Here is a 144,179-nt window from a genome sequence, read left to right as displayed (position 1 = left end):
GTGTCTGTGGAATGACCCGTGCAGGACAGGAGACGGCTCTCCCGAAAGAGACACACCCTCCCTGCGAAGCCCACCTGCCTTGGTTCAGCCACAGAACGTAGCGAAGAACCTTAACTGGAAAAGCCAGCCGCCGCAAAGCTCTCTGGGACGGGTCACGCGATCGCAGAAGTACGAATCAGCTCTGAGCTCGTTCTGAAGGAACGACGCTTGACGCGAGTCTCGAGCGGAAGGGAAGGAGCGACCGCGCTCAAGGGGAGACCGCCTGCGGGCCAGCGCTCCTTGTTTCCGTCGCCGCGCCGCGGAAGAGCCGCGTTCGCAAAGGGGCGAGCTTCGAGCGATTCGATTACGCTAACTGCTCACTTAGCGCCCTGGTTCCGCTGATTGTGTAATGGGTTTGATTGCGCTAACTGCTCGCGTGGCGGTTCTGATTGTGCCAGCTGGCCGCAAAGCGCTGTGATTGTGCCAACGCCGAACGCAGCGCTCTGATTGGGCTAACTGCTGGCGGCGCGGGTTTGATTGTGGCAACGCCTCACGCGGTGGCTTGATTGGGCTAACTGCCCGTGCAGGGCTTTCATCGTGCCAATGGCTCGCACTGTGGCTTGATGCCGCCGATCGCACAGTGGGGGCAAAGCGGAGGAAGATGAGATGCCGGGGGGGGGGGGGGGGGGGGTATTCCTCAGTCCGGGAGTCGAGCTCGCACACGACTGGCCGAGCCAGGACGCTAACGTGTGTGTGTGTGTGTGCGTGCGTGCGTGAGTGTGTGTGTGTGCGTGCGTGTGTGTGTGTGCGTGTGTGTGCGTGCGTGTGTGCGTGTGCGTGTGTGTGTGCGTGCATGTGTGTGTGTGCGTGTGTGTGCGTGCGTGTGTGCGCGTGCGTGCGTGCGTGTGTGTGCGTGTGTGTGTGCGTGTGTGGAGACAGACACGGCCGACTGCAGCTTCTAACCCTCTTCCTCCTGGGGGACGCTATGGTTGAGCGTGCACACGCTGCCCAACCAATCAGCTTCACCGCTGCATGAATATAAATGATCTACTATAACATCACCCCAGCAACAATTCGGAGTATTGCTTGGCATTTGAGAAGTTCTCGCTGCGTAGAAAAACCTACATCAGATGAGAGCACAAAAATATAGAATACGGGAAAATGAAAATAGTCCAATATTCAATCGCTTTTTCTCTGCTATTACCACCCCTACTGAAGTTCTCAGGGTCTGCATTCAGCCTGTCAGTCGACGCGTCGGTCGTTCCAGCCAGAACGTCCTCTACCATACGCAAGCCGTAACTCACGCCGACTCCACCGCGATAAATCTCAAAAAAGCAAAAACGCAGATAAAAAAATAAAAACATTTGATGAGTTCAAAACAGATTGAACTCATCAAAAATGTACGACCAGCCACCTCTCGCACGTCCAAAAAAAAAGGACGCCGTGCCTTTAAGACGGAGGTGTTCAGCAGCCAGACTGGTTTGTACGTTGCTACGGCGCTGGACTCTCTCTCTCTCTCTCTCTCGGGAGAAAAGGCTGAGGGAGTGTTTTCCTGTTAAGAATCTAAGAATCACTGCGCGTCAAAGATTTTCTTATCCTCCCCCACCCTGCCCCCCCTCCCCTTCGACATCTTCCAATTTTCCACTCCACTGACCAGATAATCAGCCATATCTGTGAGGGCTGAGCTGGAGGCCTTCACAGGTCCAGAGAGTCGTGCCCAGCCCCGCCCGTCTGAGGCAGTGGGGAAAGCACTGAGACAGCAGCGGCACCGCGCGCACTCTCGCCACGGCAACACCCGCCAAATTCCATGGGGGGTGGGGGTGGAAGGGGGTCTCGGATTTGTTTTAATTTGTCCTTAGCAAAGTCGTGGATAAAAGGTTTACCAAATGAAAATAGAGACAAAGCTGAAATGTGGGCATTAAACGAAGCGAAGAACCACCAACTGACTGATTCTGAGCTACTGCTAATGCTCACCAGCCATGAGGCAGAAAACAGGGAAATCCCATTCACCATCTCACCAGACCGAGGATGGACAGAATACCCCAAACCTGCAGAACCACTCTGTTTCTAATAACAAAAAAAAAAAAGGTTTTAATACTGAAAATAAAAGGTTTTAATGACAAAAAATAAAAGGTTTTAACTCATCACTGGTCCAATCCAATACAAGATCCATCGGGGGATCGGGGGAAAGGCAAGCCCCGCCCACGTGCCAGAGCCCCGCCCACACGCCGCTCACCTGCTTCATGTAGGCGTAGCACATGGTCTCGGCCACGCGCTTGCCCTCGTCGTAGCACGCTCTGGGCCCAATGGGGTTCACGTGACCCCAATACTCCTCGCTCTGGGGGTGCACTTCTGGGTCTGCCGGGGAAAGAAAGTCTGAGGTTACTACCCAAGGGTATGGCGAGGTCCCCAACCCTGGTCCTGGAGAGCCGCAGGGTCTGCTGGGGTCCCCAGCCCTGGCCCAGGCCCTGGAGAGCTGCAGGGTCTGCTGGGGTCCGCAATCCTGGTCCTGGAGAGCCACAGGGTCTGCTGGGGTCCCAAACCCTGGCCCTGTACCTGGAGAGCCACAGGGTCTGGAGGTGTCCCCAGCCCTGGTCATGGAGAGCCGCAGGGTCTGGAGGTGTCCCCAGCCCTGGCCCTGGAGAGCCACAGGGTCTGCTGGGGTCCCCAGCCCTGGCCCTGGTCATGGAGAGCCACAGGATTTTCATTTTCATTTCAATCAAACAAATTTAAGATGGATGTCAATTCACCACATAACAGGCTACTTTCATTTAATCATTGAGTACCGAGTAGCAGTCCAAACAACAACGCCATCAAAACCCGTGGCTCACAGGGTCCAGGGCTGTGGAGCGCTGCTACAGCCCAAAAATCTGGGTCATTCCCCCTGTCCCAGAGTCCCTGCTCCTCCCCCTGCCGCCCCCCCCCCCCCCAACAGCACGCACCTGAGCATCGGAGCTCCGCCCCCACAGCACACACCTGAGAGGGCCATGACTGATTGGTGGGGCAAAGGGGCGGCTGCCCCGGGGGATTGTGGGAGGGAGCCGGCCTGGATCCATGTTTTATTAATAGCATGTTGTGTCAGCACACACAGCAGGAGCGGGGAGCGGGGAGTCTAATCAGCTCCCCCAGGGATACCGCGCCGTCCCATTACCCATAACCCTCAGGGGTGCCAGCGCATCCGCCAGAGCCGGCCAGTGACTGAGTGGGCGAGTTACGGAAGAGCGAAAATGACTGAGCAAGGACAGAGAGAGAGAGAGAGGGGGGAAGAGGCAGAAAAAGAGGAAATAGAGAGAAAGAGGAAAGGATTACAGTGAGTTAGTGAGTTAGCAAAGCAGAAAAAGTGGGAAAAAAAGGACTAAGGATGGAGTGAGAGAGAGTAAGAGAGACAGAGAGAGAGCTGTTTCAGCCAATCAGAGCCAAAAAAGGAAAAACGGCATTTTATCTTCGTTGCGTCCTGATTCACCATTCACCACTGGGGAGGAGGGGAGCAGCAGGTCCAGATTCCTGATCAAACTGACCACAGCTGCTCCTCTCTGACCAGCATTACATACAGAAATACACAAACTACACAACTGCAGCTTCTCTCTGACCAGCATCACATACAGAAATACACAAACTACACAACTGCAGCTTCTCTCTGACCAACTGTACATACAGAAATACACAAACTACACAATTGCAGCTTCTCTCTGACCAGCATTACATACAGAAATACACAAACTACACAACTGCAGCTTCTCTCTGACCAGCATCACATACAGAAATACACAAACTACACAACTGCAGCTTCTCTCTGACCAACTGTACATACAGAAATACACAAACTACACAACTGCAGCTTCTCTCTGACCAGCATTACATACAGAATTACACAACTGCAGCTTCTCTCTGACCAACGGTACATACAGAAATACACAAACTACACAACTGCAGCTTCTCTCTGACCAACTGTACATACAGAAATACACAAACTACACAACTGCAGCTTCTCTCTGACCAACTGTACATACAGAAATACACAAACTACACAACTGCAGCTTCTCTCTGACCAGCATTACATACAGAATTACACAAACTACACTGTGATAAATAGTGGGCATTATGGGTGAAATATGAACTAGGGGAAAAAAAAAAACCCCATAACTCACATTCCCTTTAACCCTGGGGCTTTCTAATGTGTGTGTGTGTGTGTGTGTGTACGCACGCGTGCGTGTCTGCTTGTGTTTACGTACGCAATCTCAGGGAATACAGGAAATGGAATTTCTTTAAAAAGTACACTAGAGCGATCTTATCTTCGTACGCACAGGACGGCATTCTGGGATATGACGGGCGCTCGCTCTTACCGCCGTACACCTCCGACGTGGACGCCAGCAGCAGGCGGGCACCGACTCGCTTGGCCAACCCTGGGGAGGGAGAGAGAGAGAGAGCAGACGTCAGGCCGGCGTTCAATCCATCCGTCCTGAACTTCGACTAACAAGCAAACGCAACAAGTTCTTCACAAACTCAATTTGGCACGTTGGATTTAGTAAAAGCCAAACCTGTTAAACTGTGTTTGTGAAGGGAAAAGAAAGCACAAATTTTCATGTAGCTGTCATAGACAAGGACACATTTTCATTAAATCCAGCCTATGAGAAATGCACCCATTCAGACAGGCATGAGCAATCAAACCCCATCACGCACTCCTGATCTGGAGCAATCACTTGATTTATTCATCAGGTCTGGGGAGAAGCAGACAGGACTACAGAATCCAACATGGAGGGGTCCACCATTGCAGGAAGAAAGGCACTCACACCCCCCCCCCCCAACACACTCACTGGGAGCAGCCATGCAGGGTACAAACTCTCCATGTCTACGAGCTTCCGATGCAAAACGGGAACGCAAACCCAGCGTGATTCCGGATATACATTTTTTTTTTCCGAGGCTGAAAACAGCGGGACTGACACACGGCGTTCAGACGGACAGCGCTGGAGGACCGGCTAACGGAACGAGCTGGCCCCCCCCCCCCCCACGTTCAAAACCAGCGCAGCGACAGCACGCTACAGCACCGCCGCTTCCCTCTAATTGCAATAAGCGAGACTCTCCGTGCAGCCGGGAGATGGAGACTCTATGGGTGGCTGCAGCAGGGGCATCAGCCTTCTCCAGAGGCTCTGAGCGATTACCCCCGACTAAGAGAAAAAAGAACATGTCCGCTCTTACACAGCCAGCCAGCCAGTTTTTATTTTTTAAGGAACGTGCCGGAACAGACATGCCCGACGGCAACGGCAGGGTGCAGGTGGGTATTTTTAGCCTGGAAATGGGAGCGATTGACCTATGAGAAACTAGAAATACCGCCTCGCGGTTGTATGCCTCCGCCCACCAGTAGCCAGTGCTCTGTTTTTCGCGGTGATGAATATAAAATGTCATCACTTCATCATTTTATCCTATTAGAGATTTGTGTGAAACTTAGAATCATAATTAGCGTATGAATTCTTGAGTTATGGCCAAAAGCGTGTTTTGTGAGGTCACACTGACCTTGACCTTTGACCACCAAAATCTAATCAGGTCATCCTTGAGTCCAAGCGGACGTTTATGCCAAATGTGGAGAAATTCGCTCAAGGCGTTCCTGAGATATCGCGTTCACGAGAATTGGGACGGACGGACGGACGGACGACGCAAAAACACAACGCCTCCGGCCACGGCTGTGCCCGAGACGTCTGGCAGACCACGCGCTGACGTCATGATGTGACCCGCCACTGACCCTCGACCCGTTCCTTCAGACCCGCTCCTCCCTCAGAGCGGAGAGCGCAGGCACGCCCGCCATGTTCGTGTCTGAGCTTAAAGCCACATCTCCCCCACAGTGAGCCACAGTGCCGCCCGCCAGACTGCCCTTGCGTGCGGATAAGTGCGCTTGAGAGAGTAATTAGTGTCGGGCAAACGAAGCGCTGATAAAAATGCGCAGTCACAGTCTGCTCTCCACGCTGAAGCACGCGGGAGAGCTGTCACCGGGTCCCGCCGCCGCCGCCGCCGCCACCGCCAAACCGCCATCTTCGCCCGACGCGCCAAATTCACCCACGCTGCTCTGCAGCACCGATATCTCTCAGCGGAAAAAAAAAATCATACCACGCCCGCATGATCTAAACATGCACACAAGCACGTTCTCTTCTCTGTTTTATATGAATAATGGTGTTTGATCAAACAGATCGGTTAGGCATGTATACTGACATACATAATACATACGTTGCAGAGGCCTAGAGAGCTCGCCCAGGGGTATCGATCCTTTCCGTACCAAATAGAGGACAGGAAGGGAACTTTACAATCTATGCGATTACCTGTACTCTCAGGGGACAGGGCAGCTAATAGATGTCTAATTGTTATAGCAGGGAGCAGTTATAAAAACTGCTTATCCAACTGTAATCGCAAGGGACATCAATGTAATCATCTAACTGGAATCACAGGAGACAGTGATGTAATTAACTAATAACTGTAATCACAGGAGACAGTGATGTAATTAACTAATAACTGTAATCACAGGAGACAGAGATGTAATTATCTAACTGTAATCACAGGAGACAGTGATGTCATTATCTAACTGTAATCACAGGAGACAGTGATGTCATTATCTAACTGTAATCACAGGAGGCAGTGATGTCATTATCTAACTGTAATCACAGGAGACAGTGATGTCATTATCTAACTGTAATCACAGGAGACAGTGATGTAATTATCTAACTGTAATCACAGGGGACAGTGATGTAATAATCTAACTGTAATCACAGGAGACAGTGATGTAATAATCTAACTGTAATCACAGGGGACAGTGATGTAATATTCTAACTGTAATCACAGGGGACAGTGATGTAATAATCTAACTGTAATCACAGGAGACAGTGATGTAATAATCTAACTGTAATCACAGGAGACAGTGATGTAATAATCTAACTGTAATCACAGGAGACAGTGATGTAATAATCTAACTGTAATCACAGGGGACAGTGATGTAATAATCTAACTGTAATCACAGGGGACAGTGATGTAATAATCTAACTGTAATCACAGGAGACAGTGATGTAATAATCTAACTGTAATCACAGGGGACAGTGATGTAATAATCTAACTGTAATCACAGGGGACAGTGATGTAATTATCTAACTGTAATCACAGGAGACAGTGATGTAATAATCTAACTGTAATCACAGGAGACAGTGATGTAATAATCTAACTGTAATCACAGGGGACAGTGATGTAATATTCTAACTGTAATCACAGGGGACAGTGATGTAATCATCTAACTGTAACCACAGGAGACAGTGATGTCATTATTTAACTGCAATCACAGGAGACAGTGATGTAATTATCTAACTGTAATCACAGGAGACAGTGATGTAATAATCTAACTGTAATCACAGGGGACAGTGATGTAATTATCTAACTGTAATCACAGGAGACAGAGATGTAATTATCTAACTGTAATCACAGGAGACAGAGAGCTCCATAATTTGTGGAATAAAAATATTTTTTCTTGATTTGGCTCTCTACTCCTCAATTTTGAATTTGTAATTAAACAATTCACGTGGTTAAAGTGCACATTCTCGCTGTTTTTTTAAGGGCATCTGTACAAGTTGGTTTCACTGTGTACAAATTTCCATACTTTTTACACGGTCCCCCCTGTCAGAGAACCATAACGTTTGTGACATACTAATGTTACGTATTGAAATCCATATTCAATCTATTCTATATTCGGAGGAGACCGTAATGTTGATATGTAGCCACATTCACAGGACACACTGATATTGGTATCTAATTTAATCTCAGGAAGAGTGACACTGATACGCAGTTACGGTCACAAACTGCAGCGCTGACGGCCTCTGGTCTGGCGTGTTCGGGAGCGCGCCGGGAGCTACACACACAGGCTCGTGTTTCTCAGTCGGCAGCCGACGCAGACGCGCGCAGGTCTGAATGCAGATGAGACCACCGGCGCTCCCGCCTCTCTGCTGTTGCCATAGAGACGCGCGCTGGCCATCCTCCCCCCCCCCCGCGCTGGATAAGCTCCTGGACTTCGCGGCTCTGACTGTACGTTCAGGCTCAAGCCCGCCGCTCGCAGGGCCACAGAACGCGAGCCGCACGCCACGCTTTTCTGAAACCGACGCATTTTTCCCCCCTTCCGCCGCGGCACCAGGCAGGAAAATGAGCTCATACACACTTTACACACGTTCCCCTGAAGTAAGAACAGCAAGACACTCGGAACACAGGAAACTGAACTACGACAACACTGCAGAGGGGAAGAGAGGGGGAATTAGAGGAGAGGAGTGAAGCAACATTCATAAGAATGGGGCGTAAATCCAAAATCCAGACTGGGCGGAGTTAGCGGGGGTCCCGTGTAGGGGGGGTGGGGAGTGGGCCTGGTGATGTCACTGCACAGCTAAAAACCTCTTCTCCTCAGTAAAATTTAAGATGATGATGATGGTGATTGTTATTATTACCTCTCATTGGGCCTCCTTCACGAAACATGCGTACAATCACATTTGATTGTGTGTCAGAACGTTTCCACTAACAATTCAGTATTCACCTTTTTTTTCCCCTTATCTGTATTTATTCATGGACGTTTCCTTATGCATGAATTGCATGAACAGGATTGTGCATAAAAGTTACAATTAGTCAGCATTCATCATCTCATACTCCTGGGATACGCGAAAAAACAAAGGTCTGCGCGTGTCACGAATCCCATATTGGTTTTTCATAGGAACATTTTTTAAGAGCAAAAGTAAGATCAATTTAATAAAAGTTTTGTGAATGAGGCCCAATGTTCTCATTTGATTTACAGTGCTTTGATCTTCTCGACCAGCGTGTTAAGAACAGCATGTGTTCTAGTGCCCCCCCCCGGCACGGGACGGGGGGCTGCTGACTCACCCAGCATGTTCAGCGTCCCGATGGTGTTGGTCTTCAGGGTCTTTATGGGGTTGTACATGTAATTCGGGGGAGAGGCGGGGGAGGCCAAGTGATAAATCTGATCCACTGTTGGGAAAATATAAAAATAAGTTAGTGAAACTGAACACACACATGTACACACAAACACACACACACACACACACACACACACACTCACACACATACACATGCATCCACACACGTGTACGCTCGCACACATGCACGCAAGCGCACACACGCAGAAAATACCCATCATATGCAACTGCCACATTACAAAACCCAGAATTCCTCAAAGACGTACAGAGTTTCTGATTTTACTCGGCAAACATAATACAGCAGTGCTGCTGACACAAGAGCACAGCCACTTCAATATTAATGTGAGCCATAATTGGTTGGTTTGTCACGAACCCTTTCATTTACAATTATCACATCGCAGGCTACAGCACAAACAATACAACCCCACGATACACTCAAAAGCCCATCACTCCCTCCTGATCACACACGATTGGTCACATCTTCAACGGCACCGTCCGCAGTGCTTTTGAAAGGCTCCGAGCCGCACAGTAGTCTGGCCACCATTCGGCAACGCGGCTCACAGCAAAAGGACTTCTGTCAAAAACAGACAATTATCTGCCGTAGAGTCAAAAAATAAAAAAATAAAATAAAAATCAGAAGACAGAAAGAAGGGTTGAAGAGGAATGCAATATGAAGCCCGAGAGAAAGCTGGAGCTGGACTAACGAGGAGAGTGTGTGTGTGTGTGTGTGTGTGTGTGTGTGTGTGTGTGTGTGTGTGTGTGTGTGTGTGTGGCGGTTGGCGGTGCGAAGCCATGGTTACGGACATAGTTACGGAGTTCCGCGGCGCGTAGTCCCGCGCGAAGCCCTCCGGAGAGCCGCGTGGTTAGCAGGCCGGCGCGCGCCTCGCCTCGTCCAATCAGGAGAGCCGACTGACAGGCCGCCGCTCGTTAGCCGGAGCGACCGTCGCGACTCGAGCGTGATGCGCCAAACTTTATTTATTTATTTACTTATTAACCTTCGTTTAAACAGGAAAAGTCTCATTGAGATCAAAAATCTCTTTTACAAGGGCGTCCTGGCCAAGACAAGGCAGCAGCACAATCAACAGGGTTGCAGACATAACGACGTATAACAATTCACAATAAATAAAAAATTACACTCGATTAGCTCGAGGTTCGCATCGGACACGTACGCTTGTCAGAGCAAAGCAGCGGGCGTCTGGTGTTAAAATGCAATGGAACCGACGCTTACAGTAAAGCAGCTCATTTTAGTCGCGTACTGACAGGTCCGACAAGCAAACGCACGAGTCGGGGGGGGGGGGGGGGGGTCGTGAGTCATAAAAAAAAAACAGGATATCCTCGTGTATCCTCATTTATCTTTTTTTACGAGAGGGGCCTGCTGTCCGGTGGCTGGCGTCGGTCCGAAGGCTCGCCGAGACACGCGTGTCCACCTCCAGGGACAACAAAACATTTCACAGAGGGGAAGTTCCCGAATGGAAGAAAACGTACAACAAAGGCGAAGGATAAAAGGTCGCGCTTCAACTAAAATGACAGTTAGGGGAGCGCTGAAAAAACAAAAATCTAAGCCTGCTGCTCTCAAACGACAGAACAGCGAGTGCACAGCCAGAACAGCCAAGAAATGAAGTTACAGAAACTGGACTGTTCCATTGCACCTGTTTATTAGCTCAACGACAAGACTGTTGAGGGTAAATGGTAAATGGACTGCATTTATATAGCGCTTTTATCCAAAGCGCTTTACAGTTGATGCCTCTCATTCGCCAGAGCAGTTAGGGGTTAGGTGTCTTGCTCAAGGACACTTCGACATGCCCAGGGCGGGGTTTGAACCGGCAACCCTCCGACTGCCAGACAATCAGTCTTACCTCCTGAGCTATGTCGCCCTGGGGGTAAGAGGAGCAGAATCTCTTCATCTCCTGTTCATCTCCTCCTCATATCTCCACCAGCAGCACATCCTGCTCCGATGAGCCCAGACCAGTTACCCTCCACCAGGACAAATGAGAGACCCGGACCCTTCCGTTCCACTATACAGACCCGTCTCTTATTCTGTTATTATATTTACCCACAAAAGTTTAAACACGTCTCTAAATTTGTAATGCTGCACAAGAACCAAAACAGCAGCGGCGGGAGCCACAACATTAATAACACAAATAACAAAGCTATTCAGAGTACAGGCGGTGAGCACACGCCAGCACATACAGCAACGATCATTCAGTGTAAAACAGAAGTCAATTGTTTATACAGTTAAAGCATAGGCTTCAAAACGAAATAAACATAGCGTGGCTATTACGGAAATATAGTCTACATCTAAAATAAATTAGAGGGAATTCAGTGACTGCACAATGTAGAGAGCTGCTTCATTGTTCCCTAGGTGATGGGTACTGAGAGAGAGCCCCCCCCCCCCCCCAGTGAGGCCAATCGCTCCAAGAAGGTTAAACAAACTCAGCAGGTTCCAATGAGCCCGGTGACACCTGGATATACGGCAGGCCTGTGGGTTAGACACCGAAGGCTGAGGTCACGACCTCTTTCACACAGCGCTCGGTCAACAGCTCCACACATTGCACACCTCTAACTGAGGAGACGTGACGCGCTTTCATCGGAAAAACCCAAACGGAGGGGTACGTGGTAGAAGCGCTAAGTGTCGTGTTAATTAATCCAGAACCCAGAAGCGGTAAATCTGACCTTTCACCTGAGGAACAAAGAGCATACTGACTCCCACCTGGCTTCTCTAATAAAACATCCACGCCTTCAGCCCTGGACGGTTTCTTCAGCTTTTTGAAGCGAGGTGAAAAGGGCAAAGGTCAGCGCTCACGTTTTAGCCGATTTCTTGCCTGCAGCTATGTGGGGGGAGGGGGAAAAAAAAGAAGCAAAAGTTGCGTTCTGCTTTCTAACAGAGCAAGAAACAGCAAAACGCCAAACAGATCCAGCAGAGTCTAGACTGCAGTTCGCGTTCGCATTTTTTGAGCCACACGCTTTCCTGATCGATGAGAGGACGACAGACTAAACGTAAAAAACAAAAGCAAAATGACAGGATAAAAAAAATAAATAAAAAAAAAACTGCTTTAACAAGGACAAACCAAAGGCCGGCATTGTACAACCGCACAGTGACCACACAGGCTGAACCTCAAGGCCTCAGGTGGAATCCAGACCGTGACCGTGACGACTGTGAGCGGCAGCTCCACAGGGCGACACGCGATTGGCTACCGCGTCGCCCAGGGAACGGCAGGGTTCCGTCCGATAGGGCTCCACATGCAGACTGCAGTCAACGCCGCGTATGACAGGAGTGTTTCGGAGGAGAACCGCGGTCGTTCGCACCGATCCGGCAGACGGCTTTCCGCACGTACGCGGCTGAGGCGGCAGACAATTGGCCAATCCAAATTCGTGAAAGAAAGTAAGAGGGAACTTAAAGAACGGCACAGTGGGACACTGGTTTTTTTTTTGTTTTAAAACTCCAACTCAGTTCAAAGCGCTGAAATAGTTGAGAAATTCTATTAAAATTTAAAAGGAGGAAGGAGTGAATGCAAATCTCCATCTCACGTTCGTCCTCCATCTAGAAAGGCTATCAAGCGATTCGTTTTATTCCAGCCTCAAACTGAAAGGAGATAGATGAAAAAGAATACTGGAGATGTTCAAACTCTTTGAACCGGCAATCACTCACTGTCACTGTTTGTTGCCGGGTGACCCTGCGTCTCACAAATATGTGACTATTGCACGTGTCACAGGCACAACCGTGCGTGAGATAAATTAATCACAGCACGTCGAGACTGATTTTTAAAGTTTGAATTTCAATACAGGTGGAAGAATATAAATTAGGAGCTTTTCCTTGAAGCACTAGGGCCTTGATTATTAAACACAAAAACGGACGCTGCAGCTTTTGCCAGAGTTACTCAGAGAACCCAACCAATTCACCAGTAGGTTAAAGAGCAACCGGAAAACGGTGGTTAAATCCCCTGGCCTTTTAACAGTGTTCCAGTTGAAAGGGGGGACTACTGTTGCAGGAGAATCAGGTGAGGTCCAGCAAGGCGCTTGATAGAGATCAGGTGAGGGCTTTTCAGGTGGAACAGGTGAAGCAAGACAAAGTGCACACTTCTAAGCAGTGAAAAAGTATCATTTCTAACGGGTGAAAAAGTATCATTTCTAAGCAGTGAAAAAGTATCATTTCTAAGCAGTGAAAAAGTATCATTTCTAAGCAGTGAAAAAGTATCATTTCTAAGCAGTGAAAATACACTCTTGAGTAAACACTGGGACAGGGAGGCATCATGGACACCGGGATGAGTGGAACCCTCACGCTCAACTGCTGCCTGCTTTTAACCAATCATGCTGCTCTCCTAGGCAAGCAAACTTGTTTGATTGGTTCACATGAGCTGGTGATATATATACGTACACACACAGCCATTACATTTCCACAACACCATCTCAGGGGGGCCGGTGTTCCAGGTCACACCGCAATTAGTACTTCCTGTCAGTCGTTTGCACTTATTTTCGTAACAATATGGCAATAAGGGCTTTAGAGAGGTACACATCCCCCCTCCCAATTTGGACATCCTGAGTGCATGCGCACACGCTGCCTCCTCTTTGTTAAGGGTTCTTCATTAAGCTTTTCATTTGTCTTCATGTTTCTCACACATTGCTGTCTCTCTTTATTGAACGGCAGGCCGGGCCTCTTTGTCCACTCGCAGGCAGCAGAATTATTACGCTTTATCTGTGAATCAATGGCGGGTGAAGCTGCCCTCTTTCCTCCCCGGCCTCTCTTCGCTGCGGTAATTGCACCCGGCAGCGGCACTCCATTAAGTGGGTGTTTTTTCATGTTCCGGAGGCATTCACAGGCACTGGAACAACTCTCCGCGCTCTCTGATTATGCGCCTCGGGGCCGGGAGCGACGGCGTGTTACAATGAGGCTGAGATGGAAGGCCCGGCGTCCCGGGGTAATTTTAAATCTCCTCCTCGCGGCGCTGGGATTGAAGAGCGCTGCTGCTTTCTGATTGCAGGAAGGCGCGCTCCGCGGGCTGCATTCACAAGCGGTCTCCGGGCTACCGCGCTGCTCTGTGTCTCTGCGATACGAAACTTTTTTTTGTACGGTATTTTACGGCGGCCATCTTAGCAAGGTCTCCCTTCTAAAGGAAGGTTTTGAAGAAACTCCAGATTACACAAGAAAATAAAAAATGTGATGATCTTCTGCCAGCTGAGTAAAATACATGAACTTGAAAGTAGCTAATCCGTGGTGTTTTCACACCCAGTTTGGCTAAAAGGCAGTGGAAACATGGCGTGTTGGGTTCACAGCCAGTTCACAGTCCACACAGAACACCCCCCCACTCTTAAAGAGCTACGTGTTGGGCGCCTACATTAAGTACAGTAAAACCTGCTGTTTATGAAGTAGCCTTCCTGTGTGTGGAGCAGAGCTCTGGACCCTGCTGCTCTGGGCCCTGCCGCTCTGGACCCTGCCGCCATGGGCCCTGCCACTCTGGACCCTGCCGCTCTGGACCCTGCCGCTCTGGACCCTGCTGCTCCAGACCCACCCTGCCACTCTGGACCCTGCCGCTCTGGACCCTGCTGCTCTGGACCCTGCCGCTCTGGACCCTGCTGCTCCAGACCCACCCTGCCACTCTGGACCCTGCCGCTCTGGACCCTGCCGCTCCGGACCCTGCCGCTCTGGACCCTGCCACTCTGGACCCTGCCGCTCCGGACCCTGCTGCTCCAGACCCTGCCGCTCTGGGCCCTGCTGCTCTGGACCCTGCCGCTCTGGGCCCTGCTGCTCTGGACCCTGCCGCTCTGGACCCTGCTGCTCTGGACCCTGCCGCTCTGGACCCTGCTGCTCCAGACCCACCCTGCCACTCTGGACCCTGCCGCTCTGGACCCTGCTGCTCCAGACCCACCCTGCCACTCTGGACCCTGCCGCTCTGGACCCTGCTGCTCCAGACCCACCCTGCCACTCTGGACCCTGCCGCTCTGGGCCCTGCCGCTCTGGACCCCCCCTGCCACCCTGGACCCCCCCTGCCACTCCAGACCCTGCCGCTCCAGAGAGAGCGGCCGGGGCTCACCTTCGATGTACAGCGGCTCCACCACGTCGTGGTTGATCAGCTCGAAGTTCTCGTGGCCGATCCAGTGCTCCACGTTGCGCTTGCGGCCCGTGAAGAAGTTGTCCACCACCGTCACCTCGTGCCCGTCCATCATCAGCTTGTCCGTCAGGTGGGAGCCCACAAACCCCGCCCCCCCGGTGATCTGGGCGGGGATAAGAGAGCGAGCAGGGAGAAACAAGCCAATGAAACGCAGGAGTCAGGCCACCTGAGGCCCGTACAGCACAGACCAATAGCATGAGCGCTACTGAAACTGCAATGCCTGTGGACGCCACCAGGGGTACGCAGGCAGCATGGCAAAACCATTCTGAATTTGGAGAGACAGCGTATTATATGTAATACACTGAAACAGCAGCATTATGCATAGATAATAACGCTAACATAAAGATAAAGTAATGCTCCCCCACTAAAGCTGTCGAAGGAATAGCCAACCACGGAAGAGCCTAATACTTCCCCAAATGAAACTACCAAAGCCAGGTCAGCCATGCTTAAACACGGTCTTACTTGTTTTTCCAGATATCAGGTCAGCTGCGTAGACCACAGACCTGTTAATTATCTTGAAGTCAATAAAACTGTTCTTAAGGTAGAACTGACTGGTGTTCGCGTCTTTAAATTTACCCAGCATGCCCCCTCCTCACAGGCAGCCTCGAGAAACCCATCTGTAAATCTCGAAAAAAATAAATAAAATAAAAATAAAAAATAAAACGTCAACAAGACACCGCCGGACAGCATCATAAAGACAAACCCTCCTGACCGAGGACGTGGGCGAGGAAGCACATCCTGCTTGGTGGTGTGGGACATTACGAGCAGTTTTTCTGTCAACGTTCAAAAAACAAGAAGTCGTAAATAAAAAAACGTTCCGAGTTTCATTTCCAATTACGGCCTCCCTTGAACAATTTTCACATTTTATTGCCACAAGTTTTGAGGGCAAGAAACTTTCACACATAAAATTTTTTTTTTTTTTCTGGTCCACACAACCTTCTCCACACTGCCAAGGAAAACACAACACAAATTAATTAATGAGGGACGAAAACAGAGAAACCCTGGAGGGGAAGTGGGGGGGGGGCAAGGATCCAGGTGCACCCACCCCTTTTGCCTGAAGTGCACAATGTACCCCTTCGATTTTATAAATTAAATAAATAAATAATATTTGTATTATTATTATTGTTGCCGTCATTAATTTTCATTCATTTACTTTCGTAAATTATATTGTGTAGAATAACTGGGTGTCTTGAAACAGTTCTTCGAGGTTGGTGAGGCCTTTTCTCACTTTGAGCACCTGCCCCTCATAAGGTCTTGGGCCGGCCCTAGAGAGGGCCTAATGCACCATGGGAAGCCTAAATTAGCAGAGGCACCAAATTGCCCCTTGCATGTGCAAACGATGGTTCACATGACTTCAGAGAGATAAAAGAAACTCAATGGCTTCTTCTCCTCTGTGAGATCTCTCAGTGAAGCAGTGGAGTTCAAAGCAAGATTGAACTGTGAAAGACTGAGGAGCTTTCAAAACAGAGCAGGGACAAGGCTGCAGGGAAGAGAGACTGGACCACAGCTATGACTGGGCGTCCAAAAATGGGGGAGAGGAGAGAAAAAAAGATATTAAAAGGAGCAACCCTGTGGATCAGCAGCGTATGAACGACCCAAAGGCCCTCCTGTATTTGGGGTGAGGTGGAAGGGGGGCGGAGGGGGGGGGTCTCCCCTCTCTCAGTGTTGAAACAACAAAGGAAAATGATGACTGCCGCACTGGTCGACGGGGGAAATGACAGACGGCTGAGATCTCGCACGCAGAACTGACACCATCAGCGCATTCACCCCGGGAGCGGGGGGGGGGGGGGGGGGGGGGGGCAGGAGCAAAGGGTGGCTCTGCCCCCCCTCCTGTCTCCAGCACAATGGCGAAATCACCTCAGAGTCCTACAAGCGCGGCACAGCGTCGGTGCGGCGTCGGCACAGCGCCGGGCCGCTCTGTCATTTCAATGCTAATTGAGCGTCTCCGCGTCGCGGGTGAAGGGCCGCGTAACGAGCTCCGTGAAACGACGGAAACGAGCGCACTTCTCCCCGCCAAGACCCTGATTTACTCACCTAAAATAAATGGAGATTAATTCAGTCCAGTAAATTAAGAATGAGAAAAAAAAAAGAAAAGAAAAAAAAAAAAACCCCACAGACACATGAAACATGAGGCTGCCATCGAGGGACCCCTAGGGTGTCTATCAAAAGCAAACTTATGAATAATCGTTACAGAAACGAACAGACGCCAGCGTTCCTCCAGCACTCCCATTCAGAAATATTTCACTCCACAAAAGGAAATTTCACAGATGTGGACGAGGTCAGTGTTAATCCTCTAACGGCTCAATCGACATATTAAAAGTTATCGTCCGGGGTGTGTGACAATGGGAGCCGTGTTCAGATTAAGGTGACGGGACCTCAGCCGGATGGGGATGCACGGTGGCCCAGGTGGCCTCCCTTAACACTCACCAAAATCCGTTTCCTGTCCTTCTCCGACAGGAACTTCACTGGAGGGTACTTCTGTGAAAGACTGGGAAAGGAAAACGTCTTCGTTAGTGGGGAAACACCAGGTATAAATACAGTGAGCTCCAGAATGTCTGGGACAAAGACATATTTTTTCCCCGATTTGACTCTGCACCACAATGTTAGATTAGTAATCACAACAATTCACATGTTGGTTAAAGTGCAGATTCCCAGCTTTTATTAAAGGGGACTTTTATACATTTTGGTTTCACAATGCGGTAATTACAACACTTTTTATACACTGTCCTTCCATATCAGGGCACCATAACGTTTGTGACAACCTGACTTCACAAGTGTTTCTTAGTCAGGTGTATTCAATTGCTTCCTTTGTGCAGGTATAAGGAAGCTTTCAGTATCTAGTACCGATTCTAGGCTTTTTATTGCCTTCGGAGTATGTTATTGGCATTTGTCAAAATGGGGACATTCACATTTATTCATTTGGCAGACGCTTTTATCCAAAGGGACGTACAATAAGTGCATACCAAAGGTCACTGGAACAACTACAAAACACAGGTCCTACAGTAAGCATAGCATAGGTCAGAAAGACCTATAAGTCAAACTGGGAAGCATGACTTCGAGCTACAACATTCTCCCCTTTCCTGTTACCGTGGCGATATTATCGGGGGAGGAGCTTGGGTATGGGACCTCAGTGAGGCAGACCAGACTCCCCCCCCTACCCCCCCCGCCTCTCCGCTCACAGGAAAACACGGTGTTCAGGAAGCCTGGCTTCACACTCCTCACGATCCACACAAACACAAGCAGGATAACCGCAGCTAAATCCCTCCCTCCGGGGGTTTCATCCCTCTCTTATTGTGGATGAGAAAAGCCTTTCCCTCAGCGCCCGGGACGGAAATGAAAGACAGCAACACCCTGTAAACACAGCTCCCCGAAGGGGCTCCGGCTCGCCGCGCCAGATCTCACAATACGAGGCAAAGCCGGACTCGAGCCCGTCGGATCATCTCGGCGCGGCTCGCGGTTTTCACGCGAATAATACATCCCAGCATGCACAGGGGCACGTGTACCGCTGGGCTGGCCTGGGCTGGGCTGGCCTGGGCTGGGCTAGCTGTCATGGCCGCCAGAGGAGACCACAGCGACAGTGAAAGAGGGGTAATTGCTGGGGTTGTTTGGTGACCAAAGGCTGGTGAATTATTTAGCGCTTCATGAACAGCGGGGGTCTAAGGGGATGTTAGCATGGGAACTCCGAGGGGAAACGCATCATCAGCAGAGGGAAACGTGGCGGACGTCACGTCTGATCACTAGATCACGCAAGACACAGACATTTCCTTCAGTGCTTGCCCATTTTTAGCATGTACATGCACAATTTTCTGCTGATTTAAGAGCTTACTAGCTAATTCTGCTAATTCAAGAACTTTTTATTTTACCAAGCTTCCACACAACACAGACCCACTGTAGCCGACATATGCAATTAGTCTTTTAAGATAAACGTAGGACTCAAACAAACCAACAACTGTACTGAATTCTGATCACGTTCACCACATAGCAAATGCCACAAGGCAGTGCAGTGCAATGCTGAACCAAACCATAGCGCTCACACAGAATTAGTATTTTGACAAGATATATACATACACTCTGATTTATCATGTCTGTATCCAGGGAAAATTACCAGGCATAATATTTACACATTACCCATTTATTTCAATGGACATAAGGGCAGCACCCTCTCTCAGGAACTGACCCCCCAGTCCAGTTCCTTATGTCTTACCTCACAATCCTGTCCTGATTCTGTGTGTATCGTGCTATGCAAACACTGTGCATCTGCACAAGACAAAGCAAGGTGAGCGGCTGCAAGCTTCAATCCGGGGAGAGAGAGGACGCCAGTTTATAATCAAGAAGAGCAGAACCCAAAAATCCCTCTTTTAGGAACTTCATATCAGTGACTCCATTCATCTCAGTGCTTTACCCCGCAGGTAGTTCATCACACCACACGCTGAGCTCAGTGCATTCACTCAAACTGAGGGAGACACGGCGGAAGCACAAAAGCCTCTGAACAGGCACGTTTCTGGCAGTGCCACCAGCACCTGCAGCTTCTACCTACCAGATATGCAGATAATGCATTTATCTCTCCATTCACACAGCAAAGCAGAGTGAAGAGCAGCAGAGAGGAGGGGGAGGGGGAGGAAGGGAGAGAGAGAAGGAGGGAGAGGAGGAGTGAGGGGCAGATGAAGATAGTGAGAGAGAGAGGGAGAGAAGGAGAGGAAAGAGGTTTCGGGTCAATTACATTTCGATTCAGACAAATGAGGAAAATGAATTCCAATTGAATCCATGAATTGAAAAATGCCTAAGATGTTCTCGGAGAACGTTCCTCATTCATGAACAGAAATTGAATTGACCCCAACCCTCCAGAGCAGATAACCTCTCAATTTATTAGACTTCTGCGCCAAAAGTCACCCCTGGAGCAAAGCCACGCCCCTTCCTCTCCACACCACAGCGCTTCACACAGCGCCCCCCTTCTCCGTCCTGCAGGGGGGACGCACCCTTCCTGCCAAATCCTACTCATCCCTGAGCACCCGTCGCCCGCACTGAATGAGCACTGTTGGGCTGAATGGCCTGTTCTCGTCATTATTATTATCTCCGCCAGGCAGAGCCTGGAGGGGATTACGCGTTTGGTCGCGCGTGTGCGTGTGTGTGTGTGTGTGTGTGTGTGTGTGTGTGTGTGTGTTTGTGTATCTGTCCGCAGCTAATCTCTAACCGCAAGTGATCAACAAGTGCTTCGCCTGGCGGAGATCTGCACTCTACTGAGTGCACTCTTCTAGTGTTATGTTATGTTATGTAACTCACAATGAAAAAGGCACGACTTAATTTCCACATTCGTAAACAACGCAGGTTAAAAGGCGTGTTTGCTACATGCATTTGCACAAAACAGGGCTACGCAGACGTGTGACCAGAGCTTAGCGTGTCAAGAAAACATATACACCCTCGTTTGTGGGAGAGTGGGATGTGTGTGTTGTGGAACAGGATGGTGCAGGTTTGTGGGACAGTTGGATGTGTGTCCTGTGGAACAGGATGGTGCAGGTTTGTGGGACAGCTGGATGTGTGTGCTGTGGAACAGGATGGTGCAGGTTTGTGGGAGAGTTGGATGTATCTTGTGGAACAGGATGCCGTAGGTTTGTGGAAGAGTTGGATATATCTTGTGGAACAGGATGCTGTAGGTTTGTGGGAGAGTTGGATGTATCTTGTGGAACAGGATGGTGTCAGTATGTGGGAGAGTTGGATGTATCTTGTGGAACAGGATGGTGTAAATATGTGGGAGAGTTGGATGTATCTTGTGGAACAGGATGGTGCAGGTATGTGGGAGAGTTGGATGTATCTTGTGGAACAGGATGGTGTCGGTATGTGGGAGAGTTGGATGTATCTTGTGGAACAGGATGGGGGGCAGGTTGGTGGGAAACTTGGACACCCTTGCATGCCAGCGTGCACCTTCAGCAGTGATGTCATAAATACCTGAGCTCCAGATCTCGGATCTTCTCCCGAAGAGGGGCGACGGCCTGCAGAAACAGAGAAGGGCGCTGTCAACAGAACTGTTTTAAGTCAGTTACCGCGCAGCACATTACACAACAAACAGGCAGCAGGCGCTCTAATCCAGAGTGACAGAGCACATTAGTGTCAGACTCAGGAATACCAGAGTGAGATATCACCAGGAAGGCACCAAAGACCCACTTATAATCAGAAGGTTAGCCAAACAAACCAACAATTTATATTGTAAAAAGCAAAAATGAATGAGGCTGCACAGCTAACCCATCTTTACAGAGCTGAGACTGTAACATCATCTCAAAAAGAAATGCGGAGAAAGACAGGGGAGAGCGAAAGAGGGCGAGGGGGAGCCATGGTGCAGTGTGAAGAGGCGGGTCTACAGGCCGCGGTGGAATACGGGCTGAGTCTTTCACGGTCCTGACTGCGGTGGGAAACTCATTCTATCACCGGGGGGGTCAGACACAATGCGAGGTGCAGGCACGTGAAGGAGGGGGGGGGGGGGGGGGGGGGGGGGGGGGCACAGCCTACAGGTAGCAGAACGGAGAGGTGCGGCTTGCGTGTAGAGTTCGATGATCTTCTGAAAATACTGTATGACAGCGAGCGGGTCTCTGCGGCTCCTCGTGTTTAACTTTATACGAGCAGCCGGTGGAGGGAGATATGGGATGGGGCGGGGGGGGGGGGCTGTAGATCAGAGGAGCAGCGGGGTTCTGGATGAGCGGCAGGGGTCTGAGGCACAGGCAGGGCATGAGCTGCAGGGGACCGGTGGCAGAGGCAGGGAGGAGGGAGATGGAGAAATCCAAGCGCAAAATGACTACAAGAAGCCCGAAATAACTTTATAATTATCACTGGAACGACTTTTTTTTGAAACGCAGCATCACAAGTAACACGTGAAAGAGAGCAAGAGCCAACATCCAGCAAAATGTGCGGGGGAGTCTACTCACCAACGATTTAATTCAGCATCTTATTTATATTAATTCACTGTCCTCTTATCCATCCGACTGGCACAGGCAGAACAGAGCCTTAAGCGTACGTTACAGGCCAACAAACAGAACCAATGAAAGCCCAGAGCTTCATCTGACTGCTGTTCGGAGTCACAATACAGACCAGCGCAAACACACCGGGCTGCCAACGTCAGCGTGTGTAACAATGCGATCGCCACAGAAACAATCTCCACAGAAACAATCTCCACAGAAACAATCTCCACAGAAACAGCAGCGGCCCGTCTGCACAGGCGCCATTTCCCTCAGTGAAAATAAATAATAAACCCACCTCAAAAAAACGCTACTCACATCTGGTTCATAAACCTCAGGGCCAGCGACATGAAAAGACTCTCCCAGCAGCATCTTTTCAACAGGTAATGAGCAGATGGCCAAAGTATTATCTTGAACGGAGGCGGCGCCAGTCAACAAAGTGACTGTTTGAGCGCGATTCTGGCCTCTTTCATCAAACGCCGCTTTTCTCTACAGATAAGTAACATCGCGTCTGCTGAAAGGCGCCAGACGAACCGAACACACAGGGATGAACACTTTGAAGCAGAAGGTCATGCGCATTTCAGAGGCGAGGCTGTGATGATAAGCAGTCTTTCTGGCTATTTGGGGGGGGGGAGTAATTAGGAGGTAACCATCTCTGTAATAATGCTAATTTTTAACGGCCACCTGCTGTGCCCCCCCACTGTAAAATCTGGCGACACTGGGGGGATTAACAAATCCCTGCCCTTCCTTTCATTTTTTTTTATTTTGGGGCATGAAGCCTATAACATCACAAAAAATATGACTTTACAGATAATACACCATTTCTCTTTTATGTTGCCTGATTTTCTCCCACTTGCAATTGCAGTAAATTCGTACACCTGTAGAGGGGGCTCTGCTGCTCTTGCCGTCCACCGTAGGAGAAGCAGCACTGGACCTTACAGGATCTACAGCATACTACTGGAGAGCGCAGGCACGCAAGTGAGGTGTATCTCTCACCAACATGAACGAATCGCATGTGGGCATCAAGCAATCGGCTAGGGGGTCCCAATGGCACCCTGACAGAGCAACGCCCACCCTACCCACAAGCCCCCCTGTCATGGACAGTTAATGAAGCAGGCCAAATTTCAACCAGACATCTGACATCATCCTCACAGCAGTAAATTTCACCTACTGAGTAGCAGACCCGGGTCAATTACGCATTTGTTTTGGATTCAAATACTTTTCTGTGCTCTGTTGATCTTGGCTGGCGCAACTGAGCCTGCCAATATGCCCAGAAGGCAGGGTTTGCGGTTTTTGAGAGTATTTCATTGGTTCCAATACACCAGACAAGATCAGTAAAGCGCAGAGAAGTATCTGAATCCAAAACAAATACGTATTTGACCCAGGTCTGCTCCGTAGCTACTGGGAGACGCTAGCCAACGTTAGCATCCCGCCTCCATCCTGATGGCTGAATATGCTTCACGCGCGGCAGGCAGGGTTTCTTTGTTTATTTCTTGAAAAAAACAAATTGAAACCAAATGGAATTAGGCGTGTTTCTATGGTTTCTCACGCTCAGTTAGCATTTCGCTGCGCCTGTGAGCTCTGTCCTGCAGGGAGCAGCTTAGCTACAGTAACCGCGCGCCCGCGCGTCAGCCGCTAACGCTCCGGAGCGGCGGTGCACAAACGGCGGGTCGGTCGCGGGAGTCCCGAAATCGTCATGAGTCACCTCGGGGTTTACACCAAACACGGCATTCCCGCCAAGCGCTCCCCAGAAGTCATTCATTCATTTCAGTGGAGAGAGAGAGAGAGAGAGAGAGAGAGAGAGAGAGAGAGGGGGAGGGGGAGGGGGAAGGAGGGAGAGGGAGGGAGAGAGAGAGAGGGAAGGAGGGAGAGAGAGGGAGGGGGAGAGAGAGAGGGGGAAGAGAGAGAGGGAGAGAGAGAGAGAGGGAGGGGGAAGAGAGAGAGAGAGGGAAGGAGGGGGAAGAGAGGGAGGGAGGGAGAGAGGGAGGGGGAAGAGATGGAGGGAGAGAGAGATGTGAAAGGTGGGAGGGAGAAGAGTAAAGGAGAGAGGGAGAAAGAAAAGAGGAACTCTTTAACTTGCAAACTTCACAAGACAGTACGTACAGTAATTCACATCCCTGTTCAAGTTCAATGATTCTTTGATATTTCCAAAAGAGAGCAATTCCTACTGCACTTTGCCAGACTGCTGACAATAACTGTCTTTCACGCTTTTGCTTGGCTAGCAAGTTCTTGTTAAGGCCAGTGGTGCACAAACTAATGTGCTGGTCAGCCAAACTTGAGTCATGGATAATAGATATCTGTTTATGGTATCATGTAGCTTACAGCAACATTGCAATGCAACTAAGCCTGAATAGAAAATGGTGTTAATATTCATCAATGTTATTCTATTTTGGAACAAATAAATGCTAAATAGAAAAGATAAAACAAATTAAAAAGCATTTTTATTGTTTGCATTTGAGTGTATTTCCTATGATTGCGTAAATGCCTGCTTTAATGTTGACTGGTGCTTCATTCCAACTGTACTCTACAAGACTGCACTGATTCCAACTTGTTTCCTGCGCATACAACGTAAGATATTTAACGACTTTAGCTAATCATCACATTATGGTCTTTTCGTGCTTTTTGATAATACAAAAATCTGTAAGAAATATTGGTTGTACTGAAATATTAGCAATATACAGAAATATTAGCATTATAAATGTGTTTAAACTTTTCCACTGGGAATTGGCTGACATGTCCCATTAAAAAGAGACTAATTGACGATGACTGTAACATTAATGAGTGGTTTGTCCTATTGTTTTCTGTCTGGCAGCTTTGAGCACTGTACCCAGACTGCGTGTCATTGATAAAGCTTTAAATTCTGTTAATCTGACGATGCTTTTTGTGATTAATTGCCCGCTAATTTCAGTAACTTCGTCCTTTCATTTTGCTTTTAGGTACTAAAAACACAGCTATTGTCAGCAATTTAACAATTGATTATCAATGAATTGTTATTAAGGAAGATGACATAATGAAAATGTCACGAAAAGCAAGGATTGATAATATTTGGGTCAGTGCTGAAAAAAGTCTGTACACCCCCACACCAGAGTGTTCCCCTGAGGCGAAAAAGGATGGCACTGGTTCGGGGATCAGAAGGAAAAACAGGAGAGAGAGAGAGAGAGAGAGAGAGAGAGAGAGAGAGAGAGAGAGAGAGAGAGAGACAACGGGAGGAGAGGGCAGTTTTTCAACCCACCTCGTTTATCTTGTGTTCAATCTTCATCTCCCCCTGCTCCTGTATGGACCTGAAAGGAAAGAGGCGTGTTTTAGCGGAAGACGGACAGCAACGTTAGCCTATCAGGCACTGGCAGGTGCATGGGGCCGACTCATTCAGTGAAAATAAGCACACTTACCACACAAATTATTTCGATATCCAGCTGCACTATTCTAACTATACCATTTGGTCTTCTACTCTTCCTGTTAGCTTTCACCTCGGGGGTAACCTGTTTGACCCATTTTATTTGCCGTCTGCTACTTTACACCAGGCTGGCCAGTGGAGGCTGGGCTCCCCCTCCATAGCCGGATTCCTCTCGAGATTTCTTCCCATTGAGGAGTTTTTTCTTGCTGCCATTTGAGGCTTTTCTCCCCAAGGGGAGTTTTTTAAATTATTTTTTTAACCTTATGTACCTGCTATTTGGGGGTTCAGGTCTGGTGTTTGCTATTTGGGGTTTAGATCTGCTATTTGGGGGTTCAGGCCTGGTGTTTGCTCTATTTGCTCTTTTTGCTAGGTCTCTTGCCTTGCTACTCTGTAAAGTGTCTTTGCGACAGTTCTCTGTAAAACGCTCTATACAAATAAAACTGAATTGAATTGAATCTAGGGCCAACAAATGTACACAATGTTGTCGATGCTTTTTAATGGATTTTTAATGGAGTTCCATGCAATGTGGCTAGTGGCCGAATTGGCATCAGTGAACTATAGTTTCCCCTGTCCGTAGATAAGACGGGTAAAATTTATTTACACTGACACAGGTAATTATGTGGAGGGGAGGCAGAGTTAGACCAGCTGAGAGTTTGGCTGTCTCCTTCCAAGAGAGCAGTGTTGTTTAATGAACTACAACGTGATAACATCCACATATACACAAAGGAAGCGAAAAGTAATTTTGCTTCCAGGTTCAACTGATGCAGAAACCATGACTGAAAATCAATCCACGCAAGCCGACGGAACAGCGATATTTAACTGGAGCTCCGCCATTTTGTGAGCCTGCATGCGGAGACGAGATACGCAACAGATGTCTGGGCTTTCTGATCACATGATGCAAATAAGACATACTGTACCTCATGTTTGTGTAGGTTCCCCAGACAGCTGGAAAAAAAAAAAAAGAGATAAAATATAAGTTTACAAAAACACTGCAACAGTTTATTTTAATGTGCATTATTTTCTGACGGTGAAGGCTTTAAACAAACACGTTTTCTTTAACGGAACAGATGTTAGGGAATGAAACAGATGGTGAACGACAGCCTCACAGGAATCCGTGAGGATGTTTCCGGAAAAAACGGGCACTTGGACACGAACGCATTTCAGCGTTTTTTCCCTGCCACTGCGTCGCCATGGAGAACGGGCTGTCCCTACCCAATCAGAGGCCACATTCGCTCTCACCCTGCCCCACCGGCCCCACCCGCACACCGCACCCACCCCTCTACCCCACCCGCGCCAAGCACTCACACACCACGTCCAACCCCATCTACCCCACCCACGCCAAGCACTCACACACCACGTCCAACCCCCTCTACCCCACCCACGCCAAGCACTCACACACCACGTCCAACCCCATCTACCCCACCCACACTGGACAGGGCGGACCCGTGTCTCACTCTCTCACACCGCCAGGTCGTATCCGATCGATGAGAAATCCACGGGCCAGTTTCCGCAGGAAAGCAGACGAGCAGACGCGAGCAGACGCACGCGTGAGGGCCGCCCTACACAGCGAGCTCATCAACGAGAGCTCCGGGCGTGGAGACTACGCTGCACTGCAGCACCCAGCCCTGTGCTGACAGGGGCCACGCAGACACACGCCCCTTCCCCTTTTCATTTACACACACAAACACGTCTAAGCGTGGAGGGAAAGCACTTAACACACAGACACGCCGCAGACAGGCTGCAGTTCAGGCTCACGGCCTTTCATCCACACTGCGGATCAAGCCGGAAGCCATTTCCAGGAAATGTGTCTGTGTTGTGAAATGTGTCCCCCCCACCAGCCATTAAAAGCTCTCACAGATCTGATAGCGCAGCTCTGCAGGATGGGGTGTACCACAGGCCAATGGCAGGTACCCTCACTCTCTAAACAACTACCGCTAAGTTTTCAAAAAAAAAAAAAAACATGAGCTACATGCTCATGCTCAGAGCTCACAGGAAACCACGGTCGCCGCCCCACCATCTCCGCAGGACCATTCCACAGCAGCTTCTTCCACTCCCACACGAACCCACGGCAGGAACCCTCACCTCAGCCAACGGGGCCCCAACCTCTCCTCCAGGACCCCCCAGGCAGATCCAGGCAAGTGATGCGTTTCGCCCAAAGCACATCTGATACGGCCAATCAAGCCCTTAGCGCTGACAAGCCAGCGTGTGTGTGCACGTGCGTGTGTGTTCACGCGCGTGTGCGCGAGCGCGTAACACAGCAGGCCAATCACAGCAGCCGTCAGACATGTGCGTCGCGGTGAACAGGTATCCGTGTGATGCCACACGCATCGACACTTCAGATCTCACGGTGGCAAGCTGCGGTGTCTCAGGAAACAAACGCACATGCACAAGCACTCATGAACGCAGCACAAACACGGAAACCCACGTTCTGAATTCGCATCGCATCGTGTTTTTTGTTTCGTTTTTTTGAACTGTGCACAGAGAGCAGCCCCATTCTATTCAATGCATGAAGAATTCCTATTTCTGCCCCATTAAGACAAACATTAATTTACATATCATAATTAATATTTGCAGGGTTAGGCCTTTCCCAGCAGAGTCAGCATTGCGTGGATGTGGAAATACAGACTGCTGACAGACGATGACTGTGAAAAAATTGAAAAAAGTTGAAAAAAACCACGAAGACCAGCACTTAAATCCCCAAGCAACTGTAAACTAGGGTAAGACTTCCAAAAACAGCAGACTGCTCCCTCCACACGACACAATGAAATAGGTCTGAGCTGCGTTCAGCATTTCCACCAAAAGCTTGCTGTGGGACCAGCTGGTCCTCTCATGGGGCAATCCATCAAACACTAGGACCAGCCAGTGGAGGCAGGGCTGATTTATTTAAACTGACACCCACCCAGCAAGCATTGTCACAGACCACAAAACGAACTGAACAAGAAACACTTCCCATGATGCCACAAAATAACAAGTTAATTAACTGGCCTAATGTAGTTCAAAGCTGAGGACGAGACAGGGCCAAATTAACTGGCAGAACCTGATTCTGTAGGACAGAACAACCTAACAAGTGGCTGCACCCTCTGTGCCATGTCATCCACTCGGTATGAATAATGCTTTTAGAAAAAAAATCCTTTTCAGGTCTGACATGAATTTCTCCACCAAGCGGGGGCGTTTTTTTAGACATAAAGCTCCACTGGGGCACAGCCCCCCCCCCCCCCCAACCCTTTAATCAAATCACACAATTTTTTTCTAGAATGCGTGACACGCACACTGCCGCGCACGGACAGTAACGCGCGCGCCGCTGCGTACGGACCCGGACCGCAAGGTGCGCGCCTCAGCATGTATTTTGGGTTAAACCGTGTTGCTTTGACATTGTGGATTAGAAAAAAAAATCCATTCTTTTCCCGTTATTATCAATCTAAATGAGTCCACTGCCAAATATAGGAGCCTGTCAAAACTCGAACGTGAGATTTTACTGGGGCACAGCAGATCAATACTGGGGCACGTGTCCCAGTAAAAGGGGTCTAGCAACGCCCATGCCACCAAGGTTACACTGCAAGGGACAAACCCATAGCATTTAGCTCCTTTATTTAGGCGTTGACCGTCTCTGTATAAGCAGGCAGCAGTTACATTTAAGAACAGGAGTATGTAGCCTTGAATGAGGTTCTTGGCGCCTGTACGGAAGGCTGATTAAAATAAAGAATGCAATCAGTGCACTAGACAAACAGCTTCCGGGTATTTACAATAGTTTAGATTAGAGTCACAGGGCAAAAACCTGGGAGGGAAACCCCTCCCAAAGTCTAAGGTGTATAGGCACACCTCTCAGTGATTCATACGCAATCAAACCATTGACAACCCCAGAGTGCTACTCCAATGTATGATTCTCAATGAGCAATACAACCCCTGTGACCTTAGATCGGATAACTGCACATTCCCGAGTCCTGCACGGTCTAAAGGTCGAACACATGTGTTTACAAATAAAGTACTGTGCACAAATGTCCAATCAAAAAGCCGAAGTCTTGTGGCAGGAAGGAAGGGGCATATTTCATGATTTGGTTGTGCAACAGGTAGTAACACCTGTGCACACAATGTGCGCTGACGTTCATGTTTCCATGAACGTGTGTACCTATACAACTCGATACGATTTTCGCGTTATCTGTCCTATTCGTACAGTACTCCCTTACATTTTCCATTTGGAAAATCATTTTAATGTGGCTTCAAGGAGAAAAATAATACAATTATAACTTGGTCAAGCGTAAGATACGAAAGATGCGGAAACAGTTTCTACGCGAGTAGTTAGTAGTTAAATTCCCTCTAAGGCAGTTTGTCAAATACTATAGTACTTCGTGTAAAACCTTTACACGAAGTACTATAAAAAATATTTTACTGTGTCACACTTACTGTACAGATTGAAAAGAGAGAACACATTGGTCTGTTGTGTAGAGATGGTAATTTACAGTGAGCAAGCAGCGCCTTTCATACTTACATGCTATGTATGCAATCAAAGCGAGCGCCACTAGAAACTTCATCATTCGTCTGTTTATGCTTGTAACCAGCCAGACGATCCGCTTCATAATTCACACTAGAACGCCGAATCCGGAGACATGGGAGCTCCACTTTACACCATTCTGATGCCCAAACTGACGCCCTCTTTCACAGTAAAACAGGATTGTTTCATTGTAACTAAGTCCACACGTTGCTATGGCTCCACCCAAAAATTAACGTTACAGTTTCTTCTAAGCTATCTGGCGTAACGGTAGTGAAATAACAAGCTAGTTGCAGTAACCAGGACATTCACCATACATACTACAACACTACTTTCATCCGTGACGGCCTTTCAGGGTACAAGCTCAAAAAGCCATGTAGCTAGCTACCTAGCTCGTCAGATAGTTACCTTATGCCTAGTTGATTCGAACGTTTTTGTCTCTATTCCAGATAATAAAAATTAAATTGCAAATATACAGGCCAGGACTGCAGCTAATAGATCGAAAATATCATTCACTGACGATGTCTAATTTATAATAATGATTAATCATCCGCCTGTCTAGCCGCCAGTTGCTATAGCTAGCCAACTACTACTACTACCACAGTTTTAAATCACATGAAGCTAGCTACTTAGCAAGCTTCATTTTCGGATTTTGTATTACGACTACGTTTACCAATTAATTTCTTAAGTCCTAGCTGTTGCGCAGCATATCCGTAAACTCAAAATATACACATTTTCAACACAAAATAAACTACTCGCGCAGTAAATTCTTTGGATTCAGATATTTTTGGCAGGGCCGTGGTTCTCTAGAGCGAATGCTCTGTACTCCACTGAGTACCCTGCCGCGCCTGCAACGTTACAGTTCCTGTGTTTTTAAAATGTACAACATAAAATACACCCATACTTGTGAAATTAAAATTTAAAATGGACAGCCATTAATGTTCATAGCTGACAACACAGCTTTAAAATGTTTGAATAATCTTCCGTAATCTGGCAACGAACTTTAACCCCATTCGTCAGGCTGAAGCAGTCAATATCAGAGGCGTAATTCCTTGGGGCGGAGTAAAACAAACTGGGCTGCACCACAATTGGAATTCTCCTTGTAACTGGACTATGGAGTAAAATTATTGAATTTGCAAAAGAATTAGACAAATTATTGTTTCTAAAGATGAAACGTGCTCATGTGCAATGTAGGGGTTCTCGCTGTGTTGGATGTGTAACGTTAGTAGCATTTACACAGAATATAGAATAGTAGGCTATTCCCAATGTATTTCCTCCTTGTAACCTAGAGATGATTCTTCCTGTCTCCACATGTTATAACGTTGGTGAAATAGGCTAGAACGAAATTGTTGTTCAATTGTTTATAGCGAACACAAAGATTATTTTTTAATACAACGTGTGAAATGTATGCGTTCCTTCCACAGGCAGTCAGCGCGTGCTTTTAACCCTTGAGCGGCGGTCTGCAGCTTCTTTCCCTCTTCCCAGAGGTCCTTCCTTCTTTCTGCGCGGCTTATCTTGCCTCTAGCCTGTGCGTTTAGAAAATAAACAGGCCGTGCACACTGGATGTCTCTGCAAAAGTTGCCACGTGCCAAGTCACTTTCTAAATTGCCCATTGGAATCGGTTGAGAAACTGAAATTACACTATGAAGCAGTATGAGTCCCGGGACGGAATAAATGGTATATTGCGTGTTATTTCTCACATTGCTCGTTATGCAGGACCATTTACCTAGGATAGATTTTATTCTGTAGCAGTCCTTGGCAGTGGTATTCATTGGCAGCATTATTGAGTTTTGGCAGAAAACCTAAGACAAATAGAAGTTAAATATTCCGTATATCCTCAGAAATTATTTGCAGGAGTGAAAATGAAATTCACTATAACCATTTCTCAATTTCTTACTTCATAACCAGTTTCTGTTGATAAAAATGTAATTTCACTCCCTATATATCAAATGGCATACCACAGCATTACTTTGTTACCTTTGTGTGGGTTTCAGAATCATGAGGTAAATCATTGCCATGCAATATTGTTTTGCTGTGGAATTCTGAAAATTCTCGTCCAAGAACTGCAATCAATCTGGGCCCAGAGAACAGATTTTTTTTAAATCCAGTAAGAAAACAGCTGAATGTTGTTTCACGAAGTGTACAAATTCAATTCAATTTAATTTGCAAAGTGCATACAAAGGGCATTTTTGTAGGTTAGGTTGTGGGAATCCATGGAACAGCAGAAGGCCGCATTGTACCATACTTGGGTCAGACGTACGTATGTGATCAGCAGTATTTAATTTAAATAAATATTAATAACACTTCAACACTAAAGGATGTTAAACTGCTGGCCATTTCACTTCAACAAGGCTTGAATGCATTTAGAAATATAAAGAAACTGGCTTTGGGAAATTAACTTCTTGTTAAAGTATAACGCTAGTACGTTAATGTACCAGTGTTTATAACAGCAGTTCATAACTGTGGCAAACAAGCCTGCCACAGGCCACCGAAGTGGCTTTCCAAGGGGCCCTCCAGCACAGAGACACAGGGTGATGATGTTCCAGCAGTCCACATTTATTTACGAGGGTTTGGCAAGATGTTACAGCCAAGTGAGCGGATCTAAAACACTGTCATGACAGAGAGGCTCCCCCATGTGAGTGGGGATGGCAGATTTAACCTGATTACCTCACTACGCACAGGTGCAGCCACTCCTGCTCCCGGGTCCAATTAGCCTGGCCAATTATCTAATTCTTAACCAATTATCCAATTGGCCAGGTCTAATTAGCTTAAACCAGCCATCCCCACACCACAATAACCCACTCAAGGAAAACTCACCGTTTGTTATTTGATTTTCTGAATTGTTATCTGCTATCTTAATTTGCTATGAAAGAGTTATCTTGGTCCTCTTCGTGAATTTAACCTGCATATGGACAATAGCGATTGAAGAGGATTGTATTTATACTTTACAATCCTTTTTAATCTTGTCTGAAATCAGTTGTGTATTTCATGTATTTCTGTTTAATGCGTTTATTCTCCTACGTGTTGAGTTGTACCTAGGGTTGTAATTAATTATTTCTTACAGTTTTCCCCTGATTTCCTGGACACTGTTCTTAATTTGGTTCTCACATTTGCTTCTCCCAGGACTGGAGTTAAACCTTCTGAGACTGCGACCCTCCAGGATTGGAGTTAAACCTGCAGACACTACAGCCCTCCAGGACCGCATTCAGTTCTTTGTAGGAATACGCTCATCACAAATGGACATAAATTTCTATGAAAGTAGCCCCACACAGAGGCAACATCTGGGATCAAATTAACTCTGTTACAAACAAACATGAGAATGGCCTCATGTTCCCAGCATGCTCTCAAACACAGAGCCTACACAAAGGCGATATTAAGAGTACCAACTAGTGTAACTCAATTAATAATAAAATGTTTCTATAATGAGGTCGTGATAGCATGAATTATGCACAGGCACTATCCCCAGAATAATTCAAGTATGGCGGGGGGGGGGGGCCTTGATAGTTCTTTAACACCATCTTGTCAGTTAACCTTGCAGATGATTGATACATTCAAAGAGAATCACTCTGTGAAGGAAATAAACAGAACGCCAGTAACCTTGAAAAGCACGGCGATGTCATCCTTTTTATTTTCTACTTTATGCAGCAATGAGGTCAAACAAATAAGCCTGACACCCATGAATTGTCTGTGTGTTGACTAGCGGAAAGAGTCACTGTCACTTACCTTATGATTTTGCAACGTGTTTGTATGGACTGATTTGACATAAGGCACTCTTACATCAGTTATAACTCCATCAACTGGATTCCACATTCCTCAAAATCTAAATAGAAGGAGTTTATGGTGTAGAGAAATTAAAAGATACCAAGCACTATTCTGCTAAATGTCTAAATGTGTCTTTTTTTCCCCCTTAATTGATGCAGAGCTCTGTATACTCCTGTCAGTGAGGAGCAGAAGTCTAACGCACCCACAGCAATGGTGTTAAGCTGAGCCTTTCCAGGGGTGCGTCTGATGTGGAAATTATCAAAAGGCTGCGTTTCCATCTTGTCTGAAATGAAGCAGTGGTTGGTGGGTATCCACTTCCAAGGAGTGTGTCTGTCCTCGCTGGAATTGAGATGTTGCAGAGACGAGCTCATGAATGCAAATTGGGGATTAAAAAAAAAAAAAAAAAAATTGTTTTGATTTCAGTTCAAAATACTTAATGGCTGCTGTGGTGCATTACGGAATGGGTGGAAGTGCTCCCTCTGACATTCTGCCATAAAGCAGGGGTCTCTAACCCAAATCCTGGAGGGCCACTGTGTTTGCCGCTGTTCGATGTATTCCGGCACTTAATTGCTTAATTTAAGTCATTGATTGGCTAAAGATTCGGCACACTTTGTTCCCGAGGCCTAGGTGCACTGCTGGCTGAAGGGAAATCACAAAAGCCAGCAGGAGGTTTGAGACCCCTGAAATAAAGGCTCAAATGATCCTCAAGTTGCACCCTCCACTGCTCTCTGATAGCTTCAGAGATAACAGAGATTTCCCCTAAAACCGACCAAATCTACATTGGAGACAAGAGCACTCTCTAGCCACCCCAAATCTCCTTAAATCTTCCATGGTTAAACTCCTCTAGTCAGGCATACTTGCCTTCAAGATAAAAAGCTTGCAGTTCACATCACAATGCAAGCATCCATTTGTAACGTCCTTGATGATGATGGTACATTTGAGATGAGGAAGCGATAAATGTAAGAACATTATCGCATGAAATTAAATGAATAAATGAACAAATTCATTTTAGTGTCACATATGTTAACCGTGACACCAGTTATGCTTTGCAGCCCCCTTAAATATCCCCCCACAAGTGCCAGCACCCCATAGGATGGCATGCTAATGTTGGAAAGGTAAGAGATGTGAGCTTACACATGCATACGGAGTGTGGCACAGTGGGTAAGGAACTGCGCTTGTAACCGAAAGGTTGCAGGTTCGAATCCCGGGTAAGGACACTGCCGTTGTACCCTTGAGCAAGGTACTTAACCTGCGTTGCTTCAGTATATATCCAGCTGTATAAATGGATACAATGTAAAAAGTTGTGTAAGTCGCTCTGGATAAGAGCGTCTGCTAAATGCCTATAATGTAATGTATATCTGCTGTAGACTGTTTCGTCACACCATGGAGAGAGAGAGTATGATTCGCTCCCCTTGGCTGCAGAATTCGCTCTTTAGCACCCCAAGCTAATCATGCCCTGATTGGATTGGCCGGTGAGGCTTGAAGATCACAGCAGATCCGCCCCATCGCACTACGATATACGCTGTATATGAGGCTTCTTTCTTGTTGTATGAGAAAATAATTTCACTGATTAAAATTACAATGCAAATTTCACATTAAAATTCAAAGCAGAAATCGCACCAGTTTAATTAATTGCAACTTGACTCTGCCCGCGGCAAAACTGCAGTTAGGTTTCAATTTAGTTCATTCTTTCAATAAAATTGGAGTGGTTTAGACATACAAGGGTACACTGGGACAAACAAAAGACTTCAGATTGAAAGGTGATTGTCAATGTCAAATTAAAGATGAATATTTGTCAGTTTGATTGCGGTATGCATGTCCGACTCCTCCAGCTACACGCACTGATAGGTTTTCCTCCACTGGTCGGTCACATCCCAGCTTCAGAAGGGACTCCTCAGGAGTGCTGATAAGATTGATCCGTGACAAGCCTCAGAAAAGCCTGCATTGTTCAGAAATGTAATCAATAAGGCCTGGTGGTAGATGGTTAGGGGGGGGGGGGGTCGACAGGTGCACAATTGGTGTACATGGTTATATCTCTGTCACCCAGCTTGGTGTTTGAGTTTTCTCCCCCCCGTTGTACTGTTTGGTGTTTTCAACTCCGGAACACACACACACATGCGCACACACACACGCATATGTATGCGCATGCACAAAGACACTCACACATGCACACACGCATACACAGGCACGCACGCACACACACACACACACACACACACGTAACACACTCGGGAAACCCCATGCTGTTTTGCAGGTGGCCAGTGCTTTGTCTGTCACCTCAGGGACACTTGCTAAAGAGCTGCAACATTTTATTTTCTCTTCATGTCTGTTGAATGGTAATACGCAATTAAATGTGTGCACCTGACAATAATGCTGATAATGTAGAATGCTAATGCTTTTTGCTAACTGTGTCGTGCCACATACATCTGCACAAACACACGCTCTCTCTCTCTCTCTCTCTCTCTCCCTCACACACACACACACACACACACACACACACACACACACACACACACACACACACACACATACACACATACACACACACAGCTGAGCTATTCATAGAGGTTGAGAACAAAAAATAATAAGATCAGGTTGGCAGTAGCATCATGTCAGGGGATTGTGGGTAAGACAACCTTTACTGGGTGTGTTTGGCTGGGGGGGGGGGGGGGCGAGGGTTCATAAATGTTCATCTGCGCGCATGTTTCTGTGTATGTGTGTGGCGGGGGGGGGGGGGGGGTAGGTGTTGGATTTAGTTTATTCAATTAAAGGTCAATGGCTTGTGGTCAGGACAGACTGATTATTTTCAGCTAGCTCCTTTGGGAAAATTAGCCCTCATTAGTTTCTTGGTTTTGGTGTTTTAGTTGATATTAACTTTGGCACTCTGTCAGTTATTTTGCTGTGGCATGTAAATCCATTGTTTGTCAAACTATAAAGCTATACTTTAATCAAGAAAGGTGGGAAACAGTTGAGAAATGGTGACATGATTAAAGGAAAATAAGCTGAATGGTTGTGTCTTTTTCGGTCACACCAATAATAGTGGGCATACGATTTATTTTATTCAACTTTTATCCCCTTCCCCACAGTGTAGATAATTGACTAACTGAAAAAAACGAACTCTTTTCATTTCAGAAAATGAATTGAAATTAATTTAATTAATTGGCGGAAAATCCCCAAAGAACATTATAGACATTTTTCAATCTGTGGATTGAATTTTAATTCATTTATTGTGTTTGATGTTACTGAAACAGCTGAAATAGAAATGGGATTAATCCCAACCACTGCAGAGGCTGTCTGACTGTTCTACTCCATAACACATCTCTGACTGACTGTTCCACACCACAACACATCTCTGACTGACTGTTCCACATCATAACCCATATCTGACTGACTGTTTCACACCATAATCAATGTCTGACTGACTGTTCCACACCATAATCCATATCTGAATGACTGTTCCACACCACAACACATCTCTGACTGACTGTTCCACATCATAACCCATATCTGACTGACTGTTTCACACCATAATCAATGTCTGACTGACTGTTCCACACCATAATCCATATCTGAATGACTGTTCCACACCATAACACATCTCTGACTGACTGTTCCACACCATAACCCATATCTGACTGACTGTTCCACACCATAATCAATGTCTGACTGACTGTTCCACACCATTATCCACCTCTGACTGACTGTTCCACATCATAACCCATATCTGACTGACTGTTCCACACCATAATCAATGTCTGAATGACTGTTCCACACCATAACACATCTCTTACTGACTGTTCCACATCATAACCCACCTCTGACTGACTGTTCTACTCCATAACCCATCACTGAATTACTGAGATGAGGAGTTTTTGAGAATCCAAACTGGGCACAAGTTAAGGACCCATCACACCCATTCCCTCTCACTCAGGGATACTTGCTAATAGCAAATATCATAAACAAAATTATACATAACACTTGTAAAGTAAAGTAACTGTAAAGTGAAATTGTAAATAAATAAATATTACAGAGCTTGCAATATCTCTGGACCTCAACAGCATTTCTGGTAGGGGTTAAGAGAAAATATTACAACCTATAAATAAACGACAATATCTTTTTGCCACACACGTGTTTCAGTGTTTTGGAAAAGACAGATTCAAAGCTTGTATGCAGTCAGGGAATCCAGCAATCCAGAATAAGCCTCTTCCTGTTGAGAATTTGATTGCGATGTGTAGAATGATATTCAAGTCAACGTGTGTCTGAGGAAAGCATGAAGTAACTGCAATTTCATCGCTTGTCTCAGCAATCAACCCGGTTTCGACTTTCTGCCACCGCATCTGATTTTTACATCTACCCCACAGTCTCTTCACTGTGGGGTACTGACTGTCAATGTATTTCCCCCAACATGCTTTGCAAATAATACACCACTAAAAAAAAACGTCTTTGTTCAGCTTTTTATTTTCTTTTGCCCGAAATAAAACCGCGCCTGCATGGGTGTCCTGCTCCTTCGTGAATTAGGTGGGGTCCAGAGCCTTAAATCAGAGCGCACATGTGGATCAGCGCGCTGCTTGGAGGACAGCACGTGTGGAACACCACAAACGGGCCAGCCTCCGATTCCCATCATGCATCCTGTTTGCTGATTAGGCTAATGTAATCTGCGAATTAACTGAGCTGAATGTTAACATACATTTCTTTGCTTGGTCTGTGTGTTTTGCCAGCTAGGTCAATACCTCAGGCTATAATCTGCCCGACGACTTCAATTATTTTCTACGATAGATTACCTCCCCGCCATTTAGCTTATTTTTAGCAACTGACGCCGGGTTGGACAGCGTTGAAAAGGCTCCGCCTCTATTTGCAGGTTCCTCCTGAGATATTCTTCCCACTGGGGAGATTTTTTCATAAAGCGTTTCAGGGAATTGGGAGTCCATCTTGCACAGACATGAACTAAATAAACATGTATCATTATACAAACATACATATGTCATACAGCCTATTATAAAGTTTTGCCATTATAAAAAATTGTGAATTTTAAGGGTACTCCCAAATTCCCCTTTCCTCCAGTTTATTGCACTACAGTGGGACCGATGTGATGTCAGCAGCAATAAACACTTAATATTAGTTTATTTCATATTGGTCTCTGTTGGATGAACCTCATCCTCCGGGGCAGGCTTCTCTATAAACCCCCGTGGATGATTAGAGGGCCTGGCAGCACAGCCACAACAGAAATTTCACCAGGATGACTTGCGGTATTGTACATGCCATGGAATATTTAATAACCACAGTTATTAAACCACAGGGTCAGGAGCTCAACTTGGGGCGGCAGTGTAGTATAATGGGTAAGGAGCTGGTCTTGTAACCTAAGCAAGGTACTTAACCTGCATTGCTTCAGTATGCATCCAGCCGTATGAATGGATGCAATGTAAATACTATGTAAAAGGTTGTGTAAGTCGCTCTGGATAAGAGCGTCTGCTAAATGCCTGTAATAAAAATGTAAAGCAATTTAATGCCTCATTCTAAGATGGCAGCCCCTACAGGACAGCGTCTCTATGGCTGCACTGCGGTGTTGGGTTTCTCATGGTTCTGTTACAGGCCTGCCCATGACCAACCTTTTTCTTTTTCTGGGAAGTTTTGTGTCAAGTGCTCGTTAAACCAGGGCCTGATTCGATTAGCTTTTAAAAGTTATTTTTCATTTCAACAAAACCTGTTTCCAAAAAAAGATAAAAAAGATCAGTGATGGTGCCGAATAAAAATATTCACATATTCGGCAACACTCGAATAATGTGTCCTCCCCGAAAGTTTTCTCCTCCCAAATTTGCCCAACGTTATTCAGCTTCCGATTCTTTGTCAGACTTTGAATAAAATGAATAGAGCAGCTACGTGACAACTGTGTGAAGTGCAACAGATCTGTGAGCATGCGGTGCCAGAAAACCACCAAAGCTGCACATTGTCTTTGGAATTGATAAGAGGACAGCAATGGAGCAAAGGATTTGTAAAATCGCACTCCAAGGAGAAGGGAGGGAGAAATGTGCTAAATTTGTTATGACTATAGAAATTAATTTAAAAAACTTTTTATTTTGCACTTTGTACTTCTTTAACTACTTTCATTTCCATTTTGTGTTTTGTCATGCACATTTCAACACTTTTCTCAGTGTTTCTGTTACATGACTCAATTCATTTTCCCTTAGCCTATATAACAAAACCGCTATAATTTCAACTTTTTATTTGACTTGTGTAAAAAGAGGCCCAAAGCAGGTTTTGCAACTCAAACTGATTGAGTTGTGCCCTTTATTTCAACAAAATAGTTTTGGAATATATGATTTCATAATCTTTATCAAATTAGGTTGTTACTGGTGCAGAAATCGATGCTGTACTGCTGGCACCTACATCTGACACCGCTGCCAGCTCATGTGCAGGAGTCTGTCTTCACAAAATACAATTTGGGGAAATTTGAGTGAGAGTATAATAGGTGAAGATGTACTCCACCCAGGGAAGCTTTTCAATGATGTATTTAATTTATCCAAGCATATGCATATCAGACAGGTAAATTGGGGCTTCAACAAAGAGGGGAGAAAAAGTATTAACAAACAAAAAACCAGAATATGCAGTTACAAAACTTATTTAGCTTTAAAAACCGAAGTATGAGATACGTTTGTGAATAAATGGAATAAGCGACAACTTGTTTTATTTTCTTTGCACATGCAGCTATTCGTATTGCAGCTGTAATGTTTCTGTACATTACATGAATATCAGTCTTAGTGATTCCATAACCCGACAGATCCTCGCAGATCTCCTGACACCCATAGCATTTGGGCGTCAGGAGATCTAGGGGTCTGAGGGTGGTCGGTTCGATCCCTGCCCTGGGCAGGTTGAAGTGTCCCTGAGCAAGACACCTAACCCCTAACTGCTCTGGCGAATGAGATGGAATCAGTTGTAAAGCGCTTTGGATAAAAGCGCTATATAAATGCCGTCCATTTACCATTTACCATAGGTGGTTATCACAATAAGCGGATAGAAAGGCCGGTAGAAGAGATGAATCGCTACTCGTTTTCTCCCATCCAACAGAACAGCAGCGATTCATCACGGTTAGCAAGGGCCGAGGAATAAAATCAAAGAGGTCGTCGACTTTGGATTTGTGTTCGTAAGCCCCCCCCCCCCCCGCAGCGTCGCTTTCGGTGTTGAGCAGAAAGACCGTCGTTCCCCCCCCCCCCCCGTATGTAAGCGTGACACGCGGGGAGGGATCAGCGGCGCAGGGATCAGCGAGCCGCGGGGACGTGCTGTTCGGCCACACGCGGAGAAGAACGCACTTCAAGAGGGGATTTGGGGGGGGGGGGGGGGGGGGGGGGGGGGATTACACGGCAGACGCTGAAATATTTATGACCGAGCCGTTCCATCAGGCAGACATCTGCGCGCGCGCGCGCTGAAGTACCCTCTCACTCCCGCCCGGAGCGCCGCTTTCACATTCGCTGATGAGTCTAACGAACGTTAGGCTCGCGAATGAGCTAATCAATATGCCCAGGGAGCGCGGTGTGTGACCTGAGTGCGCTGTTGATTTAAACCGAGAAAGAGAAAGAAAAAAAACAAGCTCTCGTGTTGTGAAGACACAAGCACGATGCAGTTCGACCGCAGCGCTACACACACACACACACACACACAGAAACGCACATACACACACACACACACACACACACACACAGAAATGCACATACACACACACACACACACACACACACACACACACTGCACACACACACACACACACACACACACACACTGCACACACACACACACACACACACACAGACACACACACACACACACACACACACACAGACACACACACATACACACACACACACACACACACACACACATACATACACACACACACACACACACACACACACACACACACACACACAGTGGTAGATCTCATCCGAGCATAGTCAACACCTGTATAATCCGTGGTCGTAGAAGGTGGAATTGCCTGTCATGTTCGTGCCGTGCTTGCTATTGTAGCCACTCAATTGATACCTATTAATTTTCCAGTTTCATTCCATTTGTTGCCCTATTAAATAGGTCTCTTGCTTGCCTCTCAATGAAGGTACCCTTAGGCCCTCTGGCATCAGTCTGCTTATGGTCCCTAAAAGCAGATTAACCACTGTTACAGTCCGGTTACAGTCTCTAAAAGCAGACTATCCACTATAGATGATCTGCTTATGGTCCCTAAAACTACACTATCCAATGTACGTGGCCTGGTTACTTTCTCTAAATGCAGACTACCCAGTATAGGTGGTCTAGTTGTGGTCTCTAAAACCAGGCTATCCACTAGAGTTGGCAGATCTGTCAGTGACATGGCCCCCAGATTTGGAATGGTCTCCCTGAACACCACTACTGTTTATATATTGGTATATATTTTTCTGTCTCCTGTAATGCATGTGAAAATATGTGCACAGTTACATGCTCTGTGAGGCAATATTGGGTATGTGCTATCCAAATGAAAGATTATTATTATTGTTATTATTATTATTGTATTATTATTATTATTATTATCTAGGTGCCTTCAGCACTAGTGAGTAATAGACAGGTAGAACAAGGCTCTTGTTGATAACATTATGCTTCTGTGAAAGCCGAGTTTGACATTGATTTCGTCCCTCCGGATTAGGGAGGAAGGCTTTCATTAATGCCCGTGCCTCTCATCAGTCAGCATTCAAATCTCACCGGCCACTTACAGGCAAAGCAGGTCAATCAAAAACGAGTAATGACCGATGAGGAAGCAGAGGAGAGACATTCAGCCACGCACAGAATCATCACCTCGTTCATGTTCATTATGACTGTGGGCTAGCCTGGCTACGAGGGAATGCTTCCCCACATTTATCATGTAACTCCCAGTTATTTACATGCACGTGCACATAAAACCTTCCTCCAGTTGATGATGTTGGCATTGGTCAGCCCACGTCCAAGTTGTAGACATTCTGTACACCATGGCCTTTCTCGCAGAACATGCTGAATCACTGTCGCTGTACACAGCATTTGTCTGGCTCTAGTCCGAGGCCATGTTCCTTTAAGCTGTTCTTTTCATATCCTTAAGGGACAAGCGAACCACCCTGACATTACGCGGACATTCTTTGTAAACATCTAACACGGCCTTTTGTATCGCGTAAACAAGCTGTTGAGCAGTCTGTCTTTGATGCCACCAAAGTGCTGAAGACTGAGTATTTTACTGTTTGCACTTACATCCATAAAGTGACATTTGCCTGCAAATTGAATTGCAAGACATATTTTGAAAAAAAAAAAAACAAAAAACACAATGGAATCTTCCATCCCTACCTAAACCATACCAGAATAAATACAACAACGAGCACAGAGCACATGCGCGGAAACACGAGATCCAAAATCATCACTGATGAATTCTGGTGCGGTGCGGGGCGAGTGTGATCCCAAGGCATGCGCGTACGTGCGAATAATGCTTTGGGCCTTCCGCGCAGATGCCTGGACAAATTAGGGCCTGATCAAACACTTTTTTTGACAACGCAAATGTGAAAATTGAATAAAACATAAGGCTCCGAGAAGCTGAAGTAAGGCAAAACATGGCACCCGCCAGGGAACTACCCTGTCAAGTGATTTGATTGGTTCTCTAATGCGAATGCAGAGCACTATGTGAAAACCGAAAAATTCTACAAGCTGACTATCAAATCCTCTCATAAACAATAACTACGAGCACTACGTGAAAACTGAAAAACTCTACAAGCTGACTATCAAATCCTCTCATAAACAATAACTACGAGCACTATGTGAAAACCGAAAAATTCTACAAGCTGACTATACAATCCTCTCATAAACAATAACTACGAGCACTATGTGAAAACCGAAAAATTCTACAAGCTGAATGTAATATCATCTCATAAACAATAACTACGAGCACTATGTGAAAACTGAAAAATTCTACAAGCTGACTATCAAATCCTCTCATAAACAATAACTACGAGCACTATGTGAAAACCAAAAAATTCTACAAGCTGAATGTAATATCATCTCATAAACAATAACTACAAGCACTATGTGAAAACCGAAAAATTCTACAAGCTGACTATACAATCCTCTCATAAACAATAACTATGAGCACTATGTGAAAACCAAAAATTCTACAAGCTGACGATCAAATCCTCTCATAAACAATAACTACGAGCACTATGTGAAAACCGAAAAATTCTACACGCTGAATGTAATATCATCTCATAAACAATAACTACAGGCTCCGAACAGTCCACAGAAGTAGTAACAACCCTCTGGGTCCTTTCAGATGTTTCTGAAAACGGTACGGGACCATTTTCCGCGAGGCCGTGAGAGAGTGCCTTCGTCCTTCACAAGACGCCGGGCTGCCGCACGCTCTTGGGAAAAAGCGCAACGAGATGTTTCACATCTGGAGTTTGTCTGGAGGCCGGCGGTCACAGGCAGCGGCATTTTCCCCCGCGGTGGATTCCCTGCGGTGTAGTCAGCGCCGTTTTTTTTTGCTACCCTTACGAGAACGGCTCCATCGATGGCCGCCGCACGCCGCCGCCGCGCGCCCCTCTGTCGGACGTTCCTCCCAGAATGCACCAGGGAAACGCGCGTTCATCTTCATCAGTTCTGGAGAGACAAGCGTGTCGCGCGCATCTCGAAAAAAGCACAAAAATTCCCTGGCCTGTGGGGCCTAATGATGTTGGAATTCATCATTCGCCAAAGATATGTACTCCACGTGTCTCTTCCTCCTGCCTTATGCCATTTTCCAGGCCAGAGACTATCAGCTACTTGTCACAGATCAATAGGAAAGTCATTAGAGCCCGTGATCCATGCTTTATTTTGAACCACTGTTAGCCATCCCTTCTCATGCGTTACATGAGCACAGCTGAGAAACAATGATATCCTGGCCTCCATGTTACATGAACCCAACAGAGATAAAAATATAGCACACCGTTTTTTTAAATTACCCACCAGAGGAACCTGGTCTGGATCCATTCGTTATGAGCAAAATGACATTGTCCTGTCTGACGGGGGGAACTATTTGCAACACTGAGAAATATTTCAATTTCACAGAAAATCATTTCCCAGTTCCTGTAAAGTAAGCGATATTATCGATCCATCAGTTGTTCCATTTACATTGCCAGAAATTGCTGGAGAGAACCCATTCTTCCAGAATAGAAGTTTGAAAACAGAACTTTCAAAAAGAATTTAAAAACCAATAGCTAGTCTGGGGGGAGAAAAAACAAGAAAAAGTATTCTGGAACCTTACCCATAGAGAGAAGGGGGAAAAATCTATACAAAAGGCTTTAGCAAAATGGCACTGGTACCTGTTTTTTACTGCCTGCATGAATTATGAGGGTGTCACTGTGTGAGGCCCGTGGTGGGCGGAGCTATAATTTGTTGAACCAATCACGCCTCAGCGAATTGTAGCTCCACCCCCCATAGACCTCACACGGCGACTCTCCCATAGTTCATGCAGGCAGTAAAAAACAGGTACCAGTGCTATAGTTTCAGACCATACAGGACATTCACCAAAGCAGTCTCTGTAGAATGATTTTCCCAAAAAATTCCAGACTAGAATTTTCCCCAAATGCTGTTATTATTTAAGTGATCAATAAGTTGTTTCAAGGCCACCTTTTCTGAATTTTGCCCCTGAAAGGAAAATGGGAGATGGGTATATAATCACTGATCACTGATCAGTCCAGGTTAATTTTCCGAAGAAGAGGTTTTGCTTCAGCCTGTACTAAATCATCTGGAAAAATGTCTGATAAAAAAAGAATCATTGACTCTATCTAGCACATCGTCAGCCAACCAATCAAAAACATCTTTAAAGAAGCAGGTCAGAATTGGGTCAAGGGAGCACGTAGAGAATTTAAATTTTGCTACAATGCTCTGGAGTTCACTTTGATTCTGCAGAAGGAGGCCATGTTATTAGGCAGTGCACAAGAGGGTAAATCAGGTTGGCTCAATAAGTGCACCGATAAGAATTCAGTAACATAGCACATAGACATACTCTGTTTGAGAATGGCATAAGCACTGAACGGATTCTGAGAAGAACAGCAAACTATTTTGCGCAATAAAAATGAAAGTTGAGTCCACGTAATACAACCTCTCTGAGCAAGACATATCAAGAAGACATCTGACTGCCTTAACCCAAAGTCTGGCAATATCCTGGACAGGGATAGACCTGTCACTCTGTGATCCGCACGGACCCAAACATAGCTGCTGCCTCCATTACGTTCCCCCTCCCCCAGGGGGGATGGTGAGCGTTCTTTCATCTCAAAAGTAAACACGCAAATCCAAAGCCTTCCAGGGAGACATCGGCGGATTTTCGATGATCGCATACCTTCCTGGGATTACATCAGAAATTTGACCATACCAGTGATATTTGCTCTGGATTTCTGAAAGTGGTTTTCTTTTCCACAGCATTGCCAAGACTGTTTGACTTGTGCTCACATGCATGTTTACCATCATGCAACTGAAAATTTATTTTTAAATTGTCTGTTATTTGTTAGTTTTTTATGCATCTGTGCCAACCAATGGGAGTAAAGAAGAGAAAAGGAGTAGCTTTGCAGTTTAGTGGAGGGTTTAGGCAATATCCTGTGTCCCAATATAGTGTTTTGTATGTTAAAACCGAGATAAAGATTACAGAAAGCACAAGGATACTCATGGATAAATATAATCTCATTTGTGGATAGTGACACACACACACAACAACCTACTGATCTCAAAATGCAACTGGTAGGTCAGGCTCCAATAATTCAGTAGAAATCAACTATTGACATCGTGCACAGTGTACACAGAAATACTTACAGTATATCTGTCACTTATGCTTTTAAAATACAATCCTTTTGCTCGTTGGTTACTATTTATTTGTGTTCTTTATCCTTCTAGGACCCTGGTTTCCAAAAGATGATCAGGGTTTGGAAGTCCAAATGCGCATGAGGTTATAGTTGGCACTCTTTATTTGATTGAAATCCGTGATATTTCAGGAGCTGGGTGTGAGGCTGTGAGGTTTGTCCTTAATGTGTGAGAAATGTACACCGAATACATAATGCATGAGACCTGAGGGGAAAAAGGGGGGAAAAGACATCACATGTCCCATGTGAGTTCATGTGACCTTTCCTATATCTGATCTCATCTGCGTTCACCCAGTCCTTTCCTATATCTGATGTCATGTGATTTCACCCTGTCCTTTCCTATATCTGATGTCATGTGATTTCACCCTGTCCTTTCCTATATCTGATGTCATGTGATTTCACCCTGTCCTTTCCTATATCTGATGTCATGTGATTTCATCCTGCTCTTTATGGAACTAAGCTCAGTCTGTGCTACACAGCTTTAAAAAAAAAGATGATTTTAAAAATATGTAGAATTAACAATTGATCAGCGAGGGTCATATTGGCAAAGGAGTGGACACTGAATCCATACTTGCCTTGCCTGCTGGTCTTTCATTAGCTTTTCCTGGTCATCAGTCAGTTTGATGCAGTATGGGAATTCTTCAAGCATCTTTCTCCCATCACTGCATATTAACTGCTTTTAAAAGCAGTTAAAATTTCCAGACTTCCTGAAGTGGAATAAATGACGTCCTATTTGAAAGAACTGCCACCAAGTCTAACAGCGCACAAAATGTCTCGCCTCTCTCGCTTCATCTGAATATGGATGGACAGATGTACAGAATTAAAACCAGAAACTGGTACAACCAAGCCTGTGTAGTTTTTTGCCAATTAGGAAACATCAATTACATTTTCAACTTCAGCTGCAATGTAAATGCATCAGTAAATAATCAGTGTGTCTGATCTCAGATCAGATTCTCCTTAATAACATATTACAACCACTTTTAATTTACAGAGCTGCGCACATCCAGTCCAATTAAGTTTGTACAGTACAGTGGACCTTCTGGCAAAATGATTACAACTGAAATTCTTTATTGATGATGGTACTAAGATTTCTTCAATTATTTATGTTATTAAAAATGGCACGCAAAAGAATTAAAAACAAATGAAGGAATTGCTGAATGAAATACTGTACTTATATAGAACTTTTCCAGATGCTGAAAGTGATTTACAGTGATCGGGGGAAACTCGTCTTCACCACCTGGGTGATGCACGGCCGCCATTTTGAGCCAAACCTTACCTGCGATTCGACAAGGACAAGCATCCCCTACACAGAGCACAGATCTGTCCCTCCTTCCATTCTCTGAACATTCTCCAGACAAAAAAAAATGTTTTTTTGTGCATTATTGCTTTACAGTAAATTCCATTGTCGTATTTTACAAATATTTTATTTACCTATTTGCATTAACCGTCTCCTTTGCTTCTAGACAACATGGTAGGAAATTTTAATTCACGACAGTATTGTTGCAATAAATCACAAACTATTTCTGCAACTGCAGGCCAATAAGGTAAATATGCCATACAAAATGTAAGGAATATTAAACTTCTTCTACTAGAATACAAAAAGCCAAGTCCATTATATGAATTTGTTGTGCCAGCTGCAATTAAGTAGATTGAAGTGGAAGTTGGAACCTGCAAGAACACACAATATTTGAAGTGTCTGGTCTGTGCTGGGATGGGACAGGACTCTGGGGCTGTAAGAAAAGGGTCACCCCTTCACCCCAATCATCCTGTGTCAGTTATATTTAGACATTTTGCAGACGCTGTAATCCAGAACGATCCAATCCTACAGCCCCTGCTTCCTGCGCTTGTCGCCAGCCTCACTGTGGAGGACAGACGCAAGCATGTTGATGGGAATACATGTGATGGGGTAAGTACAAACCAGGTCCCCCCTTCTCCACCCTGATTCCCAATTCTCCTCTTCCACATTTCCCCCTATCTATCCTATATACCTACCACCACCCACTCCACAAAAAAAAAACAAAAAAAAAAAACCCTACCATCCCTTTCACATATTAAGATGGAGACAGACGGGGCGACATAGCTCAAGAGGTAAGACCGATTGTCTGGCAGTCGGAGGGTTGCCGGTTCAAACCCCACCCTGGGCATGTCGAAGTGTCCTTGAGCAAGACACCTAACCCCTAACCCCTAACTGCTCTGGCGAATGAGAGGCATCAATTGTAAAGCGCTTTGGATAAAAGCGCTATATAAATGCAGTCCATTTACAATTTACCATTTACCATTCCGCCTAATGGAAACTCTGTGTTGGGTTGCTGTGCGCGTCCAGGTAAAGGGGGGGGGCAGCTTTCCGCAAGGGGGGGAGGCGGGACCCGCTCAGCCGTGTGAACGACCGCGCGGGGGACGAGGAGGAGCTCTCGGCCTCACGGGGGCGTCGCTCCTGGGGGACCGGCCGAAAGCGTTCTATAAGTCTTCTGCACAACTATTTTCTCACAGAGAAAACGGCCCCCCCGGGGGGGACCCGCGGAGGCCCGTCCATCGCGGCTTCCGCCATTTCTCTCCCCGCGGCGGGGGTAAGAAAACAAGATGGCCTCCGGAGCCCCGGCTTCTGATCTGATTGCCGCTGGCTGTTTGTGAGGGAGGCTGTGCGCAGCTGGACCCAGGGCTCACTCAGGAATGCATGCCCAAAGGAAATTAACCCTTTGAAGAGTCGGCTTTATGGGAAATGTTGTCCCCCCCCCCCCCCCGCCAACATTCTAAAGTAGGCAGCATACGATACGACATACGATGTACTTTTATTGAACCCCCGTGGGGTAATTTGTCCTCTGCATTTGACCCATCCTAGTTAGTTAGGAGCAGTATACTCCAAAAGGATCTACAAACTGTTCTAAAAAAAGTGAACTTTTCTAAAAAGAATCACTGGTGTCACCGAGCACTGTTGTCAGCAGGCTCAATGCAAACTCCATGCTCTTCATTTTAGGTCACTCCATAACCCCTGAGGGGCACACACACTCTCGCACTGATTTTTTCAAGCTGCTTTTCAGAACAATTCAGATCATTGACACCCAGCTTCACGGAAACTTAACGCCAGAAATTTGAACACATTTCATTGTCTTTAAAATCTCTGCGCGATTGATCATAGAGACGACAATGTCCTTGGATGCGCTCAGCAACCCTTTGTTCAAAAGCATTTATCTTAAATGTATTCCAGTCATGACTACAATGCTAGCATGGTCATGTCTGGATAAGATACAAAGGATTTCAGGAAGTGGTGTCCAATCCAATTTTATCGCCATAAATAATTAAACTGAGGAAATTTTGGCCTCATTTGCCAAATTGAGAATAAATCGTTTGGACAGAAAGGTTGCAATATAAAATGTGAAAACTACCGATAAAAGATGGGGAAAGTTGACGCAAGATTCCCCATCTTTTATTTTGCTACCTTTCTGCCCAAACATTTTATTTTGAGTTTGGCTCATTTTATTCAAACTTTCCTCCTGGCAGGAAGAATAAGGCATGATCAAATTCTTCCATCGTGGCAAACCATTGCTTTCAAGTATCAGCGGTGATTGTTACATCAGCATTAGAATTTTCAGTTAAGAACACTGTAATCATATATTTGTGATCTTACACCTTAAATAAAACTACAAAATGGCTGAGGCTATTATTCTAAAATCTATGCGTGTTTTCCTAGAGTTCTTAGAATGGAAAACAACATTTTTTTTGTTTGTTTTTGGTCAATGAGTGACATCACAAATCTACCATCACCGGAGCAGGACTGCCTCTTACAGGAACGCTTTTATTGTTGTTGATGCGGGGATACCAATACACGCTGTAGACTGTGCATGTTGTTCAGGATAATAAAAATCATCGCAGGCATGACAGACAAAACAAAATATAATATTTCAACTGTCTGTTACCAAGCTATCCATTTAAAAAGTCGCTGTCATAGTGCCGGCCTGCATAGCTCCTGTACCAGAATAGAGTGAGAAAACAGAGGGGACATGTAAGTCCTTCTTGCATTGATGAGGTACATTGATTGATTAAATAAACACATTCTACCAAGGCAGAAGTTGTGCAGACCTTTCGCAAAGTAAGGTCACAACAGATTCATTGTTTAGTGCTATATGTTTAATTACCTTTATACCGCCTCATCCTTATAAGTACAGTTAAAATGTTGAAACTTGTTAGGCTAAAGGAACCGTGTTCATTAAAGTTTAGCTGGGTGACTGGGTTGTTGGGCACAACAATAGGAACACGTGACAGATCTGCTGAAGCTAGGTAGCCACTGAACTGAACTGACTTTCCCCATTTGTACCTCATTTTGGCTGGGGAGCTGGGGAGCTGGGGAGTGGGCACTCCCCGTTTTCCATTCATATAAATATCCGAATGATATGCCAATAGGACAATTTATTAAAACCAATGTAATAATTCGAAGAAAACACTGGGGGATACAGTACATCCTCATGTTAACCATGTATCACTCTAATATTGAGTACAACACAATCAGGATTGGTCAGGCCAGGTCAAAGGTCAAGGTCAAAGGTCAAGGTTCACAATGCAAACTTTGGACGCGATGCACGCAGGTAAAGTGAGGTTTTTCCACTCAGGGAAAATGGCTTTTCTAGAAATGAACGTCACGTTGAGAGCAGAAAATAACATGGACACAGGGAACGACAGATGATTGCCATCTCAGGCAGGCTAATGGATGTCTGGATGTAAGGGAAGAAAGGAGAGCCAGGCACTTTTAGGCCACAGACCTCGCTGAAAGGTGCGACAATGGGGGTAACAAAAGGGCACATGCTTCCCCCGCTGCACCTGTCAGATTGGGTTGGTGCCCAAATTCATGTAGAAGATTTTCACTTTCTTTTAGCTGGTATACACATCCCAATAAGACTTTCCTATTATACAGGCCATAGTGGGTATACCCAAAACACAGAGTATATGGTATTTTCCATCAAACTAATGATTCATCAACATTGCCCAGAGGACATAAAATAGGAATAGGACATGGGGTAGACAATCCGTTATGCTAAATTAATGTAAAATAGTATAGAATATAAATGGTGCCCTGTATAAATATGATATTATACCTATATCTGTAAAAAGTTATATCCAAATACAAATGAATTGGACTGAATATTTAAACATTTTCAGTGCATCCCTCCCCCTTTCAAAGAAACAAACTGTCTTTCTATGCTTTTTTTAAATTCTCAGGTTTTTTTAACTGCAGGTTTCAAAATCTTTATGGATGTTTTTTTTTTTTTTAACGCCAGAACATTCTGTAAGCTGGAATTATTATAAAGATGTATTGCATATGTTCCAGAGGGATCCACATAATCACCATACATACAGTATGACAACCGTCTAATATTCATACTTAATATTATATTTGCAACTTTGGATTAAACGCGTACTGGTAAACGTTTGACCGTTTTTGTCGTCGGAGATCCCGTAACTGTGTAAATGACCGCGAGTATTTCCTTTAGCATCCGCCAAGAAATATCGCTCTAAACAAGGCTTTCTGGCAACAAACAGACTGCCTTCCCTTGCAGTTACACACACCATCAGTCAACAGTGACACTGAGGTAATCAGCGAGGGTGTCCATTCTGTCAATGTCTTGGACGTTTCCAGTGAGCAGAAATGGATTTACGAATTACCCCGGGCCTGTCCGTGGCCCCCTAATCCTCCCTTTCCATCCCAACTCTGACCCTCTCTGCAACCATCAGAACAGAAGGCTGTTACATGCCGACCTACAGCAGCAAATCCAATGAAACCACTCTGTGTGAAGTTAAACGTGGGTACCCATAACTTAATGACAACAGCCTTTCAATCACGAGCCGTGGGCACCTCTCTGTGAAGCGGCCACTGCACGTGGAACTTTTTTATTCCTCCCATTGTGTTAGAGGGACAGCTCAGGCCAGACGGTTTGGAGACAAAGTGGGAGAGGCGAGATTGAGATGGTTTGGACACGCGCGGAGGAGAGATGCTGGGTATATTGGGAGAAGGATGCTGAAGACGGAGCTGCCAGGCAGGAGGAAAAGAGGAAGGCCAAAGAGGAGGTTCATGGACATGGTGAGGGAGGACATGCAGGTGGTTGGTGCGACAGAGGAAGATGCAGAGGACAGGAAGAGATGGAAACGGATGATCCACTGTGGCAACCCCTAACGGGAACAGCCGAAAGAAGAAGTAGAAGAAGAAGAAGTGTTGGAGGGAACAGAACAGGAAGAGGAAGACAAACAGGAACTGGAAGTGGCAGAGGAAAAGGAGCAGGGACAGAAACCCCTCCTGACATCACAGAGCGAGCCTCACAGCACTCACTGGCTTCACGTTCAAATTCATAAGCACAGCCACACTAGAGAGTCCCATCATCACCTCCATCCTCAAAGTACACACTGTATATTTTTCACGCACGTAATTTTCATGCATGTTTACCAATACACTTGTCGATAAGAAGGCACACCGTTCAAGTGGAGTTACATCATGCCTCCGATTCCAGCCTAAGGACAAGATGTCCGCTCAGCACTTGTGTTGTGATGAAGTGCAGCTCATCCATCGGCCTAACCCGCTGTCCAGGGAGGACACAGTAAAACCACGCCGTTCCCAAGGGTGCTCGCAATATCTGTTCTCTCAGCAGACCACTTAGACTGACTTCAGATTTCTCCCACTGAGTATTTAAATCTTATTTTTCGAGTGTGGCTCGAGTTTGCGCTCCCAGCTGATTTGGGAAACTTGCTCTAACGTGCATTTGGGGGAAACTGATCCATTAAATCTTCAACTTCAACTTTCAACTTTATTTGTCCTCGGAGGGCAATTGGTTTTGCAGCAAGACATAGATACAAGACTGTGGCAAACACGCCTGCCACAGGCCACCGAAGTGGCTTTCCACGGGGCCCTCCAGCACAGAGACACAGGGAGATCACGTTCCAGCAGTCCACATTTATTTACGAGGGTTTGGCAAGATGTTACAGCCAAGTGAGCAGATCTGAAACCACTGTCATGACAGAGAGGCTCCCCCATGTGAGTGGGGATGGCAGATTTAACCTGTGCGCACTGATTACCTCACTACGCACAGGTGCAGCCACTCCTGCTCCCGGGCCCAATTAGCCTGGCCAATTATCTAATTCGTAACCAATTATCCAATTGGCCAGGTCTAATTAGCTTGACCCAGGGCAGGTGTGGCTGCTTAAACCAGCCATCCCCACACCACAAAGACGATAAAATATAAATAAAAGCCTACATAGGGTACATCAATGCAAGTGACACCAAGACCAAGGCCACACATCTCTATTCAAAAGGAGCAACACATTGCCTTCTGAAGCAGACCCACTGAAAGCCACAAGCTAATCACTAAGCTGATTAAAAATTGCCTTTGGCTGTGGGTGTCACCGGCGCTGACCATGGTGCTGAAGACAGGTTGGAGAGGCTACTTGTTCTCCCCAGGGTACCGAACACCATTAGGTGAGACCTAGGTGCTGTCCATGGTGCTGAACATGTCCTGGACATTGGGAGCCAGAAGCTCTACTAGTGACCAATTTTATAGCACTGAGCCTGTGCTGAAAAAAAAAATCATGATTCAGTCATTTTATTTCAAATGACAGTTTCTGAATGAAATAGCACAAATGACAAATTACATCAGACAAATATGCTCTATAAAGGCCATATGTAAACATAAACTGAATCCAAATCACATACAGTGGATTTTGACCAAGAAGGAGATGTCTTAGCAACGATTTCTTTTTTACATATTTATTTTCAAGCCTCAAGCTTGGTGTGGAATTCCCCAGAGCAAGAGTACCATCTTACAGATATGAACTAGATATTGCTCTTACTACCTGTCAGAACACAGCTTGCATAGCACAGATAACCACAATTTATAGACATGTCAAAAATCCTATTGATATATGATGCTAATGTCTGTATTTCATACTCAGACACACACACACACACATACATGCATGCACACACACACACACACATGCATGCACATGCGCACACACACACACACACACACTTCTGTACACAACCTGTCACAGTGCTCATCACTAAAAAGGCACACTGGGCCCATACTGAAGGCCACAGGGAAAAGGTAGGAGAATAAATGAGGCTCCTATCCTCCTACGGCTCACTGGCCACAGCAGTTAAAGCAAAGCAGGTTCGTCTGCATGGACTGTGAGAGAGGAGAGCTCAGAGAGGGAGAAAGCGACTCGATCCTTCACAGAGAAGCCAAAGAGCTCAAAGAGAGGATAGCTCGGGGGGGGGGGCAGGTGAAGTACTGTCACATCTGATGTGATGTTTTCCTGCCATAATATTTCTAGCCAGACATGGTTAGAGTACACGGCAATCTGCAATTAGATCTACAGGGGACGGATGACTGACAGGCGAGGGGTGCGGAGACTGTTACCTGTCTCTGTACTAACTGAATTAGCAAGTGAAACCAATTCACTATGGTTCACATAGTTATGACTGTGTGTGTGCTTACGCGTGTGGGCGTGTGCGTGTGTGTGTGTGGGAGAGGGTGCATTTGGCAGCAGTCCAGTAAGTCCAGTGAGGGTTTTTTCTCTCATGCTACAACACACCCTACAGGAGGAGTGATGCATTTAGACTACTGGGCCTGCCCATCTTGGCACACTGCAGCCCCGATAGTGGAACCTGCCGGAATCCACTGGAACCCACCGGAACCTGCAGAAGTAATCACATCCCATCGCTGACACCGCTTGACTTGTGCGTAAAAGGTTTCTAGGAGGATCATTTTCATGGATCACATACTTAAAGTCCGGGATTGGCCCCCAACACTCTCTATTGATCTGAGTAAGGCCGCTGGTCTTTGCTCGTCTTGCTATTTGCGCCGTGAGCAATGAAGACAACCTGACTGAGCGTCGTTTGCGTCACTGGCTCTTCCGTTTATGCGTTCGTTCTGCTCTAGACTGCCCTCGCGCACGGAGAGAAAATCAAACGGGGGAAAAAAAGGGAACAAAGCCTGCCCTGGCTTTCCTGAACGTCAACCCACCCAGTCTTTTGAAAGTCCTCAGAAACAGGCGCGCTGACAGAGGGGCTGGGCCCTTCTGGCAAATCCCTTCGCAGAATCACATTAAATGCAAGCTGCAACACTTCACTGCGAATGTGCCCTGTGTTTGAATGCAAGCTGAACCACTGCATTGAAGACGGCCCTGAGGATATGTTAATAAGGGGAGCACGAACGGGCATTCTCTAATGAAAGGCTGAAGGCCCTGCGTCAGGTGCCAATCAAATCGCCTCCCGAGGCAAAGCATGCATTTAATGTGTATCCTACATGACAGCATTCAATTCATTAAATTCCTTCAACATAATCATTCAGAAATTTTGGTTATGAACAAACCTGAAACTTTTTTCCCACAAAGTTCTCAAATGTGTGAAGGACAAAGGTTATACTAAACTGTGCACCGCAGTTAATAACCGGTTTAGGAGGACTGGCAGAAGGCCTCACCAGTTTGGGATGATTGGTGGAAGGCCTCATCGGTTTGGGATGATTGGTGGAAGGCCTCACCAGTTTGGTAGCATTGGCAGAAGGCCTCACCAGTTTGGGATGATTGGTGGAAGGCCTCACCGGTTTGGGATGATTGGTGGAAGGCATCACTGGTTTGGGATGATTGGTGGAAGGCCTCATCAGTTTGGGATGATTGGTGGAAGGCATCACTGGTTTGGGATGATTGGTGGAAGGCCTCATCAGTTTGGGATGATTGGTGGAAGGCCTCAACAGTTTGGGATGACTGGTGGAAGGCCTCACCGGTTTGGGATGATTGGTAGAAGGCCTCACCCGTTTGGGAGGATTGGCAGATCTCTTTCTTTTGAGCTCGCTGACCTCCCTGGCTAGGACATCTTTTCTTGTCATCTTCAGGGTCAGGATGTTGCCTCCAGAGACACAACCCCACACATTCCTTTCCTGTTATTACAACTGTGGGGCTTTTTCCCCTTCAAAGTAATCTGCTGGTCAGGGCTCTCCAGTTTTCTGTTAGTTGCTAAAATCAGAAGTGTCCTGCGTGCTCTGAAGTCAGAACAGTACCTCATTACATTACATTACATGTATTTAGCAGACGCTTTTATCCAAAGCGACGCACAATAAGAGCATACCGAAGGTCACTGGAGCAATTACAAAACACGGGTTCGATAAGGTACAATACTCATTATGTAACAGTTATCCATAGCGAGGAACACAGTAAACTTAAATCAGTTACCGAATGATTACACACAGCGATGTTCTCTAACTAACAAACAAACAGCTGAGACAAAATTAAGAAAACAATACGCTTATCTGGACGCCCACAAGTAGAAGTCAACAACAACGCTGAACAGATGCAGGACCTGTTACCTCTCACTGGTTGCTTCCAAATGTTCGCAGCATGTACAGCTGTAGCTGTTCTGCGGGCACGCTAACAAAGTGAAGAACGGAAATCCCCCATAATCAACCATAGAATGTTTTTACAGTCTTTCAGCACCTCCGACCTGTGATCAAACTGAGCATGTGTGTGCGGTGGTCATTTCCTGTTAATACGAGAGGGACGCGGGACAGGATGAAAGGATCTGCCTCTGAAGTTCAAAACGTTTTATTCAGAGAGCGGAGAGGAGAACTGCCATCTCTGGACCAGAGCGACTGCACCATCAGACTGCCCAACAGTACAGTATCTCATAAGGTGCTATAATTTAGGCACATGTTCATCCACAAAGCTTTTCAGGTTCAGTGCCCAAAAGTGAGTGCTGTGTATGTTTTTTTTTTTGTTTGTTTAGTTTGCTGAAGTGAAAAGTGACAAATGAAAATGAGAAAGGAGGACATGCAATAAATAAATCACTGGGGTGAAACAAAATAATTCAGAGAACAGCACATTTCTGTACACGTTGTTGGGAAACAGACAGTTTTGTGTATATCCCAGAGGAAGGGCCACCCCCATGACCATATATGGGCCTCTATTCCTGTCGGTTTTTAAGTTTCCGCTCCTGGGAATTTCCACTGCCCCCCCCCCCCCCCCCCCCCCCGGCAAGCCCCCTATGACCATTATGGATTTGAATGGTCCAATCAGAAGGAAGCACGGCCCCTTATCTCCAATCAGAGGCAGTGCTCCCTTTCAACAATAGAATTCCACTATATGCAAATATCAATCTACTGAAAACTGTATAAAACTAATTACCCACCAATACCTTTTTGAACTTTCTCGCTGAGTTGTTCCCGTAGCCGACTGCGTAATAAATCTTCCTGTTTTTACTACGAACTTCTGATCTGCTTCTTCCTGGGATAACGGTCATTTTACCTGTTTTAGGTAATATCTTGAAATAACCAACAACGTCTTACTTATTTCTGTTTGCTCAAAATAAATGAGGCTCCAGCAAAGGAATATAACAAGAACAGGTAACAGAAAAGAAACAGTATTTAAATCACAGACTCTGAATGAAGGTATTGATCCATAAGGTTACGCATCCTTATAAAACAGGAGATCTACCATCCTGTTTTAATTTCAGCCCTACTATGGCATACCTGACTCTACTAATTAGCAGCTCAACAAGCTCCCTAGCTCTTCAATTAGGTGTGCTTTTTTAGGGTTGTTTTTAGAAATAGCCTAAGTAGGATCGCCAGGAACAGGGTTGGTCACCACAGTTATCTGTTATAAAACAACACCTGGGAAAAAATGAGAACAGGCAAGGATGAATCTCTGAAACTTCATGGACAACAGGATTTTGTAAAAGCAAATGCATCAACAGTTGGCCATGTCTGTGCAGACTTAGAAATGAACAGATTCTTAAGACATTCTTACAGACAGAGAGGCCTTTTCAGGCTTTCTTGGAAATTGAAACATTGATAAAAAATACAGAAAGAAAAAAAAACATTAATAATACCCATAACTGAAAAGCTATATCTTTCTCTGAATAGCGCTAGTGCAGAGCGACATGTAGTCTTTAGTAGAGGAGACATACCAATAAGAATGAAACTTCAAAAAGTGGGGCTGTCTGAGGCCACTAAAATTCACCAGGTCAGGCCAGGACGGGAGAGTTAATTGGGGTAGCGTGCGCCCGGCAGAAGCATCCGGCAAACAAAGACTCGGCCACAAAGCCCGAGCACCTCCAGACAGCTCCACACAAACACCTGTTGGCCTTCAAAGGCCGTCTCCAGTGATTATGACAGTGTAGCATAATGGCTAAGGAGCTGGTCTTGTAAGCCAAAGTTTGCGGACCTGTGACAGTGTCATTTGTTAAAAAAGCCACTAAATAACACTGAACTGAATTGAATTGAATACAAATACGAAGCATTCCCCGCCAAGGCGTAACTCGGCAGATGCCATACCTGCCATTCCGACAACGCACAGATGACATGAGTCTGAGATGAAACAGTGCTAACTCAGCAATGCAGTAATGGCGTCAGCAGCGCCGTCTAAATGAAAGACAAGGCCACAGAAGGAGAGCTCCCGCTTCATAGCAGCATTTTCTGACTGACTACTGCACTGAGTATGAGCTTTCAAAATGTGACCTTTAAGTGCTTTCTGCTGAAAGAAAATCATGACGAGAAAAGTCGTCCTGTGTCACCATACATTGTAGGTTTGGTGCAGTTTAATTTTTTTATTGTAAAGAGCACAGAACAGCCACAAAGAGCAAGGCTGAATATTATTCTTCCCACAAGCAGCGTCTGCCCATCTCTTGGGGCCAAGGAGGTTAAGTGGGAAATTGTACAACGTGAGGAACAAATCAGTGCGAGTCTTTTTAAATGAATAATATTGACATTTATTGACCTCATTTGGCTTCTACAAGATGTTTTACATAAGCCCAGCACACCCTCTTGGACTCACTCCTCTAGCTGTGCGTGTGTGTGTGTGTGTGTGTGTGTGTGTGTGTGTGTGTGTGTGTAGGTGTGTGTATGTGCGTGTGTATGTGTGTGTATGTGTGTGTGTATGTGTGTGTGTGTGCGTGTGTGTGTATATGTGTGTGGTGTGTGTGTAGGTGTGTGTGTGTGTGTGTAGGTAGGTGTGTGTGTGTGGTGTGTGTGTAGGTGTGTGTGTATGTGTGTGTGTGTGTGTGTGTGTGTGTAGGTGTGTGTGTGTGTGTGTGTGTGTGTGTGTGTGTGTGTGTGTGTGTGTGTGTGTGTGTATGTGTGTGCATGCATGCAATAATGAAACTACATGGGACATTTGTGGCCTCTGGCTTCCTGACCACCGGACTGACCCTCCTCTGAGTCATGCTCACAAAGAACATCTCTGGCCAACCCAGGCATAATGAAGTGCCTGTCCCTTCCCACTTCTGACTTTATTAAAGAATATTTTAACACATTTTGGTTCCACCATGTCGACATTACCGCACTTTTGAAACACACTCCACCCATTTCGGGGCACCATAACATTTGCGATATACTGTTGTTATGTAATGACATGTTATGTAAATGAAAGCAGTCGGTTTAACTAAATCATTTTTTTTTTTAAAAAGCCCTTTTCCCCAAATATTATGGAGGGCACTGTATGTTCGGTGCTTACCTATGTTCCTGTTTAAAGCACACATTTACTAAGAGTACCAGAGTGTTTCTGCCATAAAAGCCACCATTGATCGTCTTTGGCCCCCTTGATTATTGTCATGTGTTATAAAGTCACGGCTGAGTCTGTTATTGGTTAAAAATAAACAGGCTTATTTTAATCCTACAATAACCACCCCAAGATGAATTCTGATCATTGCTGGAAATAATCGAATGCTCACCTATGCCTGCATTCACAGTTAGTCTGAGGCAGGAGAATGACCTGCAATCTGTGTGCATTATTAAACAGCAATGTGCCACACATAATGAGACTTACTGAATGTGACAAAGCTGGCCACTACTTCGCCATACAGAATAAGTTAAAACCATCTGAGATATGGAGTCTTACATAGAGGCATTTAGTTAAATAAATAAATAAATAAAAACACAACAGGGAACTTTCATGATTTTCCGAGAACAGACCTAGTCTCTACTACAGGGGCGGCAGTGCAGTATAATTTGGTAAGGAGCTGGTCTTATACCCAAAAGGTCACAGGTTCAATTCCCCAGTAGGACACTGCCATTGTACCCTTGAGCAAGGTACTTAACCTGCATTGTTGCAGTATATGTCCACCTGCATAACTGGATACAACGTAAATGCTGTGTAAAAAGTTGTGTACGTCGCTCTGGATAAGAGCGTCTGCTAAATGCCTGCAATGTAATGTACTTCATTATAAAATGGTGTCTCTAGCTCCTCACACCTGCTTTAAAGATTAACTGTACTTACCAGCGAGTGTAAAACTAGCTTTAATCAGTCACACATGTAATCAGTCACAGATGTATACCATCAGCAGTGTGTAAGGTACACTGAATGTGTTAAAACGAAATATTGTCCCATATCACATTAAAACATTTCACACAAATGTACAGTGAAGAGGCCTTTATCTTCACACTGAACACCGTTTTCCACGTAGTAGACTGCTAATTCCAGAGACATTAAAAGGAACAGCAGGAAGGAAAGCATATGGATTACCTTTGGGAGACACAGGCAAACATGCTTATATTTTATTTAAGAATATTCATCGTTTATGTTACTCACATTATCCCTTCATAAAACTACATATCTTCAATTGATCTAAAACAGTGATGACATGGATTGAAATATCATGTAAATGTTTCCCATACCACTGCATGTATTTTTTATGCAAGTACATCAGAAGAAATACCTAATTCCGTCACTGCAGCTGATTGCATCTGAAACCCAGAGATGGGAAATATAAATCTTTCCCTTTAATCTGAAGACTTGAATGTATATATTAATGAAAACCTGCCTGCACGTCCTTGTAAAGTAAATCATGTACACATAACATGCTTTCCTTGAGTAATCCTCAGCTTGATTGCCACACACTAACCTACTGCACAGGACACTTCCCTATATATATATATATATAGCAGTGGCCGTGTAGTATATTCACTCTAGTGTTTCTTTTGCGCCTCTACATCATGAAACCTATGCACTTGTTGTACGTCGCTCTGGATAAGAGCGTCTGCTAAATGCCTATAATGTAATGTAATGTAATGTATATTGGGTAAGGAGGTGGTCTTGTAACCTAAGCAATGCACTTAACCAGCTGTATAAATGGATGCAGTGTAAATGCTATGTAGCCTGCTAAATGCCTGTAATGTAATGTAATACGTGCATTTGCCACTTCAGATGTCCCTTTAACCAACGTCTGAATTTACCGGGCACCTCCAACTGTGAGGCTAATAGCCAAGGATGGGCTGGATGTCTGGGAAGGAGAACACTGGTACTTATCAGTGAACAGTGGTGCGTATCAGTGAATACTGGTGCATATCATTACATTACATTACATTACGGGCATTTAGCAGACGCTCTAATCCAGAGCATTACATTACATTACATTACAGGCATTTAGCAGACGCTCTTATCCAGAGTGACTTACACAACTTTTTTTACATAGCACTTTACATTGTATCCATTTATACAGCTGGATATATACTGAAGCAATGCAGGTTAAGTACCTTGCTCAAGGGTACAACGGCAGTGTCCTTACCCGGGAATCGAACCTGCAACCTTTCGGTTACAAGCGCAGTTCCTTACCCACTGTGCCACACTCCGTCACTTAGAGCGACTTACATACAGCATTTACATTGCATCCATTTATACAGCTGGATACAAACTGAAGCAATGCAGGTCACGCACCTTGCTCAGGGGTACAACGGCAGTGTCCTACCCAGGATTCGAACCTGTGACCTTTTAGGTTGCAAGAAGAGCTCCCTACCCGTTATACTACACTGCCATCCATATCAGCGAACAGTGCTGCTTAACCTATGGAAACTAGTGCAGGGAATGGTCTGGGAAAACGAAGGAATGATCCGGGCCTGTATTCTTCAGAATCTAGGATAAGCTGAGCCTTTGAGCTCATGATGGAACAGATGAGGTCGTGATCAGGGGCAGACTGAGTGTGGCCCAGCACTCTCACTCTCAGAATCTCATGGTCCTCTTAATGCACCGAGTCAGACATCTGAGGTCAGAGGAGGCCTGCGGTCGGTCGGTCGGTCGGTTGATTGGTCGGTTGGTCCACAAAAGTGTTGGCCATGACCGAAAGGTACAGCTGAGTAACTTTCAGGCCGATTGACCAAGAGGGGGCGTGGTGATGGGCGTGGCCTATCACAAAAAAGGCGCATAACTCCCGAATGGATTCACAGATTCGCACAAGATTTCGCGGAAAGGTTGGTCACGAGCCAAAGAAGAGGTTACGTGTTTTTGTGTGAGGGTGTGTGCGTGGATGCACGCACACCTGGATGCATGCGCATGTGCGGTCGCAGCTATTGCGGATTCGCGCTTGTTCCATAACGCAGGTGTTGGTCCACACTACCATAACTTTTCTGGGTTCACCCATAGAAACAACAGACTCAGCTCTGGTTGTGTACCTGTAGAAAATGCCTATTTTGTCGCCCAACCACACAGCGGTTACTCTTGCCTGGGTAATTAAACTCAGAAACTGTAGTCACTTCAGTCTCAATATTTAATCCTAGATTTTAAAATGCATCATTACAAATCAAGTCTATCATTAGTTATATTTTAGAGCTACAGAACCATGCAGACAAAGTGTATTATGGGGCAGCAAACTTCTCTTTCAGCTCTCAACAGCTGTGAATCGTTTTCCACCAACAAGCTCTTAGGTACAGTAATCCTATCTTAAATGTCAAATATTTGTCGGTGCATGGATATAATGCGAATGTTTAATCTTAATATTTAATGAGGACATATTAAGAACTATATGAAAAATTGCTCAAAGAACAACGGATTGCTCTTCAACAAACCTGCACATTAGCTTCTGGGCAGTCAGTCTCCTTTTGTCAGTTCATTTGAATCAGGAATACAGTAGGATTCACAAACGGACAAGCTTGGAAACGCCACCCCAAACTCGTTTTTATCACAACTACTCAGACACAACATGCAGCGTCGTTCTGCTGTCAAAGTATAGGACTAACCACTTTGTAATAACGTAATTAATTAATTATTCGCCTCAACCGCATACAGGTTGCGATCGATATAACATAGAGTCAATATGTTCCAATATTGTTGTTCATTGGAGCGAGACCCTAGCGCGAGGGAGGACTGGGTATAATGTTAAGGCGCGCTTTGATCACTCATATGGGACTTCTCCATATTAACCTACCCTCGCTCATTAACACGTTCCTTGGAGTAATTACATTTCTGTATGATATACTGACTGAACCCAGCAAAAGCGCGGGCAGTTCAATTCAACGTGGAGTTTCGCAGGAAGACTCCGCCAAACGCAGTATGTAACCTGTCTCAGGGTTTCGTGACGTCAGCGTCTTACGTTCCAGTCACCTTATATACGGCGCCGCTTTCTATCGCTTCACTGAGGCTGAAAAGCACAGGCGCGGGTGCACTGAGAGCAAGCCGCTTCTGTTACTGAGAGAATAGAAACGGGCAATGGATTTCGTTCAGATGTGCCCAAGAGAGGGCCTCGCGAATCGCTTTGATATTCACATTTACGCAAGTATTAGCTACCTTTTTTTACTTGTAGGCTTAGATTCTCTATTTTGATTTCAACATTATTATTATCAATAAGAATATTTTTATCATCATCATGCCACAAATAATTACGGGCGGTACGCACGCACGCCCCAATGTTTTTGGTCATTCAAAAGTTTTACATTTCACGTCAGTACCATGAAATTTGGAATACAGAAAAGTTGAACTGACAAGGTGCTTGTAGGCTACTGACAAAAAACAAAAACGCGCTAAAAGTCGCTGTAATGAGGGAAAACAGAAATAATAACGCATACTCCGATGGATGTCATTTAGCAGAACCACATGCTTGTAAGTGTACTCGCGCAACAAGGACTCAGTGGATCGGACCACGCTGGCAACAGTAGCAGTTGCGTTGTTTATTTTACAAAACAATGAAAACTTAGTCCAAAACAAATAACTCATTCCAGATCCTGTGCTCGCGTTTTGCATGCGTATGACAGTTTGTTGTCCAATGTCTTGTTTGGAATCTTGTATCCAATAACGAACTGGTTTTATACCTCATCATGTGTAAAACTCTGGTTTGCAGTGGAAAGACGCAAATTCTTTTCGACTATGTCTACTTTGCGTGCTCACTATAGGCTATCGTCCACGTATCGTTCTGGGTGTGGAGAAGGTTCAACATAGGCGCAGAATTCAGTGTTTTCCCCCGAACAAACGCGTGCCTATAAAGTAAAGAGATTCTAACTTTTTGGAATACAGCGAACGATGTTTTCGGAGGAGACAAATCAAAACTATAGCTCCAACGCAAGCGGACAGGACCCCTTCGCTTTGCAGGATCAGGGAAGGAACGACACGCTCTCGAGGACAGGGCACAACGTGGTATCCGTGTTTTTGGGATGTATCATGATTTTTGGTTTCCTCAACAACCTGATCGTTCTGATCCTGTTCTGCAAGTTCAAGACTTTGCGGACCCCGGTGAACATGCTTCTCCTCAACATCAGCGTGAGTGACATGCTGGTGTGCCTTTTCGGCACGACCCTCAGCTTCGCCTCCAGCGTTCGGGGACAGTGGTTGGCCGGGGCGCACGGTTGCATGTGGTACGGCTTCATCAATTCATGCTTCGGTGAGTGGCTTTGTGTTTACGAAATTGTGTTTATACGTGAACCACCGGCACGCGGGCTTGCTATTTAGATACAATTAGGCATGCGTGTCTAGAGATTGGAAGTTCCTGTCCAGACATTGGAAACTAGTCTCGTTTTTCAATGCAAAATCCCAGAAAATCTACCGATTAAACCACAAAAAACTACAAAAAAGTCAAGTGACGCAGTCAAAACAATATCCGCGTAGGGCTTAGTACAAGGAATTTGCCCGCTTTTCTGCAACGGGCGGTGAAACAGCCTAGTCTTCTAAGAGACCATTAAGCAGTGCCCCCAAGTCAGGCAGAATGAGCCTTATTTTCCGCTCGCGTTATGAAACATGTCAAATTGCGGGATAAAACTCAACAATATCACTGAGATCTCCAAGTGGAAGGCTAAGATGAGAAACATTCAGCTCAAGTAATTGGAGATCCTTCACACTCAAACTAGGGCTAAACAAGAAGTTCACGAGACAATTCCAGAATCCACTTAGATCACATTTTCACGCTACTAATCTGTACTGACGCAGCAATTTCACGTGGCACCTCAATTTTGCATGGCTCATCAAAAGCGAGCTGTGGTTGAGATGGCTTTCCATTGGACGCTAATCGCGCAGCGCCCGAGCTCTACTATACGTTCTGAATGCGACCTGACCATTACCGGCATGGCTGCTCTGCGCCCTCGAGCGCAAAAGCGTTCACAGCTGTAGTCTGCTGGCGAGGCGTCAGGCTGAAACAGAAACCAGTGAGTGCTGCCGTCTCGGAACAATGGTCTTCAGTCTAGACTTTGTAGCACATGGAGAGTGATGGTGGCAGGGTGAGGGTGGGGTTGGAGGGGCGAGAGGGATAGTAGGTGTGGGGGGGCTAATCTGGTGGAAGACAGGGATCTGCTCCCACTGTGATGTACTAGTGCAAGTGTGTGTGTGTGTGTGTGTGTGGGGGGGGGGGGGGGGGGGGGGGGGGTGGAGCATTCTCAGTCCCTCACCGTGCAGCTGGTGGAGGATTTGTAAGGCTGTGTTTCACACGTGGGGTAACAGAGCTGAGCGGAGCCCTTGTTTTCAGATGGTGGAGAAGGTGAGGCAGCACGTGAGACTGTCAGAGAGGTGAGAGGGTCGTGGGGGGCAGGAGCTGGCGTGTGTGTGTGCGGGCGCATCTGTGTATGTGTGTGTGCATGCGCATCTGTGTTTGTCTGTGTGTGCACGTGCGTGTGTGTGCATCTGTTTGTGTGCACATCTGTGTGTGTGTGTATGAATTCTGAGGGGGGAGTCACTGTCATATGGCTACTTATAAAAAATACTGTAATTTCTACATGGTGAAACCACAAGGTATAAAAATACCCTTAAATAAAAACTGAGAGTGTGCACTTTAACCACGCGTGAATTGTTTTATTACAAATCTAAAATTGTGTATTCCGATGATAATGATGATGATGACATACTTTATTAATTTTGAGAGGGGAAATTCACTTTGTCACCAGCGCAGTCACAAAAATAGAACAGATTTTTATAAAAACAGACAAAGCACAGGATAAGAACACATTACAGTACAGTGGCAAATCTAGAAAAAAAATGGCTGACCAAAAACATTATGGGTGACTTCATTGTATATTACTTTCACACAAAGTGCATGTATGTCATGAATATAAGAGGGTGTGATTGTGATTATTATGGCGCTTCTCCATTGACCAGCATGGCACGTTACAGGACGGCAAGCATTCGTATCCTACCCGTGCCGTGTCACCTGTTGCGCTTCTCCATTACACAACAGACCCGTGAAGGTAGGAGGAGTCATGGGAGGAGTACAGCGTATAGCGTCATAAGAGCACGCCATGGTGGTGACATGACAATAACAATGGTACCATGATAATGGTTCAGCGCACAAAGAGTATGAGTTCAAACACAGCTGATCACACAGCTCGCTCCAAATGGGGCGATGATTCAGACACACACACACCGTTCATTAATTAAGCAATCCACCTAACTTACGGCAACTAATGAATTAAGTCCGTTTTATGAAGAAACCAATGCTAACTTTAAGCACTTTATTCCAAAAAACCTGAACCACGCGCGCGCGGTTCCGTCTGACATTGGTTTATGACCACGTGGGGAAAGAAGCCAGCCAGACAGTTGAGCTAACGATAGTAACCCAGCCACCTATTAGTTAACTGCAAGCCAAAATTACCTTAAATTCTGCACAGAATGGTGGACTATGCTCCCGCAAATGTGCAATGAAGTCTGACGTTTGATTCCTCTTGCAGCCAATCTTCGCATGAACTTTTCACAGGTCACCGTCCTTCCGTCTCTGAGCGGCGCCCATCTGCTTTGTTCCGGTCACCGAAACGTTTACACGCCGCCGAGTTTACATGAAATTACTGAGTCTCTGTTCGGTGGATGCACATGACGCAATTCCCCGGTTTGTTTGCGTTTTTTCGCCTGATCGCTCGATGGTAATTATATCGACCGAAACTCCATTGCGAGATAACTCCCGAACTCCCCAAAAGAGAGCGCCATCTCATGTCTGTGCTAAGCATTACTATTAAACAGTGCATGTACTTGTGAGTAGTGACAACAGCAATAATAATAATGAAATTATAATAATAATAAGGCAGAGGAAGAAACATCAAATACCGTCAGTGCAGCAAGAAGGGAAATTTTATTGGTTTCAGTAGGCGAAACACACACTTTTCTATCGTACTTTAGTTCCATAGTTCAAAACTATATTTTCCGCTGTTGTTCATAGTAGAAGTGAAGCCCCATATTAGCAACGAGGGTTCAGCACTTTAACGGTTAGAACCATAAAAGCGCGTGCAGATGAAACATTCTCATAAAGACCGTGCACCTCATATCTTCGTCATAAAGTAATCCCCCCACCCCCCACTGCGCCTCAATCAGCCGGAGATTTATAAATGGCGCGTGGCAGCCACGCATCTGCTGCTTTCATCACTCTGCTCCGCTTTGTACTTCTGATACGCCTTTCAGTACACATTTTATACGAAGCCCTGCTGAGGTCCGACCGAACGATAGAAGCAAGTGCATCAGACCCTATTATGTTGAATTACGCTTGGAGGTATGTTGTGTTCATTATTGAGAAGGCCCGCTGCGTTCGAATGGATAATTATTTATATATGTACTTCGTTTTCCCGCAAGAAACAATCACTTGCGCTGAAAGGGCCGACCGTGTTGAAGCAGAAAAGACGGTGGGTGCAAAATTGGAACTGCTCTGATGCATAGAGCCAAACAGGTCGTGTTGTGAGAGGGTTATAACTACACAGAAAAGCTTAACAAAGAGGAGGTATGTGCGCAATCGTGACTGAATCACTAGAAAGCATCCGTATTGAGCTAAAAGTGTAGCATAGCAGTTAGCGCAACTGATCTTATAACTCTGGGGTTGGGAATCATATCCTCAGTTGGGGTGCTGCAATTTTACCCTTGAACAAGGCACTTAATCTGAACTGCCTTCAGTAAATCACATTACATTACATTACATTAATTTGGCATACGCTTTTATCCAAAGAGACGTACAATAAATGCAACCTGAAGGTACAAAACATGGTAAATGGTAAATGGACTGCATTTATATAGCGCTTTTATCCAAAGCGCTTTACAATTGATGCCTCTCATTCGCCAGAGCAGTTAGGAGTTAGGGGTTAGGTGTCTTGCTCAAGGACACTTCGACACGCCCAGGGCGGGGTTTTTTGAACCGGCAACCCTCCGACTACCAGACAATCGGTCTTACCTCCTGAGCTATGTCGCCCCTAGGTCCAATAAGCCTCATTTTATAACAGTTCTTCATAGACTTGAACACATTAAGTCCAGTTCACACAGAAAGCATAGGCTAGCTCAAAGAGTTATGTTATATCCAGGTGTGTAAATTGATTGTGTATAATATAGTGTAAATTGTGTCAATAACTTTAGATACGACGGTGTGTGGAGTGCCTAAATGTTGTATAGATATTGCCACTTGCTGCTTCTCTCTGCTCTTCTGGTGGGGAGATAAGGAGTTTGAGAACAATAACTTTTTAACATCCCCCCCTCCCCCGCAACCCCACCAGGCTCACAAGCCAGAGTCCCCCCCCCCCCAAACTGTTTGACAGACATAGACACAGAACTAATGCCAATATCTGGGTGAAGACCATTCACATTCCTCGGGGTGGTTCTTTGTGAGCCGAGTATGTCCTCTTAGTCACAGGCCCTGACTGGGATGGAGAGCTTTTAATATTTAATTCACCTTTAATGACTACGAGACTGCTCTTTCCTCTCTTTGAATCTGAAGCCAGACAATACATATAAAAATAATTTTTTTTTTTCATCAGAAAAGAGGAAACTATCAGGACAGTAAATCTGTGCATTTTATTCAATATTCTTTTTTGAATGTATATTAAGCCCTCTAGCCATATGTTATGATTAATTGATTATGCTTTGGTATCTATTACGCTTCAATAAAATAAAAAAAATAAAAAAATGTTTAAAGTCTGGCTTCCTCCCACAGCCTGTGGGGAATTTTCAGCCAATCACAGCTCTGCTTATGTATTCGGCGTGGAGCCTGACTGGTCCGACGGGATCGCGGTCGTAGCAGCACTGAACTCCAGTTCCCCCTCTCCGCTGCGTCCCTCCTGCTGGGCTCTCATTGGCCGGATGGGGCTTTGCGCGCATGGGGGGGGCGGGGGGGGTCGCGGCACGGATAAACGAAGTGTCCGATTGGCTGAGCCAGCACCCCGTGGAGCAACAGAAACGCTGAGACCCAAATGCCGACGCGCCTCTCGTTCTCTTCCTGATGATTCCCCGGCGCGCCCCGTCGTGCCCGTCCTCGTTGTTCCACAGTGAGTCGGCCGGCCACCGACGTCACGGATTGAATTGATCTGGGGCGGGATGAAGTTCCCCGCACAGGGGCCCAAGAGAAACAGGATATGATGTAATGATGTGCGCAGGTGCCATAGAGGAAATGAGAAATTAAAGTTGGCTAGTTTTGACTTAAGTCATCTGTCATGGGAAAATAATTTAGCCAAAGTCATACAGGGCGACATGTCACCCAGGTGGTCCTGGGTTTGGATCCCGGCCTGGGACTTTCTGTGTGGAGTTTTCATGTATTCTCCGTGTCCATGTGAGATTGCTATGGGTAATCCAGTTTCCTCCCACGGTCCAAAGACATGCTGGTAGGCCAATTGGAGACTCTGCCCATTGCTATTAGTGTGTGATTGAATGGTAAAAGGGGCGACATAGCTCAGGAGGTAAGACCGATTGGCTGGCAGTCGGAGGGTTGCCGGTTCAAACCCCGCCCTGGGCGTGTCGAAGTGTCCTTGAGCAAGACACTTAACCCCTAACTGCTCTGGCGAATGAGAGGCATCAATTGTAAAGCTCTTTGGATAAATGCGCTATATAAATGCAGTCCATTTACCATTCCATTTAAAAGAATGGTGTGTGTGCCCTGTCCAGGGTGTATTCCTGCCTCTTGCCCAATGCATGCTGGGATAGGCTCCAGCCCCCCCTCTTTGAATAAAAATAGCATTACATCGGCTCTTTCCAGTACAGTTCATTAAATACATCTGCATGTGTGTGTTATGAAAACACGACAGAGGAATGTTCCAGAAAGACTCTGAAGGGTCGTGTGACGCATTGCTCTGGTGGCAATGTGGTAATTTGTAACTTATATATAACATGAACAGTGCGCTTTTGATGTGTGTTTCAGTATAACTGCTGTCTGTGACATGAGCATATATATGCCTAATTAATAATTAAATTAATGCATCGCATACACACAAATACACACTCTTTCTGCGGAGATATGTGCTTGGGGAAATTAAATGTGGTTAGTTATGCATAAGCTGGTGTAAATGAGGAATTTAATTAGTCATTCCTTATGACTAGCCATGCAGTGGTTATTCTTATCTGCTGTCAGTGTATAAAGAAACCGTTCATATTAATATTTTACATTTAGATGCTGTAAGCTGAACCAATGAATTGACTGCATCACATTTTCCCTTAGAAACACTGTCGTAATTGAGGTTTACATTTTTTAATTACCAAAATGACCACATGAAGTATCGATGATGCATAATGCTTATGATTTAAGGCTTAACACTAAACTCAAAGGGAAACGGCACACAGTTTAATTCCTGAATTCACAAAATCAGGTTTGTCAAGACAACTTGGTCTCAACGGGCGACTTGCACAGCATGCACGCAGTAGCATTATTTTACGCGTGAGTTCGACCTGCATATTTTTAAAAAATGGTTTCGACTCTACAAACAAGTGCGGTCTCCCACGCAGGTCCCAATGTGCCCTTTCCTTGAACGCTAAGTGCCACTTGTCCTCAACGTCAGCCACAGTGGTAAGGTCGCGAACCTCATCTTAAATGCAGTCTTCCTTTTACAGAAGCTGCATTAATAATATCTGCAATGCCAGTTGAGTCTCCCACATTGTTGTCCCACGCTTGGCGTGACTGTCACGTGACTGTCATGTGACACTCGTGATACGCTTCATGATTATCGCCTGGCTGGTGTACGTTCAACACCAATAGAGCATCCCACGGATCTGTCCCGAGGTAGCTCCAGCTTTGCGATTCTGATGACATAAATGAACTGTGAAGAGCCACAGAAACAGGAGGGAAAGTCGCTGGTATGACGGTACAGTACGCATCAGTCCACTGCTCCCTCCCCCCACCCATGTGCCTGCAGCTCCATCAGCGAGCTCCTACGCTACCAGGCTGTAATGGACCCAGACAGCTCAGACGTGCCCTGTGTGGAGGAGAAGGGCATGGGAAGTACCCGAGGGTGTCCCTGTCGAACGCTGTTAAAATCTAGAGAGAAACCAACCAAGCATACCCAGCAACCTCCCAAAAAACTCCCACCTATTGTCAGTGGACCATCATTCATATAACACAGCAAATAATAATAATAATAATTTAAAAAAACTAAGTACACTTATATGTGCACATTTACAAAAGGACAGTGTTCTACATGTGCATCGTATTTGGACTTTTTAAAACAGGCATACACAAGAAGCCCACATTGAAGTTCACTTCTGAAATCAAAATGGAAGGGCAACCAATGAATTACTGCTTGCGTTTTAAAATGAGCACAAACAGCCAAGAGAGGTTACAGAGTACATTTGAAATGTATGAAACAGCTTCAGAGCAATTTTATTAAAAGTTCTTTTTTCAAACTGTTTCTTTTTTTTTTGTACCCCTTTAAGCAGTTTGAAGGATTTGGGATTATATTGTCCATGTTAGCACACAATGCGTTTTCTATTTCTGTTTTACAAGGGTAATTAATGTATCCCCTGACGCTGCTCTTAAAATACTAGAAATTGGCCTCCAGGAAGGACATGTCTGACATCTTAATGCATTTTTAAACACAAAATGCCTCATCAGCTGAATCTTGCGTTGCAAAATGAAATGACAAACAGTAAAAAACCGAGGCATGTATTCAATGGTTCCCCCTAAGTGTAATTCTGCTTCTCTGTCTTTTCTGTGTTTGTTGGTGTCACAGGTTTAGTTTTCATTCATAAAAAAGCCTGTAGCACAGAGAACTGTTTTGACATTTTTTGATCATAAGGTTATACATCTGAAAATAAGTATGTTTTACACTGTTTCCACTCACACAGTGATGCCTAATACCTGTAAATATTACTGTGTTGCACTGACACTTGTGTGACTTCGTAAGGTATATGCAATACATTAATAAACATTGCATAACTACTTTATAAAGCATTAATAAACAGCTGCAGTGCATTATGCCAGTTAACAGTGAGAATGGCCTATTAATATAAAAAGGAATGAATACGTTAATATTAATATAAAAAGGAGTTAATATATTTATATTAATATAAAAAGTTAAGGCATGTGTCACGTCACAAAACACATTTGCTTTAACCGTTCCTTAATGCAGTGACATATTCAGTGTTATATATGCTTTAGGTAGGAGGGCCCTGTGAAGATACACTTAGTTAAATAGATATAAAAATAGTCTTGTTTTGTACCTTATGGTTTCATTTTACTTCCAAAATGGTGATGTTCTAAGGAAGTGTATTACAATGTATTTCTCTTCTCAAGAAGATCAAAAAAATATCTTTCAGAAGCTTTTTGCTGCAATATTCTTTTATGGTAGGAGTGTTTTTCCCCCCACTGAAGCAGGAGTATCAAGTATCAAAATTCTACCATCGTTGCAGCGTGAAGACTGTTTACGCACAGCTCCTATTGGTCATTCTCAGTGTTCCTGCCCAATCATGCCCACCTCTCTTCCCCCTCAGGAATCGTGTCGTTGATCTCGCTGGCCGTGCTCTCCTACGATCGCTACAGCACGCTGACCGTGTACAAGCGGGCCCCCGACTACCGCAAGCCCCTCCTGGCGGTGGGCGGGTCGTGGCTGTACTCGCTGCTCTGGACAGTGCCCCCCCTGCTGGGCTGGAGTAGTTACGGTCTGGAGGGGGCGGGGACGAGCTGCTCGGTGACGTGGACCGAGCGAACGGCGAGGTCCCACTCCTACATCATCTGCCTGTTCATCTTCTGCCTCGTCCTGCCTGTCACGGCCATGGTGTACTGCTACGGCCGGCTGCTGTACACCGTCAAACAGGTAGGCCCCGCCCCCTCTCCCTTGCCCTGCCCCCTCGTCCCGCCCCCTCCCGCCATCATCGCCAAATAGGCCCTTTTCCCAGCTGCTTGTGTGGATGGTTTGAAAAGTGAGGCCATCAGTCAGACTGTTTCTTCATTTTCATCAACAGGATGTCTTAATGCCTAAACAGCAATCAAAGGTGAATTATCTTTTCGGAAATGGCTTTTCCCTAATTAAGATTATGATTATTTATTACACATTTGTTTTAAAAAAATTATTTTATTTACTTCCTAATTTGGAATGACGATCCATGTACTAGAACAGTGCTTTAGCAGATACTAGACCGTGGGGTCCATCCATGCAATAGAATAGTGCCTAAAGAGCAACTCCCCATTCTGGTTTTGGGGGGGTTGTGTGGGTTCCTTGTTTAATGAAAATCGGTTTTGTGGTGCTTTGCCTGTTGATTGAACAGAAGCACACATGCAGACATGCAGATAATCCACAAAGTGAAACCGTAAAGGACCAGGCTTGGGGAACGCCATTTCTAAAAACGCAAAGCACATATTTGAGGCCGCCTGAAAGTGGGGCTAACTGGTGGGGTGGAGGGGAGAAGGCCTCCTGGCACAATGTCGTTTCATTTCCTCTGGCTGTTATCTCCTCTCCACACCCGTCGTGCTCGCACACGTCACCACGGTAACGCACAAACCCAACGCTGGCGGTTTTCACGCCGTCCCCCAGGGGGCGAGGCCTGCGAGTGGCAGAGGAAGAGTGGGGCTCCCTGAACCCCAAAAACAGCCAGAGCTGCAGGGCTCCTCAGTGGCTCACCAGTTTAAAAATGGGTCAAAAAATCTCGGGGTGCGCCAGGTCAGAACTGTATACAATAGTGTTTTCCGGAACATCTGCACGCCGTAATATGTGCACGGAACATATGTGCACATATTGAAAGAAATAAACATCTCCGATGGCTCATTAAAATGGCCATATGTGCAGTGTTTTGATTCTGTAAATTCCTAAACACAACGTTCGGCCAGATGCTTTGTTTAAAAAATAATAAATAAAAAAAATAAAAAGTAATAAATAAAAATGTGGAATTGTCGGCTGCTTTGCAAAAAGGGATAGAGTTGTAAATGTGTAATTGACACACAACCTCTGAAAGGTGAAGCGAAAATATCACCGGGTTCCTGTAGGGCGGCGCTATGCCAGAAACATGGCACAGTAAGCGCGGGACACAGGCAGACAATGGACAAATGCTATTAGCCATAACTGCTTGCACAGTTTGCAACTACACATTTTGACAGATTAATTATTTTTCAGGCCTGGCAGTTTATTAAACCTGAGGAGACCCTGAACACTTGACCCTACTTTTTTTTTTTTTAATAAGATGGCAACAGATTCATCTTGAGTAAAATACTTAATTTATCACAAAGTCAGCCACAGCAGATATGAGAGGAGAGTTGTAAGCTACGCTAACGAAATGAGCCTCTCTGATACGGCTCTGTGCGCGCGCCTCAGGTGGGGAAGATCCGGAGGACGGCCGCACGGAGGCGAGAGTACCACATCCTGTCCATGGTGATCGCCACCGTGGTCTGCTTCCTGCTGTGCTGGGTGCCCTACGGAGTCGTGGCGCTGATGGCGACCTTCGGGCGGCCGGGCATCATCTCACCCATCGCCAGCGTGGTGCCCTCCCTCCTGGCCAAGAGCAGCACCGTCATCAACCCCCTCATCTACATCCTCATGAACAAGCAGGTGAGCTTCGCGCTGGTGCATCATGGGAAATGAAGTCCAGTCCCTGCAGGTTCTGTGTCCAAGCGGTCATGCTCAGGACCGGTTTACTTTCTATTCATTTTATTATTGTCGTCACTGAGCAGATGCGGTTTTCCAGAGACAGTTAAGATTCTGCATTCACTACTGTAAGTTTGTAAGAGCCTTATGATGTAGCAGCAGCACTGTTAACCCTAGATGTACAACCATCTGGGTCCGTTAAGTTTTCAAATGTAGATGGCAGACAGGATGACAGAATGACACAATTTCCCTCAAGGGTGAATCTGCTTTTGTAAACGATGTACGAACACACGTGTCATGTACAGTATTTTTATTTACAGAGTAGAAAACAATAATTAAACAACGAAAACCTGTAAATTGTATACAAACGGTAATGATCAGTACAAACTCATTTTAATCTCCTCAAAAAAGGATCAAACGGTAAAAACAAATCAAAATATTTTAAATGCCCGGAGGCAGTTGAAATTTGATTCACTTACTAACGATATTACATTTACTCATTTTTATGCCTACCTGTAGTTAAGGCTGTACAAACATGTGCTGAGAAATAGTAAAACTGACTGAATATAACATTTCAAAAGCTGTCTCTGCAGTGCAGTCATTTCATATTACATATGAATACCCAAAAAAAAAAAAAAAAAAATTAAATCAAGTAATGAACCTCACTAAATGATGCATTATTCTATGCATCAAGCAAAAGTGTATCAACTAGTTTTTCAGTAAGAAGACATCTGTCTGGCAGACTGTGTTTTTATAACATTTCCAGAATAATTGGTCTCCAGTGACCAGTACTAAATGACTACAGTACTACTTCCAAAGATATTTATTTGGCACAGTATCAGAATTCTACCATAATAGCAAAAGGCATTATATTGTATTTAAATGCTTCCAAACAAATCGTTGCATTGTGTTCCAATTACCTGACATAATGCCAACTAATTCATTAACTGACACTTTATTTACACAGTGGCTGGAAAGTTTTTTTTTTTTTTAGTTTTTTTTTTTAAAGTCACATAAATGGTAGAAAATAAACACATGGCATCAATACTGACAGACAGGGCAAACGGGAAGCCCTGCTCTTACTTACAGCCTATGTGCACGAGGAGAAAGCCCATCAATTTGTGCTGTACTGGGATTCAATAAACACTTGTCCTTAAAGGATAACTGTCATTTCCATTTTTTTTCCCAGTATCATCAACCCATCCGATGAAAAGACCAAAACCGATAATGTTTCTGTCCAACTCTCAACGAGTTTAGCCTGTGAACAATTAAGAGCCATACTGTAGCTTTGATCAGCAGAATTTACCATTGCAAAGAACCTGGCCCCGTGTACTTTTTACTGAAAGATTTTCTTAAAATGAAAATTATGCCTCTCTCAGCTGTATTTGATGACTTCAGCGCAAAACTGAAATTAATGGCTTTCCTGGTTGAATGCTAAATGGGATAGGAAAAGGTCTAAAAGTACTGAAAGCTGGACAGAAACATTTTTGGTTTTTGGTATTTTCACAGGATATGTTGTTTCTACTGAAAAAATTTAAATGACCAGTGCTCTCCTTTAACTTTGACTAACAATTAATTTCTTCACAGACAGTTGCTTCATTCAACTAAAAAAAAGGTATAATGCTTGTGCTTTCTTTAAAGACAAATTTAAAGACAATTTTGATTGAACATAGGATTACATGACTATATTCTCTTAACACTTCCTTTTTTGTAGTTGTGCGTGCTGTACATGCAGGGCCCAAAGAAATAATTGGAAATAATAATACATTTTATGCTCATTTCAGTTCTTCAATGCTCTGAATTTTGCGTCAGCTGGCTTACGTCCTCTTTTCTCATGGATTAACTGTGTGTGAAAACTACCCGCAAGATACACAACATAGCATCAGATATCAGAATTTGTAACAGACAAGCAGCGATTTGGCTTCCGTTAAACTGAGAAATATAAATCTTTTCCGTTGCATTTGAGAATGAATCCATTGGTAATTCCCTGTTCGTAAAGTATCCACATCCAGGCTGCAAAACAATGTTCTTTTCTATTTCAATTAGATGCGGGCTGTAATATCCAGTGAGCTATTGAATTACTTTGATGGATGTTTTTAAATTAATGGCGCACGGTTCCACTTGAGCACGTGACGACGTTCGAAATGCATTTACCGGCAGCACGAGTCGGTCGAAGGTTTTACGAATTCCGCCCCGAAGACTCAAACCACTTGGACGAGCTCAATCAGACTCTCACCATGAGACGAAGCAATTTCTCCAGACCATTAATGACGGTTTCCAACGGTTTCCTCGGGTGTACAGTAACGACGCCCATTTCCACCTCCACAACCCCCCCCCCCCACCGAGTGAACCTGCTGTGTTCCGAATGGATCTCCCCAGCAGAACACCAGCTTCGTCCTCTGCTTCAGCAGGGCTCAGTATGGGAGGGTCCTGAGCGTCCTGCCCCTCAGACCTTCAGCTTCCCGCCGTCCCGTTTCTAACAGGGATTTTTACCGTGTTCGCCGCATGCCCTGTGTGCATTTTGGGCGACGCGCTCTCTCAATAGGGGCATCCGCGCCGACCGACGCCTCTGACACAGCATCGTTTAAGCCCCGCCTCCTCTTCCCCCGATGACGTCTCGCGGCTGCCCCGCCCCCCCCGTGCCTGTGGGCTCAGACTCGCTGTACTCCCCGTCTTCAGGGGCTGCTCGATTGTGATCTCTACCCCCTGAGCCGCCAGAAGACCAGAGCAGGATAAATCAGACTCGTTCCTCGTGCGCCGGTAGGCTGAAATCTGATCCTGTGGTCTGAAGATAAGTAGCAAGGTGTCCAAAATAGATGAAATCCAGATGTGTGCAGTGTACCATGAGAATATCGTTTTCCCGCCCGCCTTCGTACGTACATATATTAATTCCTCTACACTTAACCTTAACAGGCATTTCACTGTTTTGCACGGATGCCACCCTCATACTTAGCTCGTATTGTGTACTTGCGCACAATTATTTCTCCGGGCCCCACCTATACATATACCAGTGGTCTCCAACCCTGGTCCTGGAGAGCTACAGGGTCTGCTGGTTTTCATAGTGACTCTGCACCTCATGAATCAATTGGAGCAGTTGATTACACAGTTAACTCAACTCACCTGGTGTCTTGGGTCTCAGTTGGGTGCTGATTTTAAGGTGAAAACAAAAACCAGCAGACCCTGTAGCTCTCCAGGACCAGGGTTGGAGACCACTGACATATACGCACATGTTACAAAGAGTAATTACTTGAACCACCAAATTTATGTTGACCACATCTTGACAAAAATTCACATTGAATCTGTCCCCCAAAGGCATGCTCTCAAATAAGTGAGTTCTTTTTAAATTAATACCTCTCCCTCTCTCTCTCTCTCTCTCTCACACACACACACACACACACACACATACAGTGTACACGTGTGTGTGTGTGTCTGCCTATATGTGTATAAAAGCAGACATTCAACACTTAACATGTTTGTGAAGGTATCTCCGTTTGAGAAAAGGTAACATTCCCTTGATGACTGCATCTCTCAGCTTTGAGATTCATTACCACATAAATATAACACTCAATCATCTCATCTTGAATAAGACCAGACAGCACTGACCCCAGAGCCTCACTATAACCATAACCCGCATCCCGGAACAGCCTCACTCTCTGTGGGTTCCTCCTTCATTGTTACATCATCATAAACGGAACACCACCACAAATGACATCATAAGGGCTAGACAGAAGAAGATTCCAACACATTGAAATGCTCCAGGACCATAGAGAATAAAGATCCGCGATGGGGCAGGATGTCGGAGCATGTGGGTAACTCCTTAAAAATGTGTCCCACGCAGGATTTAGGGGATTCTTCAGAGGAGTTCCAGCAGTTCCAACACAACAGGTCTATTTAAGCAGCCCCTCTCCTGGGAGTGGAGGCGTGGTGACCTCTTGCCACAGTTCAGCAGGTTTTTTATTTATTTTTTTTTAAACAGCCAAAAAGTCACTTTACAGTTGAAGCACCTTCCACGACGCCATGTACTTTCCATTGCAGGGCGTAGTGCACACTATGGCCACGTGAAAAGGCATCTTGGTGCCAGATATATAAAAAAAAGAAAAAAATGAAATGAAACATGGTCAGGACGTGGAAAGAAAAACCAACAAACCCCCCCCCCCCCCCCCAAAAAAAATAAACAAACATCACCTTTGACCTAAGATTTAAAGCAACAGCATTTATAAAGGTGCACTCCTCTCAACAGAATCTTGGCATGTAAAAACAAAATACACAGGGGTGTGATGCTTCATGAACTCAACTCCTGAACCAATCAGAGCCCTTCACTGCCCAAAGCAAAACCGTTCGATTGGATCAAATCAGCAAGTCATGGGGACAATGGGGACAGCTGTACCCGTTTACCCTGGGCCTCCAAAGCCTTGACCCCCCCCCACCATAATTCAAGGCAAGCAGCACACACTTATAGGAAGTGGAAAAGAACAAGTTGGAATATTGGAAGAAATAAAAATTGAAAAAAATCTACAAATCACCACCATAACATCTCCTCACACTCGCACAGGTCAGGAACTTTTGGCTTCATTGCACTGTATCGAGGCGTGTGTTAATAATATGTACATAAATGCCACACCCTCTCCGTTACTGCCGAGTGCCATGCCGAATTTTAGGAATCTGCTTCTGAAATTCGTGAAGGGCTACCTCACCTCACACTCACCTCAACAGGACGCAAACTTTACGGATCCCAGCGCAACTCTGGCGACCAGCTATGCACAGCGTTCCAAACCACGAAGCATGTAACTTACTTCTGCGACACCGACCCGGAAGTTCCCTCTCTGCGTCCGACAAGACATACGGGGGGCTCTCAAAGACTTTGTGCACCTTGTGCTGTAGTCTTCAAGTGCACACATCATCGCCTGGACCCAGCAGAGCATCAGACACGCGCGCCTGACATTTTGAAATCATTCATGATGTAAAGCTAACACGTGCTTTGAAGACGGAACGCTGCACACCGTGGGACGTTCTCTCTGGGGAAAGACGCAGGGAGCTTTTTGCAGAAATAATACAGTACGGGACATTCAGCAGCCTGGTCAGCTGGCTGCCCCAGGGGACTAACAGCCCCTTAAATTCCGCCTCGCTCACGGCAGGCACACGCCAGGCACATGCTACGCACACGCCAGGCACACGCTACGCACACGCCAGGCACACGCTACGCACACGCCCGGCACACGCACACGCGGACGGCAGCCAGTGCAGCGCGAGGCCAATCGCGAGGCTCGGAGCTGTGGAAGCAGCGGGCGCCGCCTTCTAATCATGACATGGCCCCTGTCGCGACATGGCGTGGCAAAAACCGGGACTGAAATCTGGCAGCGCGCGCACCAGACCTTTGGGCTCTACGCTTTACACCAACACAACAAAAATGACTGCCATATTGCGAGGAGAAGCAGCACTGCTGCAGGTCTGTGTTGGGCCTGAAAGAGCAGTGTGGAAGAAACTATATCGTGACTGATACAGTGATATGTTGGCAGGGAGGTGCTATGAGACGAAGATAAAGTATTTGAAACTGACAGGTGTAAGATTACATATGTACATTAACATCAGCTTTAAAAAAAAAAAAAAAAAAAAGACCTTACAGTAGCATCCTTCTGTTGACAAAACATGAAATTCACCGTATTCAAACATTTACATCCAGCCATCCGACGCCTACAGCGTCTGATGGTTTAATACGAGTCAAATCGTTGCCCGTTGTCCGGGCTTGTACTGCTGCGGAAGTCTTTGTGACATTCAGCAGGAAACCACAACGCACTTCCAATGCACTTCCAACCTCCCCGGCAGACTTGCAGTGAATATAAAATATTAAATAACACAGATCCTTCCATCCACAAGGGAACAGAGCTTGCCACAGTAAAGCACATCCACATATCCGAGTTACTGCCCCAAGAGGGTTTTCTCTATTGCTATGTTGGCCAGTACGAAGCTCCGTTTTTCAGCTATTACTTTTAATTCGGGCTCAGCAAATGCACCTCAATTCCCTTTCCCTGTACTGGGGGACCAGTTGATTTTTTTCCCCCCTCGTTTTAATGTGATTATTTTTTTTATTTTATAAAAAGGGTGGCTTGTTCCCGGCTGGCCAGGCTCAATCTCACGGGCGAACTTACGATCGCTATCGCTATTCTGCGATCGACCGGGCCTGGACAAATCATGTGACCCCAGGCCATGGCGGATCACCCGTGGAGATTGACCCGTCCGTCACGGGTTATTGCGTCGATTTTCCGGACTCGGTTTTGGCGAGGGGACCCCCCTGATGCGGAGGGAGGGGTCAGGGGTCAGGGGGGTCAGGGGTCGCAGTTGATGGTGCTGAACCCAGGGAGCGTGACCTTGCCCTTCCTCTTGAGGTCCTGATCGGAGCCCGTGTTCATGCGCTGGATCAGCATCTTCTCGTACAGCAGCGGGTGGTAGGCCCCCAGCGTGCAGGCCGCGTCGTAGTACTGCTCGTGGTAGTGGCACAGGTCCGTCTGCCGCAGCGAGGGGATGTACTCGTACACGTGCACCTCCTTGCACAGGGTCATCATCAGGAGGATTCCTGCGAAGAGTCACACACAGGTCACAGTTCAGAGAGATGTCTACATGAGCAGGATTCACACACAGTTCAGCTCTCTGTGCCAGAGAGGGGTCTACATGACCAGGAATCACAGTTTAGCTTCTCTGTGCCAGAGAGAGGTCTACATGACCAGGAATCACAGTTTAGCTTCTCTGTGCCAGAGAGAGGTCTACATGACCAGGAATCACAGTTTAGCTTCTCTGTGCCAGAGAGAGGTCTACATGACCAGGAATCACAGTTTAGCTTCTCTGTGCCAGAGAGAGGTCTACATGACCAGGAATCACAGTTTAGCTTCTCTGTGCCAGAGAGAGGTCTACATGCGCAGGAATCACAGTTTAGCTTCTCTGTGCCAGAGAGCGGTCTACATGACCAGGCATCACAGTTCAGCTCTCTTTACCAAACAAAGAACAATTTGGGAAAATGGGGAAATCAAACATGCGTCCACCACCCTGTGTCATCCTTGATCGTCTGAAACCACCACCGATATGTTAACTTACGGACATGTCCCATTTCCAGTTCCGTAAAGCAAAATATCACAGAACAGCTCTGCAGCGGATGCGTAAAGGAAAGGAATATTCTGCAGTAGCCACAGAGGGAATTCACAAATTCAAACATTCACGAAATGTTTGCCTTTCATGGTGTCGTCATGGGAAAAAAACGAGGTTAATTCTCAGATCCCTGCGGCTAGCGCTTAGCGGCTGGATTTCTCTGACACTGACACCAAAAGGCACTAAGCCCATGTGGGTCACTGCCAGAGCAAGCAAACGTCCAGCAGGACTTAGAGAAACAGACGGTACAGCAGGAAGTAAGCGCCGGTCCTAAAGCCCCTCTTAGCGCTCTCCCACGAGGATGAGCTGATGGGAGATTAGGCCCCACCCACCGCCGAGGGGGGGGAACAGATGTGAGGAACGCTCCTCCATCACACCCCTCTCATCTGACTCTGAACACAACGCCAGTGTCCATCTGCAACGCAATAGAGATGGGACTTAACCACACAAGCTCCCAGTGACAGACTGGGCTCTAACCACACAAGCTCCCGGTGACAGACCCAGTTCTAACCACATAAGGTCCTGATGACAGATGGGGTTCTAACCACATAAGGTCCTGGTGACAGATGGGGTTCTAACCATACAAGCTCTCAGTGACCGACCGGGCTCTAACCACACAAGCTCCTGGTGCCAGACCGGGTTCTAACCACACAACCTCTCAGTGACACACCGGGCTCTAACCACACAAGCTCTCGGTGACAAACGGGGTCCTAACCACACAAGCTCCAGGTGACAGACTGGGCTCTAACCACACAAGCTCCCGGTGCTGACCGGACTCACAGGGCATCCAGCCACTTGGACTTCATTTGCACGGTGACCTGAGAATCTTTTATTACTGTGTCCTGCTTGTGAAAAATGTACTCTAACAGATAATTAAATGAATAAATCGCATAAAGGCCAGGGGGGCCACAGGCCCAGTGCTGTAACTGAAGGGACAGAGAGCCTGGGGCAGAAGCTAGCCTTCCAGTCTTTTTAAGCAGTTAGTCACAGGCACATCCTCCCTTTGGGACTTACCTCCTTGTTCTTTTCAGGGTGCAGGACGTTTTAATAAAACCATAATATGATAAATAATAGATAGTCTGTGAAAAATCGAAACTGTTGTTTCCTGTTGAAACGCAAGGCAGCAGGCACCCAAGCCTGTTTAATGGAGTCTAAAATCTAAACTCCAAAGGAAATATTTGGGTTTCGTCCGTTTTTTCATTCAGAAATCCAGGATGTTGGTTTTCGATACTGACCATTCAACTTATTCCTCCAGTGAATCATGGTATTTCTTATGAAGTTCCAGTTAAGAGGACGTGGAACAACGTTTCTTAATCGTTACTTAATACTTAATCGCACAATTGTGGCCTAGAATTCATTGCGATATGCAATAATAAAATGGAACATGGAGATTCAGTGTCAGTGAATTTATAGAAATATTGGAGCTTGAGATTCCAGACTTATAATGTGTGTGTGTGTGTGTGCTTGTGTGTGTGTGTTTCCAGTTCTACAGGTGTTTTCTTATCCTGTTCCACTGCAAGGGGCTGCTGGTGGTGAACGAAAACTCCTCCATGCCGTCCAAGACGGTCATGCACCTCACCCGTCGTCTCCACAACAACACGGTGTCCTGCACTGGCCAGATCTCCATAGGGGTTAACCACGACCACGGCAGTAACCTGGTAACAGAGTCCAAACACCACAAAGTCCTCTCCTGAAACGCCATTAACCACACACGCAACCGCTTTGAAGGATACGGTGTTGCAGTCTGTTGCGGCTGAAACCGCTTTGAAAATGGCCACCAGACCTTTCCTGCCGTTTCCTAAGCACAAACAAACATCAGAGGAAATCTCATGGAAATGCCGAAAAGACTCTTTTTCTCTCATGGCATTCCGTTTTAAAAATATTTTCATCTTGTGCTCGATTTGTCGTCCGGTTGTGTTTGACCGAACCTTGTAAACCTTGTGCTGTCAATTGATGTGGTGAGGAACGGGTTCATAATGAAGTGCAATACACTCTGGGTTCGACTCTCTCAACCAGCCTGAAACACGTGCGGATGCGCATCCATGCATGCGCATGCATCAGTGCATGTGTCTGTTTGCCCGTCACACGCTCGCAAAATGTCATAATGCCAATCATCATCGCAAACGTGCCGATACTCCCCCCCGTGAACTCTCACAGCGGTTTCTGGCACTCTTCTGTTCGGAAGGACATTCCGGGTTCTAGACTCTTCTGGAATCTCCGGCGAATGACTGACGGGGTGACGTTAAAGGACGCCGACTGGAGGAGAGCGTACCCGCGTCCAAGCTGCCGTCGGTCTGTACGGCCCGTCTGCAAACACGTCACACATCTCCGAAGACATTAATTCGCCTGACCGTGAGAGAAGGGGGCCGTTCCCACAAGCCTGGACTGCTCCCGTTTGCTCGAGGGCAAGGTGACCTTCGCACCACAGAAACCGAACGACTAGAACGTTCCTCCGCACTAAGATTCGTGTTCCACTGTACAGAGGACCCGGGGTCGCCCACACTTGATGAGGACTGTTTTGATAACAAAATATTATTTTTTATGGAAAAAAAATGCTGCTGTTATAATGTCGAAACGTAAAGGTCAAAGGTCAAAGTGTCTCAAATCAAAACCAGATGCAAAAAAGGCTGCATGCGTTGCAAAACAAGTCCGTCTTAAAAAGTGATTTAGTCTCGTAATGAGACAAAAAATCTCTTTTTCCCTGAAGAATAGTTCAGCCTTATTTTACGACTTTTGCAATGTAGGTTATAAGGCCTTGCGGTGCACAAGTGAGTGAATGTAGGGAAAGCCTTTGACTGTATATTTGCTGGTTCTCTGTATGGGGTCCTACTTCCCCATTGTTATGTCTACAGTCCCATAATAAACAGGTGGAGTCAGTTTCACCCAAAATAGTCTGCTTGCCTTATTTTTTTTCCCCCCATTGTTCTTTTTTATTTTATTATTTTTGAACGCGCCATTTAGCTTTTTCTGCGTCTCTGGGTGGCGACGCGCCCATGTCTGGCAGTTGGGGCCCCCACAGAGCGGCAGCACACGCGTGTGACGTTACCGTGCTTCCATGCGCGTCATGCATGCGTGACCCCCCGCCCCCCACCCCCCCACCCCCCCCCCCCGCCTGCCCGCACCATGAACCGTGCGGCTACACTCCCAGCGCGATGCTAACTCAGCACACCTGTCTGCACCTTTTCATCCTTAATGCATAGTTAACTGCTGTCATCAGCAATTTTCCCCCCACCCACAATGCAACGGGGCAGCTTGTTCTGACGGCTTTTTTTGCCCAGGGCTCACGTGGAGGTAGCGCTCGTAACACGAGTTCCGCCGCGGTTCGCCGCGAAGCCCTGGTAGCGGTCGCGGCGAATGCGTAACCCACCCATGACCCCTCCACTCATCAGAAAACAGTTACAGGAGCTGCTGAGCAGGATTTTTCGATGCCACATTCCGATTTAACTCATTACTACTCCAATATACGTGCGTGTGTGTCTCTGTGCATGCGTTTTATGTGAACACCCTAATGAAAATGGAACACACTGAAAATGCTCAAATAGAAGATAATGCAACTTCAAAATACAGGAGGCAACAAACATAATTGCCACTTTCAGATATTGTACTATATGGAAAAAAAAAAAACATTGCTGTGAAATACATTTGTCATCTTATTAATAAACATGCCATATGTACAGTGCAATTAAGTATGTTCCATTACATTAAGGGCACACATTAGCCTAGGTCCAACGCAAACTGAGCCCGTCCATTCACAAGGCCAACACAAATGCACTCAGAACATTTATCTGTGTTCAGCTGTTTCATAGGTGACTTAGTTGATGCGCCTGTCTTAACGACTACTTGTATTTTTATTTATTTTTATTTTTCCATAGATTGCGTTGTTGCCGTTCTCGTTGTTAGTGTTAATCAGTTTAACCATCAGGGTCCAAGTTGAACTATGCGGTTGTTCCCTGTACTTGGACCGGTACTTCTCTCTAGGGGTTTCGTCATACTTGTTCCTGGTTATGGTTATACACTTTGTTGTACGTCGCTCTGGATAAGAGCGTCTGCCAAATGCCTGTAATGTAATGTAATGTAATATCCAGACATACTGGGCACAAAATCACTTTCTGTTTGAGTTATTATACTACGTCCATAAAAAACATCTGTTGAGAAAATTTAATTTAAGCTGGCACTTCCCAATACTGTGCACTGATGTATTTTACATTATAAAATAAAGCACAGCATCAGCACAATTTTATTGTTGTAATACTAATGGCAAATGCAGTCTGTTTCTACGAGATACACTTCACCACTACAGATGAAACAATTTCATTTTAATTATTCTCCACTTTGGACTCATTTGCTTGGTTCATGGGCTTAAACAGGTGGCAGACCACAGATGTTTCTGAGCAAAAAAAAAAACACCTGCAACATGTTAAAATGTTGGACTGAAAGAGAGACAGTCGAAAAAGGAAAGAGCAGCTCTGTAATATCACTGAAGACATAAACTCCTTGATCTTTCCTTTGTTCCAACGTCCTCATTAATAACACGCCGTGTTATTCCTCCCACGGCCACTAGGGCAGTATTTACAGCACAGAAATTACACAGCAGCTGCCACTCCACCCAGTCTCCCTACCGTCATCCTACTGTTCCCATGGTAACTGACAATACAGTTACTGTGACAACATAAAATTGCACTTTGAGCATGTCATTGGCTCAACAAAGGCTCAATGGGCCGTCGGGCCCAGACCGCAAAAAAACAGCACTTCGTAGGAATGCAGCAGAGAGCCGTCCTGATTGGTCAGAATTCACACGGGCTCTTTTGCAGCTTCCGGGTGTTTTAGCGAGTACAAGCACTGCCCACAGGCACGGGTGAGCTTGGCCCGATAGTCCCGGGTTCAATTTGGGGGGGCCGTGCCATGCAGGCGACTATGACCACAGCTTCCGGACGCAACCGTGTTCGTTCAGCCAGGATGGGACCGGTTTGACTCAGACAGGTTACCACAATTTTTTTTTTACTCTGCCAAGTTACCGCGACTCCTTCCCAAGCTGTCAAGGTGCCCAAAGACAACAAGGTGAGATGCACCTGAAATCTATGCTTACATGTACTGTAGCTGTACGTAGATTACGAGAGTGTAAAATAGTCACTGGCTCTCCTGTATACAGCGTGTGGCCTGTAGGGTGCGAAATAGTCACTGGCTCTCAATGGTTTATATTCTGTAGAGCTGGAACCAGACTGAGTTAATATACTGGGTTTATATTCTATGTTTATATAATGGGTTGACATGGAGTTTCCCCAGCCATGGCTATAACATGTGACGTCGGCAGCATAAGGAATCCGGTCTTACAGCTCGGACTGCAAGTTGGGGGACAGCTGCCGTTGCACCTCAAGCAAACTAATCCACCCGAATTGCTTCCGTAAAATATCCAGCTGTGGGCATCTGTCAAAGCGATGGAACTGCCGCCTCCTCCTCCCCCCAAACAAAAAACCAAGTCCTAACCTCCATGTTTGTCCCCTGTGCTGGACGTTAACATGCGCCTACTGTACCTCGCTCCTGCAGTCTTTCTCACCCCAGCTCTAAGCACCCACAGAGGGGTGGGGGGGGGAGCAGAGTGACTGACAATGGTCCCATGACCATATTAGCATCATGCATTATTCTCAGAAACAAAACATCCTAATTACCCACAATCCCCTGTGGGGACAAGAAAGCTTTTTTTGATCCTGCCATGACGAAAGCCTGCATTACAGCAGCGTTATGTCCCCCCCCACACCCCCCACACCATGCAAATACCTCACATTTCTCACCTACACAACGTACTGTTAAGATCCACCGAACACGTGTGCTTAAGCAATAAGGTATGAGAGGCTGTGCTAGTAGGACGGAGTGTAGCACAGTGGGTAAGGAACTGGGCTTGTAACCGAAAGGTCGCAGGTTCGATTCCCGGGTGGGAATCCCGGGTGTACCCTTGAGCAAGTTACTTAACCGAAATTGCTTCAGTATATATCCAGCTGTATAAATGGATACAATGTAAAAAAGTTGTGTAAGTCGCTCTGGATAAGAGCGTCTGCTAAATGCCCGTAATGCTATATTACAGGTTAGTGGTGCAACCCCATTAGCCTTGACTATGTTCAAAATAGTACGCTCACACAAGCACAGAGACAGTGCAAGAATAGGCCACGCCCCCACGATGGGGGGAAAATAATCTCTTGCACTCCGCAGGGTTAGTATTAGCAGTCAGTGGGTTACCAAGATAATAAATTATGCTGAAACGTTGTTGTGTTAGGTCGTACAAATAACAAAGCCAAGAACCCAGACTTTAAGTTTTATGCCTTCCAAAAAGACCGAGCCGAGTAGGAGAAAAAAGGTAGATTCAGGCCATAAAAAGTGAGGGGAAAGCCAAAAAACTCTGGGATCCTGGACCAATCCACATTTATATTTGTAGTAAATTAAGGTTAACATGGGTAAGTAGGCTACTTATAACATTCATTAGCAGTAGGAGGCCGTGTTCGGTAATTTGTATGTTTCGTCAGGATGTGATGTGACATGTAACTGCATAGCTAGCGATGGCTCACCGATGAAGCCGGACGACGGCGGATTGGGCTGGATGTTCTCCTTGGTGTTCCCCTGGATGATGTCCCACAGCTGCCATATGAATTTGGGGTGCAGGATGTAGAAGGGCTGGGAGGGGTGGCGCTGACGGTGCTGCGCGTACGGAGTGAAGAGGTTGTAGTCCGGGCTGTTATACCACTGTGGAGGGAAAGAAAGAGAGAGGGAGGGAGAAAGTGAAAGAGGGACAGAGGGAGGGAGGGAGGGAGAAAGTGAAAGAGGGACAGAGGGAGGGAGGGAGAAAGTGAAAGAGGGGCAGAAGGAGGCAGAGGGAGAAAGGGAGGGAGGGACAGAGAAAGTGAAAGAGGGACAGCAGGAGGCACAGGGAGAAAGGGATAGAAGGAAAAAGAAAGAGGGAAATAAAGGGGGAGGGAGAAAGGAAGCAAGAGAGAGAGGGAAGGAGAGGGAGAGAGAGAGGGTAGGAGACAGGGAGGGTGAGAGGGGATGGAGTTTGCGAGATGGACAGAGAGGAAGAGAGGGAAAGAGAGATGACAAGGGGCGGAGTTAGAGTGATAAGGGCACAGGACATTACAGTCCTTTAACACAGGACTACATATCAGTCTAAATGAACCAATGCTGATACAGCACAGAGACAGAGACAGTCTCGTCTCTATTCTCCTCTCTTCCGGACTTTTATTAATCACAGTACATCTATACAAGCCCTCCTTAGAGTCCGAGATTGCAGGAATGCAGTTTGTCAAACTGGGCTTGTCAGCACCAAGAAATCCCACAATGCATTGCACTACAACCCCCCCAAAAAAATGCCAGTGACAGATTCTGTGAAACTTTCTTTCACTTAAAAAAAACACAAACCCAGGGAACCAGGAAGACCAGGAAGCAAGATGGAAGAAAATGTGAGCACTAATGATTAATCAAAAACAGCACAGAAAACCTTAATAACATAAAATTTAAAAAAAGAGAGAACACAGTGTTCCTCAATTTAAAAAATGACACCCAAAGGGGAAATAAAATAAGATATTAGAATGAAAATGAGAAAAACTATGTTCCAACACCAATTACACAGGAATTATCCCTCAATCTTTCATCTCAGCGAATTCAATCACCTCCAGCCTGTTCGATTATACTTTTCCTTTATTTTGGAGAAATGAATTATTACTGAGAAGCAAATTAAATTGCATAATCATAAAAAGAAAAAAGTAAAAAAAAAAAAAAACACAGAAACCCCGTAAGGCAAACTCGACAATACGAGACATGTAATAAGGATCACAAATGAAACCGGTCTCATTATTTTCTGGTGATGAGCTCCCCGTCAAGTTTGTTATAACGAAGAATGATGTCACTCCGCCAAACTGCGCGGTCTGTTCTCGCCTCGTTTCACCTCAGCGGGAAGCGCTCAGTTTTCCTTTGTGATGTCACTGGTGTGAACGTTACGAAGAAGGCTGTTGAGCGGTGTGCTAATCTGTGAGAAAAAAAACCAGCCTCACTGGATCAACACCTCTCCTCTCTTCTCTTCTCATTCAGACGTGTCGGTCTCAGGGAACCCAGGTACAGAAGCTTCTCTAAGGCGAGGGAAGGTCTCTAACAGGGCGACATAGCTCAGGAGGCAAGAGCGGGTGTCTGGCAGTCGGAGGGTTGTCGGTTCGATCCCCCGCCCTGGGCGCGTCGAAGTGTCCCCGAGCAAGACACCTGACCCCTAACTGCTCCCAATGAGCTGACTGGTACCTTGCATGGCAGCCTTTCACCATTGGCGTGTGTGTGTGTGAATGGGTGAATGAGAGGCATCAATTGTAAAGCGCTTTGGATAGAAGCGCTATATAAATGGAGTCCATTTACCATTTAACTGGCAACCGGGACCATTTTATAAAGAGCAATGTGCGGACAGAACGGCCACCTTCCAACAGAGTCTGAGAATCTGCACCAACCCCGACCTGGTTGGGGGACGGGGGGGGGACGGGGGGTAGTTTATAGCAGGACTGGCCACACGTCGCTTCTCGAACCCGCTCCACGAACTCGATGACAGCCTCCTTCAGAGCAGTTTGGCTCTCCTCATTATCACCCCATCTGTTTCTGACACACCGGCAGAGCTTTTAACAGCTCTGTCACCATGTGATGCGCAAAAAAGGCAAAAAAAAGCAAAAACAAAAAAAACACAAAACACCCCGACCCCGGGGGATTCGGGCACCGCTGCAGGTGATAACAACTGGTGGAATCTCTCATTTCCTCGCCCCAGTTTTAATTTTAGAGCGACGAAGTTATAAAACAAGTTTTCTTTTCTTTCTTTTTTTTTTTTACACAAAGCGACTCCTTTCAAGTTTCTGATGATCAACAGCGTGGCATAAATAATAACCAGGCGCAAAACAAATTGAGTTCACTGCAGATTCAGGTGGACTTTAGGAATACCCACCTTCAGCAGGCTAACAGTGTAAAGGGTGGAGTTAAAGAACACCCACCTTCAGCAGGTTAGCAGTGTAAAGGGTGGAGTTAAGGAACACTCACCTTCAGCAGGTTAGCAGTGTAAAGGGTGGAGTTAAGGAACACTCACCTTCAGCAGGCTAACAGTGTAAAGGGTGGAGTTAAAGAACACCCACCTTCAGCAGGCTAACAGTGTAAAGGATGGAGTTAAGGAACACCCACCTTCAGCAGGTCAGAGGTGTACGGTGCTGGATCCCAGGCGACCAGGATGACCCCTTTGTACAGGGAGCTGGTGTTGAAACGATGCTTGGGGTTGGCCAGTATCTGTGAGCAATTTAGAACAACAACAACAACAGAAACAATAAGCTGAAAGTATTAAGAGCAGAGGCAGGGTCTGGAGGTAAACACACTCTGCAGGGTCTGGAGGTAAACACACTCTGCAATGCAGGGGGCAAGCTGTTAGTTGCAGAGGCCGTTCCCCTTGACCCCCCCCCCCCTCACCCCCACCCCCCCCCTCGGTCTCCAGAGCGGTGTGTGTGTACTGTATCTCCACCACTGGGAGTGCAGGAGGAGAGAAGGCCGGGCAGGAAGGGAGGAATGTCTGAATGCCAATGTTCCAGAACCCTTCCAAACACTGCAGACAGGAGCCAGACACACAATGTGTGTGTGTGCTGGGGCATGTGTGAATGTGCATGTGTGAGCGTGAGCAAGGTCATATGTTAATGTGCGTGGCATATGTGTCTAGGGACACGTGTGTGCGTATGCATGTTTGTGGACGAGGGTGAGAAAGAGTGTGTGTGAACGTGTGTGTCTGTGTGTGTGAGTATGAGTATGAGTGTGAGTGTGTGTGAGTATGGGTGTGTGTGTGTGAGCGAGAGTGTTTGCAGTGTGTGCGAAATGTGTGCGTAGGTGTGTGTGTGAGAGAAATCGAGCGTGTGCACTGTGTGTGCGTATGTGTGTGTGTGTGTGTGTGTTGTGTGCGTGTGTGTTGTGTGCGTATGTGTGTGTGTGTTGTGTGCGTGTGCATATGCGTGTGTGTGTGTGTTGTGTGCATGTGTGTGTTGTGTGCGTGTGCGTATGCGTTGTGTGTTTGTGTTGTGTGTGTAGTGTGCGTATGCATGTATGTGTGTGTAGTGTGCGTGTGTAGTGTGCGTGTGCATGTTGCGTGTGTATGCATGTAGTGTGCGTGTAGTGTAGTGTGCGTGTAGTGTGCAGTTGCATGTAGTGTGCGTGTAGTGCACGTAAATGTGCACAGGGGCTCACCTGGGAGTTGATGATGCGGATGGTGGTCTTGTTGCCCACGTCGTTCTCGTACCCCCCCGTCGGGGCAGCGTTGAACCGCAGCACGGCCTCATGGGAGTCTGGGGAGGGAAGGAGCAGGCTTTAATTTGGGCAGGAGGGATGAGGGCGACAGCCAGGCTGCGTCCCGCTGGGACCCAAACCAACACCCCGTCTCATACGGTCACCCCCCGCCCCGCTCCGCACAGTACCCCCAAAAACACCCACAGCCTGACCATAATGGGGCTGAGGGAAAGGTTTCACAAAGCACACCACCTGCACACGTCAGCGCCCCAATTAACAAAATAACCAATCATGGCGGAGAAGGGTTTACCGCGTGCCTCGATTTCTGCCCCCATACTGAGCGTTTCCGACATGGACCCCAAAACGCAGCAATCAGCGCAACCGTAACCACGGCCACAGGCAGGCTTCGGTCCGATGAGCTGTGTCAAACGTAACGGCTGGATCAGTGGTAACCAACCCTGTTCCTGGAGATGTACCATCCTGTGGGTTTTCACTCCAACCATAACAAAGCACACCTCATTCAACAGCTCGAGATCTTTGAGCTGCTAATTAGTAAAGTCCGGGGTGCAAAATTAGGTGAGTGAAAACCTACAGGATGGCAGATTCTCCAGGAGCAGGGTTGGTAACTGCTGGGACAGACGGACATGGTCCTTGTGCACACTGACAGAGGGCTGTAGATCACCCCAGTAGACTTCTGCAGACTGTATTAGGACTTCAGCTGCATAGTGGGTAATTCGAGACGACTTAAGACTGCTTCTCAAAATAAATCCATAAATACCGGGGACTGAGATTTGTAGAAGGATGACTCATCACTTCTCACACTTGGTCTTAACTTGGATGACTTGAGAGATTTGTTGTGCACATTTCCAGCACCATAGCCAATGGGATCAGGAGCGGGACGTTCAGAGAACGTTAAATCTTCCCCTCCCAAAATAACTTCTGTTTGTATCTAAAAAGCTGTAAGTGTATCAGCAACATACAGGGTTAAGGTATCTCCACAAACCAAGTAATCTGATTGGTTTGAAGAAGTTCTTTAGGGCCAATGGCAGCTGCTTGTGGGTTCCTGAAGGGAAGGAGAGCCTCTGTGTTCAAAGCATCCATCACAGTAGACACTAAGCATAACCCAGACACCAATATGACAGGCTATGAGACAGATTAAAAACAGGACATAACAATACTGGCGCAGCATTTGTGCCAAACCTCATGCAAAACTGCTCATCCTATTAAAAACATCACCGCTTGGTATCGACCACCTCTTTCAGACAGCGCTCGCCATCAGAGTGGGCTACTGAACAACAGCACCAGCGCATCTAAACCACAAAACCACATGAGGTGTGTTAATTACGTGATCAATCCAATCGCTATAATTGATTAATCAAGTAGGCTACTGAGTAACAATGAAAGGCAGCAGATGCTGTGGCCGACTGGGACCAGGCCTCACTGGGCTCCTCCCACAGAAAGGTCAGGTACGGAGTGTAGCACAGTGGGTAAGGAACTGGGCTTGTAACCGAAAGGTCGCAGGTTCGATTCCTGGGTAGGACACTGCCGTTGTACCCTTGAGCAAGGTACTTAACCAAAATTGCTTCAGTATATATCCAGCTGTATAAATGGATGCGATGTAAAATGCTGTGTAAAAGTTGTGTAAGTCAGTCTGGATAAGAGCGTCTGCTAAATGCCTGTAATGTAAAGGTAAAGGTCAGGTGGGTTCAGACGTTCAACCTCATGCTTATTCTTACTAAACCGCCTTTCCAGATGTGCAGCGCCTTTCGGCCGCGCGAAACACACGCGCGACTCATCTGTGGCGGATTCAAACAGCCCCGCGTCAAAACCACGACCGAGCGACGGGTCACTGAAGACCCGACTCACTGCGCGTTCACGCAAACTTGGCGTGACCGCAACCGCCACAATTCCTTCGGTGCCGACGCCGTAATACAGCGGCACAGCCGATGGCTCGCGGTCTGCGTGTAGCGTTTCTGAAGCACAAACTCGCCTCTTTTACCTGACCACAAACGCCACATTTACACACAGCGCACACAGCCAGCAGCTTCTGCTTTTTAAAAAAAAATTAAGTTAATTAGCTCTAAACTGCTTATTAGCCAATGTTGGGCTACAAAATTAACAGGGTATAAATTATCATTGCTGCTTGCGTAAAAAAAGATACAAGAAGTTACATAATTACATATAAAACATCTTACACAAGTACACGTTCTCTTATCCATCAACATTATCCCTTCTTTAAAATGCATGCTTGAGAAATGACATGCATGAATGTCTAATCATTGTTATTACAGCTTGAGATGAAAACGAGCACGTTCTCTGCCAATTTCATATTTTAGAAACAAAAAAATACAGTACTCTTCTTTATGCACAATAAGGGCTCCACCTTGTGGTCATAGACTGTAAGCAACAATCACTTCATTACTTACTTGTTAGTTAGGATTTGCTCTGTCAGTTGTTGTTTTTTTATTTTTCAGTTTCAATACAGGGCAATGTATACAATGATTTACAGACCCATCCTTTAACTCAGTTCTTAGACCCGAGTTCTCCAACGTTAAAGTCTGGGAGGTCAACGACAACGAGATCCCATCCATATCCACAGCTGCGTACCATCAATCAACCAGACTCAGTTTGTCACGGGCACACACGCACACACACACGCACACACACACACACACGCACACACGCACACACACGCACGCACGCACGCACGCACGCACGCACGCACACACGTACACGTACACGTACACGTACACACACGCGCACACACACACACACACACACACTCACACATTTGTTTTTGATTTTCCTGGTGAAATCAGTGAAATTCCCCGTCCAGCCTGGCTCCCCCCCTTAAGGCCTCTGGGTTTACTGGAAGCGACTCGGGGGGGGGGGGGGGGGGGGGGGGGGTTGGGGGGTTCTCAGGAAAGCGAAACATCAGTTCTGCGGAAAACAAACACACGCCTCAGTACTTGGGATGCAGGAGCGCCTGGGACCTCCTCCCAAGCACACAGGCACTAAATACTCATCATCAGTGACACCGAGGCTTCGATAACAAGCAGCCCCCGCCTCCCCCCCCCCAGAGCTCAGAAAAGGCTCTTATCCCTGAATGTCAGTGAGTGATATAAAGGGGGGGGGGGTAATCACACCCCAGTCTCTCTGCACTCCAGCGGAAGTCCCCTCTAATGGACAGCCCGCTCTCGCGGCGCTGGAACAGGCCTAATGGCCCCAGTGTTTCATCACATTAGCCCGACGCGCGGCTCGCTAGCACGGCCCCATGTCCGGCGGCTTCCGCCGCGCAGAAACAGCGTTCAAAACGTCTGGGACAGGGGGCAGAGTCAAAGTACACTCCCGCCAGGGGAGCCTGCAGCGTCCACGGGTTTCCGTGGTTTCCTTTCAATCGGCAGCCAATTAAAGGCCTCCAGGACAAGGTGCGTGGACTCCTCAGCCAATCGATGAGTCGAATGAGCCGCCGGTGCCGAGAACAACCCCAAAAAAAAAAACAGCAGGCACTGCGGCCCTCTACCAGATAAGGCACCCTGCCGCCGTGGTAACGGTAGGCAAGGTTAACGGAAGAACGCGGCAAGATGACGGCCAAGCAATTCCCACGGCAACATGACACGCGTTTCACCCTCCACTGATGCTGCAAGAACCTTCGCTACTACTGCTTACATAACCATTCGCTGTGTGTTTATAATACGGTTTGTTTTAGACCACTATGGGGTGGGGGTGGCGGGGGCGGGGGCGGGGGGGCAGACTTTATGAACTCTAGCAGACTTTATGACTCTGACACCAGTCAGACTTTTTTTTGTTGTTGTGTGCTTGTAAACGTGGCAGTTTGACAAAATCACTGCCCTCCGTGGCCTCTCTGAAACTTGAGCTTTAAAGGGTAGACTAAACAGTTTACAACGCAGGATTTTCCTGTAATTGAATTTCAGTTTCAAATCAGTTTCTCAAACAGCGGCAGGACAGATAAGCGCGTCCTGCGTAAACTACCTTATCAAAAAAAACAACAAACACAGCAGCCTAACTGCATTCGCATACCAGAGTGTAGCTGTTTTCTGAGACTAGGCCAGCTCTGGGAATAAAAGCAACAGAAGACAGTGTGCGTCTGAAAGCCAAAATTGAGGTTCAAACATTTAAACCAGAGGCCCAGAGCATATCCAAAACTTGCACAATGCCCAGGAGCGGTAGTCACCACGTCCTCCACTGGAGGGCAGTATAAACCTGTTCTTCATAAATCCATCTCCGGAGGACAGTGAGCAGTAAACTTTGTAGCCATCAGTGAAACGAACAGTGATGCGGACCTCACAGGACAGAAAGTTTATTCTCTCACACACACACACACACACACACACAGACACACACACAGACACACACAGACAGACAGACACACACAGACACAGACACAGACACAGACACAGACACATACAGTAACCCTCCACTGTTAAAAGACGGGAACTCATAATTGCTGTGAAAGGTGCAAGGACCCCCACGACCAGCTAATGTCACTGTTCAGCGGTGTCACACAGGGGTTGTTATGAAGGTGCGTAAGCACAGAAGGCCTAACTCTGGAGCGGAGCAGAAAGTGCGGAGCCACACGTGTGGGCCAGGCGAACAGGGCAGACTCCTAACATCATTAAGGAGCGCTGTCTGGTTACCCGGCTCGTAGTTCTGCTTGCCGTATTAACTGAAATGTCATTTGTGGGTACATTCATTTCAAACAAGCCGCCGCCGTGTGTATTTCACGGCTTAATGGCGGCCTGATGGAAAACGGTCCCTTGGCGGACGCAAGAGATGATTTCTCTCGGCCGCCCCGAAATTTCAATTCTTCATAACGAAAACTGAATGTGCAGCAGGAAGATAGTCTTAATGGGACAAAATCACAAGGAAAGGGTGACGGAACGAATGTTTAGAGACATTTAAGGAAATAGAAAGGGCACAGCCAAGCGCACGTTTCAACAGTTTAAAAGCAATTAACAAAATTCATTTGGCTCCATTGTCTGCTAAATCCAATGTACGTGAATTATTAAATGCGGCTTTGTGTTTTTATAGTTAATTAGCTCATTAATCTTCCCACAGTCCCAGGCAAGAATTCCCCTTTGTGTTCCATTCTCAAATTGACTTCCCAGCTACACAACGCAGCAACTACCGATCTATGATTTGACTTTCAGTTTTTAGTTTGTCAGTAAAAGGAAATCCACACGAACGCTTGTTTCTTTGGTAATACAGTCGTACCATTGGCCCATAAAAGCATCACTTCCTGTGGAACCTGAATGGTCTGTCGGGCGCATTCCTCAGAGATATTTCTTAGAGGTACTCGAGTGGGTTCTATAGGGCCTGAAAACCCTTTAAGCAGTTCTGCTCTCGAATGCGAGAACAAGTATTTATTTTGGACGCGTCCAATCACACACACAGTTAGTGCAGGTAGATAAATACCTGTACTTCCAGGGACTGAGAAAGGACCTTACGCCCAAAGGCCCAGTTCTGTATGGGTTTCCCTGTGTGTGTGTGTGTGTGTGTGTGTTAGAACTGACTATAAGTTTCTGCTGTTAACTAAAGTGGAGCTGCTCAGTGGCCAACAATAGAGGATTGTGGTTGTACTGGGCAGCTGGGCAGTTCCCAGGTGTGAATGTGTACGAGTGTGAAGCAGGGCGTAGCTACAAAAGAGCATCCGTGCCCAGTGAACCTGCCCTGGGTAAATAAAGGTTAAATAAAATAAACAGAGCTTTAAATGGTCTGGCTCCAGAAAATCTTAGGCGTTACTTATTCCTTACGCTCCTCCGACATGACTTCATTCCCAAGATGCTGGCTAAGTGAAAATTCCATGGAAATCTAAAATTACAAGTGGAGGTACAGCCTTTTCTTAAGAGCTCTCCTTTCTTATGGAACAATCTCCCAATGCATGTTGGGGCTTCAAACCATTTCTGTCTTTAAGTGAAGGCTCAAAACTTGCCTCCTTAGTCAATCCTATAGTTAGCCATTTCTAGAGTCCTATCTCCTGGTAAATGGTCAAGACAAATCATGGAGTTTATGAAGGTAAATGCGGGTGTCCAGAATTGCTGAGCAGCACTAGTAGTACGGCCCCTCAAGCCAGCAGGACCAGATGTTCGCTAATTAGCCCAGCCCAGGGCCATGTCCAGGGCCTATGGCACAGAGGGAGGAAGCTAGTTTAGCCTGGTCCATGACTGTATGTGCTCACTAAGTCCTGCAGAGTTAGAACATAAACTGAAATCAGGTTGGGGCTCCAGTACGAGGGCTCTCAGAAGAGGCTGCCTTCGCCATCACAGATTACATACTGCTGGAAGTGGATGGTATAGTAGCTGGATGGAGCTTCTATCCAAGTGTTTATTCCAGGTTTTTGGCACAGAGATGACATTTACTCAGTGTGATGACCATCTTCATCGTGCCCAACCTCGTCTTCCCCGTTTCTTTTCCCCTGGGGCTCCTGCCCCTCCCTAGCCTGGAGTTCACGGGACTGCCCCAGCCTTGCTTCCTCACCCCGAGTTCACAGGACCGCTCCAGCCCTGTCCCTCGCTCCCTGGTCACGGACCGCTGCAGCCCTGCCCCTCCCCTGGCCACGCCCTGACGCAGCCTGGAGCACCAGCTGCATCACCCTGCCCCTCTAAATTACACGATACTGGAACAATGCAAATTAGGACCTCTCCTTACCCGAGTTCATTATCTCAACTGTAACCTGCCCAACCCATTTTAGCTGCTGTGATTGATCGCTTATAAAATTTTGGTTACATCCATTCTACCACTACTTTACACCAGGCTGGCCAGTGGAGGTTGGGCTCCCCGTCTATAGCCAAGATCCTCCTGAGATTTCTTCCCATCGAGGAGTTCTCTCACCTCCGTTTCAGGGTTTTTCTCCCCACCTCATGTGCTTTTTATTTGGGGGTTCAGGCCTGGTTTTTGCTATTTTCTTCCACTCTCTAAAGCACCTTTTGCGACACTTTCCTGTTAAAAGCGCTATACAGATAAAATTGTGTGTGCGTGTTTGTGCGTGTGCATGTCTGTGTATGTGTGTGTCTGTGCGTGTGCACATGCGTTTTTGTCTCTGTGGTGTGTGTGTGTGTGTGTGCGCGTGCATGAGTGTTAGTGTGCATGCGGGCGTGTGTGTGTGTGTGTCTGTGTGTGTGTGTGTTTGTCCCTGTGTGCATTTGTGTGTGTGCCTGTCTCTTTGTGTGTTTGACCCTGTGCATGTGTGTGTGTGTTTGGCTCTGTGCATGTGTGTGTGTTTGTGCATGTGTGCGTGTGTGCATGCGTGTGTGTGTGTGTCTGTGTGCACGCGCGTGCGTGCGTGTCTGTGTGCACACATGTGTGCGTGCGTGCGTGTGTGTGTGTGCACGTGCGTGCGTGTGTCTGTGTGCACGTGCGTGCGTGTGTGTGTGTGCGTGCGTGCGTGTGTGTGTGTGTGCGTGTGTGTGTGTGCGCTTGTGCTCAGAACGGCTGCCTCTCACTCCGGTGCCAGCGCACATCTCTATCTCTCCCCAGCCCTTTCAGCCCGCCGGCCTGAACAGGTGGAGCCGACACCAGAAGGCGTTTTTTTTTTTAAAGAGCCATCTGTCGGGCACTTCGCTCTCTCGCTGCGGCTGGCTGGACCGCCCACGGCCAGGGGGAGGAACAGCGAGGCCCGGCCCAAGAGAAGGGCGCCGGGACAGCCAGCGGGACGACTAGCGGGACGGCAGCGGGACGGCAGCGGGACAGCCAGCGGGACGGCAGCGGGACAGCCAGCGGGACAGCCAGCGGGTACGGCCAGCGGGTACGGCCAGCGGGACGGAGAGACGCCGCCCTTCACAGAGCGGAGCATGCCAGGAGCTCCAGAGAGCGGCGCTCCTCACAAACGGGAACCTGAAACGGGTGTCTCACGCACTTCGCGTCACGGTTCTGTTTTAGCACACTGCCCACGGCAACCGACGGCTACTTAAAGGACTTACGAAGGCAAATCCAAGGGAGGGGGATTCAGTAACCGGGACACAGAATCCTGTCATCTGTTACCATGACGCCGGTTCACTTCAGGTCACGACAGGAAATGAGGACAGGTGTGGCGAGGCAGGCACCGCAGGTGTCACAGGCGGCGTACGCGGTTGGACCCATATGGCAAAAGGTAAAAAAAAAGTGCTGATCGGCACACTTCCATCACAGTCGGAAATTCTCAGGGAAAAAAAAAAATAAAAAATCGCAGATTTAAAGAGACCAGACAAAAATATGCCACAAGCCTTCTCTTTTTAAAAAAAAAAATCATTCATTCCCTTTCCTGTCTCCCTCGCGTCTCTTTCATTATTTAATCCAGATTGCGCTCATTGCTTTGGATTTCCGGGAGTCTGTCTGGACTCAAATCTATTGTGCTTTGATATTACCAGTGCTGCCGGTGATTCGTGCTGAACACGAGTGTAAATGAACAGGAAACTAGTCTCAGGAAAACATCTGCCGCGGAGATGGGAGAGGGAGGGCTTCAGGAACACAAACAGGGTCGGTGCCATTACACAAGGCCTGTCCTTCATCCGGCTCGAGCCCAAGTCAATGATTGACAGGGGGGTGTTATAACTCCACCCATTAGCGAGTACAGTTGGGCAATCGTCGATCAACAAACAGGACACTTCAAAGTCCTGGTTGTTTTTAATTATTTATGAAGAAATAATGGAACAATGATGCTCCAGTAACACTTCTTATTCAGGAACACATTATTGAAAACAGTTACAGATGAAAATTTTAACACATTTCTGAAACCCTTGTCTGAAACGGGAAGCTATGTGGGTAGTGCGTTTCGTCCACCACCAGTTGAGCGTTTCTCTATTTGCTGTCACACTGTTTACTCCATTGAATTTGTGCTCCTATATCTCAATATGCAAATATCTGGCCTATTAACAACAAAAACCTACTGCGGTACGCTAAGGTTGTAGCTTGTTGTCTTTTGTTCTCATACGGTCTGTTATTTAACATTGCACGGCCCCTTTGAGCACCGACGGCAAAGAACGAACCCAACGAAGCGACAGAGAAACACGCTGTTCACTCCCCTAACTTGCAATCAAGCAATATTAAAATGAAGCAATAAGTCTTTGATATCAAAGAGTCACATTGTGCAGTCCAAGAATTAGCAGCTATTGCTGGCCTTCACGTTGTCTGACCAGTACGGCCAAACCAGCCGCAGAGCTTACTGGACCAGAACCTCCTGATAACACGCTGTGCGCAAGGCTCTTTTTCCTTTCTTTCATACGGATAATCTTAAACACCAAAAAAAATCACCTCTAGAAGCAGAGATCACCCTCAAGGTGATCGCAGATCGCTCAATGTTATCGTCAGTCGGCGCAACCCCCGCGACAGAGCCAGCCCCGTGCCCGATCGAAGCGGGATCGGAGCCAAGGCTAAAATAAGAGAAGGGACGAGGAGAGCTCAGGGCCCTTCAACCGATCGGGGGCGACAGCGAAGACGACTCCTTAGCGACGAGAGACGGAAATACCGGGCCGCGGCATCTCCAACCCGTCAGCGTCTGAGTCTGGTTTGAGCCAGCGGAAGGAACGGTTGCCAAAGCGAGCGACTGGTTCACATCAGCGCATTGGCATGTGATGAGCGATAACAGCGGTTGCTCAGGAAAGAGGCGCTTCGTCTCAGACGGCGGGAATCGGCCGCCGCGTCTCCCAGCGCCTTCCGGTCACCCGTGGATTCAGCTTTCAGCTCAGGAGGAGGCGGAGGGGGCAGAGCAGGGCAGGGGGGCACAGGAGTGAAAAAAGAAGAGTAAGGAACCCCAGAGGAAGAGAGGGAGAAAGAGAAACTAGGAGGGAGAGAGAGTGAATAGAGAGAGTAAAAAGGGTAAAGAGAGAGAGAGTTCTGGTTCATGTAGCTTGGCTGACCTGAAGCCATGGTGTTTTTGAGAGGGGGGGGCAGGAGTGAAAAAGAAGAGTAAGGAACCCCAGAGGAAGAGAGGAAGAAAGAGAAATTAGGAGGGAGAGAGAGTGAAGAGAGAGAGTAAAAAGGATACAGAGAGAGAGAGAGAGCTCTGGTTCATGTAGCTTGGCTCACCTGAAGCCATGGTGTTTTCTGAGACTGGTGCCGCAGAGCACTGACTCACCGATCTCTTTCCCCAGGGAGGAGTTGAGGATGGCCCCGGCGGAGGTGACCACGGCGCAGGTCTGAAACCGGGCCCCGTGGACCTGTTCCAGAGGCTCGAGGGGCACCAGCCTGCCCCAGCCCATCTGGGAGAAGGGCTGCTCCTTCCCGTCCAGGGCCCGCACCCGCGCTCCCTTCTTCAGCTCGCACAGGACCTCCCGGCCCGGGTGGCCCGCGTGGCGGCGCCCCCTGTAGGCCACGCGGTGCTTGTTGGCGTTCAGGTACTCCTTCATGGCCTTCTGCAGCCGCGGGCTGAGCATGGCGGCCGAGACGTTCCCGCGCCACAGGCCCAGGATGGCCGACTTGGACTTGGAGTAGTACTCCTCCAGGTCATCGATGCTCTCCCAGTGGGCTTTGGTCTGCTGCGTGGTCTTCATCGTCCCCCCGTCCACCTCCTCTTCCTCCTCATCCTCCTCCTCCTCCTCCCCCCCATCCTCTGCCTCCGCCTCTTCCTCCTCTTCGGCCGCGCTGTTCCCCACGGGACTATCCCGGGCTCGAGTCACCCTGGGGTCCCTCAGATCCGCTCCTCCCGGGGTGCCGAAAGCGGCCAGGGCCTGAGGGTCCGGGTCCGGGTCCGGGTCCGGGCTGGCGTAGGGCGCGCCCTCCCGGCTCTCGTACCCGCGGCCGGGCTCGGGGCCCGGGGGGGCGGCGGCGGCGGCGGCGGCGGTGGGGTCGGGCGGCGAGCCCATGATGGCGCGGTTGATGCCCTGGACGGAGGCGAGGCGGCGGGTCTCGGCGTGGGACAGCGGGGCGGAGGAGCGGGTCTCGCCCGTCCGGGAGTCCATGAAGTAGGACAGCAGCATGAGGAACAGCAGGGCCCACGCCAGCATGCCCACCAGAACCAGCTGCTTCCAGTGCTTCATGCTGGACTTCATCCCAGTCCCCCCTCCCCCCTCAGCACCCGGGCGGGGCCAGGTGTGGCAGGGCGTGGTCAGGGGCGGGGTCAGTGTCAGGTCAGGGGGAGCCCTGGGAAAGGGCAAACAGCCATATTCAGAGAAACATCAAGATCTCACTTTTCCACAATAAATCTAGCCTGGGAACAGCACAGCGCAAGGAAATGACATTATAATATAAACCACATATAAACGTATCTGTATAATCACAAGGGAACTAAGCTTTTAACATAAGAGGTTGCAGGTTTGATTCCCAGGTGGATCATTGCCATTGTAACCCTTGGGAAAGGTACTTAAGGTGCACTGCTTCAGTGAACATCCAGCCGTATATATATATATATATTGTAAAGAAAGGTAAGCTGTGCCAAGCTGCTCTGGATAAAAGCATCTGCTAATTCCCCAATGTAATGTAAAATACAGTCATCTTCGTCTACTTCAAAAATTGGGTTCAATACTGAAGTCAATCAAGTCATTCTTCGGACAAATTCCAGTTCTCGTAATCCCGATTTGCGTGAGCAGCGTGGTCCTCGGGTGACCGCGGAGTTGCCCGTGTGCTTTGATGACGCGAGATGGCGGCTAGCAGCCCTCTGCCTCCGCCCCCTTCATCTCTGCCCACCGCCGCCCAGCGGCGCCCAGCTCTCTGTGGGGTGCGGACGAAGCTCTTCTCCTTTCCTACCCACTGCTGATGGCGAACAAACCTGAAACCACCTCGCCTCCCCCTCCCTCCCACCCCCCCCCGCCCCCCACACACACCTCAAAAGAAACCCTAGGTAACATTCGAGCTTTGAATACCATTCCTCCATTTGCTGTAAGAGGACACAGGGGGTTGAGTGGTTATCTCCGCCCCCCCACCCCCCCCCCCCTTTCCCCGGTGAAAAAGCCGGGAGAGCTTGCCTACATTAAACCCGGCAGAATGACTGGAGGGACACAGCCACGCCGGATCTTACCTGCTCTCCCGATGCACACCATACCGCGTTATTTTTCAGCCAAAGTGGCTAATTTTCTCCCCCCCCCCCCCACTGGGACTGTACCATTATCAAACAAACTTGAGAGCACAAGCAGAACAATTTACTACAGAATTAGGCCAATTTTTTTTTTTTTTAAGGACTGTCAGAAGGCTTAGAAGATATTTTTTGAGGCCTTTGTCAGCGTGCGCCTGAACATCCATTGAAGTCGACTGTGTGCATTTACCTATAAAAAGATAAAAGGAAAGGACAGGCAGGTATACTTACCACAGCCGGCTCTCACTCCTTATGGTCCATTTTCATTCCAGAAAACTTCAACACAGCTACAAAAAAAAAAGAGGAGAGTTTCCATAAGCATCAGAAAGCATTACATCCCTCCCGATCCCTTTCACTCTGCCTTTCCGAAGCCTACTGCACAAACCAGGATAAGCGCACAGGATCCAGGATCCCGTGTGTCCACTCACAGCAAACTCATCAGCCTCCAGTTATGAGGAACTGCCCAAAAAAACTACCGCCCGACATTTGTCACACCTATTTTTTTTGTTTCCAAAATAGAAGTCGGCCCCCGCCCACTCGATTTACCACCCGCCCTTCCTCAAGCATTAATCTTCAGAATGGAACGTCTCCTCTCTCCAGCCCAGCGTAAGGGGGGGGGGCAGCGATGCCTGAGACGCGCTGAATGGCAGCAGCCACCGTGGCTCTTTAAGCAGGGAGGTAACAGGAGCGCGAGCCACATTTAGCCATCCGCAGATTAATGTTTAACCATAAAGCTCACATTGCGACAACGCGGAGCGGCTTTGACCAGTGTCGTTACCGTCACTCTGGGGGGGTGGGGGGATGGTGGGTGGGGGAGGGGGAGGGATTGCCTTATGGAGAAGACAGGGATCCCAAACCACATCAGTCCCACCTCCCAGGTGTCTGGAGAAGAACTGGATTTCCCCTCTCTGCTCCAGGGAAGGTGGGGTAGTCAGGGGGGAGGAGTTTGGGGGGGGGGGGGTGCCAAATCAGGTTTGCTTTATAGAGAAGACAGGGATGTCACACACACACACACACACACACATTTTAATCTCTTATTCAGAGAAAGAGCATTTATTTGAAGCCTTAGCTAGTTGGCGGGGAGAGCAGGGGCTTCACAAACCCCGGAATGGGCGGGGCTACCACACGCCATCGGGGACTTCCTGTGTGAGAGAGAGGACTTCCTGTGTGTGAGAGACACGTCTCGGCCGCGGCTCTGCGATGGAACCCTCTCTCTCTCTCTCTCTCTCGGGGGACTCTCCCTGCCTGCGTGGGTGCAGTGCACCCTGGGAAGGGGGGCATGAATAATGGAGGAGCGCGGCGGCGCATTCCCTGGCGCTCCGCGGGAAGGACCCGCTTCGCCTCGCGTGGCGGGAAGGATCGGGCCGCCGCCGCCGCGGCTCGCAGCGCACGCCAGCCACGCTAGCGCCCGCGACGGACGGGAGCCGCTTTGGATTCAGCGCACGAGGGGCGGCGACGCAGGAGCGACAGAGAAGAGTAAGGAACTCCAGGAAGAGAGACGGAAAGAGTAATGAAGAGAGAGAGCGAGAGAGAGAGGGAGGGAGGGGGAGAGAGAGAGAGAGAGAGAGAGAGAATGGCTAAATGTTAACAGGCCCTTGTGTGAAGGTCTGGCCTCTTACCCAGGCAGTGAAATGCACTGCAGAGACAGTGTACACACATGTATACACACACACACACACAGACACACACACACACACAGACACAGACGCAGACACAGACACGCACAGACACACACAAGCGCGCACGCACACACAGGCACCCACACAATTTCAAAAAACATACACACACATACAATCTATAAAAACTCTGACACAATCAGTCTTGCACACGTGTCTGCAAGAACATAAAATCTGTATGCGAGAGAGAAAAAAAATATAAACACACCATCATCATCATCATCAGAACCTTTATTTAATTCTCGGAGGTACAATTGAGGGCCAGGCCCTCATTTTCAATGTAGCCGAGATCACAAAAACATTTAAGACACAATAAGTATAATAAAAGATCACAATATAGCAACAGTAAAACCAACATAGTATATAATAATAATAACTAGAATAAAATAAAATAAAATATAATAAAAAAAATAAAATATAGCACGGATAAGATCAAAAACAATCAGAGACAGGAATGTTCAACACCAGCGATCTAAACTGCCCATAAGTTGGTAGAGAACTGACTTTCAGCAATTGTTGAAGCTCATTCCAGGAGGATGGGGCACTAAAATTTCTGACCAAGCCCGAGGGACCTTAAGCATAAGCAAGCCATTTGATCGGGTTCGATAGGGTTCAGAGCGCCACTCTAACATCATTGTAATATAAGGTGGAAGCATTCCGACAATGGCCTTAAAGATAAACAAAAACCAAAGTTTATCACGCCTCTGCCAGAGAAGACAGACCCACCTTGGCATAGAGGACACAGTGGTGGGGACCATAACTATCGCCAGTGATACATCTGAGGGCAGAGTGACAGACTGTGTCCAAGCGCTTAAGAGTAGAAGGAGCAGCATATAGCCTAATATCACCATAGTCCAACACTGAAAAGAAAACTGCTTCAACAATTCTTTTTCTACTGAACATAGGGAAGAAAGATCTGTTGCTATAAAGGAAGCCAATTTTTTGTCTCAGTCTGCTGACAAGATCATCTATATGGAATTTAAACGAGAATTTCTCGTCAAGCCAAACGCCAAGATATACACACACACACAAGCCTTTAATCTCCATAAACTAGACTTGTGTCATATAAAAAAAGGTTAAACTGAAAATACAGTCACCATGGTGATGTAAAAGGCACATGCCTTTTTATTTAAAAAGTATAACAGACAGACAGACAGAGCACAAAAGGAAAAGCACAAAAGCACTCTTTTCAAACAGGTTCCACAGGCTGCTTGTATTAAACAGAAGCAATGCCGTTTGTCTTAAACACAAAATGCTTTTAATAACGCCATTTCTGCAGAATTATCCGAAGGTTCGCTTTATAGTCATCAGCCTCCTGACACTAGGAAGATTAAAATCTGATGCTTGTCTTACAAATGCTGAACAGGTTTCATTCTGACTAGACCTGCACTGTTTTTCATGTCTGTAAATCAAGGTCACCAGATATCATCGGTGAGAAACTCCACTTCCCAGCACTGGCTCTCCAGCAGCACGGGTGCTGGATGTCAGGTGCCCGCATACCGTTGGCCATGTAGTGCATGACCCCACGAACCCGAGGCCTGGGAGACCGACCTGGCAGACAGGTCCCTGATCTGCACAGAGGGAGCGGAGCTTGGGCACACACACACTTCTACACACTTTTCTCAGCATTTATGAGACAATAAAGCCATCGGGCTTTGCAAGTGGCTGCCAGTTCAGCGATATAATGACCTCAACATGTAAAAATTTCCGCAATGCATTCATATTTCTATTTACAAAATAAACACACGGCGAGACAATAATGAAAAAACAAGAAACGTACATAAAATGTTGGGCTGCAGCCAGATCTGATTCAAAGCTTAATTCTGAGGAGCTGTGTAGAAGGGAGGAAGAGGAGGGGGAAAAAAGTGAGAGAAAAAAGCAATTTGCACTTTTTCCTTCAGTCTGAGTACACGGCTACGCTCTCACTGGACCAATTCAGGCTCAGCCCCAGAAAAAGCCTCACAGTTTTTTTTTTTTTTTTTTTTTAAACATCTTTCTTTTTAAATACCATTTCAGATGCAGGTTTTTTTTTTTTTTTTTTTTTTTTTCCAGGGAAACGACTGAAAATGTGTCACAAGCTAAAAAGAAACTGCTTGGAGAATGAACTACACTTGGAGGTTTAAGATGCGTATCTCTGCTCAGAGAGGAAAGAGACAAATATAATTAACCCTCATCCGGAAGTTCGGACACACGGACTGTCAAAAAAAAAAACCTTCCCTAGAAGTAAGATGAACACTTTTTTTTCCTGAGGACGGGTCCAGACGGAAAGCTCACCTGGGACAGGGCGGTGGCACCCCGTTAGGTAGGAGGGGGTTAAGCCGTACGGGGGCTGAGGCGATTTTACCGAGCCAGCTGGCCACACACCGCGGGCACCAGCGAGCACAGAGAGAGAGAGAGAGTCGGCTTACTGCGAGTCCTGACATGCCCGGCCCAAACCCTCCCTCCCTCCCTCCCTCCTCCAGGCATACGGGAAGGGGGGGCGGGGGGCTGCCCACACCCTTCCTCCTCCAGGCATACGGGAGGGGGGGGCAGGGGGCTGCCCACACCCTTCCTCCTCCAGGCATACGGGAGGGGGGGGGCGGGGGGCTGCCCACACCCTTCCTCCTCCAGGCATACGGGGGGGGGGGGCGGGGGGCTGCCCACACCCTTCCTCCTTCAGGCATACGGGGGGGGGGGGGGGGGCGGGACAGGGAGACATTTCAGGCAGAAGGGGCTGTCACGCTGGGGGGGGGGGGGGGGGGGGGGGGGATAGTTATTTTCAGCGCTCGCTCAATCACCAGTGTCACACTCTCCATCAGCAGGGAGGCGTCCTGGCACCGCTCTCGGATCGGCCGCCGTCCACAGAGTTGGCGACGGTGCGCCCGGCGATTTTACGGAACGGTGGACGGCTCACAGACTGACAGAGAGCTCCAAGAGGGAGGAGAAGGTGCCAAGGCTGCTCAGCTTCAGCAGTTTGACACGAGAAGGGTACAGGCTGATATGGCTGCTCAGCTTCAGCAGTTAGCCATGAGAAGGGTATGGGGTGGTATGGCTGCTTAGCTTTAGCAGTTAGCCATGAGGAGGGTATGGGGTGGTATGGCTGCTTAGCTTCAGCTGTTTGACACGAGAAGGGTACAGGTTGATATGGCTGCTTAGCTTCAGCAGTTAGCCATGAGGAGGGTATGGGGTGGTATGGCTGCTTAGCTTTAGCAGTTAGCCATGAGGAGGGTATGGGGTGGTATGGCTGCTTAGCTTCAGCAGTTAGCCATGAGGAGGGTATGGGGTGGTATGGCTGCTTAGCTTCAGCAGTTAGCCATGAGGAGGGTATGGGGTGGTATGGCTGCTTAGCTTCAGCAGTTAGCCATGAGGAGGGTACAGGGTGGTATGGCTGCTTAGCTTCAGCAGTTAGCCATGAGGAGGGTATGGGGTGGTATGGCTGCTTAGCTTCAGCAGTTAGCCATGAGGAGGGTATGGGGTGGTATGGCTGCTTAGCTTCAGCAGTTAGCCATGAGGAGGGTATGGGGTGGTATGGCTGCTTAGCTTCAGCAGTTAGCCATGAGGAGGGTATGGGGTGGTATGGCTGCTTAGCTTTAGCAGTTAGCCATGAGAAGTGTATGGGGTGGTATGGCTGCTTAGCTTCAGCAGTTTGACACGAGAAGGGTATGGGGTGGTATGGCTGCTTAGCTTCAGCAGTTAGCCATGAGAAGGGTATGGGGTGGTATGGCTGCTCAGCTTCAGCAGTTAGCCATGAGAAGGGTATGGGGTGGTATGGCTGCTTAGCTTCAGCAGTTAGCCATGAGGAGGGTATGGGGTGGTATGGCTGCTTAGCTTTAGCAGTTAGCCATGAGAAGGGTATGGGGTGGTATGGCTGCTTAGCTTCAGTAGTTACCCATGAGAAGTGTATGGGGTGGTATGGCTGCTTAGCTTCAGCAGTTACCCATGAGAAGTGTATGGGGTGGTATGGCTGCTTAGCTTCAGCAGTTACCCATGAGAAGGGTATGGGGTGGTATGGCTGCTTAGCCTAATTTCCAACAGCCTCACCTTCTTGACACAAAGAAAACTATCTGCAGCTCAATTTTCACGTCAGCAATCAAAGAGGATAATCTACCAACAGGGCACACCCACCCGTGTGAGGAGGAATTTGGGGCGGCGGTGTTAATGAAGACTTTGGCTTCCCAAGATCCTTGTAAATGAGGTTTAACATTGTCTGCATTCACAGGTTTTTCTTTTTTAACCTGGAAGTGTGTCTTTCCAGAAAGTCGCAATACCGGCTAACCATCACAGCTCAGAGAGAGAGAGACCCTGTATCCACGGTGATTCACACACATTAGATGCACAATCAGTGCCAAAACCTTTAAGCGGTCCAACAGAGGAGAAAACTGGAGGGAGCAGAGTCTTCAAAGAATTAAACACAGTTGAGCGGCAGCATTAATCCTACCTGCGATGTGCACCTGACTGAATCAAAGACCAAAAAAGAGCCAAGAACCCAACGTACACGCCCAAAACCTTTCTGCTCAGGAACAGGGGCGCACCTTTGAGAGGTTCTGCGCAAGTGGACCCCAGTCTCAAGTCTGATTAATTTTTTACCATATCTGCAGGACCCCTATTGCCACAGGGAAATCCTCCAGAAATGCACAGACCACACCCAAAAGACCACACCTAGAACTGAAGGGATCAAAGCCTGGTAGGACTTTGTGTGTGGCCATCTCTTCAGAGCACACACCGCAGAGCCCACACCTACGAGGAGTTTATATGGCTGTGAATTATATGGCATGGCTGTTCACGGCAGTAATGAAAGAAAGGAATAAAGACTGGCCTGGCTTCCTCCACAAGACAGCAGCGAACAAGTGTGTGTGTGTGTGTGTGTGTGAGAGAGAGTGACTGTGTGTGTGTGGGCGTGTGCATGAGAGGTCGCATTTTGTGTGTGTTGTTGTTGTATGTTTATGGGCGTGTGTGTGTGTATGGGCATGTGCAGGAGCATTATTGCAGTGGAAATGAAACCGCCCTTATAATACCTGCCCTCCAGATTACCCCACAGCTCTCCTGGACAAACAGATGAGCATTAATGTCCATCCCCATTTCCCAAATGCTGACGACACCTAGAGTCCAGATCATCCTTTAATGCAGTCCTACCTGAAACCAGGTGTGAAAATTTAATAACAGCCACTGATTCAATTCAAACATAAATGGCATTCATACACAAGTAAGGTCATTTAAACCAAGATCGATTTCTGGCCCGGCCAACTAAAGGAACACGAGTCATTTGAAATCAGAAAGATAAAACTAGCAATCATAAAAATGTAGGTAATCCATCTCCATCTTCTCTCTAGAGAGAGGAAGATCAATAGAACAATATCACCATTGAATAAATTAACAATGACCCACTTTGTCTCTTTATTCTCGACAAAACATTTACTGCAAGGGCCTAAGAGGCGGGTTCACATTCCTAATCGTCTTAAAGGTCAAAGGAAACGGGATAGGCTTGGCTACCGCAATCAAATCCAGGGTGGAAAAAAATAAAAGAATCCAGTCAGCACTTTCTCCCTTCTCAAAGGACTCGAGACAGCAAAAGCATGCGTGATTGTGCGTTTGTTTTCCTGTTTCACTTAACGTGCCACAGCCATACAACCAAAACACATACAACCACAATAAAAAAAAGCAAATAACTGCATTAAACTCTTAAGGGTGTAAAATCATAAATATGCAATTTCAATGCTCAGCTGAACATTTGAATGATTATGTAACAAACACTACCAGTAACTGAAAGCTTGGAATTCTAGAACACTGACTTGGAATTCAGCGAAAAAACATTCCAAAAACCTACTCTTCAGCAGGTTAATGAAAAATACATTACTAGATGCATGGGGTGAGGACTACGCTACAGCAAGCAGTACTTGGTGTGCCATGTTCCAGCCGCGTCCCCCTAACGCTCTGAATGAATGTGTAGTCATAAACAGGGCAAAGGGCAGAGCTGTAGCCCCTCATTACAACACCGCCATGTCCCTGGAGAGGGAGCTAGCCTGGTGGTCCTAGAGCCCTGCTTAGTGAGCAGAAGAATTTGGGTACGGAGGAGCCAGAATTACCCCCTCACCACACGATGATGGGGCAGCTGGGTGGGGCAGAAGATGGGTATCTTCTCTGGAAGTGGAGGGGGAGGGGAGGGGGGGGGGGGGTGTCGAGCGCCCAAAGCGCAGCTCGTGGTGGTCTGCCCGTCCCTGTGGGCGTAGCTAATTTGGAATAACAGCAAATAGTGGTCAGCCATGTTAGATTCGTAACCGCCCACTTTGCTTTGCTGAGCTTGATTTTTCAGTACAAACACATGGACACCCACACATACACACATGCAAAACCACACACAAACACAAGTGCGCGCACACACACATACAAATGCACATACAGCACAGTGCCGTAAAACGTATTTGCCCCTTCCTGATTTCCTCTATTATTCCAAATTTAGTGTCACCCATGTGAAAAACATATTCCCCTAAAAATGAATAACTGTTTGCACCACCTTTAGCAGCAATAAAGGTAATCAAACACCTCCTATAATTTGATATCATTCTTTCACATTGCTGTGAAGGAATTTTAGCCCACTCGTCTTTGCAGAACTGCTTTAATTCAGACTAATTGGTAGGTTTTTGAGCATGAACTGCTCGTTTCAGGTCCTGCCACAGCATGTCTACTGGGTTCAAGTCAGGACTTTGACTAGGCCACTTTAACACTTAATTTTGTTTCTTTTCAGACATTCAGCCTCTATTCAGTTTCAGCCTTGCTACTCTCCCATGAATCCCATTTTTGCCCAGTCGCTTTCTTACAGTGGAGACATGCACACTGATCTTTTAAATGCTCTTCTGGGCTCTTTTGTAACTTCCTGGATGAGTCGTCGCTGCGTCCTTGGAGAAATTTCTGTCGCGGGTAAACTCTGAAAAAACTTTTGCAGTTTGCAGCAAATTTTCAATAAAACGTGTCACCGACCAAAATCGCATTGTATTACAAAAGAAAACTAAATTCAGAATTTTATTCTAAACATTGTTGGAAAAAAGATATTTCCTTCAAAATGGAGTGTAGCACAGTGGGTAAGGAACTGGGCTTGTAACCCAAAGGTCGCAGGTTCGATTCCCGGGTAGGACACTGCCGTTGTACCCTTGAGCAAGGTACTTAACCGAAATTGCTTCAGTATATATCCAGCTGTATAAATGGATACAATGTAAAATGCTGTGTAAAAGGTGTGTAAGGCGCTCTGGATAAGAGCGTCTGCTAAATGCCTGTAATGTAATGTAATGTAAAACAAGCTCAGCTCCACCATGACAAAAATACCCCCCCCCCCACTCGGCCCCTCTTCACAGTCTCTGAAGTCCCTGTAATCAGTGGCTGGTAAGACTCCAAATTCATCACTCAAATGGAAAATTAAACAGTCATATCAACAGTGCAGCTAAAATATGAATGGATGCCAGGACGTCTGGCTCAGAATCGAAAAGGAAGGCTCTGACATTTCCAGAGATAATTAGCCTATCTTTTTTTTTTAATTCTTTTTTTTTTTACGGTTCCTCTTCATGCACCATCTCGCCTTGTCCATCTGCGCTCTCAACTTCACACTCATCGTTTGAAGATTTCTTTTTTTAAAAAGACTAAGACAAGCCTCTTGAGGAATCTCAAATTTGGCAGTCTGAGTGGAGAGAGGGCAGCAGGCATGCACAAGGCATATCTCAACTGCCTTTTCTGTAACTATGGTAACACTACACAAAGAACAAGCTCCAGTCGTTTTTTCACTTGGCACAGCCAAATACAATCCATGAGAACCAAATGGTCAACACCAGAACTTGATTCTACCCCTCATTTCTCCAGCAGCTGAAGCCCGGAAGCAACTACTGCACGCGCACACACACACACACACACACACACACCCCAAAGAACAGCAGCTCAAACTCCTCCTCAGTTTCCACACTAGCACACAAACATGACTACAGGAGAGCGCTGGCACCCGTGACAGTGGAAGAGCCTCTCTGGTTGCCTGCGCTAACCTAGCGCGTCATTAGGAGGAAGTAACTCGGCCGTAGCCTAGGGAACCATGTTAAAACCCATCCATCCCCTTCAAGGACAGGGGCAGCTCCACCCACAGGGGATCCCGGTCAGGGACTGGTGAAGGAATCCAAAGCCAAGGCTCGAACCCGTGTTCCTCAGGTGGAGGAACCACCCCGCCCTCCCGCCAAGCTCCATCACCCACAGAACCATGGAGTGGAGTGCTGGCATCTCAATTTGGAGAAGGCAATGCTTTGTCAAGTCACATTTGGCCCAATCAGCCCGATTGATGTGTTTCTCCCTCAGTCAGATACAATTATTTCACCTTTAATTTGCAGGCATGTCGAAGCGTGCAGAAAACTCCACCCCCCCCCACACACACACACACACAGGAAAACACGGCTTCTGTGACCACTGTCACCCACAAACACACGATCTGGTCAAAGATAGGAGCGTTAAGCACTGAGGCAGCCAACATCGCAGAAACCACTGAACACACAGAAGCGAGGTGGGATGGTGTAACCGTGTCTTTTGCATTGGTGTGCATTTACACTTGTGCCAAGGACGCGACGCCAACTCCTTCACAGCGCCGACAAGTCGGTCAGTGACCCTTCCCGGTTACGTGTTTGGAAATAGTTCTGTTTACAGTCTCTCCGCACAGGACACAGGCTATCTGCACAGGAAACTCTGTGGAACATAAGCAACATGTCCGCTGTTTAGCCAAACAAAACTGCAAGAGCAGGGGCAGTGCAAATACACCCATCCTCAGGCACGGCACACACTCGGGGTGACGAGCGGGACGATTTCTGAACCAAACGAATCCAAATGAAACGCTGTCGAAAACAGAAAAAACAAACGAAAACAAAAGCACGGTTGATTCTGTCAACGGAAGCCCAACCGAGCCTTTCGCCACAGCAGTGACCTAATTACACAAAACGGGTTTGTTAGGACCGAGCGGCAAACAAGAGTTTAAGCCAATTACCTGAGGGATGCCCCATCTGTGCCGAGCAGGGCTGTCGGCGAGAGGCGGGGCTCGAGGGGGGGGGGGGGGATCTTTCAGAGCGCGGCTCTAAACATGAAAGACGCTCGCACCTCTAAAAATACACGACGCAGACGCCGCCAATTTGCTGTCACAGATGCTAACCGCGCAGCCGGACGCACTTCGCGTGTTCTCTCAAGCCCGTCCTCCAATCGCTGAGCAGCGTTTAAAACGTTTACGGGACAGCCTGGCGGACACCTTCGGAGGCGCTGCTCGTAATTCCACCCGCCCGCCCTTCGTCGCCATGGTAAATTACAGCCCTCAGCATCCCCCCCCCCCCCCCGCCTCGCCGCGCGTCCTCACCTGCCCAGAGGACTCCGACTGCACCGGAGAAAATCATAAAACAATGGACGATTGGCCTGGTGACCTTTCGCAGCCAATCACGTGCAGACGACTGGCCCGGCGACCTTCTTCAGCCAATCACACACCGGGCCACAGACCTGTGTATACGCAGTCTGTCAGCACGGGTTCCTTATACACACATTGGCTCAGTAGACCAGAGGCGATTGTGGTCATATCCCAAAGAGGAAACTAGCCGTCTTTGTAAAAATGTGCGTAGCTTGGGAGTGCTGAATAACTCCGCTACAACACAGCCCAGAAAGAGGCGACAGGCCAACCCAGGGAGGGGAGACGTCCACAACGCCCGTCATTTCTGATAAGCACCAGGAAGCGAACTCCCCGTCCGTTCCCATCGACAAAACAGACGAGGAACCGCCCCCCCCCGTCCTCAAATATCCCGGTCGTTGAAAACACGAAACCCAACATGCTTTCCTTATTAAAAATGATGCAAGCGTTCACAGAGCTCCAGTCCTCCGGCGGAGTCTTTCAGCAGCAAACGGCCTGGGCCGGGGAATGTGCATTACAAAGCCATTCTGCTCGCCTTGCCATGGCCCTGTTCCCTGGAGCTCCAGGCCTAATCGCTCATCAATAAGAGCAATTGCCGTTATACACCGAGAGGTAACCTGCAGACAACGGTAATGAGGTTGCAAGCAACAGTACGTGGAGCGAAAGCTTGCGGCGGGTAATGGAAGCAGAGGTATCTCTCCGAGCTTTCACTTCCTAGAACAAGCCACTTCTTCCTCCTTAGCGAGTAGCCTACTGTGGATTAGACCGTGAGAACATCTGCATGCCCGTCTCGTGTTTTTGACAAGGCATTCATATGCCGCTGCCTTGAATACAGGAAACAAGCGCTTGCTGATTATTTTCCACATACAAAGCACGCAGCAAGCTGGCTAGACATGAATACAGCCCTGTATGATCCAATGTGTGGGGAAAAAAATAACACCCCCCCCCCCCCCCCAAATTACTTCACAGAATATGATGATTATTCAATATATAAAACTGGTACTCCATTCCACGTGCAAGCTGTTTCTCTGGTAATTTTTTTGAGAACTATTTAAGTCTTTTGAAGATTTAAAAAAAGCGTGAGAAAACTACAATGTTGGTTAGTATACATCTGAAAGGAGGACTAAAATTATTCGCTGGAACGAAGTGCGGTTTAAATAAAACCACATAATGGGTGGAGCTGCTATTTCGCTAATCGCCAACTCACAACGCAAACAACAGTCTGCTCTCAGTGGCAAAAACAAGACTACACGTTCAAATATGAGCCATCAATCCCCCAATATTTGGGGGTCCATCGAGACACACACTTGACCACACGGTCGCTCGTCCAGAGAAAAAAAAGCTGTTTGAATTTTAGACGCCTTAACTTTCACTGTAAAGGACAGTCCTTGGGTAAAAGAAACGACACGCGCGCTCACGTCCTCATCTTTTACCCAGAAGTAAACACTACTTAGTTTTTAAATAAAGGGCGATGTTTCAAAACACACAAGATTAAGCAAGACTGTTACATTCACAACGCGAGCAATCACCCGTGGAAGACGAATATAGCTCTATTTTACATTAAGCCCCGCAGGAATTGTGGATTCGGTTTTCAGCTCCAGCCTCTGCTCGGGCATTTTATTCGGCACAATCTAAAGTCCCATTTATTTATTTGAGTGATAACGCTGCCTCTTAAGTCTTAAGTACGACCTAGCTCTATAAATATTCCACTGCCATACAGTTTAAGGAACACGCATGGACATGGATGCAGCCGGTTAACTAATGGTACCCGTTAAATCAGGGGGAACTGCCAAGCAACAAAGACCAGCACAACACCACCCTGCAAGAATTGAGTTTGACATATCGGCTATGCTCGCAGCATGTGGTCGGGCTGTGGGAACAATTAAAATTGGCAATAGAGGTTACAAAGTATTCAGAAGACTGTTTAGCCTTGGACCTTCAGAACAATCGCAAATTTATCGTGTTTGTCTACCCTTTTGGTCTTCTAAAAGTAATCTCTTTCTTCCGCATTTTATCTGATTAATTCTGAAATGTTTCCTGACAGAACCCGCTTTTTTAAAAACGTTGCTGAAATCATCCTCAAACTGAATTTTCTTTCTCTCGAGAGGGTATCACGACTGTCCTCCCATTTATAGACTAGGCTACTGCTACAACTGCTTTTGGTCACGAGATAAGACTGAACATGTGAAACTTTAGCATTTAAATAGGTTCGTTTATTTACATAAATTGCGGTTTCTGTATTTTTCTGTGCGAACGTATCAGACGGTGAGATGAGTTCAGCGCTCTTTGAACAATGTTACTACCCATTAAGTTAATCGCACATACGACAAATGCATTTATAAACGAAGATGGTCACTAATAATCGGAGACGCATCGCTAATTTATAGGCTAAGCAATCCTGCAAGGGCACTATTTTATAGTCTACAGGGAAAAGCAAGACCATAAAGCCATTAGATACAAAAAAAAAACCGTGTTCCGAAGTAGATATAATCACACATTCAAACAGTCGTTTTAAATATGGGCGAAGCATTAACAGCTCAACCAATGGAGTTCAGACGAGACTGTCCTGTTCAATCCGATGTTTTAACTGTAAGGTTATAGCTAATCGTGAAACTTACATGTGCTCGTGAAGACTTGGGGTCTCTTTATTGCAGCTAGCTACCTATCGGCTAATGAACACACTATCGATTTATCGACAACTGCCTATCGTGTAAATGGTATCTAAAACATTCACGTTAGTCGAGGCGTGTTCGTCTTCACTGACAGATACCGATTCCATTAATCCCAAATTCAGCGACACACCAAATCATTGCTGCGGGCAGCGGTAGTAGGCTAACCCTCCGTTCACCGCGATGTCTTGCCAACTCCATTGATTCCCAGCGCTTTGAGAGCCAAGCGGCGCGGATATCCCACACAACACAAAGCAAGCCTCTTACCTGCAAAAGGAAGCCGCTCTCATGGCTTTCAGGACGGGTACACGCTCTTCTGCTGAACGCTGTTCTTACGGACTGCACGCCGAATGCATGCCTCCGGTTCGTCTACATTCACAAAAGAACGGCAGCTAGCTCTAGCAGACTACCGTTACTCCGTCATTGTTAGCCATTTCTTGCCTTCTATCCACGGCGTGTGTGTGTGTGTGTGTGTGTGTGTGTGTGTGATGCGAGGGAGGGGGGTGCAGAATGTAGGCGGTGCTTCTGATTGCAACACACAAGAAACCACCACTGCCGTTCACACTAACCGCCGAACCGAAAACTGTGGCGAGTTAGTTTCTTCGGGGATGTGATGTTTCTTTAAGCGCCGCACCAGAATAAGTTTATATTGTGAAACACTATAATAAACAGTTAAAGTTTACTAATAGCCTTAAATGGCGATTTACTTTGTTAGTGTTGCACTATAGTTATTTTTGTGTTTATTATTGTTGTTTTATTAAAACTTTAAATAAAGCCTGTGGTGTGGATTTAAATGGTAAATTATTGGAGTCTATTCATATAAGATGCGCGCCCTATGTCTTATGGCCAAATAGCCAAAACATAAAATCCAACATTCCAACATTTGGCTGATTATATCACACCAACCCCATCCTGACAAGTTGAGTGACAAAAATGTTTCTGAAACGGCTGCATATTGCAAGAGAAGCCGGCCAATCTAAACATTTACCTGACTGAATGTTTTGTTTTAAATAGGTGTACTGACGTTTACAAAAATGGGGCACACTAAGTGTTAATACATTTAGCTGGTGCTTTGGAATAATGCCAGTCTAAATATAAAACCATTTCTTATAGGCCTAGTTAATTTTTTAAAACTTAGTTTACTTTTTGTGACCGACTGGTTTTAAGATGCCACGAGAGAAAAAACCTACAGGTGTTATTATAAAATTAGTTACACCTTTACCTTCTTGTAATCCTATAACGTGATGCTTAGGCTATGCGACAAATAAATGTGGCAAAATTGACATAAAAACAATGTTTCTCAGCAAGTGCACTGCCTTTGTCTTTTTACTATAACTGGTCGCTTTTCGTCTGAACGCTTCAGATTTCTCCTGGTCACTTATTTTATTAATCCAATCTCAACTACATTGGCTCAAAGCTCCACTGATCCGCCTCGCCAAATTGCACATCCGAGGTTTCCACTTTCTTGTATGCCAAGGGTAAACAATAGCGCAATGTCTGCCTCGCGCTGAGCGCAGGAAAATCGCCGCCCGCGTGTGCCATCCAGACTACAAGGGCCCATAAAAGACAAATCCATCTTTGTAAAAGGCAGTTGTTTCCAAATCGCAATTATGGTGACTAATCGCCCGTTTCCTTTCATTTTTTCCTCACATTCCCTCCTTGCTTAAGATAGATAGTGCCTCATTCTTACAGTTTCTGTTGTCCTACTAAACCAAGAAAGTTAATGTCCACGTTTAAAAAAAAAAATCTGTAAACTCTGCGACCGCGCGGACGTTGCTTTAAATTCGCTTGTTGGACGATGTTTGCCCATGTGCACGAACATGTTAAGGTAGCTCAGCTAATATGTGCGCGCCCCCAATTAGGTTCGCCAACAAAATGGAATCCGGGGAGATTTTTTATTTGTGTATTTGACAGTGTAACAAATGGAGAAATATACGACAAGACACTTCGACGGTGCTCCCCACTTTGCACGATGGTGTTATTTTGATCGCTATCATGATTGTTAAAAGCTAGCCATTAACGAGCTGGGCAAAACATGGCCATTAAATTAGAGGAGTCATACAGCAGACAAAGCGACAATATAGGCATTTGTTTGAGGGGGAAAAAAACATCATAAATTTGCCAGGAGCTGGCAACCTTACCCGTCACAATAAACACAACACATTCATGATGCAAACATATTTTTTATTTAACAACTTGCAAAAAAAGAAAGGCTTTCATTTATGATTTACAGTGGATACATTTACAAGTATTCACTCCCAAGAGCCAATACTTTGTAGATATGTCTGGCAGAAATTACTGCTCAGAGTGTTCTCCAGTACGTCTGTCTGAGCTTTGCATATTTAGATTCCTCCATGCAAATTTGCTCCAACTCTGCCAAGTTAGGCAGAGAGCATCAGTGGGCAGCAGTTCTCAAGCTAAACCACAGATTTTCAATGGGATTTAAAGTCGGGGCATTGACTGGGCTGAGCATAACCCAGCCTCGTTGCTCAATAGCGCCCCCTTTGGTGGATGACCTCAGTATTATTACACACCCTTCTGTCCTGGAGTACGCACAGCAGTTAGCCACGTGTATGCATCCGAGGGCACACACTGCACCGAGATGCATCCATTATGCACAGAGCTACATCCATTACACACAGAGATGCATCCATTATACACAGTGATACATCCATTATACACAGTGATGCATCCATTATACACAGTGATGCATCCATTATACACAGTGATACATCCATTATACACAGTGATACATCCATTATGCACCAATTTACATCCATTATGCACGTCCTATTATGCAGAGGAACAAAGTAAATGAGCTGAGCAGAGCCACACCCTGCAGTATCAACACTCTAAGCCCTCTGCTAGATTCTCACACAGGAGGGAAGGACCCACAGCTGTGACTGAGCATTCCAAATTGGGCAGAAAAATGGGAGCAAAGAGGTGAAGGTGCTGCTGCAGACTCACACAGGACACTGCAGTGAGAGGGGGAGCGTAAAAACACAAACGGGGAGGAAAAATGAAACAAAATATGGAACATAACTTGATTTAAAAATGAGCTAATTATTATCATTGCTATTATTATTCTTATAATTCTTCTTCTTCTTCTTCTTCTTCTTCTTCTACTTCTACTTCTTATTATTATTAGTAGTAGTAGTAGTAGATATTTTTTTAATTCAGTTCTTTTCTAGCTGTATAAGTATGGCAAGCAAGGACATAATTGCTCAGGTGAATGATGAGGTGAAGGGCTTGTATTAACCCAAGTCCCTGTGGGAGTCATCCTCTTTATCTGTACACATCGAGGGCTTCTCCTTTGAAAATGACGTCATAGTCAGTAAGTATGCCCGTGCACTGGCCTCTGTGGTTTCCTTCTGCGAGACACAGTCTCCTCGTTGAGCCCTTTCACTTATACATATTATGTTTAATATTTATTTAAGAGCATCAGTCTGCCGCAGAGCGTGGAAATGTAGGATAATCAATAATGGCCTTTCCACATATAATCTTCCCACCGGTCTGAAGCGGTCAGTGATGGGTGGCGCTCGTATAGTTTGCGGGACATCACACACACACCGCACTGGACCAAGTGAACATTAACTACAAAGAGCTCCACTCCAATCCATAGTTTGATCAGTGTGTGTTGTAGTGTACGTACAATAAACATTTCTAAATGTGTAGTTAAGTACTCTGACAGAGCTGCTTTGATACGAAAAAAATTATCTTTCAGGTGTTAAGCAGGCTCTAATCCAGATCCAGCTCGTTACAGCCGCTTACACAAAATCCATTAATACAGATGGATACATACTGAAGCAAATCAGATAAAGGCCACAACAAGATCCAGTAAGGATGTTAGGGGCCAGATGGGCCCTTCAACGGCCTGAAGAGCAGTTGCCTGTAGGAGGCCTCAAACTGGGATTACAGGTGGCTTTGAATCATCCAGGGTCCTGAACAATCTCCCACTGGGACGGGGATAAACACAGGCAGGGGAAACCGGCTGAAACCGGTAAGCTCCCAAATTCTCTTTTAATGTGCATCCCCAACGGCACTTTGAGCCTCTATCGGGGGTACATCAAACAAGCCAAGCCAGAACAGATCTCTGCCGCTCAAAAACAAATCCGCAAAAATACCGAGCAGATCGCTGCCCCTCCCAAGCGAAATCAAGAAGCGTAATCAAGATCTCTGTCGCTCCAAAACAAATCCACAAAAACTAAGTAACGGACCACTGCTCGTCCAAAACAAACCCAGAAAAAATTACTGCAGTACCAAAAAAAAAAAAACCTCCAAGATTGATACCAAAACTTTCATCAGTAAATATGAAACAACAGATTGTTCTTTATTTGATATTCACGTGGTAGTGCGGCATATTTGCAGGAACTGGACACGTTGCTGAACCAGAACCAGGTAATAGGATCAGATGAGTAAATGCCGTTGTTAAATATCCCTGAATCTATATGGTAGTGGTACATAAGCCCAATGGCATGTCTTAACAGACAAGACCATCCAAAACGAGATAATGTATGCACAGCTGCAGCGGGCATTTCGTCTGCTCTATCGGGGCCCTGTAAGACGGGAAAGGCATCCGGAAAAAGGGGTTCCAGCAGTCCCTCCATAACGCCTTTTCACACAAACAGCTTCACCCGGCAATGTCCCGGAACTTTACTGTTCCGGGGTCCAAGTGTGAACGAGAGGCAGAAAAGATGCACCGGCAAGTAACATTTGCAGCGATGTTCCAGTTCCAGTAATATTATTAATATCCTTACATTTATATGGCACTTTTCCGAATGCTCAAAGTGATTTACAGTGAAGGGGAACTCACCTCACCCACCGCCAATGTGTAGCACCCACCTGGGTGATGCACGGCAGCCATTTTACGACAGAAAGCTCACCACACATTAGCGAAGGTGGAGAGGGAGAGGACATTTATTTAGCCAATTAAATCTGGGGATGGTTTTGGTGGCAAGTTTGCGAGATCTGGGATTTAGTTTGACGTTAGTGCGAACAAAGTCATAATGTTAGGAGACCAAAACTCAACTTGTTCCACTATGGTGTCCATCTAGTTCTGCGTTCTGCCTTACTACTGGAAAAAACATAAGACAGCAAAAGGTTCATGTACCCCAAATAAATGGTACCTACCTTGCCTTACTAAGCAGGTACATGTGGTCACTGTAACTACTGGTCTGTGACCACTCATATATTTATACAAAAGTTTCCAAAGTTCCTCCGGGCATACATGCTCATTAAAATGTGCCAGCATGTTAGTCATTATGATTCACTTTTTCCGTCCTTAGTAAGCTACTTAGCGAAACGTTCACTAGATTATTTAGCTATGAAGTCAGTTAACAAAATCATATTTCACTGGGACAGTGCAGAACACGTCTTTCTTATTCTCTTGACCTACTTCATAGCTCTTTGGGAGTGTTTGACAGCCACTTCTTCACACCAGAGTTATTGGCAGTGTGGAGTGTGAACGCCATCAACCCGGTAAAATAGAGGATAGTCCTTGGTCTGTGTGAAATGACCTTCCTGTCACTTCACAGAGACAGTAAACCCCCCCCCCCCCCCCACCCCCCACAACCCTTACATCTGCACCAGTGCCATCTCATTACCACCCAGCTGTCTCTCACTTATTCTCTCTCTCTTCTTCTTTCTCTCTCTCGTTCTCTATATCCATCTAAGCGTTCGTCTCTCCACACATCTCATTGGACCTTTGAAGCGTTGCACCACACACACACTTCCTGTCATCGTCACACATCAGCGCCTCAGGAAATTGCCTCAGAATATCCGTCCAGGCGGCATCTCCAAAGCTAACGTCTCCTTCAGCCTGTAGCCTCGACACCCTCCTCCAACCGCGACACCCCCACACACGAATCACACATCCTCCTCAAACAGCCTTCGACAGCACCCTATACACCGCACCCCCCCCCCCTTACAAACCCCTCTACCGCAATAACCACCCCTCCCAAAGCCACAACATCCTCAATCACAACAAGCCCCTAACCCGAACATTCCCCTTACAACCCCAAGACCCTCTACCACAATACCCCCCCCCCCACACACAATACATACACAGCCCCAACATGCCCCCCCCCCCCCAAAACATGCTGTTTCTCACCCCCCTCAAAAATGAATCTTCCCGTGTGCTTTGATGCTTTATGCCTCGTCTCAGCGGGAAAGCCACTATGCACCCCAGTCTGGGGCTGTGATATCGGGGTGTCTAATGAGGTGCCTGAGGAGAAGGGGAGCCCAGCAGAATGGATTCCCGGTGCTGCTCCCCCTGTGACGTTTACTCACATCCTCTCCCAGACGCTACATGCTAATCGCAGCCTGTTTAATGAAGGCTGGCTGCTGGAGCGGTTGAAGCTTCGGAGCTCAGAGATACTCAGAGACTGTCATTCTGACTCAAACTTCCTGAAGATCCGAATCTCGCACCATCGTGTTTATTCTCGGGCCACTCCAAGAACCAGTTTAGTTATTTATTTTTTATTTTTTTTTCGTTCTTTCAGAAAGAAAGAACACAAAGAGTGTCACCCCAACGGGGGTGCCTGAATCTGACTAATGAGTTCACCGCCAGATGAAGACACAGCCACAGTTTTCAGCAGAAGTTCAACAAAAGTGCGGGGCCATTTCAAGGTCAACTTTCTTCTCCGTAAACATTGAGAGTGCTTCATTTTTCAGTCTCGGGAATGCATAATTTAATTCATCGTGAATCAAGGAAGAGGAATGAAAACGGTTTGAAACCGACGATCAGTTTTAAGCGAAGAGAGACACCGGTAATACTGCTATCGACAGTGTTTTAGAGGGAAATAACATCAGTGTCAAAATAGGCTACACAGTGACAAGCATAAAACCCAGCTGTCCAAATGTGACAACCCACAAGCCACAAGCCACAAGCTATCCCCACAGTAGCAGGAAGCCTCGCACGGATGTGTCTGTGAGCGAATGGAACCCTTCTCTTTCTTCCCCCCCCCCCTCCCTTTTGATTGGCTGTTGCTTTAACTGGGTAGAATGAGGGGACGTGTGGTGTGATATAATCCCTGGCAGGGCTCTTGCCTTTTTTTTTTTTTGCTTAGTTTCCAACCTGAAAAGTACCAGCGCGCAAGCCGCACTCCAGCCGGAACTAGGTTGTTTCCATGGCGACGGCAGGGGGGTGATGGACGGGCGTGTAGATGAGTTTCCTGTTTACAAACAGCGACGGGTGCGCGCGCAGCTCGGGAGCGGAGGCGACCGAACTGGGGAGAACTCGGGCGTCTAGGCCTCCCCTTTTCTGCATCGTTTTATCATCGTTATGATCGCGGGTGCATTAAAAGATTTTTATAGAACCAGAGTAGTTTTTTTTTTATATTCTTGAAGGGAAAGAAAATTAAAAGTATGACATCAATTACATTTATGATTATCAATGCAGCTATGTGTCTTTTATATATATATATATATAAAAAGATGAAATAGCTATATCTAATCTAAATAAAAAAGGATAATTTCAGGATGTGGTCCAGTCTTAGCTGAAGCACTGTGGATATTGACAGTGAAGGTACATGGACTCCGCATGATCGTTTGTCCCCCGGTCTGCACAAGCATGTTCAGAGTGACATCGCACGAAAACCCCCCGTATCGATGCGCACGGGCCCAACGCGAAGGCTCCCTCGCCTGGAATCTAAATGAACTTAGCGGTAATTAGCGGAGCCGGTGTCGTCACAGCCTCTGCCTCTGCCCCTCATCTCTCATTCCGTTTCATCTCGAGCGGTCTCATTAAAAAAACAACTCCTGCATTCAAATGGTGGTTATTTTCTAAAAAAAAAAAAAAAAAAAAAAAAAAAAAAAAAAAACCTATCGGAATATCCAAGCGTATGCATGTTCCTGAAATGTGTACAAATATTATGTTCCTCCTGGAGCGTTTTTTCATACAGTATTTCATCTGAAGCAAACATCCTGAATTTCAGAAGCACCCAGTTAAAATAAATAAATAAATACATTCTCGCTTCATTACAAACACGTTCTGCAAAGTCTTGGGAGAGTTTTGGATTTGCTGAAAATAAAAGAAAACAAATAAAATGGAAATGACACAATATTTTAGCAGGTGCTCCTGAAAGCTAGACTCCCTTTGGAAGAACACGCCTTCCAGAGACCTGTCAAAATTAAGTTCCATAATTCTCGTCATTAGCAACCGAGTGTAAACAACTGTTAAAAAGAGGAGCCCTCGGGAAATGTGTGGACCTTTTAATTTGTTAACTTTCATTCCCTTCATCTCTGTCAATCTGACAAAGATAAGACGACTCTCTTCCTCGCTGTCAATGTAAGCCGCCCCCCCCCCCCCCCCCCCCCCCCACCTTTTTCTCAGTTGTGGTAACACGGGAGACACGTGCCAAAAGAAGAAAAAAAAAAAGGTTTGCATGCACTTCAGCAGAAACCGAATGATCCTGACAGCGAGTCATTTCCTTGCCTGAAAGATTTTGTCACACCCAAGTCTGCAGATCCTGTGTAAATGTGATTGATTTCTGCTGAGCTGGTGAGACAACCCTTAAGGGGGGGGGGGGGAAAGAAAATTAATAAGTAACGAAAGTTCATGAAAAAGTTATACAAGAAGGCAAGCAAACTAAGATAAGCTGTACAGTCTGTAGAGTTTAACAGGTCCTGCCTTTTTGCAAAGGGTGGTGCATGCAACTTTGGAGGAACTCGCACACACTCCTGCTGGTACAACCATACTTGCCTTACAATATTTTGTTTGTTTATATATGCACCCAACTGGAAAGGGTAGCAATGTCCATTTATGTGTACATATAAACAGTTATACTGTTGCCTGAAGCTAGCTAGCTACGGTGATAGTGGCATGTCATGCTTAACAGGCATTTGGAAAGTACTGCAAGCTAGCCATCTGGCTAGCTATTTTAGTAAGGCACCTACTTGCATTAACTCAGCCAAGTCATTTTATGAGATCCCTAATGCAACAGCCTAAAGAACATTCTTAGATCCAGGGCAATGTGTACTGGCTAGCTAGCAGCCATTAGCCAAGTCAGCTTCATTAGCATCCATCTGACTGGCCTGTGTTATCTTTGCAAGCATTTTTGTGTCTTCATTGAATCTTGTAAAAGGCTGGATATTTAAGGTTAGATAACCGAGTGGCCTCAGGCTGCCATTCACACAGTGAGCACGCAACTTCCTGCGTAACTTCCTGTACTAGAGAGCTACACGACTGAGGTCTGTCTCTACATGTTTTAATCAATGTTTCTAGCTCACGTCAAATTCAATAAATCATTCAGTTCAAACTCTCTCTCTCTTTTTTAAGACACTTGGAACATCGAATTTTCAACAAAAATGGGACACGAATGGAGCATGAACATAAAATTACAACAAACTCTTTAAACAAACGCACAGGGAGGGTTACAGTGTCCAGAGCCCATTAAAATGGCGGACTGAGTTCTGTCCGCCGTTGAGCGGCTAATCCTTCCCCTCAGGCTCCAGTGTGGAATCCCTCGGTAAATGAACCTGAATGCGGATGCCCAGCGGGGCAGCATTTTTTTGGGCACAGCTTGCGCCAGGGAGGGAGGGAGGGAGGGTAACGCGTCGGGCCGGATTGTCCTCATTTCACCTAACCTCAGCGGTCAACCTCAAATCTGGTCCTGGAGGGCCACAGGGGTCCCCTGGTTTTTTTTGCTTTGCTTTAAGATCAGCAACCAAGTCAGACAAATGGACTGCATTTATATAGCGCTTTTATCGAAAGCGCTTTACAATTGATGCCTCTCATTCGCCAGAGCAGTTAGGGATTAGGGGTTAGGTGTCTTGCTCAAGGACACTTCGACATGCCCAGGACGGGGTTTGAACCAGCAACCCTCCGACTGCCAGACAATCGGTCTTACCTCCTGAGCTATGTCACCCCGAGACAAAGACAAAGGAAACCAGGTGACTTTGAGTCAGCTGGGTACTCGGCTACTTAAAACGCACCATTGCTGTTGCTACTCTCAGTGCTGAGCGGCAACAAAAGCCAGCAACCCCATGGTTCTCCAGAAAAAGGGCTGAGGACCACTTGCCCTAGAGGAACTCCCCTGGTGGCTCAATTAGTTTGCCTGCTTTGTCACATCGGACTGTATAAAATAAACTGCTAGATATTCCAAGGAAAAACTGATTTAAAATTTGGGGTTTTTTTTAAAAGAAAGGAAAAAAAAACAAAAACATTTTTGGACCTATTCCTTTTGTTCCCAGAAGCAGTCGCTAGATGAAGTAATGCCCATCTGGACTGCACAGATGTGCATCTACTTCACGTTTTTCCAGCCAAATTGACTTTTTCGTAGAAAAATCACACAACACAGCACTACCGTCACTGAAAACGTTTCAAGAGCTATTCGCACAAGAATAACACAACTTCACAACACAACTTCACAACACAACACCTTCAAAACATACACAAGCAACCCTTACTCTTGGTATGACTCATCGGTTTTACATGAGTCTGGAGTAAAAGATTTGAGAATCTTTTTTTACAAAAAGTTAAGTCTGCTCTTAAATAATGCATAGACAGAATCAAATGACTGTCACCATAGTCCAGAGCCAGAGTCCTGCTTATCTCTGGCCTTTTAACTTTGTTTACAGTTCTTTTCCTGAATAATAAATGTGGAGAAAGCATACTTTCGCCTTGAAGCAAATTTACACAGACCAGAACAAGCCACATCCAGGCCACAATCTCTCCTGGGCTGCAGGGCTGTCATTCTTACAGGGTTTACTCACATATTCCACTGAGAATCACTAATTTAGATGTATCCAGACCAAATTTTCCCTGCGCCCAAGGTCATTTTATAAACGTGCAGCTATTTAGCCAATAGAATTTACCGTAGAATCATCAGTACCTATCACAACAAAGACTGTATATTCTTACAGAGACTAAGAATTCAAATCTTGTGCTAGACAGATGTTAATAATAATTCTCGATAAACAACAAGTGTGACATTAGGGAATACTGGGAGGCTCCTCTCCCTAATCCTGAATGGCATTACATCAGCTGGGATTTTCCCAGCCCTGCCCCTTTCCCGCCTGTAACCAGGCCAACGGCAGGTGGGGAACAGGGCCAGTTTGATGGTTGGTTCTCTCTTGCCTCAGTAAGGAGGCAATGCAGACAAAGCCTTCCAGTGGCTCTGACTCCCAGTCTAGTGCAGTTCCCATCCCACCCGTAGTCTCTGTTCTCACCCGCCGTCTCTGTTCTCACCCGCCGTCTCTATTCTCACCCGCCGTCTCTATTCTCACTCGCCGTCTCTATTCTCCCCCACCATCTCTATTCTTACCCGCTGTCTCTATTCTCACCCACTGTCTCTATTCTCCCCCACCATCTCTATTCTTACCCGCTGTCTCTATTCTCACCCACTGTCTCTATTCTCCCCCACCATCTCTATTCTTACCCGCTGTCTCTATTCTCACCCACTGTCTCTATTCTCCCCCACCATCTCTATTCTTACCCGCTGTCTCTATTCTCACCCACTGCCTCTATTCTCACCTGCAGTATCTGTTCTCACCCGCCATATCTATTCTCACCCACAATCTCTATTCTCACCCACCATCTCTATTCTCACCCACAATCTCTATTCTCACCCGCCGTCTCTGTTCTCACCCGCCATCTCTATTCTCACCCACCATGTCTATTCTTACCTGCCGTCTCTTTATTCTCACCCACTGTCTCTATTCTCACCAGCCGTCTCTATTCTCACCCGCCATCTCTATTCTCACCCGCCGTCTCTATTCTCACCCGCCGTCTCTATTCTCACCCATTGTCTCTATTCTCACCCGCCATCTCTATTCTCACCTACTGTCTCTACTCTCACCCGCGTCTCTATTCTCACCCGCCATCTCTATTCTCACCCACTGTCTCTATTCTCACCCACTGTCTCTATTCTCACCCGCCGTCTCTATTCTCACCCGCCATCTCTATTCTCACCACCATCTCTATTCTCACCCACTGTCTCTATTCTCACCGCCATCTCTATTCTCACCCACTGTCTCTATTCTCACCGCCATCTCTATTCTCACCCACTGTCTCTATTCTCACCGCCATCTCTATTCTCACCCATCCTCTCTGTTCTGACCCACCATCTCTATTCTCACCCGCCGTCTCTATTCTGACCCATTTCCCTGCCTGTGCCACTGAACCCCTGCAGCCAATACAGAACACAGCCACTCGACCGGCCTTCAATCTCCCCAAGCATGCTCATGCCACACCCCTGGAAACCTGTTCCAACTCACATCAAGGTCAACAGCATCAAGGTTAAAACCTTAGTGCCAGCCGACGCGACAGCAAATGGAACAGCTCCTCCGTACCTCTAAATCAATCTTTGAACCCTACACCGCGGCCAGACCTCTCTGCTCTCTGTAACATGGAGGTGACTGGCCCTCCCCCCCCCCCCCTCCCCATGCGGTTGCTTATCCATGTGTGTACACAGCGGCACAATGAACAAAGCGGCGGAACGAACTTCCCGTAAGTGCCCAGAGAGGGCCGAATCACAGACTCCGATCTCTTATCCGGAGCGACTAACACAGGCTGCGTTCTTTTGATTACACGCTCTCCGTTCCGGGAACGTTGCTGGCCAGGTCTGGCGCTCGTTCGTCCATTTTAATCAGCTGACGAACGCCCTTCCTATATTGTAAGTCACTCTGGACCGGGGTGTCTATTAAACGAGTGTGACGAAATGTAATGTGGTCAGACAGCCTGGTTCCACAGCAATAATTAAGAAAGGGGGGGGAAATGGATGAATCTTGTCACACAATGTCACCAGCAAGGTCGCCGAAATTGGCAACAAAACGCTGATCTGCTGAGCATGTGAACGCAGACAGCAATTCGCCGCACGAACACCTTTACGTGAGAACTCAGCGTAAATACCGGCTTAGGGAAAGGGATTAATTGCCATACCTGTCAATTGATTACACGTCTTTGCTTTGGACATTTTCTAACGAGCTAGTTTAATGCCTCAGACTGTAGCCTGCCCATGTGATTGTTTGCTCTGATAAGATTCTCTCCTTACATTTCTGTCACCTTCAGGGCTCGACTTGACTTTTTGGCTCTCCAGCCACCGTGGCTAGTGGTTTTCCCCAAAGTCACTCACCCCTCAGCATTTTCACTGGTGTGAACCCCCCTTTTACACGCCACTGCCAAATTCTACCCACGTTTGGCGGGTGTTAATGTCAAGACCTGGTCACCATTCATTTAAATCAGAACTATTACACCGGGCTGCCCAGCGGAGTTCGGGCTCCGCCTGCATATCTCTGTTCCTCCAGGGAGTTCTTCCCATTGGGGAGTTTTTCTGGCTGTCGTTTGAGTGTTTTTCTTCCCATGGCGGAGTTTTTTTTGTTGTTGTTTTTTTAACCTTTTATTATTTGCTTTTGGGGACACAGGCCTGGTTCTTTGCCCAGTTTCCGTTCCGTTTCCTCTGTAAAGCATCCTTGTTACTGTAAGTCTCTGTAATAAAAAAAAAAAATAAAAAAAAAAAGTGCTTCCCAAATAAAAACTGAACTGAGTCATCTGGGGTGGAAACAGCAGCCAAGTACGCGTACAAACAATGCGTCACTGCAACACTTCTGCAACGTTCAGCCAACGTTTCGATGGACATTCATATGTATACACACCACAGAATGTAGTGAGAATAGCAACAGTATGTACCACCCAGGCTCATTTCTGAAAATGTATTTGAAATTCAGTTCATTCATTGGAAAAGAAAAAAAACAGGCTTACAGAACACTGTGAACATTTTTCAATGTCTGAAGTGAATTTGTGTGTATGTCCTGAACCAGAGGTGAACTGCAGGGCCCCTCAGAACATGGAGGGGTGTTCAGCGGGGGGGGGGGGGGGGGGGGGGGGGGGGTACTGGTGGGGGGCTCTTTGGGCACGTCAGGTCTGGGGGCCTTGTGAAATTTATAGCGTAGAGACTGCAGCGTGCTCCCTCCCTCCCTCCCTCCCGCCCTGCCCCCCACCCCTCCAACCCCCCCCGCTCATTAGCGAGGCATTAGCTTCACGCTAGAGTGGCACTTCCATATAATCTGACACCGTATTGGCAACAGAACGTCCAGGCAGCAGATGAGCCCCACCCCCCGGACTGACCTTCCGCATCGAGGCCCGATTGTTGCTTTAAATCAAAAATATTTTTAAAAATGGTAAAAATAACACTCCGTTTTCAGTCAACGCCGTTTCCTGCACCCCCGTCCCCCATCCGCCCACCCCCGCCCTCTCTTTCTACGCCACGCATCGCTAAGCTCGGCTTGATTTACACCACCCCGCTCGGCGACTTCCTGTCTGCTCATGTACGAGTCCCCTCAGTCCATACGGACCAATCGCTGAATGCCGTCTGAGGCTGCTGTAGTGACATCACTCCTGCGTGGACGTGATGCCCTGATCGCATAACGTTAGCCGTGTTAAAACAGATATCGCACGTTTTTACATTCTGACAGAGCAGGTTTCATACTGCTGCAGCACGCGTTTCTCTGATGAACCACACTTCGCTCGGCCATAGCACATATTACGCTGACAGACCAGATCTCACCGACATAGAACTTGTGACTCTGATATGGTACAGATTACCCTGACAGAGCAGATTTCACTTTGATATTGTGCATGTCACTCTGATGTGTAATTACTGTTCACTGAAGGCTGCTGGCGAGCACTTGAAAGTTCAGTAAAATACCGCCGCACGAGATTTACAGGAATCTTGGCCGCTGCATCATCAAATGAGTTTAATTGGAAAGGCCAGGCAGCGGCCCCTTTGCCTGCAGTGGGGACCTGTGTTTCTGTTTTTCTCCGTGCAGAATTTATGTCCCATTTCCTGTTTGTCTCCCACCACCGCGCTGAAAGCAGAGGCCAGTGAATCTCTTCCTGACGCTTCGCCGCTTCTCGAACTTGCCGCTGAGCGCGAGCGGGACCGAGCAGGCCCTGGATACTGACCTGTCCACCACTCTTCAGCCGGCTTTCACCTCCTGAAAGCCCAGACAGGGCGTCAGCAGATGTGCCGGAAAACACGGACCTAACTGCTTTTAACCCCGCCCCTTACTCGCGACCCCGCCTCCCAGGAGACATGATGATTTACAGTAAACAATCACAACACCGCCCGTCCAGACACAGCAGAGATGTTAGACCAACCCCCCCCCCCCCCCTTCCCCCTCCACTGAGAGTCTGGCCAATCAATACACAAATTCACTGGGGAAGGGGGAGACTGGGGGAGGGGGGAGGGTTCCATGTTCTTATTGGTCATTGAATCAAGTGGGAAAATGTTCTTGTGCTATTGATCCCCTTAATGTAAGACGCCGGCACTGTGAAAAGCCTAAAAGCTCTGCAGCCTTCAGACTAGCATTTGGGAACTCCCTGAGACAGGCGGAGGGAGGGCCGACCCTGTTCTTGCACCCCGTCCTGTTCGCACACTGACGGATCGCGCATCTCCCCAGTTCAGAGGGGTATGAAGAGAGATGTTCCAGGGCTCTGCAATCATAACAGACCATTAGACAGATGAATCCATGCTTTGAGCTCTGTGCGTGGGTCCTGCAGAGTAATGGTCACACTGACTAAATGATACTGGGGTTAAAAGTACCCACACAGGAGACTCTCTTCATCCATGAAAAAGAGAGCTATACCTACACTAACACACACACACAAGCACACGCAAACACACATACACACACAAACATGCACACACATGTGCACAAACGCACACACGCGCACGCACACGCCAACACACATGCGCGCATACACATAAGTAAGCACACACGTACACACACACACACACACACGTGCAAAATCACACAAAAACTGTAAAAAACGAAAACTGCAGCTGCAGTCAAATAAAAGACAAAAAGCGTTCGTGAACTGTCAGCTCAAGAAGCCCTCACTTGTGGTTAAAACACAGTGGCGGCAGAGAAGCCTTTGCCCCCGAGTACAGTATCTGTATGCAGGCCCGGTACCGCATCCCTCACTGCTGTAAATCTGGGCTTCTTTATCGGACTCCCCCATCGTCGGCGGCCCAACAGGGGGACACACTGAGGCCTGACCCCTCAGCCGGTCTGCCAGTCAGCGTCTCCGATAAAGAAACGAATGGTGCCGCCGTTAAAAAAAAAGAAAAAAAAGGGCAAACGAACTGATAAAATCCCCTTGTGTTTGCAGTACTGCGCAAGACGTGACTGTGGAATCAGGTCAAACCCCTCAGCCCGCCATTCTGTGCATTTAATAAGTAATCAGCGGCTGTACATTACACAGCTTGCACAACTAGGCCACGGCCTGATACAGAATCACACAGCTGGTGCAGACTTAGAATGAAATTCACGTTGGGATGTTTTGATATATAAAGTGTATGAATGTAGATTTAATAAAGGCCGGGAAGCTCTACCGCCATCTCACATATAAAGGAAATGCCTTAAAGCAAGAGAAACGCATCGGATAAGTTAAACGGACACTTTTCTGTGTTCCAGCCACCCCAGACACTTAGAGCGAAGACGCTCGCTCACACTCACTCACTCGTACACTCACTCGCAAGCTCACTCACATACATACTCCCTCACACACACACTCGCACACTCACTCACTTGCTCACATGCACACACACTCACTCACACACACACTCACTCACACACTCATGTGCACACTCACTCACATACACACACACACACACTCATACACACACACACTCACTCTTTCGCACACTTATTCACTCGCACACTCACTCTCACACACTCACATGCACGCTCACTCGCACACTCACACGCACACTCTCACGCACACTCAGAGATGATTAACTGAGGTGTCTGCCATGGAGTTGGACTTTCACACCAAAACTCCAGCTGCTCGCTGTTAAAAAGTCAACTGAACCTTGGCCACAGGCCTCCTTACCACAACCAACAGTCAGCAGTGCAGTCACTTCTGAAGCTCACCTGCACCATGCAGTTATGCTGATACGGACCGTCCATTAGAGGACAGTCAATATTGCAGTTTGCTTATCTATAATGAAATCCCCGTATCTTAAACCCTTCCTGACTGCTGACAGCACCACGCGGCTCCCTGAAAGGTTTTGGAGTGTTATTCCTGCATTAGAGTGAGTGACCTGGGCTTAAATGAGCAAGACATTCCCCGCAGTCTCTGCGTGAGGGCCCAGGCGAGCCCATGCCTTTAGCCCGAGATGATTTCGGGAGCCTCCGCACAGGAGCACGAGTACCTCCAAGGCACGCGTACAGAAGGTTCTAACCTCAAGGCTGGACGTTCTTCTGCCGAGGAGTCTGTGCGCTCATTTAAATACAGAAACCAGTTTCCGAAACCCGGTGAAGTTCTGTAACATAACTGAAAACAGTGCACATCAACACTGAGGGTGTTCTGAGAGAGGGTTCGGTAGAAAACTGTACACTAACCGACAAAGGCAGGAGCTCCCAAATCGGGTACGTGTAAGGATTCAAATAAAAAAAAAAAATTAAAAAAACATATTTTAGAATTCACATGCCAAAACACATCTGTGTTAAAGTCGCTGGATTTCAGTTCGCAGTAGGCGCCAGACAAAGATTAAATGTTACCCAATTCAGCGTAGTTAAGATAATTAGCCGCAAGTTTATTTTAGGGGACTTCGAGATAAAAAAAAAAATAAAATAAATTTGAGGGAAGCACAAACAACAGAATTCAGTAACGGAGGCCTGCTCTCCTATGTCATGCTGAATGTCGCGGACGATACAGGGAACCGTTTGGCAACGCCGGCGTCTGCAGGCACACTCATTCCCCCCCCATCCTGAAAAACGAACATAATTAAGGAAAGAGACTTAATCGCTTTAACCTGCTCTGCCGTTTCAATTAAGTGACAAATGCTCCATTTCCTCCCTGTAAGAAAGATGGCCGCGGTTACTGAGTTAGCGGCCGCAGCTAAGGACAGGAGCGCTGGAGCAGGGGGAGCCCGACTCCGGTCCTGGAGGGCCGGTCCGCGCGCCGGTTTTTCTTCCAACCAATTACTTTAGTTTCAGTTCGTCTGACAGCTCTGCACACTACACTGGTTCCCTCCCGCGCTCGAGCCGCGGTGAAATCTTTAGGATGCACTCTGCACCCAGCAGCTGTGGCAGGCAATGTTCTGATCTCTCCTCTCTTGGGCCCACCGCGAATTTCACAATGACCCCGATGACCCCTTTCTGCTGTTATTTCACCACGTACTGTGCCCTTTTGGAGTGTACTTAAAGAACTGGTGAGGTGGGGGACTGGCATAAGGGCAAAGTGCACTGTGTCCATTGATTCCAGCACACCGGCCACAATGTGTTCTACAGTTTTGGTGCCCCCAATTATTTTCGCAGAACAAGTCTTACAAAATGCTGACGTACAGTATATTAATGAATGTTGTTCCAAGCGCTCGGCTTTTGTCTGTCACGGAGAACTGCCGTTTGCAGAAACACTTGCTTCCTGAGGCCAGGCCGCTCGCTCGCTGGTCAGAGTTTAAACTCTGTGAGCCATTAATCTCTTCCTTTTTCTGCATTCATGTGGCAAAAAATTAAAAAATCCCCTCCGTCGGCTGACCGTGCCAGAGCCTGTTAATCGTAAATATTCATGAAGGGCTTCTGTGCAGTGTTCACGGCAGAGGGGCTCCAGCACCTAGATCACAGATTGCTATTCCCCAGACTCTGCGAATGCTGAAAACACACTCGTAATATGGGCCTGATTTATTAATGCCAGCGGTTCGACCGCGTGACTCGCTCAAGCACAGCCCGGCTGCATTCATCTCTGCTTGCCAACGGACAGCGCTAACGGCTAAGAGCTCTGCTTAGCCTTTCCCAAACCAACGGACAGCGCTAACAGCTAAGAGCTCTGCTCAGCCTTTCCCAAGCCAACGGACAGCGCTAACGGCTAAGAGCTCTGCTCAACCTTTCCAAAGCCAACGGACAGCGCTAACAGCTAAGAGCTCTGCTTAGCCTTTCCCAAACCAACGGACAGTGCTAACGGCTAAGAGCTCTGCTTAGCCTTTCCCAAACCAACAGACAGTGCTAATGGCTAAGAGCTCTGCTCAACCCTTCCAAAGCCAACGGACAGCGCTAACAGCTAAGAGCTCTGCTTAGCCTTTCCCAAACCAACGGACAGCGCTAACGGCTAAGAGCTCTGCTTAGCCTTTCCCAAACCAACAGACAGTGCTAATGGCTAAGAGCTCTGCTTCGCCTTTCCCAAACCAACAGACAGTGCTAATGGCTAAGAGCTCTGCTTGGCCTTTCCCAAACCAACAGACAGGGCTAATGGCTAAGAGCTCTGCTCAACCTTTCCCAAGCCAACGGACAGCGCTAACGGCTAAGAGGTCTGCTTCGCCTTTCCCAAACCAACAGACAGTGCTAATGGCTAAGAGCTCTGCTTGGCCTTTCCCAAACCAACAGACAGTGCTAATGGCTAAGAGCTCTGCTTGGCCTTTCCCAAACCAACAGACAGTGCTAATGGCTAAGAGCTCTGCTTGGCCTTTCCCAAACCAACACACAGCGCTAACAGCTAAGAGCTCTGCTTAGCCTTTACCAAAACAACAGACAGTGCTAATGGCTAAGAGCTCTGCTTGGCCTTTCCCAAACCAACAGACAGTGCTAATGGCTAAGAGCTCTGCTTGGGCTTTTCCAAAGACAACAGACAGCATTAAGGGTTAAGAGCTCAGCTCAACCTTTCCCAAGCCAACAGACAGTGCCAACAGCCAAGAGGGATAGCACAGGCAGGTGCAAGTGAAAAGTTGAAAGCTAAAATTATCCTTACCGAACTAACAGGAGTTCTGCCACAGACGTTAACGCTGCATTAATTTGGAAAACACCCCGACACAGAATGACTCGCAGGCCCATCACCGCAAAATATATTTAGAGCAAGACGAGGGAACAAGCGCATGTGAGTAACAAGCAACACATCAAAAAAAAACAAGTGCCAAGATATTCTGTCACTTTCATATAAGCATATCCAAGGTGCCCACAGATGTCACAATTATACACCTCTCAAAGTCACAGCATTGCACCTCCTTAACGGCTAGGCCTACATCACCTCAGTCACTTCAGCTGGCATGACCGCGGTCAGACAAACAAAACTTTGAACTATAAAAAGGACCGCGGTTACGGTTGGAGGGAAAACCCCACAAACAGGTTTAGGAAACCTTGGGTTTACCGGACCGCCATGCGTGAGAACAGAAGGGGCCGAGGGTTTGTCTTAAAATCGGTTTCCGCAAAAGGAACGGAAACTCAGCAGCTCCTGGAACCCAGAGGTGTGTAAACGCAGCCGATGAGAAAAACTGGCCTGGACTGGACTCCGACAGGCGTGAATTATTTCAGTAAAGAGAGACTTCGTGCGAGGAAAGCTTGGCTCTCTGAAACGCTCTTCACCGAAGGCTCACCACGCGCGTCCGCAACCAACCTGTCCCACGCGCCTCCCACGCCATCGGCTGATTTCAGAACAAAACGTTTCAGTGCTATTCCATTGCGTTTGGCAATAGATTCGACAGCCCCCCCCCCCGCCCCCCATCCCCCAACCCCCATCTGTTAGATGACACCAGTTTGGTTTTGTCCCGTCTCTTGTCAAAATCTACCCTAAAAAAAGGGACGTGAACATCACCAGGCTAGGCCTCGTCAGCTTGCCCACTGAGCCTACCCACCCAACACTGTGGGCAGAAAGAAAAAGAAAAGAAAAAAAATGGCGACAATCACAGCCGTTGCTAGGCGATTCTGCCTTTTTTGCTAATCTCGCATTCAGCGACAACAAGGTGACAATCGCGGCCGTTTTATATGCACCGTCAGCGGGGGGAATTAGCATTCGGTCAAAAGCGTCGGCATGCATTAGCACTCCCGCGCAGCCTGGCGAGCGCTGGGGGGGGGGGGGGGGGGGGGGGGGGAAGAGAGAGAGGGAGAAAGGGAGCTAGCGCACGAGCTGCGCTATCTTCAGCTCGCACCTGCCAGACAGAGCAACCTGTTCCCAAAGAGACGGGGAGGGAGGGGGTGCCCCAGGTTCTGTGGCGCGGGTTAGAGAATGAATGGAGGCTTTTCGGGGCGCCCCGGAAAATCGCCTCCCTCCAGGTGCGCACCCGCCCCCGGTTTGCCCCCGTCTTATCTGCCCAGGCACAGACCCGCCCGAGGGGCTCGGAGGAATAAGCCTCCTGCACCCAGAAAACCCGCAGAGGACCGTCTGTGTGGGCATGCAGCACAGAGCAGCGCCCCCCCCCGGACCAGTCCTGAAGACTGCAGAGGGTACAGCAAGCAACACACAGCCCTTTCCCCCCAAGTGTTTCATCTAAAAACAGCCTCTCTTCTCTGAGAACAAATCAGTGCCTTTGATTTAAATTGCCCCTATTATTTCACAAAAATAGAAACCGAGGAAGTACAAAATGAAAACCACGTCTAATGTCATACGAGTTGCATTAAAATCATTTCCCTGTGGTGTACTTGAGCATTTAGCTGGAGCAGCAGCTCAGCAATCACCTTGGCACAGGGCCGTCCTTTAAGAAAAGCGTTATATTTTCTTTGTATTGTTTTGTGTGCGGGTTCTGTGTGTTGGAGAATATTTGTTCTGTCCTTCCCAGCTGGGTACCAGGCAGAGAGAAACCCTCGACTGGAAGGAAGTGCTTTTATCAGCAGGAAGGGGCCCTGGGATGCCAGGCAGGACAGGGCATGGGGTGAACACCGAGCTCCAGGTACAACATCATTCACCTCGCTGGCTCCGTTGTTCTTGAGCTGACACAGCTCTCCCCGTTACCGTGGAAACCAATCCCACATGACTGATGTCTTGCTGTGAGAACCAGAGCCGCTGGTACAGTCACCTGTCCTTCTGACCTGTGGTGAGGGGGTTGGGGGGGGGGGGGGGTGTTAAGGTTTACTTCAGGGAGGGGGGGGGGCAGGCTTCAGGGGGAAAAGGTGCGTACCAGTCTTCCTGGCTTCACACAACAAGTAAGGGTAAGATTTATGTCCGAAAAGTCCCTTCTGGGGCCAGAGAGTGGCACATCCTGCCACTAAGACTCTATTCTCCTGCGTGCAGGGGCCTCTCATCGTCATGGCATTTTAAGCGTTTCTGCACTCCCCAAAAGGTTTTCAATGAGGAACACACTCTCTCACACACACACACACAGACTGGGAATTAAAAAAAAAAAAACAGGTGATAAAAAGTAATGAAAAAAATTCCACTCTGAAAGCTCAAGTTTTTTTTTTTATAAAAATTTTTTTTTCCAGGGAGTGGGGAGTGCGGGGGGGGGGGGGGGGGGGGGGGGTGGGGGGGGGGGGGCGGGGGTAATTACCCTGTATGTAGAGGACATGGTTCTCTCCCCCCAGCCCCGCTCCTGGGAGAGCGGCGGCGGGGGGGAATGAAGACGGATGGCTCGCAGGGGAGTGGCACGCTCGCCCCCCAGCTGTCTGGCTCCTTTCTTACAGAGCAACAGAGGGAGACTGATGGTATCTGTCCTTCCAGAATGAAAGCAATATATCCGATGCCACAGGAATTATAAATGACCTTCCATTGATTTACAGCCACTGGTAGGATTCATTTTCTCTCTCCCTCTCACTCTCCTTCGCTCTCTCCTTCTCTCTTCCTCTCTCCTTCTCTGCCTCTCTCTCTCCCTCTTGCTCTCTTTCTCTACCTCTCTCTCCCTCTCTCCTACTCACTCTCTCCCTCTCTCTTCCTGTCTCTGCCTCTCTCTCCCCTGTGTATGTGAGAACACACACACACACACACACACACTCCACCCCTCTCTGTGTTGACGGACGTGGATGAATCCCTTTGCCTCGGACGCTTCTTCGCGTTCCCGTGGCGATGACTGACGGCTAAGGTCAGGCGCTGCGCGGCGGCCGCTGGACCCTCTCAGCAGAGGACGAGTGAAAGCGTCCTCCTTCGCTTTTCACAGGCGATTGCACTCATTCATTCGTTCACACGTTCATTCATTCACTCGTTCATTCATTCATCTGAGCGCAGCCAGGTTAGGCCGACGCCGGCAACGATGCAAAAAAATTGACGAGCGCCACTGGAAATAAGCCAATCGTTGGCCACGGCAGAGCTCTGATGACCGCGTCGTCCTGGCGATGAGGTAATACGACCACGGCTCTTACATTCGCGATGGCGCGCGCTGGCAGCAAGGAAAGCCGCAGACACAGACGGGCACGGAGGGGGTGCGGGTCGATGGAACCGGAGATGCAGTTTAAAGAGACGGCCAGCGGAATGGGACAAACTGCAGTCCCCCCTGAAAGACCCCTGCTTCACAGACAGCCTGCAACCTGGAAGATCAGTGATACTCGTTACATTGCATTGCATTTATTTGGCGGACGCTTTTTATCCAAAGCGACGTACAATAAGTGCGTGCCGAAAGTCATCGGAACAACTACAGAGCACAAGGGGTACAAGGCACTCAGTGCCAATGTGGTCAGAGTTCAGGGCTTAGGCCTTGCATGGCAGCCTTTCACCGCTGGTGTGTGAGTTGAGTGTGCGTGTGAATGAGAGGCATCAACTGTAAAGCGCTTTGGATAAAAGCGCTATATAAATGCAGTCCATTTACCATTTAGGCCAGAGATATGCAAATCTGGCCATCAAGGTCATTAGTACTGCTGGTTTTCTTTTCTATCTGATTATTTGATTAATTAATGCCAAAGACTGGCCAGAGATTTAAACCCACCTGGTGTCCCAGATCGAATCAGTCCTGATTGGAGGGGTAGAACCAGCACCACTACCGAGACATCAAGGTCAAATTTGAGCATCACCGGGTTTAGTTCTATGGTTTAGGGCTTAGAGATGAGGGTTTAGGACACATGACTCAGTACCCTCAAAAAAAAAAGAGATGTTTTTAAATGGAAACACCGAGTTGTGTTCTGAAAAGGCGGGTTTTTAGACCGTTTTTTTCCATTCCACGGACCAGCACATTTATTTATCTGACACATAATGAAACCGAAAGCAGGTTCATCGGGGGGGGGGGATTTCCTGGCAGGGAATTTGTTTACAGAACAGGGCGGGGGGCCGGTGGGCCGTGCAGCCAGGGAGATTCCGCTTTTCTTTGTTCGGGGTATTTTTGTCAGGGGAAGATACCGGGCAGAAAGGCCCAGTGCATGTCACAGGCCAGGGCTAGGGCGTGGAGCCAGAGCGAACAGAGCTGCTAATCTCACAGAGCGCAGGCCTTCGCAGGCGGACAGCAGCCCAAACACCCAAGAGTCTGGACGGGTTCGGGTCCAGAACTTCAATTCGCTGTTCGAGCCTGGTCCCTGGCCTGGCCCAGGCCCGTTGCTTTAGGTCTCCAGTATGTGCAAAATATCTAAGAGGGCTGAATGTTTCGGAAATGCATTTGCGCTCAAGACACAAAGTTCCAAATCCCTGCATTCAATTCAGGAAATCATGTTTTGAGATCAAAACGGGAGGTAAACCATTTACGTTGTGATTCAGCTTATTTTCATAAAATGCAAGAAAGCTGAAAGCAAATGTCAGGCCCAGATTCAACAGAGTTTTCAGGTCTAGTTTTGGTTTGGTAAGACATTTTGGACTCATGAAGAATATCTACTACAGACACCTTCCTGGAAATCGAGTCAGGAGGGGAATCCGCATCGTCCAGCCAAAGCCCGTTCCTCTATAGAGTGCTTTGCTCTCAGCTCTAATCTCTTGCAGATGGTGGCATGGTCCAGATTTGAGTCGGCTTTGCCACCGACTGCACAATCCTTTCATTTTCGACATAGCAGAGAGGCACCAGCGCACGCCCCTTTCCCATCATTAAATGTCATATGCGCATGGGTGCAGCCGTGCTGACAAAACCCAGGCAACTGGGAGATTTCTGCAGATAACGCAGGCCTGCCACGGCACCGTGGAAATACTCCACATTCCGCAATGGCAACTGTACAGCGCAAGCTTCCATACAGCCAGTACAGTGCCCCCCCCCCCCCCCCCCCCCCCACCCCCCACCCCACACCCCCCACCTCAAGACTGAAAGCTACAGAGAGAGTTCCTGCCCCTCTGGTTCGGTTTATGCTGAACATGGCGAATGCCCGCTCTGACCTCCATGACGTTTGAGTTCAGCGGGCAAGATTTATGGTGCGTGGCAGTTTTCTCCCTTTAATGACGGGTGACTGGGAATGCTCTTGACTGCCCTCTGATCTGAAAACAACAGCGCAGCTAGTCCCCAAGTGTTCCCTCCGCCCGGCCGCGTTTGGCTTACAGTATCCAAACTCCATTACGTCATGTGACTACTACAGAATTGTAAAGTACAGAGATTACTGCATGTGATGTGATGCAAGCTGGGAATGTCCCATTTCTTTTTAAGAGAGAAGATATAAGGGCAAAGGTAAAATTGTTTTACATGTACGAGTGTGTTATCGGATATCTCGTTTTTTAAGATAAAACTATGTTGTCTGTTTCTCAAAGGTTATTATCTGGCAAACTTACCTTGTGTGACCATAGGAATTTTGTTTATGCTCAATCTCTCTGTCCCTACTCGCCCCTCCACAAACATCAAAGGAAACATCCGTGGGGCAATTAAAAGTCACAAGGCAGCTCTTATGTATATAAACCAGGGGCTTTAATTCCTTGAAAGTTTTATTACTTTATTACCTTCTGGAGAAAACACACAACCAGAGATCAACCAGAGACCAGCCTGACAATGATCATGTTCCTTTTGATATTAATTATGAATGTACTCTGTGACATTCAATTGAAATCACTGACTGAAAATCTTGAATATCAACATAGGTAATGGTTG

General features: G+C 46.9%; 3 protein-coding genes across 9 annotated transcripts in view; 1 reads left to right on the top strand and 2 right to left on the bottom strand.

Moving 5' to 3' along the window:
- Window positions 1-30,832, bottom strand: part of uxs1 (UDP-glucuronate decarboxylase 1) — a 49,122-nt gene extending 18,290 nt beyond the window's left edge. Inside the window, exons 1-10 of one of the 3 annotated variants that reach the window (XM_035394270.1) lie at window positions 30,258-30,832; window positions 29,850-30,013; window positions 26,281-26,308; window positions 25,202-25,250; window positions 20,969-21,012; window positions 17,453-17,513; window positions 14,948-15,128; window positions 8,866-8,970; window positions 4,323-4,382; window positions 2,216-2,337 (exon numbers count right to left, since the gene is read on the bottom strand). In XM_035394270.1, coding sequence (XP_035250161.1) covers window positions 2,216-2,337; window positions 4,323-4,382; window positions 8,866-8,970; window positions 14,948-15,128; window positions 17,453-17,513; window positions 20,969-21,012; window positions 25,202-25,250; window positions 26,281-26,308; window positions 29,850-29,937 — 738 coding nt within the window. In that variant the 5' untranslated portion in view covers window positions 29,938-30,013; window positions 30,258-30,832. Of the gene's footprint in view, window positions 1-2,215; window positions 2,338-4,322; window positions 4,383-8,865; window positions 8,971-14,947; window positions 15,129-17,452; window positions 17,514-20,968; window positions 21,013-25,201; window positions 25,251-26,280; window positions 26,309-29,849 lie in introns of all 3 variants that reach the window. The other 2 variants (XM_035394269.1, XM_035394271.1) reach the window with 2 other exon arrangements.
- A 33,455-nt stretch (window positions 30,833-64,287) lies between these two features.
- On the top strand, window positions 64,288-85,263 carry tmtops2b (teleost multiple tissue opsin 2b). Its single transcript, XM_035392713.1, has 4 exons — window positions 64,288-65,081; window positions 73,340-73,662; window positions 75,154-75,387; window positions 84,045-85,263. The coding sequence occupies exons 1-4, from the start codon at window positions 64,724-64,726 to the stop codon at window positions 84,252-84,254; spliced, it is 1,125 nt and encodes a 374-aa protein (XP_035248604.1). The 5' UTR covers window positions 64,288-64,723; the 3' UTR covers window positions 84,255-85,263.
- st6gal2a (ST6 beta-galactosamide alpha-2,6-sialyltranferase 2a) lies at window positions 73,209-119,046 on the bottom strand. Of its 5 annotated transcripts, XR_004762485.1 has the most exons (8): window positions 118,825-119,046; window positions 105,062-105,117; window positions 102,899-103,902; window positions 92,788-92,885; window positions 91,747-91,848; window positions 89,118-89,292; window positions 81,649-81,994; window positions 73,209-73,396 (listed from the first exon to the last, which is right to left on the bottom strand). XR_004762485.1 is itself a non-coding variant. In XM_035392709.1 (7 exons), the coding sequence occupies exons 3-7, from the start codon at window positions 103,809-103,811 to the stop codon at window positions 81,747-81,749; spliced, it is 1,536 nt and encodes a 511-aa protein (XP_035248600.1). In that variant the 5' UTR covers window positions 103,812-103,902; window positions 105,062-105,117; window positions 118,825-119,046; the 3' UTR covers window positions 79,385-81,746. The 5 variants fall into 5 exon arrangements, 4 of the variants coding, with proteins under 4 accessions (XP_035248600.1, XP_035248601.1, XP_035248602.1 ...); XM_035392709.1 differs by lacking the exon at window positions 73,209-73,396 and having other exon boundaries at window positions 79,385-81,994; XM_035392710.1 differs by lacking the exons at window positions 73,209-73,396; window positions 118,825-119,046 and adding an exon at window positions 115,847-116,815 and having other exon boundaries at window positions 79,385-81,994.
- Window positions 119,047-144,179: the final 25,133 nt, after the last annotated feature.

The sequence above is a fragment of the Anguilla anguilla genome, chromosome 15 (genome assembly GCF_013347855.1).
Source record: "Anguilla anguilla isolate fAngAng1 chromosome 15, fAngAng1.pri, whole genome shotgun sequence".
Classification (NCBI taxonomy): domain Eukaryota; kingdom Metazoa; phylum Chordata; class Actinopteri; order Anguilliformes; family Anguillidae; genus Anguilla; species Anguilla anguilla.
The sequence above is the reverse complement of the archived record's forward strand: the minus strand, read 5'-3'. Positions and strand labels throughout refer to the sequence as shown.

What these genes read in the sequence shown, in the direction of transcription:
- tmtops2b (XM_035392713.1), top strand. Translation starts at nt 64,724, where the DNA reads ATGTTTTCGGAGGAGACAAATCAAAACTATAGCTCCAACGCAAGCGGA. An exon ending in CTTCATCAATTCATGCTTCG is followed by an intron (nt 65,082 to 73,339) that starts GTGAGTGGCTTT and finishes CTTCCCCCTCAG; the next exon opens with GAATCGTGTCGTTGATCTCG. An exon ending in TGCTGTACACCGTCAAACAG is followed by an intron (nt 73,663 to 75,153) that starts GTAGGCCCCGCC and finishes CGCGCGCCTCAG; the next exon opens with GTGGGGAAGATCCGGAGGAC.
- st6gal2a (XM_035392709.1), bottom strand. Translation starts at nt 103,811, where the DNA reads ATGAAGTCCAGCATGAAGCACTGGAAGCAGCTGGTTCTGGTGGGCATG. An exon ending in CTCCCTGGGGAAAGAGATCG is followed by an intron (nt 92,886 to 102,898) that starts GTGAGTCAGTGC and finishes TTCCCTCCCCAG; the next exon opens with ACTCCCATGAGGCCGTGCTG. An exon ending in GCCGTCGTCCGGCTTCATCG is followed by an intron (nt 81,995 to 89,117) that starts GTGAGCCATCGC and finishes GACTCTTCGCAG; the next exon opens with GAATCCTCCTGATGATGACC.